The 137,945-nt window shown below is 42.3% G+C and overlaps 1 protein-coding gene across 2 annotated transcripts; it reads right to left on the bottom strand.

The window, feature by feature from the left end:
- Positions 1–20,333: 20,333 nt before the first annotated feature.
- On the bottom strand, positions 20,334–84,434 carry SMCO4 (single-pass membrane protein with coiled-coil domains 4). Of its 2 annotated transcripts, XM_063095726.1 has the most exons (6): positions 84,341–84,434; positions 39,003–39,077; positions 32,710–32,793; positions 30,172–30,295; positions 20,775–21,031; positions 20,334–20,498 (listed from the first exon to the last, which is right to left on the bottom strand). In XM_063095726.1, the coding sequence occupies exons 4-6, from the start codon at positions 30,217–30,219 to the stop codon at positions 20,486–20,488; spliced, it is 318 nt and encodes a 105-aa protein (XP_062951796.1). In that variant the 5' UTR covers positions 30,220–30,295; positions 32,710–32,793; positions 39,003–39,077; positions 84,341–84,434; the 3' UTR covers positions 20,334–20,485. The 2 variants fall into 2 exon arrangements, with proteins under 2 accessions (XP_062951796.1, XP_062951797.1); XM_063095727.1 differs by having other exon boundaries at positions 20,334–21,031.
- Between the last annotated feature and the right edge of the window lie 53,511 nt (positions 84,435–137,945).

The following is a 137,945-nucleotide window of genomic DNA, read 5'->3' as shown; positions in this document are numbered from 1 at the left end:
AGAAGCATCTGCTCTATGATAATATTGGGGAACCTGATCACACCTCTCAGCATTGGACAGATCATCTAGGCAACAAATCAACAGAGTAACCATTACTCTTTCAGAGGGAGAGAAGAAATCTAGGGTAATTAGAGGAGGGAGGGGGAGGGAGAAGGAGATAGGGAGAGATTGGACAAGGGGCATAAAAAAGAATAAGTACAATTTGTAACAATAATATACTAGTAATATTAATTTGATCAACATATGTCAACATTAAATCCCCAAAATACGTATAATCAATTATGATTTAATTTAAAAAATGATCAAATAGAAAAGAACTGAGCTACCATTCTTCCCAACTGGTATGATTTCTTTTGGTTTTTTCCTTTTTTTCTTTCCTTGGGGGGTTTGTTTATGAAAACAAGAACATTGCAGCTTTGAAATTCCTCCTCTTCCATCAGCTTGAGGAAAATCTTCCAAAAGTCAGTACTGAACGAGCTCAAACCTTTTATAATCCTAAACATATCTCTTGGCTGAGATAAATTATTTGATGAATCATTACCAAGTGATTTTCATGGATAAAATTATGAGTCATCAAACAAAAGCAGTTCTTTGGCTTCAAACATAATGTTTATGACATACAAAGTTTAGTTTATAACCAAACTATTTGTTCATATTAACAAGAGTTGCACCTAAGCATTTTGGAAGAATAAATGTATATCTATATATGTGTGTGTGTGTGTATTCATATATATACACATACACATAAATATATATCCATATGTATGCACACACAACTCTGAAAATAATAAAACATGAGTCAAGAATAGTCTCAGAGCTTGAAAAACAAATGTACATAATTCAGTCATTATTTTTAATATTGAAAATACAAGTACTTAAGGTAGAATTTAATAGCCAAACATTTAATAGCTCTATTTTGAGGAAAATGCATTTAATTCATTGAAGACATGCTAGATATATAAGCCACTACAAGTTTTGGGGAGAACAAAACTTTAGATATATATAAAGATTTATAAAATGTATCAGCTAGTATAGTCTAGGACAATACCTAAAAGACATGATAAATTAGAATAACACCAGGTAGAAATGATTAAACTACTGTAAGAGCAGTACACTTAAAAATTCTTGGATGAGAGTGAAATCAACCCAGCAGCTGATATTTGAGCTGGACCATAAAGGAAGAGTTGGAAAAGAGGCGGGTGAAGGAGGAGAAAAGTAAACAGATGCTAGTGTACGCTTGTTACCTGACTTATCATCCATTCCACAGACTTTATGGGAAACCTAGCCAGGGTCAGGCATTGACCTAGATGCTACACAATGTCCACAATCCTGAATAAACATGGATAGCATTTTTCAATGTTCTGTTCACTGGTTGGTTGACCAGTGAACATAGCTGTATTCTATTTAGACATCCACAAATAAATTTTAAATAAATTTTAAAGACTGTCTTGAGTTATCAGGCTTTGCACAGTTTGCAGCAACATTTCCATGTTGAATGGAAGTGGAGGAGATGGAGGAACTGGGAGCAGGGCTACCTCACTAGTTTGCCATTTCTTTCATTCAGTTTCGTTGGGTCAAGAAGCATTTATTGATTGTCTGTTACAAGCTAGGCTGTGCTAGTTTTTGGAGGTGTGAAGTAGAGTAAGAAAACATTCTGCTCTCAATAAGCTCTCAAATGAGCATCAGACACCTAAGCAGATCATTAAAAAACAACATGCAATGTTAGAGGTGTGGACAGCATCATGCAAGACACTTAACCCAACTTGGGGTATGAATATATTGGGAGAGGGTGGAAAATGGGAGTCATCCCAGAGGAAGCAATGTCTAAGCTGATTTTCAGAGGATCAACAGGAGTTAGTATCAAGCAGAAGGACAGAGAGTTCTGACTTCACAGGTTCATGACTTGTGCAGTCACATGGGGTTCTGTGCTCAGAAGGGCCCATGCTTGGTTTAATGCTCCACTGTTGCTATCTTAAACTTCTCAATACTTTCCAAAGAAAGGGCCCTAAATTTTCATTTTGCACTGGGCCCTGCAAATTACATATCTGCTCCTGAGGATAAGGTGAGGATGGGAAGCAGGTAGCCATCCAGATGAAGCAAGTCATGTGGTGTTCAGAGACAAACACATGCAAAACTATGGCATGGGACTCATGACATGAGAGCCTATGTTTTATGTTTCTCTGCTTCATTGTAGGTCACATTCTCTCAAGTTGTATTTACCGCTCCAGAACCCTGCTTATTCTTCCTGCTAAGTACAAGTAAATACTTAATATAAACACAAGGCAATTGAAGGATAGAGTGAGAAGAAGGCAGATTGGCTAGAGTCCACAGGACCCAAGGAACAACATGATGGTGAGTTTCCTGGATTTTCTTTTTGCATCATAGTTATGGGTTAAATTATGTCCCCCTACCCAAATTAAAATGATAAAGTCTCAGAACCAGTACCTCAGAATGTGACCTTTTGTGGAATCAGGGTCAGGGCAGATATAATTAGTCCACTGACTCTTATTCCAATATGACTGGTGTCCTTGTAAAAATGGGAAATTTGGAGAATACCATATGAAGATGAAGGCAGAGATCAGGGTGATACTTCCACAAGGAATGCCAAAGATTGCCAGCAAACCACAAACGGCTAGGAGAGAGGCCTGGAACAGACTCCCTCACAGCTCCCAAAAGATACCAACCCTGCCAACACCTTGATTTTGTACTTTTAACCTCCACAACTGTGAAACAATAAATTTCTGTTGTTTAAGCCACCCAATTTGTAGTACTTTGTTACAGGAGCCCTAGGAAACTAAACTCAGACTTAGAGCTGAAAAAGCTGGCAAAAGGCACAAACAAAAAGGCCCCAGCAAAATCTTGCCCTCTCTAGGCAAAAGGCAAGGAAAAGGGCAACCAGCAAGACAGAAAACTTTTAGACAGGAACCATCTAATCCAGCCAAACAAATGGGAGAAACTATGGCCCCACCCATTCCCACAGAGCAAAGGAGGAGGGAGAACTTTGACTTACACTTTCCCCACATTCCCCACTAGAGTGGTGTCAGAGAAGGCTGAGTAGGGTGACAGAACTTTCATCCATGTCAGCAGGTGATAAGGCCTCACCCTCAGCAGCACCAGCAGAGACTATGTGGGGATCCCCCATGATGCAGTAACAAAGCAACCCTATGTCTCTCCACTAGGGTGGGATCAGAGGAGGCCTAAGAGGAAAATTTATAGCACTAAATGCATACATTAGAAAAGCAGAACTTCTCAAATCAAACATCTAAGCTCTCACCTCAAGAATCTAGGGGTAATAAAAAGGCCAAGATAAACCCAAAGCAAGCAAAAGGAAGAAAATAATAAAGAGCAGAAATCAATAAGATTTAAAGCAGAAAAACAGAAGCAAAAATCAGTGAAGCAAAGAGCTGGCTCTTGTACCATGAGGCCTGCCTGGGGTCCTGGGGTATGGAGCCAGGGACCAGACCCTCCCCCAACAACCAGGCACACCACCAGTGCCACAGGGCCCACCTAGGGTCCTGGGCATGGAGACAGGAACTGGACCCTCATCCCACAGCCAGGCACACTGCCAGCACCATAGGGCCCACCTGGGACCCTGGGGTATGGAGCCGGGAGCTACCAGAAACTAGGTAAGGAGCATGCCAAAAACATCACCTCCATGTTGGTGGCCCTCCACAGCCACCACAATAACCACGGCTATCACAAAAGCAGCTATGTACCACAACCACTGTGCAGATGGTCCACCACCCACTGGAGTGCATTGACACAAGGAGAGTCACCAGCAGAGACCAAAGAAAAGAAGAGAATGTCTCTCTCCACAAAGCTCATTCCAAAGTGACAGAAGAAGCATCTGCTTTATGATAATATTGGGGGACCTGATCACACCTCTCAGCATTGGACAGATCATCTAGGCAACAAATCAACAGAGTAACCATTACTCTTTCAGAAAGAGAGAAGAAATCTAGGGTTATCAGTGTGAGTGGGGAGGGAATGGGGGATGGGGAGAGATTGGACAAGGGGCATAAAGAATAAGTATGATTTGTAACAATATACATACTAGTAATACTGATTTGATCAACATATGTCAATGTTGAACCCCCAAAATATGTATAATCAATTATGATTCAATAAAAATTTTTAAAAATTAAATAAAATAAAAAATAAAACTTCCATGGTGGCAAAAAAAAAAAAAAAGAGCTGGCTCTTTGAAAAAAATAAATAAAATTAACAAATCTTTAGCAAGACTGACAAAGAAAAAAAGAAATAAAACACAAATAACCAAAATCAGGAATGACACAGGGGATCTCACTGAAAACCCTCCAAAAAGCAAAAGGATAATAAAGGAATGTTACAAACACAAATATTTAGTTAACAACTTAGTTGAAATGGACCATGTCCTTGAAAAACACAAATTACTTAACTCACCCAATATGAAATAGATAATTTGAATAACCCTACAACTACTGAGGAAATTGAATTCATAATTTTTTAATTACTAAAAAAGAAATCTCTAGGCCTAAATGGTTTCACTAGAACATTCTACGAAACTTTAAAGAAGAAACACAAATTCTACACAAACTCATCCAGAACATAGGAGAGAACACTCCCCAATTTATTTCATGAAAATAATATTACCATGATACCAAAACCAGACAAGAACAATAAAAAAATAAAACATCAGACCTAAATCTCTCATGAATACAAAAATCCTTAACATAAATATTAGTAAATAGAATTAAGTAATATATATATATGAAAAATTATATACCACAATTAAGTGGGATTTACTCCAGGAATGCAAGGCTGGTTCAATATTCAAAGAATCAATCAATGTAGACCACCTAAAAACATAAAAAGACTAAAGAAGAAAAATCACATGATCATATAAATTAATGCAAAAAAAGCATTTGACAAAACTAAACATTTTGATGACAAAAATGCTGAGAAAAATATGAACAGAAGAGAACTTCCTCAACTTGTTAAAGAATATTTACAAAAAAAATCTGGATAACATTTTACTTAATGGTGAAAGAAAGAACGCTTTCCCCCTAAGCTCAGGAACAAGGCAAGAATGTTTGTTCTCACCACTCATTCAATACTGTGCTGGAAGTTCTAACCAGCACAAAAAGTGAAGAAAAACAAATAAAACGTACATAGATCATGAAGGGAGAAATAAAACTTTCCTTATTTGCAGATGACATGATGATCTAGTAGAAAGTCCCAAGGAGTCTCTAAAAACCTTCTAAAACTAGTAAGTGAGTTCAGCAAGTTCACAAAATCCAAGATAAACATACAAAAATCAATAGTATTTCTATATACCAGCGATGAACATGAGAACACTGAAATCAAAAATACAATACCATTCATAATCATTCAAAGAAATGAAATACCTAGGTATAAATCTAACAAAACTTGTGCAGAACTTGTGTGCTGAAAACTGCTAAACACTGGTGGAAGAAATCAAAGAAGATTTTATAAAATGAGAGACATACAATGGGTTGGAAGACTCAGTATCTCAGTTCTCTTGAAATTGATATACAGGCTTAATTCAATTCCTGTTGGAATCCCAGCAAGATCTTTTGGTAGACATGACCAAGATTATTCTAAAATTTATATAGAGAGGTAGGAACTAGAACAGCTAAAATAATTTGAAAAAGAAGAATAAAGAGAGAAGATTCAGTATACCTAATTTCAAGACTTTCTGTATATAGGAACAGTAGTAAAGACTGTGTGGTATTGGTGAAGAATTCAGAAATAGACCAACATAAAGATGCCCAACAGATTTTTGACAAAAGTACAAAAGCAATTCAATGGAGGAATGATGGCCTTTCAACAAATTGTGCTGGAGAAATTGGACATCTGTAGACAAAAATATGAACCTTGACTTAAGTCTCACACTTTATACAAAAATTAACATTTTTTTGTAATTAACAAATTATAATATTAATTATACAAAAATGAATCATGGACTTACATGTAAAACTATAAAAATTTTAGGACAAAAATATAGGATAACCACTCTAGATATCTGATCACCTTCCATATCTGATCAAATTCCTCATCCCGCACTACCTCCCGGGTGATATCTGATCACCCTGGTCTGACTTCAGCAAGAATCCTGTCTTGGATTGGTTTAGCCTTCTTACCCCTGACTTTTTATCACAATAACTTTCCATTGACTGAATCCCCACCCTGCTTCTTGGCTATAAATCCCCACTTGTCCTTGTTGTATTCAGAATTGAACCCATTTCTGAACTGAAGTCTCTTTTCCTGAACAAAATCTGTTTTTACCACTTTAAAAAAAAATAAGATAAAAGCTTTGGGATCTAGAGCTAGGCAAAGAGTTTTTAGATGTGACAGAAAAGGCACAATCCATAAAAGGAAAAATTGATAAATTGAAAGTCATCAAAATCAAAAACATTTCCTCTGATTAAGAGGATGAAAAGCAAAGCTATTAGGAGAAAATATTTGCAAACCACATATCCCACAAAGGACTAGCATCTAGAATGTATGAAGATCTCTCAAAAATCAATAGCAAAAAAAAAAAAAAAAAATTCCACTAATATGGGTAAAAGATGTGAAAACACATTTCACTGAAAAGAATACACAGGTGGCAAATAAGCACATGAAAAGATGTTCAACATTAGAAGCATTAGGGACATGTATATGAAACCACAATAAGATATCACTAGATCTTCCTAGTGGTGGTCATTTGGGCTTCTCTCCAGTGTGTTCACTGGGTTAGAGATCAGGGGCTCTGGGTCTAGACTGAGGTGATGGGACAGAGAAGCTTGATTGGGGTCACTGTCCCTGCTGCACAGAGGCAGTTCTGAGGTTCAGCAACACTGATTGGGGTGACTCATGCCAGGGCTCGGCTATGGACCATAGTGCCCATGTCCCCACTCAGGTCACCCGCCACTCCAGCGCCACACACAGAGTCCAATAGAGGTGGCCATGCTGGCAGACATGGCTCAGATCTTCTTGGCCTTTACTTGTATCATTATGACAATCATCTGATGAGAGAGTAGCTGTGTAGAAGCACTTAAGACTTTGTACAGAATGCCATGGACAAACATCATGATCACTGTGACACAAATAAGAAAACTTAATGGTTTCTGAAGGTTGGACCTTCAGACCAGGCCCAAATTGCTCAACCTGATAAGATGTGAGGACCTTCAGACCAGGCCCAAATTGCTCAACCTGATAAGATGTGAGTAAAGATTATAAACTATATGGGGGACCAAAGGCCTCAGCCATGCCCCCGCAACATCCACATCCAGCCCAGCAACAACCACCGGACTACTGCCAGAAGTGCTCTGGGCTCCCATGCTGGAGTGGTGGAGGGTCAAGGGCCTCAGCCGTGCTCCCCCAACTTTCACATCCAGCCCAGTGATGACCATTGAGCCACTGCCAGAAGCATCCTGGCTACTGAGCTGAGGCATGGGGTAGCCAATGGCCTCAGCCACACAACCCCGACATCCACATGCAACCCAGCAACGATCACCAAGCTGCCACTGGAAGCACCCTGGGCTCCTGAGCGGGGGTGGGGGCACCGAGGGCCTCAGCCACACTCCACCAACGTCCACATCCAGCCCAGCAACAACCACGGAGCTGCCTCTGGAAGCACCCAGCGCTCCCCTGTCAGAATGAGGGGGGTGCCACATGCCTCGACCATGCCCCCTCTTTCCTCCTCCTCCCACTGTATTCCCTCTCCTTTCCCCTCTTCACCTCTCTCCCAACTGCTCCACGGCAACATCTTAGAATGTAAAAAATAATAATAAATTAATTTTTAAAAAAGATATCACTATATGATTATCAGAATAGCTAAAAATAAAAAATAATAATAACAACACCAAAAGCTGGCAAGAACACAGAGAAACTGAACCACATTGCTGCTGGAACGTAAAATGGTACCATGACTCTGGAAAAGTTTGGCAGTGTCCTAAAAAACTAAACATGCAACTCCCATACAACCCAGCAATTGTACTTCTCAGCATTTACCCCAGAGAAGTGAAGACATGTTCACAAAAAAACCTATGTGTGAATGTTCATAGCAGCTTTATTCATAATAGCCCAAACCCAGAAACAACAGGGATATCCTTCAACAGGTGAATGGTTAAAAAAAAGAACCGTGGTATATCCATTCTGTGGGATACTATTCAGCAATTGAAAAAACAAGAAACTATTGATTCATTCAAAACCTGGAAGACTCTCTAGAGAATTATGCTGAGCAAAAATAGTCAAATTCCAAAAGGTCACATTCTGTACTATTCCATTTATATGACATTCTTGAAATGATAATATTATAGAATAGAGACCAGATTAGTGGTTGCCAGGGGCTACGGAGGGGTTGGGGGCAAGAAGGCAGTGTGTGTGGCTATAAAAGGTGAACATGAGAGGTCCTTGTAGTGATCTGTTCTGTGTCTTGACTGCGTCAGTGTCAGTTTCCTGGTTGTACTAGGATATTGTACTATAGGTTTGAAGAAGTTAATATTGAGGGGAACTAGGTAAAGGGTACACAGGATCTCTCTGATCCTACCACTGCATGTTTTTATCTAGTTATCTCAAAAAAAAAAGTTTAATTTTTAAAAATAATCATTCTTAGCTCTCCATCTGTTCAAAAACAGGCAGCAGACTGGATTTGGCCTACAGGCTGTAGTAGTTTATAGAATCCAGTGCAAACACCAACACTATATGTTCATTCAATGGTGTTTTAAATGCTAAACCTACAGAGATCTAAACACGATCAGAGTCTTAAAATGTATTTTCAGTCATTAGTTCTTACAAATTCTGTAGTGGTTTTCTAGAGGGCAAGTGTCCATTACCAATCCTGATTTGAAGGGCATAAGAACAATGGGTAAGTAACCTATGAATTTGGAATCCTCAAAATTTTCTTTCTCTTTTTGTTGCTTTAATCTCAGCACCATGAACTCATCTTCTCCAGCTATATGCCTCTCCTATATTCCTGCATCCTGGATTTTCACTACATCATGGAAGCTGGGGGATTTTTTGTTTTATTCAAATCTTTTGTGAACCAGGTGAATATGACTGTTCTTTGAACAAGAGTTCCGTTTGAATCGTGTACATTGGTTTTAACTTTCTCAGCCCTTCCATTCACAATCTGTTTTGTCTGTGCAGCAGAAAAACTAATTTTAAACCATGTTTAAAACATCTATATTTACATTTGTATTAGAAAATTTAGTTTGATCCAAAACACCAATCATTATTCAGTCATTCAGTATGGTCTCTGTTTCCTTTGCACTGCTGTTTAATGCTTACTCTGGCTTCTGTCTTTAAAAAAATGTGTTGGATCCTTAGCTGTCTGCTTGTACTTAAGGGTGTGGCACTAAATAGCTCTGTGCCTATGGTGGACTTGGTGGAACTTACTGACCTGGGGCTTTACTGTAAGCTAATCCAAATAGGTCATTTCTTTGGATAGCCCTCAGTGTTAGTGTCTTTAGGTCTTTTCTCCTGGGCATATTAAATTACCCAGGGATGATGCATATACTTTTCTATAAGAAGGGTATAATCCTCCTTGCCATGTTCTAGAAGCCAGATGTGGGAAAAAGGCCCGGGATCTCAGCATTTGATATGTATTTCACTTAAGCCCCATATTTTTACTTCAAGACCTCCTTCTTCAACTATACCTGGTGCCCTCAGCCAAGAGACCCTGTGTTTTACCTTCTCCTGGGAATCAATCACCTGCCTTCTGCCAGGGGGCAAGAATCTGGGGTTCTAACAGGTCTCAGACTGAGTTTCCAACAATCTTTTTTTTAGCTCCACCTTCACAATCACTTCCAGAAGAACCTGGTTATATCAACTCCTGAGCTTTATGGGGATCTGCAGTGAAAGTTGGGTTGATTCTTAGGTCCCGTCACCACCAAATTATAATTCAGTGTTCTCAAGTCTGCTAAGTCAGTTACCACTCATACATTTGCTTCCCATCTTTCAAAATGTTGTTAGTCTTATCTCTGCTCCCTTTCTCTTCATCCTAGGAATCTGTCTTTTCTTCCCTGTACTTTTACCTGTATTTTGTCATTAGGAAGGAGTGTGTATTCAAATCACCATCATCAACCAGAGGTCTTTATTCAGGCTTTATCTCAAATAATCATAATCTAATCCAACACATCAGGAATTAATGCGGTTGTAAGGGTTGAACATGACATCTGGGTTGTTGTCATCCTTCTCCAGTTAAGAGCTGGGATATGGGCTCCTACCCCATGGTTACTTCACACACATGGAACCAAATTACTGTTCTGATTGTAGCTGAGATTAATTCTTATCGTTAGTAGAGGTAAAGATAAGAACTATAAGGCTGGGGTGAAATCTCAAGCTTAACTTGAAGGAGTAAGTACAGTGAATAAAATATCCTTATTTGGATATGGAATCTTCTCCAAAATCCTTTTTCTCCTGTTTTTCGTTTTGCTTTTTAATACCAGCATTTGGGACCCACCTTCTCCAGTTGTAGGCTCGTCTAATGCTAAATTCTGAATTAGAATCTATCAGGGAGCTACAGGAAGAGGTAGACGATCGAACCAGGTAACTTCTAGAAACCTTTTCAACTCTAAAGTTCTAAAACTCAAATAGGTTTTTGTGAGATAGTCTGAAAATCTAACCATGAAATATATACTTTATTGCTATGTGAAAATGTGCTCTGGGTTCCATGAAGCAAATTTGCACATCACCAACAGACTAAATGAGATATTCCCTGGGGGACGGCAGCAGAGGGGACAGGCTGACAGTGATGGGCAAGAGCAGCCAGCAGAGTTCCTGGGAGCCCAGTTCAGGAGTGGGTCTCATCCTCTGTTGCAGGTCCATCAAGAGGATATGCCATCCTGCCTGGGGACTTGCCACTCACAGAAATAAAGGGAAAGGATGTGACATAACGCAAAGTAGTGTATTTCCTCACAGGCCGTGGCTTACCTTCGATGTTTGCATGAGGGGAATGGGAATTGGGAAGAACTATTTGAATTGACTATATTGAATGAACTATTCTCCTTGACATTTTGCAAAGTTGACAAATTATCTAGGCATGTATTTATATACAAAGCATAGGATTTTAGAGCATGGTACTCAAAGTTTTGCCAATTAGGCAAAATGGTATTCTATTATTTGAACAGAAATACCTTTGTTTATAAAGTTGTGCTTTTATTTTTCCTGAGCTTACTGGTCACTTGTATTTTTTCTTTTATGAATTATGTGCTCTTTTGCTTATTAAAAAATATTTGTTGGTCACCTTTTTTTTAGTCCCTGGGGAAATAGAATTAACAAGACAGACAAGTTCCCTTCCCATCTCATGAAGCTCATGATTTAGAGGAAGTAAACAGACATTAAATAAGAGAATAAATAATTTTTTTAAACGTTTCTGGAACTTGAAAGAAAATACATAGCCTCTTTTTAGGGACAGAGTTTGATATGTATGAGTCAGATGTATTTTATTATGTTGTTTGAGTCTTCTCAACCCTTATCTTTTATTCAGTTGCTCTGTCATAGACTGAAAGTGATGAAGTCTCCAATTACTAACATATTTCTATCACTCCTTGTATTTCCTGTAATTTCTGTTAAAAATTTGTTTTGTACATATTCATAATTTTTGGATGTTCATTATGAATTATGTAGTTTGTCATCATCAAATGCCCTTTATGCTTTCTGCTCTCATTCAGCTTTATTTAACAGTAAGCTTGTGACTGCTGCTTACTTTGTTTTCCTGATAATTCCATTTTTCTCACGTTTATAGATATATTTAAAGCTATAGATTTTCCTCTGACCTCTCCTTTAATGGTATTGCTTTTTTCTAGATGTATCACTGACATACTTTTGCTTATCCTTTTATTTTCAACTGTTTTGAATCATTTTAAGATATCTTTTTTATAAGGTGTATGCTGGGTTTTCCTTTGTAATCCAATTTAAGTTTTCATTATTAAGTGTATCCAGGCCATTTATACTTACAGATATGACAGCTATGTTTTGGTCTTGTTTCTGTCATCTGATTTTATATTACACTATTTCCACCAATGGTTTAAAATAACTTGCAATATATAGCTGTGTTTCCTTCACTCATGTGTGTCTTGAATATCGTTAAGGTTTTTATTTTGTCTGAGTTGTTCCTAATGGCTACCTTTATTTTTTGTGTTCTTAATTGACAAATAAAAATTGGATGTATTTATCATGTACCTGTTCTTCTGAAATATGCATACACTGTGGAATGGCTATTATCGAGCTAATTAACATATGTATTACTTGACACATTTAGTTTTTTGTGGTGAGAACACTTAAAATTTACTCTCAGTAATTTTCAAGAATTCAGTATTACTAACTATAGTCACCAGGTTATTCAATAGATGTCCTGAATTTATTCCTGCTAACTGAAATTTTGTATGCTTGATCAGCATCTCCCCATCCACAACCCTCTGCCCCAACCCCGTCCCTGGTAACAACCATCTACTTTCTACTTCTGAGTTCAATGGTTTTAGATTCCACATATAAGTGATATCGTGTGGTATTTGTTGTTCTGTGTCTGGCTTATTTCACTTAACGTCATGCTGTCTAGGTTCATTTAGGTTCATCTATGTTCTTGCAAATGACAGGATTTCCTTCCTATCTGTAAATTCATCCACTGATGGACATTTATTTATTTATTTATTTATTTATTATTTTTTTATTGTTAACATTGTTTATTAACAGATATTTCCAAATACCCTTCCTTGTGGACATTTATTTATTTATTTATTTATTTCTATTTTAATTTTATTTTGTCAATATACATTGTGGCTGATTATTGCTCCCCATCACCAAAACCTCCCTCCCTCCCCTCTCCCCCCCCACAATGTCCTTTCTGTTTGCTTGTCATATCAACTTCAAGTAATTGTGGTTGTTATATCTTCTTCCCCCCCCCCCCCGGTGTGTGTGTGTGTGTGTGTGTGTGTGTGTGTGTGAATTATATATTAATTTTTAGCTCCCACCAATAAGTGAAAACATGTGGTATTTCTCTTTCTGTGCCTGACTTGTTTCACTTAATATAATTCTCTCAAGGTCCATCCATGTTGTTGCAAATGGCAGTATTTCATTCGTTTTTACAGCTGAGTAGTATTCCATTGTGTAGATGTACCACATCTTCCGTATCCACTCATCTGATGATGGACATTTGGGCTGGTTCCAACTCTTGGCTATTGTAAAGAGTGCTGCAATGAACACTGGGGAACAGGTATACCTTCGACTTGATGATTTCCATTCCTCTGGGTATATTCCCAACAGTGGGATAGCTGGGTCGTATGGTAGATCTATCTGCAATTGTTTGAGGAACCTCCATACCATTTTCCATAGAGGCTGCACCATTTTGCAGTCCCACCAACAATGTATGAGAGTTCCTTTTTCTCCGCAACCTCGCCAGCATTTATCGTTCAGAGTCTTTTGGATTTTAGCCACACTGATGGACATTTTGAGTCCATATCTTGGCTATTGTGAATAGTGCAGCAATGAACATGGGAGTGCATTATTTCTTCAGCATACTGATTTCATTTCTTTAGATACCCATTAGTGGGATTGCTGGATCATATGGTAGTTCTATTTTTAATTTTCTGAGGAACTTCCGTACTGTTTTCCATACTGTAATTTACATCTCCACCAACAGTGTCAAGCATTCCCTTTTCTCCAGATCCTCATTAACACTTAATCTTTTGTCTTATTGGTAATTCCCATTCTAACTGGAGTGTGGTGATATCTCGTTGTGGTTTTAATTTGCATTTCTCTGATTAGTGATGTTGAACATTTTTTCATATAACTGTTGGTTTTTTGTACGTCTTCTTTTGAGATATGTCTATTCAGGTCCTTGCCCTTTTTTTTTTTTTTTTTTTTGGTGGCTGGCCAGTATTGGAATCTGAACCCTTGACACTGGTATTATAACACTGCGCCCTAACCAACTGAGCCAATCGGCCAGCCCCCTTTGCCCATTTTCTTATCAGGTTATTTGTTTTCTTACTAGTGAGTTGAGTTCTGTGTATTTTGGATATTAACCTCTTATCAGATGTGTGGTCTGCAAATATCTTCTCCCATTTTGTACATTGTCTCTTCACTCTGGTAATTGTTTCCTTGGCTGCACAGAAGCTTTTCAGTTTGATATAATCCCATTTGTCTATTTTTGCTTTTGTTGCCTGTGCTTTTGGGCTCATATCCAAAAAATTATTGCACAGACCAGTCATGGAGTTTTTCCCCTATGTTTTCTTATAGTAACTTTATTTATCCTTTATTTCTTTAGCTTCTGTCTACTGACATCATATATAAACAATAACAAAATAATAGTATGCTTTCACTTCTTCATACAGACAACAAATTAGCTGCATATATTATTTCTATTTATTCTTAAAGTAGTTACCCTTATACTTTAAAGTATGTTATCAGCTTTAAATAATTTTAAATTCTAATAACAAAACTGTAAGAAATAATACTATGTCACCTCTTACCTTCTCCTCACTTCCATCTTCTGTTAGTCACAGCATTTCTGAAACCAATTTCCGCAGCTGATTCTGTCTTAATCCTACAGCAAATTCTTTCTCTGTAGTTCTCCATTTATCTCTCCATTGTTTAGAATTTACCCTTTTATTGTTTCTTTATAAAATACTCATAGGAAATATAGTACCTAATTTTTTCATGTTTAGAAATGTTTCTGTATTGCCTTCATACAAAAATGTTACTTTGATAAATTTCTTTGCTAGAATGTACACTACATAAAGACAAGAATATTTTGTCGATTTTGCTAATTGGTATATCTGCAATATCAAGAACACTACCTGGCACATAGTTGTCGCACTATAAATATTTGTTAGATGAACAATATACAAAGCAAAAATACCAAGAAAAAAGCTGTAGGGTCAGGCTTTTTCCTCCTGAGCACTTTGTAGACATTCCTCTTCTAGGGCTAAATCCTAAAGAAGTTTGAGGCCTGTCTGATTTCCACACCCACTGCAATTTACTTTTTTGGTTCTCAGCAGTTTGACTATGCGGTGCCATGGAGTGGTTTTGTTTATCCTGCTTAGAGCTTGTTGAACTTCTTGAATCTGTGGGTTTATACTTCTCATTAAGTTTGAAAATTAAGCCAATTTTTATTAATGTTCCACGTTCACTCCATTGAGTGCAAAGATCTATATTTACCTACCAGATCAAGCATACTAATTTAATTATTCAGATCTTCTACATCCTTGCTCCTTTCAGCTGCTTGATCTATGAACTTCTGAAAGGCATATCTTAAAAACTCCAACTAAAATCGTTGATGTATGTCTTCCCATAGTTGTCCGTGGTCACTTCCTTTATATATTTTGAAGCTGTACTGTTAGCAACAGATACCCGTGATCATAGAATCTTCTTTTATTACATTACCAGCATATGTCATCCTCTGCGCCTCGTGGCATGTTCACCTTCTGCTTATTTTGCTGATGTTAAAACTGCTGCCATGGCTTTGTTCATATTTGCCTGTGGTATCTTTTCCTATCTTTTTTACTTTCAAACTTCAGTATGCCTTTGCTTTAAATATGTCTTTGTAAATATCGCTACATCTTTTAAAATCCAATCTAGGAGGACTGTGTGAGGCAGGGAGTTTCAGTGTCACTGGAGAATCTGGGCAGATAAAGTGGATGGGCAGACCTTTAACTGAGCCAGTAAAACAACTGGAAGCAGAAGTATTTCAAGGCGGAAGAGTTTGCAAAGCAGTTCATAATGGGCTTAATATACTCCAGCTCAACCTAGTTGGTGCCTTTGAAATTAGGTTGATCCCAAAGGCTTAATATGTTTTTAGAAAGAGGTCAGGTGATCAGAATGTGAGCAGTTTGTGCCTTGTTTCAGTTAGAAAAAAAAATATTCAAAGGTTGGAGAAAGATTCCGCCCTGGGAGAGTTCAAAGATAACCAGCCTTCATGAAACAAGGGGAAAATGAACCACAAGGGGCGGGGGCGGGGAGAGAGAAAGGGACACTACAGAGAGAACAATGACACTACTGAGCATCTCTCAGCTCTATGTTCTTTAAGTTATTACCCAACAACTCAAGGAATAAAAAGCTTTTTTAAAAAAACTGGCCCTTTCGAAAGAACTGGCAAGGCAGGGAAATAATACAGATGACCCAACTGAAATACACTAAGTCAGAGACATTTGCCTTGTACTGAGAAAATAGAACAGAACTGCCTACTGAACTACACTAAGACCCATAAGAAAAAAATTGGAGACTGACAGAGTGGTGAGGCAAACAGTATGTGCACATTTGCTCTGCCTGATATTTGGAGCACTGGGGAATAGGGACAAGGATCTGGAGGATGTGCAAACCCTTCTCCAATTCTAGTACAGATATTCTGGAAGCATTTAGAGGAAGCTGCTCATATATTTCCTGATCCAAAGATTGTGTATTTCATTTCTCATGTTTAAGCAATAGTCTGTGGCAAATATTGTACAGAACACAGAATTAGACAAAGTTCCTGAAAAAAGAAACTGCATTCAAAGTAAGGCAGACATCTTCAGGAGACAAACCATGCGGGACATTTCCAAGGCAGAGTTATGGGGGATGGATATACATATGATAGTAGACTTCCAAAAAAAAATCTAAGAGCCATAATTACAACAGATTTCTTTTTTTTTTTTTTTTTTTTTCCACCTCTAGCAAGTAAATAATGATGTGAGATCTCTTGGGGAAAGAGAGGGACAATCATCTCTAATTTTCCTAACAACCCTAGGCAGGTGCTACCATCTCCAATTTACAGATCAGTCTGGCTGCAGGTTTCCTTCCTAGTACCTCGTGAAGGATACATGAAGGATAGGTGCATGCTGCTCTGTCTTTTAACTGACCAGGAAGGAATTACAGCTGGTGGCCTTAGAACCGATCAAAGTGAACTTAGCCTTGACAGGTTCAGACTCACAACCAGGTGGTAGCAACTGCTGCATTTTCAGAGCACTGGGCAAATCACAGGAGATATGGAAGCTCCCTTGTACTTCTATCCTCAGATCTCCTGCCTCAGGAGCTGCTGGTTCTCTGAGCGCTAAGCAAATCAGTCCATTCATTCACACAGGTACTTTGGTAAGTACATTCACAGAATCTTTGCAAGACAAGAGCTCTGAGGAGGATTTACGGTCTGACATACCTAAAGGAGGGGACTAGCCAGTGTCACCCTGTGAGTGGCAGACTGGGTCTGGATTCTTCACTTTCCGCCTCAAACCCCTGATAACTGCAGTGGTGGACCACCAAGATTTTGGTTGGCCAGAGAATGGGCAAATATACAAACCCATCTTGGTATTATGATTTTTTTAAATGCAGCAAATGACACCTTTTACACCAATGACAATGGTTTCTATTCCTGTTTCCAACCCAATTCCTCTTTTGGAATTTTCTCTCCAAGAAACATAGAGTGCAGTAATGAGGACTCAAAGCCAAGAGTCCCAGATTCTACCACAGGAACCCCAGCACGACTTTCTATGAGACTCCTAATAAATCATTCAGTTTTGCCTTGAAGCCACTGAATAACTGGGAATAATTTGGAAGCTGGTGTCTCAAATCATCACTGTATACACCCACTAGAATGCTATTTACCTAAGAATTATGAAAATTCCACCCAGCAATTCCACAGTGAATTGGCATCTCGTCCCTGCCAGGAGGTGGCTCGCACAAAGTTGTGTTAACTTCTAAACGCCCACTTTAGAATGCCTGCCTTCATCAAGCCTGTCTAGCAATTGGCTTCTGAAAATCCAGTTCAAACCCACTAGGCCTCCTGATGGACAACAAAGAGCAAAACGGTGGTGAAAACAAGGGCCAGAAACACTTAAAGGATCTATTTTACAGGGTGTGGTACTATCAGTCTGGCTCCTTGGGGAGCAGGCTTCACTTACGTTCTGTGAGGTTTGAACACATTGACAAGAAAGAAGGGAACAGCCATTTATTGAGCATCTACAATGTACTAGGCAAGATGTTATGCCCTTTTCATATCTCAATTTATCTTCTCAACATCCTCTAGATAGTACAATTAACCTTACTTGGTAGATGCAGGGTAATTGCAGCTCAGGTTATGTCATTCGGCTGGAAAGCAGCTGAGTTGGATTGACACATGCCTTGCATCCCAAAGCCTATGCTCTTCTCACACCACACCCCAAATCTCCTAAGCTGCTTGATGGCTAATGGGGCAGCAACAGATCAGAGATAGAGTGCTATGTTCGACACCCAGGAGGGAAGGCTGAGTTGACGGCCTGTTCATCTAAAGATAGCATCTACGGCTATTCAACATGACTGGGACCAGGTGAGGACTGTTTAAACACACCTGGGTAGTAAAGGTGTCTTCAGACCAGGAGAGTGGCAAGAAGGAAATTCTTATTGAAAGGCAATATATTTTAACGATGGAAGAGCAAACTTTGGAGCCAGATGGCCTGGGGTTGAATCCCATCCCATTTTGCTTCAAATAACCCAATGTGTGTGTGCACAGGGGTGGCTGGGTGTGGGCAGTGGTGCAGATGGGTGGGCAGCAATGGCCGTGTGGTGGGCTTTGCTGAAGCTTGTCCCTGGGTACATGAGGTATACTGTATACTCTACAAAGAAGCTGGGGCCCCTCCACTTACTAGTTGCATGACCTGCCTCAGATTCCTCATTGGTAAAATTGAGTACAATATTAATAGGACCTACCTCACAAGGTTATGAGAAATAAATGAGTTAATACATGTAAAATGCTGCGCTACTATTATTTATACAGTAACTACGAGTAACTATATCCCAGGCACTAGACTTGGCTTTATAAATATGCTCCAGTAATGCACTGTTTGATGATGGGGATCAATCCTGAGAAATGCATCCTTAGGCAATTTCATTGTTGTGCAAACATCATGGAGTGTACCCACACAAACCTAGATGATATAGCCTGCTACATGCCTAGACCATACGGTATAGCCTATTGATCCGACCACAGCAGTAAATGCAGTTCCTCCTTGATAGAAACATCGTTACACAGTGCAATACTGTATTTCAATTTAATCCTCCCAACAATCCTATGGGGCAAGATGACCTCCATGATTTCACAGGAGGAAGTGGACTCAGAAAGGTTCCAGAAATCTGCATAAAAACCCAGGTTTGTCCTAGAAGCTTTGTTTTCTACTAGCTGGCTCACCTCCCTAAAAGTGACTTTACCAGTTATTTGCAGATGGGAAACTGCAACTCAATGGGGTCAAACAATCCACAATTCTGAGTGGTAGGCTGGGAACTAAATGCAGATCAGGCAACTCCAAAACGTGCAGACTGAGCTCTTCTACTGGCGTAGAGAGGCTGTCCTTGCACCCTCCTCACAGCACCCACCCCAGGAGCAGGGGACTTGCCAATGTGAAGGGTGGGGAAGGCCACAGATGCCTCCCTCCTCCCTGCAGCCCCCCAATGAGCGAGTCCTTGGGACAGTGGCTTTCAGGCTTTCCCAGACCAATAAGCAGTGAGGCTCATAACAACCAAATGGGGGGAGGAAAATAGAAACATACAAGCCTCTGTATTTGATAAATATTTTAGCAAATCTCTTTCCAGGGTTATGGGCACGTGGGTGAGACCAGCTCTCAGAGTGAGACCCCAGGATCTCCGAGCCTCAGCTGGAGTCCTTCCTTTCAACAGCTGGTTGGTCTTCCTGAGAGACTCAGTCCAAGAGGTCCCAAATTTTCAGCAACAGCCTGTGCCATCAGTAAGCAGGTCGTGCAGCCACGGAGATTAGAAGAGCACTTCGCTCCCCACAAATCTCTGTAATCAGCAATGACAGGAGAACAGACCCCCTCAGCACAGTTACCATGAATCTGACTTCCAAAAACAGGCTGCTCCATCAGAAACACAATCGCAGGAACAATGTTAGAATAAAATGCCATGCCGCAATCCTTCCTGCAAAGCCAATCTGCGTTGAAAATTCAGCTGGAATGCCAACAATTTGCATCCTTTCAGCAAAGAACAAAACCAAGCCTGACCTTTACCTCCAGGATACTGTGTGTTGCTGTTTGCAAATGCAGTATGTAAGTAGACAAGGCTAACTGGTATAAAAAGCACTTGTGGTCATACTCCAATTAGAAGTCTTATTTTGCTAAAACAAGCTAATTAACGCACTCTTTCCCTCTCAAGATTTCCTCAATCTTAAAAAGATCCAGTTAAAAAGCATAATTTTACAGGAAGTGCCGAGCAGCAGGGAGTGAAAGAGAAGGTGGCAAAAGCCTCCTGGGAGAGAGAAGTTGGGGGAAGAGGGGCAAGGCCCAGGGAGGGGCCACACAGACTGCGCCTCAGACAGCGCCTCCTGGCAAAACAAGATAAACACCCAGTTTAAGGCTATTATCTCCTTTATTTGAAAAATAAATATTTCACTTTGAGTCAACATATTTCAAATCACATTAAGCACAGAGAAGAGATACAGTCCCTTTGGAAATTGTGAACACGTGTAGGAAAAGAGTCATGTTCCACATGATGAGGATGAGGTGAGTGCTGATTCCAGCTGCTGCATGACCAGGGACGCCGCCTCTCACCAGGTGGAGCTACTTATTGATTTTAGGAGAGAAAAAGAAACACACACTGCTTTGAAGTCTGAAAGGCACACGAAGTGGAGCATAAGGTGTATGGCACGCTCACTGATAACATGTTCCCTATTCCCTCCCAAGAAAAGTGGAGAAACTTTAATCAAGTCAAAGACCAGAGAAGACAGGGTGCTCCCACTTAGAGCTCAGCATCATGAACATCTCTGAATGTGAAAGCCATTTTCCGATTGTGTCCCCCTCCCACGCCTCCTCTCCGCAGCCAGCCGCAGCGCTCACTCAGTGATGGTGGGGCGCGTGGCCACGTACACGAACACCACGATCAGGAGCACGACCACAGCCAGCGTGGGCAGCACCACCGTGGTGATCTGCTGCCGGGCCTCCTGCATGGCCTGCTTCCGCTCCTTCTTGTCCTTGGACGTCTCCTTCTTGGGTTTCCCTTTGAGCTGCCGCATCTTTCCCAGAGGATGCCAGAGGGTGTGTCCAGAGATGGCTTCGAGGAAGAGCCAAATTCCTCTGGTCAAGGCACAGAACTCCTGTGGGGAGAATAACTCTGATCAAGAATGAACCAAGTGAAAGAATAAATTAGGGCTGAGAACAATGGAGGTCTCACCGGGCTCTGAGTCCCCTCAGGATCAGCCCCTCTAAGTGGTGGGCGGTGGGAACGCTAGCATGTACCACTGGCGTGCATGGTGCACTTCAGCCAGGTCACCGGTGTGCCGGGATAGTTGCCTCTCAGCTCCAGAGGCAGGACAAGGCCCTGGGCACCACACAGATAAGATCTGCGTGTGCCATGGGGGGAAAGGATTGGGCCTTCTCTTGGAGAAGGGGAGGCACTTTCTCCCTTCCGAGGCACTCTCTACTTGCTTTGCTGCTCTAAATTCCATAATCTCCCCAGCCAATCTCCAGTGTGGAGCCGCAGGCAGCCTGCATGTCCAGGCACGAAGTGCCCTTGGCACCGTCTGCAGGGTGAATGCTCCCCTGCTGGCTTTTTGCAATACTAGCTCCCATGTGCACTTGATTAGCTAGCTGAGACCCAGCATGCCCACACCCTGGCCATCCAGCTTCTATAGCAGGTGGAATATTTTCTAAAGATGGTGGATATTAAAAAGGGATATAAAGAAGACAAATATCCATTATAATATCCTAGGAGACCAGCATGGAACTGGGAACACTGAAAGCAGAACACGGTATACCAACGTTCCTCTAACAAAGGGACTTTTACACCAGATACAGTATGCCCAGTTCTGTCCCAGGGCAGTGTGTGGCCTGTCATCATCTTGAGGAAGATATTTACACCTAAGTGATCGTGTTAGGTGGCAGAATGTGGATTCAGAGTTGGGAAAGGCTTTGTCCATACCTTCCCATTTTTTATAAGAAATCCTAATCTATTAGCACTCGTTCCATATGGACCCACAACTTTTTTTTGCATCATCCACAATTAGGCAGGGTTTCTTACAGTATGACAAGACTTACGTTATTGCGGTAGGATGACATAATGCCAGACAAGTGCAAATATTAAAGTTCAGGGTGCCCTATTTGGACAAATGTACAGTTTCCATCAGGAAATTAGAAAGAATGGGTAAAAAAATACCCACTATTACTTTCTTAAGGCCTGACAGATGTAGGAACCCTTGGCTTTATCAATTCTCCTTTTCAAATTTTCTAAAGAACTTTCAGATAGACCTGGGTTTATAGGACACACCCCTTACTGGCCGCATGGCTTTGGGCAAGTCACTTAACTTCACTAGGCCTCAGAGTCATCATCTGAGCTACGTAGAACACCTTCTGTCTCAAGGATGACTGTGAGGGCCTCAAAAGAAAATGCACATGTACGTGCAGCCCTGCCTGCCCACAGGGAGGCTGTGCGGGCCGGCTGACGGCTCACCCCGTGCCTGCAGGGCTCACTGATACCACCCAGGAGAGGTAACCTCCCAGGTGAAAAGAATCTGCATGACTTGTGGCTTGGCACAGAGAAGGCAACTGAATTCACACTGGCTGACACCACTGGGACTCACCCCAGCGGTCAAGTGAATTAGATAGACATTGTATTATCCCCATTGTAGAGAGGATGAGACCAAGGAGCAAAGAGGAAATGTGTCTTGCCAATGGTCACCTAGTCTGCAGATAGCATCCAATGGCGTCTAACAGAGCGGTGGACAACATTCCCTGCCCACAGCTACAAACCACAGTCCATTCTCTCCCTGACACAGCCTCATAAAATTGCTTAAAAAGAAACCAGCCATTAGCAGCACTCTTGATTTGTGGCCATTTCTCTGTGGAGCTAATGGCCTGTCAGGCCCCACTGCTGTCTCTCCCAGGGCCCTTGCAGGACTGGTGGGCAGCACTGCGGTCCCAGAGCTGACAAGTGCCCTGGCTAACCGTGCCAGGATGACTACCATCCTGCTCCTTTGGCTACTGTCTGCATCCTCCCACGCACATGCAGTTGACATTCAAAGGCACCAGCCTCCAAACGACCGGCTCTTAACATTTGTAAGAGGCATTCAGAAGTTCCTCAAGGCTGGTCCGGTCAGGATTTAAAGGACAAACAGCTGGTCTGAATCCCGGGTTCTAGGCCAGGCTGCAGTGGGCAGCCTCCCTGTTCTCTCTTGCCCATGGGGTGGGGGCAGTGAGAGAAAGCCTCTCTGAGATGAAACCTGAAGAGAGGGACCCTATGATGAAAAGGGACCAGCCAGGCCAGAAGCTGGGAGGAGCAGCAGGCAGAGGGAGGAGTAGCCTGAGCAGGGCAGGACCTGGTTAACTGAGGAGTGGGAGGAACGAGGAGGAGAGAACACGAGGTGGCCTGGGGGCAGCGGAGGCCATGACAAGGAGTGGGGTTTTATTCCAAGAGCAGCACAAGGCACTAACAGGCTTATGTAGGGACTCCCCTGGCTGGCCAGTGGGGAGTGGTCATGGGGAATGAAAAAGGAGGCTCTGGAGAAGTCCAGGGGGATGGCACTGGCTCAGACATGGGGCAGGTCACTGGTACTGGAGAGGAGGATGAACGAGTTATGTTCCGGAGGCACTGCAGACAGGTCTTGGTGACAGACTGCACATGGCGAGTGTGGAGAGGGGGAAGCACAGATGAATCTAAGGTCTGGAGCATGAGCAATGGATGGGTGGAGGTCCTGTCCATGAGATGAGAGAGAATAAATGGGGCGGGGTGGGTGTGGGGGGAGGCGGTTCACAGAAGAACAACCAGCACTATGCATGTGTGAGCACTATGCATGTGTGAGCACTATGCATGTGAGAGCACGCCTATAAGACATCGCCATGGAAATGCCAAGGAGGCAGCTGAAGAAATGAGTCAGGTGCCCAGACCAGGCTGAAGATCTATATTTGGAGGTCAGCAGCGACAGGACTAGGTGACATCACCATGGGCAGGGTAGACAGAAAAGGGCCTAGGACTGAGCCCAGTGGCATACAGACAGCAACAGGTCAGGCAGAGGAAGAGCAAGCAGAGAAGAAAAACATAGACATGTGTAGTCACAAGTGAGTCAGGGAGGTCACTGACAATCACATCCCTAATAAGTCTCAGTGGTGATTTTAGGTGGCTAGAGAAGCACCTACTGGGTTTGGCAGAGTGGGATTGCCACAGGTCATCTCAGTGGGGTGAGAAGTGAGGGTTCAGACCAAGACCACCCGAAGTGGGGCCTGCAAACCTTTTGTTCCTTGTCTGAGAAGACAGAGGAGCTGGTGCCAGAATGTAAGTGAACACACTGCTTCCTTCATTGAGAAAGTTTTGCCATGGAGAAAATGTCAGCTGAACTATATAGCACACTCAGGGCACAGCTGGTTTACATTCTGGCACAAACACCTCAATCTTTTGGAAACACATGATAAATGGTTTGCATGTCCGCACTTCAAATAGCATTAGGACAGACAACTGGTTTGAAGTTCTGCTAGAAGAGCATGTGTGGCCAAAAGGGCTTTTCTTTCTTTAAATAATGAGAGAAACCAGAGGATGTTTGAGGGGTCCAGTAGAATGGGAGAACACCCTGATGCTGAAAAAAGAGGGGGTAGGAGCAAGGTGAGGATACAAATGGACAGATCTGCCTTTGAGAGAGGCAAAGGCACAACACCAAATTTAATGGAAGGGAAGGGAGGGGATATGGGTACAGCTGGAGGTGGGTCTGTCTCGTGCAGGTGGGGACAACAGGCTTCTTATGTCTTCAATGAAATGGGAAAGGGCTTCAGCTCAAAGTCTGGGAAGTTGGAAGCAAGCTTGAAGAAAGAGAAGGCAAGAAGTAGTCTGGCTCATGCAGACTCTGCCATGACCTTTGAAATAAGTGGCTTGCCTCAAAAAGAAGCTGTACCAATTGGCTCTATTTCAAGAATCTAAGAAACATGAAGAGACACTGACATCAGGCAGTCATGCAGATGCAGGCACCAGGGAAGCCATTTGATGCCCTGCATTGAAAGCAGTGGGGGAAGCAAGTGGGGGAGAGGACACGGGGCAGAGGGGAGCTGTCCCGAGAGATGAGAGACTAGCATCTGCTGTCATCTACCATGTCCAACCCTGTGACACCCAGCTCTACAAAGGCTCCTGTCCTTAAGCTACTGATATATTTCTGTATGTGATAAACACCTCTTTTAACTTTAGCTGGCTCCAGTGGTCTCTCTGCACCTTACACTGAAAGAGCCCTGACTAGAATTACTCCAGTTGTACAGTGAAGAATCCAAAGCCCTGCCACTGTCACACAATTAGGGAGTGGCAGAGTCAAAGGTCACGCCTACATCATTCTGACTCCGAAGCCTGAACAGCCACCATCCTCCTGGGTCTGCCCACATGTCTTCCTGCCCTTTTCCCACCTTGGGGCCACTTCATTGCTCACCAGCCCCTTGCAGAGAGTAAGTAAAAAGTGAAGCCCACACGGCTCAGTCTGGCTTCTTCCCACGAGCAGCTCGGGCAGGGTGGAAGCTTAAGCTTCCTGCTAAGATCCAGCTTTACAACTGCAACATCCGTCCAGTCACCCCACTGCCTCTGGCTCCCCTGACCAGGGAAACAGAAACTTCACAAACACTTGGGTTCTACGTGATTCTAATGAAACTCTACCTGCTCTGCCCCACCCCCACCAGCCAACTGGTCACCATGGCAACTGGTCAGCACTGGAACATTCCAACTGATCCCCAGTGTATGTGGGCAGGGGCCCAGGAGGCAGCACATCCTTTAACACAGAATTTTTTAAGTGATTTTTCTCTGATTATAGCTTTCCAGGCTTTTTCTAGACATGTGTATCTAGATAGACATGTATGCAAACATACTTATTAAGTTTTTTGTATGTACTTTTTCCCAACTTGGAGATCATAATGTACATAGAGTTGGATCCTATTAGGGAAACAGCCAGGAGGAAGAGGTGAGAGCATGGTTTGAAACCAAGTTTGAGCCTCAGCTCTGCCACATCATCTGACACGACCTTGGCTAAGGTACTAAATCTATCATCCTGACTTTCCTCCTCTATAAAGCCTCCTTAGAAGTTATTGAAAAATTAGAAATAATATCCTATCTGAAGTTCCTGGTGCACTGACAGGCCATACCAGATGCTCAATCAATGGTACACCATACCTTGCTATCCAGGGAAGTTCATCCAGTGGAGATGCACGTGAGGCTGGGAAATACCAAGGAATTCTGCCTTTTGGGGGGGGGAGGGTTGGCACCATGTAACCCATGGTTAATGGTATCCCCCAATTTTTTCTCTTTTCCCTGAGTTACCAATCAGCTGTTTGGCAGGTTTGTTCAAAGGTGTGATAGGAGAAGTCTGGCTCAGGATTAGGTAAGTCACTCCCTCCCAACCCCCACCATCTCAGACCTGCTACACCTGCGCCACTGTGGCAGCCACTAGCTATGTGCGGCTGTGGTCCAAAATGAGCTGGGCTGCAGTATAAAACACACATCAGATTTTGAAGACTGAGTACCAAAATAAAGAATGTAAAATATCTCATTACATGTTTTTAATACTGATTACAAGTTGAAATGATAACATTTTGGATATACTGGGTTAGATAAAATATATTATGAAAATTAACTTCACCTGCTTTCCTTTTACTGTTTGAATGTGGCTATCAGAAAAATTTTTAATACCGTGAGTGGCTGGCATTACACTCTCACCGGACAACCCTGTGCTTGCTCCATGCAGTAGGGAGCACTGCATCCTGCCCCCCTGTAAGCTTTCCACATCACAGGCTCAGCCCACAGTGTTGAGAACTCACTGAGCCTTCAGAATCCAGCCCTCTTTGCTCTTTCCAACCTCTTGATACCCCATGTGACCCACTGTTACCAATGCACCTGAGCTCCCCTGAACACACACCTCTGGGACTTTGCTAATGTAGTACCTCTGCCGGAACATCCTCTCCCCTTGCACAGACATCACCTGTACCTCTGCAGGAATTTCCTCTCCCTCTGTAAGTCATCTCCCTGTCACTGTCTCTCTCATCCTTGGTCAACTCTCATGCATGGCCTTCACCAGCCTCTTCAGGCAGCATCAATGGCTCCCTTCTTGGTGCTGTCTCAGAACTCAGTTTATGCCTTTCCTGCAGCACTACCTGGTGGCTACTGCCTAACTGGCTTGGCCTCTGACATTCCTACTTCTCGGGGACTGTGAATGTGTCCTACTGGTAATAATATTCTCCTGGGCTGACATGATGCCTTTCACATAACATGCACTCAACGAACATCTGCTGGATTGAATATCGAAGCTGGAATCATTTAAGACAAGCAGTTCGTCTTGAGCAACTTACCATAGTGTAAGAATAGAAAATAGAAAAGTAGCTAGAGACCATTTGTATTTCATTCTCGTTGTATGAGATCAGTATTTTTACCTGCATTTTACAAGATGAAGATGAGATTCAGAAAAGTATGCTGATTTGCACAAGATTAAAGTGTGACTCTGTGCCCACCCCTACACTGCCTGGGGCCAACAGCATTGTGGGAGCCAAGGACACCTCAGGCTGCTGGAGGGGTGCCCACCAAGAACAGCTGGACCCATCCTGTAGTCCATGTTAAGTTGCTATGGACTGTGTCGATTACACCCCCTGCACAATCAATGTGAGTATAGTAAGTAACCAGGCTCAGGGGTGGACTGCTGGCCTATCCTCAACGCTGTTCACCTTTTCTAAAGTGCCAGAGCAGGGGCTGGCCAGTTAGCTCAGTTGCTTAGAGTACAGTTTTGTAAAACACCAAAGCTTCTCCTGCCTTTAGAAAAGACAGTTTAAGGTGCTACCTAAGAAAATGGCTGCATTTTCCCCTTAACTTCTGGACCGCAAATGAATAAACACCACATGAGAAGGGTGTGTATGGGGAGATCTCTACCATCTCTTCTTATAGCAGTGTCATTATTGTAACATGAAGCATCAGGAGGGCCAAACTGCTCCTTGCTTTACGCTATGAGCCCCCGAAGCTGCCCTGGGTTCAGAGACAGAAATCCCACACTTGAGAGCAGCAGCTCTGCAGTTCATCAAGTGTGCTTGCTTTGTTTTATGTCCTGGTATTTAGCCATAATGGACCTATGATCACTCCATCCTGCCACAGAGAGTAGGGGTAAGGGGTGGGCAGGCTGCCAGGAGAATTGTGCAAAATGGGATGCCTGACACCAGCTAAGCACCTGCCGATAACATACATGCCTTCCCTGGCAACATACACATGAACAAGCAATGACAGCCATACAGGGCCAGCTCATCGCCCCTGCTGCTGACAGGCCACAGAGGTCAGGGCTGCTCTAGACCTGATAGCCAGTGGGGTGTGAGGAGAGGATCAGAGCTACAGACAGAAGCAGGCAGATAGACACACTTCTCACACCAAGGGCAGAAGGAAGAAGAAAATATGTCCCTTGGTGCAGCAGTATCAGCTACTCCTAAATAAAAATCCAAAACCAGAAAAGAATCTTTGGGTGGGTTGTGGAATAACACAGAAATGAAAACCTAAGGTTCTCAGTAAATTAAATAAATAACATTTCTTTGGCACACTGGGGTTTACAATAATTTCCTGTGCATTATTCATTTCATCCTCACAGTACCTGCATATCACTGCCCTTATATAACAAGAAAAAGCAGCATAAGGAACAATTAACCTCATGTTAGAGTTTCAGTCCCATCCTGGCAATTCTAGGGTCTATGACCCTAGGCAAGTAACTTAACCCCTTCCTTAGAATTTATTGTAAACAGGGATAAAAATACCTATCGTCTAGGTATTTTTTGAGCATGTCAGGGGACAATGTTGACAATGCATCTGTGAACAAACAGGCAAAACTGCTGCCTTCAGGTGATGAAGTTGTCTTTATTCGCAGGGAGTGTGGGGAGATAGACAACTAACAAGTGAATAGAATGTGTGTCAGATGACACTCTGTGTTGTGGAGAGAATAAAGTTTGGAGGTACAGGGGCTGCAAATTTAGAGTAATTGATCAGGGAAGGCTTCACGAGAAAGTGACGCTGGATCAGAGACTGGAAGGAAGTAGGAAGTGACCTGTGCAGACCCCGGGAAGATCTTCAGGGCAGGGCAGGGCACCCCTGGCACATCTGAGAAGCAGCACAGTGGCCAGCATGGGGAGAGGGCAGAGTGGGAGCCAGCAGAGGGTGAGACGAGGCATCGCAGGGTACTGCTTACATTGTAAAAGAACTCTGTGTGCAACTGACTGCAGGGGGGCAAGGGCTGAGGCAAGGCAATCGGTGGAGATGCCAATGAATGCTAATGAATCATTCAGGCAAGCCATAGTGGCTTGGTCCGGGGTAGGGGGCAGGTGTGGTGAAAAGTGGTCAGATACTGAGGGGACTTTGAAGCTAGAGCCACACCATTTACCAACAGACTGGAAATGAAGAATGAAAAAAGAAAATGGACTAAAGTCTCTTTGGCCTGAGCAACTGGAAGATGGAGTTGTCATTTAGGGAGGTGGGAAGATGCAAAGGGGATGGCTGCGGTGTGGGGAGTGGGGTAGCGGGAGTTGGGACGGGTCAAGTTGGAGACCCTATTAGACATCCCTAGCAGAGACGCTAAGCAAGCAGCTGAAAGCCCGAGTCTGCAGTTCAGGGAGAGCTGGGCTGGAGCCAGGACCACGGGGGACGTCGGTCTGCCTTAAAGCCATGAGGTGAGTCTGGTGAGCGAACGCAGACAGAGGAGGGCAAGGACCAAGCACTGGTGCAATCCAGAGTTTAGATCTTAGTAAGCTGAAGAGGAACCAGTACGAGACTGAAAAGCGGTGCCTGGAAGAAAGCCAGGAAGAGTATGGTGTTCTGGAAGCCAAGTGAAGAAAGTGTTGTAAAGAAAGAAGGAGCTGACCTATTTAGTTTGGCCATATGTAGGTCATCAGTGACTCTGATGGGGTTTTGGTGAGGAGGCTACAGGGGAAAGGTCTGAGTAGGTCCAAGAGAGGATGGGAGTAGTCAGACTGCAGGCAGTGAGTAGGCAGCTGTTCTCAAGACTTTTGCAGTAAATGAGAGCACAGAGAGGACTCGTAGGCAGAGCTCCTGGGCTTAAATCCCACTTCTACTACTGATCAGCCCTGTGAGGTCAGGCAGGTTACTTAATCTTTTAGTGCCTCCAATTTCTCACCTGAAAAAATGGAGCTAATAATCATTACCTAGTGAACTGATATATGAGAATAGTGCCTGGTACGATTAGCTATCATCAGCAGCAGCATCATCATCATTAGGAATATGATAAAATAATTATGGGAAGAAAATCACCAGCTTAGGAGGCTGCAGTGTCCAGCTGGAAGCACAGGGTACACACATCTCAACAGGAGGCTTGTCCAGGTGGTGCCAACTGCATAGGTGCAGGTGCAGAGGAGGTGGGGGGTTAGATCCAGGGCTGGGGTTTCAGCAGGCCAGTACAACAAAGTGAGAGAAAGACAATGTGAGGATTACATGAGATTACAGAAGAAAAGTGCTTGGCACAGGACCTGGCATCTGAAATCCTGCTGTTATTCAAAGAGCTTACATGGACTATCCAAGGAGTCCCTCTCTCTCTACATCTGCACCAATCCCCAACACAGAGAGCTCAGGATAAGAAAACACTGCTGGATTCTCAATTCTGTTCTTTCTACCAAGCCACATCCCTTCCTTTTCACTGCCCTTCTAATAAGGGAGTTAGAGTTGAATTAATAGCAATTGGCAACCTCAAACCCAGCAACTACGTTTTTAATTAGTTGACAAGAAGCAAATTCAACTATGGAAAGGACAAAGAAGATTAAATAATAAAATAACTTGAAATTCCCATAAGAAGGTCCAAAACAATGGCTTCTGAAATGGTTATGATACACAGAAAGAAATATTAGTTGGCAGCACACAAGACATAAACTGAAATCAAAATTTTATAAAATACATACTGTTATGCACACTGATATTTTGTTTTAATTCATTTTTTAAAAATGTTAGTTGCAATCCACTAAAAGAGATTTCACAATCAGTCAATGAGTTGTGACCTGCAGTTGAAAAATCACTGGACTAAAAAGATCTCCTACCAATGAAGGCTGCATCTCATAGATTTAATACATTTAATGGTTAAATCACAGTCCCAGGTGAGGTTGTGGAAATACTAGCTCTAGAGGTCTATACATTAAAAAGGCATGAGCTGCATGTTAAAGAAGTGTCAGGCTCAGTTGTGGCTCGAGAAGACAGAACCTGAACCAATGGGTAGAAGTTACAAGGAGCCGGACTGGATTGCCTATGGCCCAGGGAGCTCTGTCTCTAGGAGAGACCAAGCAGAGTCTGGAGATGCTGCAGCTGAGTGTCAGGAATCAGATTAAAGAGATGGACCCAAAAGTCACTGAAGTCTTCTTCCACTCTGATAGTCTTCTCTACCTTGATGAATAGACTGTTAAGAGTATGAAACGGAAGTAATGTGTGTGAAAACGCTTAGAGAAGTCACAGGCTCTTCTAACTGCTGTCATTCCTTAAATGGCAATTCTTTATCCAAGCCTGCAGTTTCCCTCAGTTTCATCTGCTATTCAATTAGGTGCTTTAAAACATCAGGTACTAAAAGTAAGCATCACTAATGTATCACTTCTTTAATGAGCCTCAACTCTGACAGCTCAAGACTAACGTGAGGTTGGAGAAAGAATTCCTGAAAGCACACAAACCAGCCAATTGTGTGCACTATTTTTGGCAATGCTTCTCTAACTTTTGTAGCTGAGATATGCAGAGGTGAGTAAACGCCCTCCCCTGGAGGCCAGGTCTGGGGCACAGCCAGCCTAAGAATAAAATTTCATTTGTTTCCTCTGTTCTTTTAAAATGTCAAGTGATCACATGTAACGTTAGCCTTGTCATTTACTTACCACGTGCATGCACTAGGGGATAAGGTCTTCAGTGGTTCTCACTGATCCCTGACTACATCCTCATACCTATGGCTCTACTGCGTTACAGGCCCCATCTTAGAGGTGAGAAACAAGCTTGAGGTTATATAACTGGACCAAGGCCACAAAGCTGGCAAGTGTTGGGACAGGGTCAAACCAGGAAGCCTGGCTCCACAGCCTGCTCTTAACTAATAAGCTATATTGAATTCTCCTCCAACAAATTTGTTTTAACATTCTTTAAATGTTATCAAAACCAAATCTTTGGGTAAAACATTACCCTTGAGGAAGATGTGCCACACTCACCCTGTGGCTTGACCCCCACAGTGGTACACTATAGTGCACCTGGAACTAGAGAAACGCAACTTTGCCAGGACTTGTCAGCCCGTCCCCACGCTTTTGTGGCCAGACATGGTCTAACAGCCCCTTCCTTCCTAGATATGTAACATAGCCATCATGTTCTTTTAGGCCCGAACTTCATTAACAACCAAGATATCACAAGCGCCAGTTGTTTATAGCATCTTTAAAGTGAAAAATTAATCTCTAAGCTCAATTACAGTAAGCTAATCACAGAGCCTGGCATTGATGGCAGACATGCCAAGAGAGAAAGAGTGGGGGACTGACTGAATTTATCAAACAGGAACAGCAACAGCATGCATGAAAGCCTGCATATCTGGGCCTTCCTGCAATAAAGAAACTGGGGGCCCACCCCATCTAGAGGGCCGTTCTTAGAGGCAGGTAAGCACTCTCATCCATTCATTTACTCAGTGAATACTTGCTAAGCACCTCAGTGTTGGGGATTAGCTCATCATACACAGACTCATTCACTCACTTGCTCACCAATTCATGCTTTCGAACACTTCCCGAGCACCTACCACATGCTGCATGCTGATTAACTGTTATGAATATACAAACTGATCATTCACTGACTCACCAAATGTACAGCAACCTTGATTGCTAGGTACTGTCCTGATGGTGGGGACAGAATACAGAAGACAAAGTTCCTGGAACTCACATTCTAATTGAGGGAGACAGACAATAAACAAATAAATGGGTAATATGCTAAGGAGCAAAATGCTATGAAGAAACGCAGTGTACAGTGACTGACTGGGGCATGCTAGAATACGGGGAGCGTCACGAGGATGTGCCTCTCTCATAAGAGAGCAGAGGCCTGAAGGAAAGGTGGGAGCAAGCTGCAAGGAGACCCATGGTGAGCATGAGGAAGAGGAGAGGAATGAGATGACTGGTCCAGGAAGGACTCTGAAAACCCCTGGCGAATTCTCAAAGCCTATCATCCGTGCTTCACTGCAAGCCTTTGATTCCTGAAAAAATTCAAATATCCTGCAAAAGACAGGCAGTAAGCTAAGCTGCTACCAAATATTTACACCCTAGAGTCTCCTAAGAGTCAATTGTGGGGTAGGGAAAGGAGGAGGACCCCATCAGACAATGAACTTGAGCTGCTCAAGTTGCATTTGTCACTAACAAAGTGATAAATATTTGACCTTTAATTTAAATGCCTTTTTTTGTGGAACAGTTGATGAGGATGGTTTGGGTAGAGGTCACAGAACAAGAAGGTTTTCAAGCACTGAAGACAAGGTTTGTTGATCTCGCCACTGGCCCATCCACAGGCTCCACAGAGTCCTCCAGGTCAGCAACGACCTCGATCCACTGAAAGTGCTGTGAGGCCACTGTTAACTGAGGCAACTCTGTTGCTAAGTAAGGGAGACTATCAAAGTTATCTTTAATTCCACCCACGACTCACTACCCCCCACTCCTGTTTAATAGTTTCTTAGGGACTGACTGCTCTCCTTCTGTCTGTACACAGTGGCCTCCTAAGGACACAAGCCTGCTCTTCTCACTAGTGCTGCCCAAGCCAGAAATCTGGGGTCTTCCTGGACCCCTCCCCTCTCTGTCATCCCCCACACCAGACTGTTCTCCAAGTCCTTCCACTCCCTTATCCTAGACGTCTCTCACACACATTCCCCTCTTCTCCATCCCCGCAGCCACTAGCTCAGGTTCTCATCTTCATTTGTGAGGATTTCTGTAACAACCTCCTAACCTATGTGTTCCTGCCTTCATCTTTCCACTTTCTCACGCCCTAAGTAATGCAAACATCTCTAAATCTTTCTAAAATCACTGCCCACGGAGGCAGAGCAAGGGGTGCCACAATTTACCCATCCCACACATTTGCCCATTACCAGCAAAAAATCATGTGGTAATACGTGTGGTAATGTGTGAAGAATCACTGTAGAAGCCAATGTGGGAGATGTATACATCTTCTTTAGCAAAGGGGGATGGATGACTCATCTAAACCTCATACCTGTTTTAAAGTCTAGTTATTGGAAATTTTTAAGCCAAAAAACATTCCTGGCATAAATATGGCTGCACTCCATAGTGCTGGGCTAACAACCAATCAAACCATGTTAAACTAATAATGAGAAAGCCAAGCTAACAGTAATTGATAATTAAACATCAAGATTCCCAGCAATTAAAAATTGTCACAAATTCAAGACCTCACTGACACTGCACTGTTAGAGTGCCATTTCCACGATCTGTAGGAACTCTGACCACTTGGAGTGCCTATGCTCAGCAGGTGACTGCTACCCACCACTGCTGAGCACGACCAGGCAGCCGGCTCCCAGCGGAATGCATAACAGAGTCATCCAGAAACCACAGCAGGGCACTAACTTAACATCTTTGTAATTATTGGTAGCTAGTCTATAGTCTTACCCTAAACTTGGAAGTCTGTGGAATTTTGAGTCTCACACACATAAGAACCAATAAAAGGACCTACATATCTAGATCAGATCACTGCCTTTCAGGAGAAGCCTTAGGAGTACAGACCAGGCCTATAGAATCCCTATTCTAAAAGACAAACCTGATCCAGTTAACTCCCTACCATCAAATTCTACAGTAGCATTCCACTGCCCTTAGAATAAAATTCAAACCCCTTGCTTAACCTGGTCCCCACAGAAGGCCCTGCATAATCTGGCTCCCCAAGGTTTTAGTGCACAACCTGAGCCCCCACCAGGCCTTCCCTCACAGTGGCTGCAGCGACCCTCTTGCAGTTGTCTGGGTGTACCACGCTCTTGCTGACCTCCTGGCCTCCATCCATGCAGCTGTCTGAAATCCTTTTTGCACTTCTCTTTGCCCAATCACTCTGTCTGCTGGACAAACTCCTCTTTCAAGACCTACCTCAAAGGTCACATGAGTTTCCTCTCCCCAAGGTGAACAAGGGGCCCATCTCTGTGCTCCCATGACACCTGGTAATAACCTCTACCACAGCACTCACCACCCTGTATTAATATCACCTGTCTGGTATTCCCATTACAATCTTTGCTATAACTCATAGGGGTATCCACCAAACTGGTACCTAAAAACATTACAAATCCAAGATCATAGAAAAGTTGTCTTAAGGTGAGGCCATAGTGTATCAAAAATTCAGCTGGAATTTCAGTATTCCCAGTAATTACCTTGAATAAAAGACTTGAGGAGAATAGGAGTGTCACAACTAAGATGGAATTTGCTTTTCAGGAGTATGTTTGTGTGTGCATGGCTCCACAAACACACACAGGAGTAAAGCTCAAGGCTAAGATAAGGAAAACAAATAGGCTTCAGGAGAGGAGAAATGTGTTTAAAAAGGAAAGCTGCATACTAATACTTAGCTTTGTTTCTTTTTCCCCTGTAGAAAATGTCAGTCTTGTCTTCTACCAGCTAAGAACCAAGTTTCATTCATAATTTCCTGAGCTAAAATGCTGCTATACGTTTTTATGTCAAAATATTTGGGGGAGGGCTACTTGGAGAATATCAGGGTATACTGCAATTTTAGTTGATTAGTTACTGGTTATTGACTTATTAAGGTTCCAAATGAAATAGAGCTCTACCTCTGTGTTCTAGGAGTTGATGTTCTGGAGTCTGGAAGAACAAGTCATTCCCTGTTCCATTTCCCAGAATACAGTATCTTCTCTAAGTACACTTTTAAGAGCCTGTCAGTTATTTTATTGCATTCTGAAAACCAAAATCTTGCAATCTTCCAAGAAAATCAAAACTGAAGGGGAAAGTGTCTCAGAAACTACAACAGTGCAATGCCAACCACGCTGTGGAATCTCTAGCCAGTTCTAGGGCCCAGACTGTGCAGTCCTCTCCACAGGCCAAGCTGGACTTACAGGCTTCATCCAAAAGCAGGAGGAGGTCACTGACAGGTTCTAAGCAAGGGAATGAAATGATATGATGAGAATTTTTTTTTTTTTTTTTTGCAGCTGGCCTGTATGGGCATCTGAACCCTTGACCTTGTACAACAAGAATTTTTAACACTCATTCTGGGTCCACAGTAATGAGCGGAATGGAGAGAAGTGGGAGGAGGGCAACAAGTTAAGAGGCTTTGGCAGTAACCTAGGCAAGTGATAATGCTGGTGTGGACGTGGGAGGGCAGTGGAGAAATTCAAGATCTACTTAGGAGAAGCATAATTAGGACGTGGTGATTTGGAGGAAGAGAAAGGTAAATACTAACAGGTGATTTCCCAGATTCTGACCTTAAAAAGTGAGTTAACAGCTATGCACCTTAATGAGATGTGGGGAAAGAGGGAGGTCTGGAAAGGAGCTATAGCAGAAGGACACCAGGAGTTAAATTTGGACATCTTAAGCTTGAGGTGCCCATGAGATACCCAAGTTTGCTAACTGCTATAAAGGGTATAAAAAGTGCTACAGAACACAGAGGAGTCATGTGGAATGATGGGCGCCTGGGGCCAGTCTCACTGGTGACCCCTTCCCATCCTCCTCTCATAGTGCTCAATGTCCTGCCCTGCACAAGGCATGTGCCAGCTAAAGGTGTGCACAACCACATGCTGATGGGACCAAGCTCAGCCAGGATACAAGCAGCTGCTTCTATGATTATCCTCAGTAATGCAGACACCAGCTTTGGGGTTAAGAAAACAATAACTTTAACAGTAAAATGGCATTTGCATTATGTCCTAACTGGACATCAAGTGTGTAGCCTGATATTTTCTTCAATTACAAACATCATAATAGGTTTGCTGATTTCTTGATACTCATGTTTTCAAGAATCCACAGTAATGGTGTTGGCATCTGGTGTTGGACCCTGCCACTTACACCATAGGGACCACAATCCTCTTTGGGAATTCCGCACTAGAGGATCCCATGGGAAATGTTAATCTAAGGTGGTATCAGATGCAAAGAAAGGTTTCTTAACAAAAATGACCAGAGAGGATGGCCTATTTTAGCAAAACAATGATCCACTGAAATCACATTCTGCTCTTACATTAACATGCCTCCTTCTGGACTAGACCCTGGTTGCTTATTACAATGGGTCTATTTTCCAATTTCCCCATCAAAGGACAATTCAAAATGTCATTTGACAATCTGCTTTCTAATTAAAAGTTGAGCCATTTTTTAAAAAATCGCATTTAACTAAACAATTCTACATGGCAATGAAGCATAGGGCTGCGCAGCCTCAATCTACAGAATCATTTGCTATTATTTAAAGAAGGGAGGGTAAGAACATCATTAGATATAGCTAGACTAAGCTGATCAAACCCCTGTCAGTGTCCTCCAGTTTACTCAGAGTAAGACAATGCAGCACTAATGTCAAATAATTAAATTTCCCACATTTAAATAAGCCCTAACAAAAGTAAAACATTCAAGACTGACAGGAAGGTCTCAGGAGAAAGATATCTGCTTTTTTAAGACAGCTGCCTCGCTGGGTGTTCAGAGAACACCAGGGTCAGACTGCAATTCTCAACAGCAGGTCGATGCTCTCTTCCTTGAAAGGAGCACTGAGGGTGGGTAAGAGACAGAGCCCCCAGGTTTTGTGAGGCTAGGAGTTTGCTATGGCTTCCAAGGGGAAGGATCAAGATGGTACAGGGGCAGGAAAAACTGAACTTCATTCGCACTAGCTCATGACCTTAAGCAAGACATTAAACTTCTGGGCTTGTTTCCTGACTTTGAAAATAAGTTACCATCTGCCCCTGCCGGCTTCCCAGGATTGGCAGGAGAAGAAAATCTGGTGACATATGCAGAAGCACCCTGCAAAAGAGAAAGCATCTTACAAATGCAAGAGACAACTGCTGGTTACTGTTAAGTAGGAAAGGCTGGGCCAAGTCTTCCAAGAGGGAGGTGACCAACAAAACCGGTAAAATTAATAAAGAATTTCTTTGGGATATTTAGCAGGTGCAATAAACAGTTTGAGAAAGGGAACCTGCTGACTCGTTCATTTAAAGCAACAAGGTTTGTGGCAGAGAGGTGGGTTAAGATGCAATTGTCCATTAATTGAAGCAGCCTGAAGGATTGTATGAATAGAGAAGGGGGTCTGCCATGCAGTGGACAAGAAGGGACGGACATGACCCCAGCAAGACCAAAACCCCACCTCATGCAACCCCTACTCCACACCAGCCACGGGGAGACAGTGGCAGGCTAGGGAGTCATGCGCCCATGGCCACAGGCTTCCTGTTCTCCCTGTCACCTCCCTTCCCTTCCATCTTCTGGATTATGGCTCTTTACATGGGCCCTAATGACTCACAAAAAAGACAAATCAGAAAGAAAAGCTCTGCTATTAGTTTCATTTCACCAACAGCCAAAAAAACACAGGATAACTAGAGAAGATCAGAAATTGCAGATGAATGCTCGAAGAACAGAATCTATTAAAGAAGGATGTCTAGCTCAGGCCCTACAAGGGTGCAGTGCTGGAGGGACAAGGTCAATCCACACAGTAGCTGACCGACTAATAGGGAAGTCTTATTCATTATTCATTCAACAAACGTTTATGGAGCATCTCCTATGTCCCAGGCACAATCCAGATCCACCCTCGAGGATATTACTGGAAAAAATGCACAAATAGGCAACTATAATAAAGTGTGGAAATACCATAATTGGGGGGTGAGGGGGTCAGAGAGAAGGAGCCTCTAACTGGACAAGAGAGGAGAATGGTGAAGGGTCAGAGGAAGAGCACAAATGATAACATAAATGCCATTCAGAAGGAGAAGGTGTTAAGGGAGTTCAACAACAGGAGAAATCACTGCCAGCCAGGAGGGAATCTGAAAAGGCTTCATTTCCAGGGAGGCAGCATTTGGTAAATGTCACCTAGAATGAAGAGGAAGCTGGCCAGGCAGAGAAGAGAGGTGAAGCATTACATACACAACTGGGATATCTGAGGGATGGCAGGGACAGCAGTCTCTCTCCAAACACGGGCTTCCCTTACAAGAGAACTTTTACCTTTTCTTCAAAACTTCAAGAATTGCTGTCTCAATAATTTCAGCAAACTGATTTCCAGTAAAGATGAATTAATTCCTGTTGAGAAATTAGAAGAAAAAGTATAATAGGTGCTTGAGCAGGCGGAAGGGTAACCCCTCCACAGACCCTTTTTTGGGACCCTCCCCCCAACCCAGGTTCCCCTCCCCCAACTGACATCTGTCACCATCAGCCACTCTGCTCCAGAGTCAGACAAACACACAGGATGAGCGGGACTGTGTGGCCCCTGAGTTAGAGGGGCCTTCCCACCCCAGTTCCCAGCAGGCTGGCCACGCTTCGCTCCCTGCATTCCTGAGATTTCACAGCAAACCCTCTGCTAACTTAAGATGGTATGAGAGCATTTCTGTTCCCTGCAACCAAAAAGCACTGATTTAAAAATAAGAGATCCAGGGCTAGGACTAGAAAAGGAAACAAAAGTGGAGTTGAAGGCATAAAGGCTTCTGAAATAAAACCTTGGGAAAAATAAAAGATGAGAGGAAGTGACCTTGGCCTCTGAACTACTGTCCCTTAATGTCTGAGAGGAAAGAAGGAGAGAGATGTGTGAGGCCCAGAAAGTAGACCCAAAAAATTAACTCATAAAATCTCAGCGGCATTAGATATTGAGATGGAGGCCCAGATATTGGGGGAAAAGGGCACTTAATATGGGCATTATCCATAAACAAAGCAAAATAAATAAAGGTGGGAGACTCCGAAAAGTGTCGATAGCAAGCAAGGAAGAACCGAGCAACACCAATCATTACTAAAATAAGGAGTGCAAGGACTCAAAGTCCCTACTGCCTTTTTTTCCTTTTTTTTTTTTTTTTTTTTTTGCCTTAAATAATAAACATTTTATATAGCCATGGTTTGGTGGGTCAGCAATTAGTGCTGAGCTCAGGTGGTGGTTTTTCTTCTGGTCTTGGCTGGTTTGATTATGTGGCTACAGTCATCTGGTGGTTCAAGTGGGCTGGATGGTCAGATATTGGGGACTGGTACTGGCTATGCTGCCTTTATGTTCTATTTTACTGAATGTAAGCATTTTTTTTTTCCTGAGAGCTTGAAAGATTTACGCCCAACCTCTATCCTTTTTTTTTTTCTTTTTTTTTTTTTTTTTTTTAAATTTTATTTTGTCGATATACATTGTAGCTGATTAATGCTCCCCATCACCAAAACCTCCCTCCCTTCTCCCTCCCCCCCTCCCCCCCAACCATGTCCTTTCTGTTTGTTTGTTGTATCAACTTCAAATAATTCTGGTTGTTATATCTTCTTCCCCCCCCCCCCCGGTTTGTGTGTGTATGTGTGTATGTGTGTGTGTGAATTTATATATTAATTTTTAGCTCCCACCAATAAGTGAGAACATGTGGTATTTCTCTTTCTGTGCCTGACTTGTTTCACTTAATATAATTCTCTCGAGGTCCATCCATGTTGTTGCAAATGGCAGTATTTCATTCGTTTTTATAGCTGAGTAGTATTCCATTGTGTAGATGTACCACATTTTCCGTATCCACTCATCTGATGATGGGCATTTGGGCTGGTTCCAACTCTTGGCTATTGTAAAGAGTGCTGCGATGAACATTGGGGAACAGGTATACCTTCGACTTGATGATTTCCATTCCTCTGGGTATATTCCCAACAGTGGGATGGCTGGGTCGTATGGTAGATCTATTTGCAATTGTTTAAGGAACCTCCATACCATTTTCCATAGAGGCTGCACCATTTTGCAGTCCCACCAACAATGTATGAGAGTTCCTTTTTCTCCGCAGCCTCGCCAGCATTTATCGTTCATAGTCTTTTGGATTTTAGCCATCCTAACTGGGGTTAGATGGTATCTCAATGTGGTTTTGATTTGCATTTCCCGGATGCTGAGTGATGTTGAGCATTTTTTCATATGTCTGTTGGCCATTTGGATATCTTCCTTAGAGAAATGCCTACTTAGCTCTTTTGCCCATTTTTTAATTGGGTTGCTTGTTTTCTTCTTGTAAAGTTGTTTGAGTTCCTTATATATTCTGGATATTAATCCTTTGTCAGATGTATATTTTGCAAATATTTTCTCCCACTCTGTTGGTTGTCTTTTAACTCTTTTAATTGTTTCTTTTGCTGTGCAGAAGCTTTTTAGTTTGATATAATCCCATTTGTTTATTTTTCCTTTGGTTGCCCGTGCTTTTGGGGTCGTATTCATGAAGTCTGTGCCCAGTCCTATTTCCTGAAGTGTTTCTCCTATGTTTTCTTTGAGAAGTTTTATTGTCTCAGGGTGTATATTTAAATCCTTAATCCATTTTGAGTTGATTTTAGTATACGGTGAGAGGTATGGATCTAGTTTCATTCTCCTGCATATCGATATCCAGTTATCCCAGCACCACTTGCTGAAGAGGCAGTCCCTTCCCCAGTGAATAGGCTTGGTGCCTTTGTCAAAGATCAGATGGAAGTAAGTGTGTGGGTTGATTTCTGGATTCTCTATTCTATTCCATTGGTCAGTGTGTCTGTTTTTATGCCAGTACCATACTGTTTTGGTTATTATAGCTTTGTAGTATAGCTTAAAGTCAGGTAGTGTTATGCCTCCAGCTTTATTTTTTTTGCTGAGCATTGCTTTGGCTATTCGTGGTCTTTTATTGTTCCATATAAATGTCTGAATAGTTTTTTCCATTTCTGAGAAAAATGTCTTTGGAATTTTGATGGGGATTGCATTGAATTTGTATATCACTTTGGGTAGTATGGACATTTTCACTATGTTGATTCTTCCAATCCAAGAGCATGGAATATCTTTCCATCTTCTTGTATCCTCTCTAATTTCTCTCAGCAGTGGTTTGTAGTTCTCATTATAGAGATTTTTCACCTCCTTGGTTAACTCAATTCCTAAGTATTTTATTTTTTTGGTGGCTATTGTAAATGGGCAAGCTTTCTTGATTTCTCCTTCTGCATGTTCACTATTGGAGAAAAGAAATGCTACTGATTTTTGTGTGTTGATTTTGTATCCTGCTACTGTGCTGAAATCATTTATCAATTCCAACAGTTTTTTTGTAGAGGTTTTAGGCTGTTCGATATATAGGATCATGTCATCTGCAAACAGGGACAGTTTGACTTCATCTTTTCCAATCTGGATGCCCTTTATTTCCTTCTCTTCTCTGATTGCTCTGGCTAGTACTTCCAACACTATGTTGAATAGGAGTGGTGAGAGTGGGCATCCTTGTCTAGTGCCTGTTCTTAAAGGAAAAGCTTTCAGCTTTTCCCCATTCAGGATGATATTGGCAGTGGGTTTGTCATATATGGCTTTAATTATGTTGAGATACTTTCCCTCTATACCTAACTTATAGAGGGTCTTTGTCATGAATGAGTGCTGAATTTTATCAAATGCTTTTTCAGCATCTATAGAGATGATCATATGGTCCTTGTGTTTGAGTTTATTAATATGGTGTATGACATTTATTGATTTGCGTATGTTGAACCAACCTTGCATCCCTGGGATGAATCCCACTTGATCGTGATGAATAATTTTTCGTATGTGTTGCTGTATTCTGTTTGCTAGTATTTTAGTGAGGATTTTTGCATCTATATTCATCAAGGATATCGGCCTGTAGTTTTCTTTTTTGGTTATATCTTTACCTGGTTTTGGTATCAGGATGATGTTTGCTTCATAGAATGAGTTTGGGAGATTTGCGTCCGTTTCAATCTTTTGGAATAGTTTGTAAAGAATCGGTGTCAATTCCTGTTTGAATGTTTGGTAAAATTCTGCTGTGAATCCATCTGGTCCTGGGCTTTTCTTTGTTGGGAGCCTTCTGATAACAGCTTCAATCTCCTTTATTGTTATTGGTCTGTTCAAATTTTCTACGTCTTCACGGTTCAGTTTTGGGAGCTTGTGTGTGTCCAGAAATTTATCCATTTCCTCCAGATTTTCAAATTTGTTGGCGTATAGTTGTTTATAGTAGTCTCGAATGATTCCTTGTATTTCAGATGAATCAGTTGTAATATCGCCTTTTTCATTTCTAATTTTTGTTATTTGAGTCTTCTCTCTTCTTTTTTTTGTTAGCCATGCTAATGGTTTGTCAATTTTATTTATCTTTTCAAAAAACCAACTTTTTGATTCGTTGATCTTTTGAATTGTTTTTTGGTTTTCAATTTCATTCAGTTCTGCTCTGATCTTAATGATTTCTTTCCGTCTGCTAACTTTAGGATTGGATTGTTCTTGTTTTTCTAGTTCTTTAAGGTGAAGTGTTAGGTTGTTCACTTGCCATCTTTCCATTCTTCTGAAGTGAGCATTTAATGCAATAAATTTTCCCCTCAATACTGCTTTTGCAGTATCCCACAGATTTTGGTATGATGTATCATTGTTTTCATTAGTTTCAATAAACTTTTTGATTTCCTGCTTGATTTCTTCTTGGACCCATATGTCATTAAGTAGAATGCTGTTTAATTTCCATGTGTTTGTATAGTTTCCAGAGTTTTGTTTGTTATTAATTTCTAGTTTTAATCCATTGTGGTCTGAGAAGATACATGGGATAATTCCAATTTTTTTGAATTTATTGAGACTTGATTTGTGACCTAATATGTGATCTATCTTGGAGAATGATCCATGTGCTGATGAGAAGAATGAATATTCTGAGGTTGTTGGGTGGAATGTTCTGTAGATATCTGCCAATTCCAATTGGTCTAGAGTCTTGTTTAGATCTTGTGTTTCTCTACTGATTCTTTGCCTAGATGATCTGTCTAATATTGACAGTGGAGTGTTCAGGTCTCCTGCTATTATGGTATTAGTGTCTATTTCCTTCTTTAGGTCTAATAGAGTTTGTTTTATAAATCTGGCTGCTCCAACATTGGGTGCGTACATATTTATGATTGTTATGTCTTCTTGATGGATCAGTCCTTTTATCATTAAGTAGTGTCCCTCATTGTCTCTTTTTATGGTTTTTAGTTTAAAGTCTATTTTGTCAGATATAAGAATAGCCACTCCAGCTCGTTTTTCTTTTCTGTTTGCATGGTAAATCTTTTTCCATCCTTTCACTCTTAGTCTGTGTGAATCTTTATGGGTGAGGTGGGTCTCTTGTAGGCAGCATATAGTTGGGTCCTGCTTTTTGATCCAGTCAGCCAGTCTGTGTCTTTTACTTGGGGAATTTAAGCCTTTAACATTAAGAGTTGTTATTGAAAGGTGTTGATTTATTCCTAGCATTTTATTGGTTGTTTGGTTGTCTTAGGTGTCTTTTGTTCCTTGCTTTCTGATTTACTGTTTGGTTTCTTTGTTTGTTGGTTCCTTAGGTTGTAGATAGTGTTTTTGTTAGCTTGTTTTCTCTTCATGAATGCCATTTTTATTGTACTAGCGGGTTTTGATTTTTCTTAGGTTTTTATGGCAGTGGTAGTTATTTTTCAGGAACCAAACCCAGTACTCCCTTGAGGATTTCTTGTAAGGGTGGTCTTGTGGTAGTGAACTCCCGCAGTTTTTGTTTGTCTGAGAAATATACTATTTGCCCCTCATTTCGGAAGGATAGCCTTGCAGGGTAGAGTATTCTTGGCTGGCAATCTTTGTCTTTTAGTATTTTGAAAATATCATCCCATTCCTTTCTAGCTTTTACGGTTTGTGATGAGAAGTCTGATGTTAACCTGATTGGGGCTCCCTTATAGGTGATTTGACGCTTCTCTCTTGCAGCTTTTAAGATTCTCTCTTTGTCTCTGAGTTTTGCCAATTTGACTATGACATGTCTTGGAGAAGGCCTTTTTGGGTTGAATACGTTTGGAGATCGTTGAGCTTCCTGGATCTGAAGATCTGTGATTTTTCCTATACCTGGGAAGTTTTCTGCCACTATTTTGTTGAATATGTTTTCAACGGAATCTCCATTTTCCTCCCCTTCTGGAATACCCATGACTCGGATATTTGAGCGCTTGAGGTTGTCTGAAATCTCTCTCAGATTTTCTTCCATGTCCTTGATTCTTTTTTCTTTCTTTTTGTCTGCTTGTGTTATTTCAAACAGCCCATCTTCAAGTTCAGAGGTTCTCTCTTCAACTTCGACAAGCCTGCTGGTTAAACTCTCCGTTGTGTTTTTTATTTCGCTGAATAACTTCTTCAGTTCAGCAAGTTCTGCTACATTTTTTTTCAGGACATTGATTTCCTTGTATATTTCCTCTTTCAGATCCTGTATACTTTTCCTCATTTCATCATGATGTCTAGCTGAGTTTTCTTGTATCTCATTCAGTTTCCTTAGAATTATCACTCGAAATTCCTTGTCAGTTATTTCAAGGGCTTCTTGTTCTATAGGATCTAGAGTATGAGATTTATTAACTTTTGGTGGTGTACTTTCTTGATTTTTTGTATTTCTGGTGTCTTTTTTTTGGTGTTTATTCATTGTGGCAGGGGGTTTCACAGTCCACCGGTTTAAGACTAATGACTAACTAGGATGTTGCTGTGGTTGCCAATTTGGTATGGCTCCCGCCGTGACTGCTCAGTTGGCCTCTAGTGTCTTGTGTGTGTGGTTGCCTCGGGTCTTGGGCTTCTCCGGGGATCCACCTTTCTGGTCAGCTTGGACTCTGCTGGGCTGGTGGATCACGTACCACAGGGTGTGTGATCTCTGTTGAGCTTTCACTTCCTGTGCAGGACTTCTCCCCGTTCCGTGTGCTCTGGCCCAGGCTGTTAGATCGTGCAGTGGCGACCCCACCGGGTGTGTGGTTTCTGTCGAGTCTCCGCCTCCCTGGCCGCACGTCTCCCCCCTCTGTGCACGCTGTGCTGGGTTGGGGCGTGTCTTCTGCACCCCTCGTCTATCAGCTGGGCCTTCAAGACCCTGCTCAGCACCGCCTCGCCCAGTAAGTCTACCAGGTTTCTGCTAGGCACAGACGACCGGTCTCTCTGGGTGCCTTTGTAGCACTGTGTAGATCTTTCTCGAGTCTTGTTCACCTTTGTATCCCCCCGGTATAAACCGAGTCTAGTGCCCGCCTGCAGCCTGCTCTCCGGCAGGTTCAAGCGGACCTGGGAACTCTCCTACCACACTATTCCCAACCAGAAATTCGTTAGGCTTTTTTCCAAACTGGTGGTCGCAGAGATGGTATCTGCCTCCCAGTAACAGGAAGTTTACCGGGGCCGGAGTCCAGGGTGTGGTGGAGTGACAGTCGGCCCGCCCGTACTTTCTAGCCCTCCCAAAACTGGTCGGGACGCCCCACACCCCCAGCCCTGCCAGAGAACCGTGGAGGGAGTGGGAGAGGAGGCCGGCCCGCAGGGTCCGGAAAGCCCCGTGCCAGGCCAAGCAAATGGGCTCAGTGATGGCCGAGCAGGGCGGAGCTGCCCGCACCTGGGAAAATGGAGGCAGCACCGGGGCAGTGAGTGGCCTGGTGGTGCAGGCGGGGAGCCGCGCAGGCATCCACCCCCCGAACAGAGCTGTGCCAGGGATCACTCACAGTGCTGTGCCAGGTCGGGCGCTCGCTCTGTCTCTGGTTTGTTGCCTTCCGTGTTCTCGGCGCTGCCACCTCGGGCTGTTCAGTCGCGGCGCCGCTCGGGCGCTCCCAGGAGTCTTCTTTAATGCCGGCCTGAAACCTCGAATCCTGGATAGAGCAGCTGGCCGCCTTCAGTGCGGCCCCAGCCTCCGGGATCCTGGCTGCATCCACAGCAGCCCTGGCGCCGTGTTCCCTGTTTCAAGACTCACTTTTGCAGCTAAGAATCAGTTCTTTTCCTGCTCCACACTTCAAAGCTGTTGCCTGTAAATGAGGCAGCCTCTCCTGCCGGGGGCAAAGTGGCGTTGAGCCCCCACGACCGGCCAGCAGCAGCAGTCCTCCCTTAAGAGATGGCCAGAGGAAGGTCCACAAGTTTCCCGGCTGCCCGAGGCCCAGTGGCCACCTTTTCCACCTCAGCTACTCCGCGCCAGCCGCCGCAGCCGCCGCCATCTTGAAACCCCAACCTCTATCCTCTCACCATATTTTTCCATTAGTTCTTGAGCTGGTTAATCATGAATTCGACTACTGTGGGGACTCAAGAAGCTAACCTTTTCTAGCCCCTTCTACTAGGAGCAATGACTTTGGTGAAGTTCAGAGATTAAGGTATATAAAGGGAGAGATGGGAGGCAGGGCTGGAAAGGAAAAGTGAGCCAGTTCTCTGGGGGCCATGAATGCCAAGTTAAGTAGTTTGGACTTTATTTAAGCAGTGTAAAAGTCAAGATGACAATAGTCTAGTCCTTATTCTCTAAGAGATAATTACCATTCAGAAAATAAAGATAGTTAACATTGGGCTCCAGAGGGAAAATATGACCCAAACTACAGAGACTGAAGCAGTCAGCTGGAAGTTAAGTCCCCAGCAAGCTGTGACTCTACCCTTGACAAGGTCCTTTGCCTCCTGCTGTTAGCTCATGAGCTGCAGCAGAGGCTCCACGAGTTTCCCGTGGCTTCTGAGGCTTCTCAGCAGTGTGACACTCCAGGGGCTCACTGGAGCATCAGCTATCACTAAGCAGGGTACAGAATGAAAACAGGGATACCAGCTGGCCAGCAGAACAGGCCAAAGGGCAGATCTCCTGTCTGCTCACCCCAGACCTGGCCCTGTTGATCCATTCCAAGCAGCAGAGCCACCTGCTGCTCTCACCACAGCCTACCACCTCCTCTCCATGGGCCTCAGCTTCCTGAGCCATAACACAAGCGAGAGAGACTAACCGGTGGTCTGCAAACCAGTGCCATCCACCAACTCTTTACTGCCGGTTCATGACCAGATAAGTACAGAAATTGAGTATATGTTTAGAAGCTTTCATAGCAATATGATACTGCTACACAGTCAAGCACATGCTCAGTGGAACTATCTTGTGGAGCAGGGCGTAGACTGGTATATGGGTTTCCTGCAGCTGCCATATATCACAAACTGGATGACTTAAAACAAAGGAAATTTATTCTCTGACAGTTCTAGAGGCCCCAAGTCTGAAATCAAAGAACAGGCAATGCCAGGCTCCCTCTGGAGGCTCTAGGGGAGAATCCGTTCCTTGCGTCTTCCAGGTACTGGTTGCTGTTGGCATTCCTTGGCTTGTGGCTGCATCATTCCAATTTCTGCCTCCATCTTCACATTGTCTTCTCTGTGTGTCTATGTGGGTCTGTCAAATCTCCCTCTGCCTCTCTCTTATAAGAACATTTGCGATGGCATTTAGGGCCTACTGAATGATCCCCTCACCTCAAGATCCTTACTTAGTCACATCTGCAAAAGCCCTTTTCCCAATTAAGATAATATTTATAGGTTCCAGAGATTAGGACATAAATACATCTTCAGGGCTACCATTTAGCCCGCTACAATTGGTTGGGTATTGTTGAATCTGTGTGTGACAAGCTGTGTGAAGTGTACACAGTGCATTCATATCGGTTCACCACTGGGGAAAAAACCACAACCACCCAATGTTTCCAAACAGCCTGGGCAGAAGAGGTCTAGACGACCTCTGATGTAGGTCCCTTTGAGCAGACATACTCTGGACCCCTTCTCTTCTTCTACAGTCCAGAGGCCTTGGCTGGGCAAGACTAGTCTGCAGTGGGCACCCCCTCAGGAAAGGAAAGCAGTGTAGCAAGTGGCAAGGGTACAAAGAGCGGCTGCAGGCTGTTCCCTCAGCCTTTCCAAGGGATGATCTCCCAGCTTATCTGGCAGGCAATGCAGGAGAAGCCCCCTCCCCACCCATTCTCCTGGCCTTCACATGGCTTCAGTTGTAAAGTAATTAAATTGATCAGTTTTCTGTTCAAGTGGGCCTCCCTCATCCCACTAAATGCTTAGTTTTAAATGTCCAAGTCTGAGAACGGGAACAAAACTGTTTTATTGAAATCCTAGCATTGCCCTGCTACTAACATATCCTCTCCCCCTAACCTCAAAAACATTGAGGAAGTTTCCTGGCTTCATTACAGAATGGAGAAGGCACTTGGAGACTTAACAAAGCAAGGATTTCATTTCACATTAGAAGTTTTCTTACTTTGCCAGAATGCTCCTTACTAAAGGTATCACTATGTTTAGAGTCCCTTTGCTATGTTACATTTCAGCCTCAGAGGGCAGACTGTCAAAATACCTGAGAAGGCTTAAAATGGTAACACTCGATAACAGATATGGCCATGGTAAAATAGGCAATCTTATAATTCAACAACTGGTAGCAGTAAAATAGGCATAATCTTTCTAGAAAGTACTTTAAGAAATTCTTATTAAGTGGCTTAAAATTGTACACATCCTTTCACATTGTAATTCCATTTCCAGAACTCTACACTAGGGAATGAATCTGAAATGGAACAAAACTTAATGCTCAAAGATATCCATGGCAGTGTTATATATGAGATGAAAAACTGGAAAGAAACTTAGCCAACAAAAGGAAATGATTAGATACATTATGGTACATTAATATATAAAATTTTATGCAGCCATTAAAATGACATTTTATAATGAATTTTTAATGAAAATAACAACTACAGTAATAAAAGCTAATCCTTAAATGGGCCAGGTGCTTTATATACCAATTCAAGGAGGTAGGTACTGTTATTCCCATTACACAGATCAAAAAATGGAGACACCAAAAGTTAAAGACAATTGCTCAAGATTATCCTGCTAGTAATAGATGGTACTGGGATTTGAGCCCACACAGTCTGGTTCCAGAGTCCATGCTCTTAAATCCTGTGGTAAACTGAATATTGCCCCAAAGATTTTAGGTCCTAACCCTGAAAACTGTAAATGTTACCTGATACGAAAAAAGTCTCTGCAGGTGTGATTAAAAATCTTGAGATGGAGAGATATCCTTGATTATCTGGATGGCGCCTACACGCAATACACACTTATGAAAAAGAGGTAGACTTCTCTCTCTCATGCTTGCTCTCTCTCCCTCTCTCTCTCCCTCTCTCTCTCTCTCTCTCTCTCTCACACACACACACACACACACACACACACACACACACACACACACACACACACACACACACACACACACACACACACACACACAGAGAAAGCAATGTGAAAATGGAGGCAGATGCTGGGGTAATTGGCCCACATGCCAAGGAATGCCAGCAGCCACGAGAAGTAGGAGGGCAAGGAATGGAATCTCCCTTGAGCCTCCAAAGGGAGCACAGTCCTGCCTATACCTTGATTCCAGACTTCTGGCCTCCAAAACTGTGAAAGATTGAATTTCCATTGTTCTAAGCCACCCAGTTTGTGGAAATTTATTACAGCAGCCACAAGAAACTAATACAAGCCCCTATACAAGTAATAAGAGAAAATACTCATGTTAAATGGAAAAAGTAGAAATCAAAATGTATACACAATGATCCTAATTACGCATATAAAAATAAAGGCAAATACAACAAAACGTTTGTAGTGACTATCTCTGAATAGTAGGGTTATGGGTAATTTTCAGCATTATGCCTTTTGATATTTTTCCAAATTTCTGCAACTAGTAATTCATGATAATCCTGCAACTCTACCTAAATCACAAAAGATTAGAAATTAAAAGGTCCAAAACTCCCTGAGAATTTTCCTAATTCAATCTCAGAGCAATACCTGAAAAATCAGCAACCCAGATGCACGACATTCTGTAAGTGACTCCACTCAACCCTTGGTCTCTCTCAAAAGCCTATTATTAGATTTCAGACTCCTGCAGGAACATGACGTGGCTGAAGAAACTTCAGGCTTTGAAGTAAGAGGATAAACTGAGATGGTAAATGTTCCCTGGCCCATCTATCCATGAGTCAGGGGAAACAGAAGATTTCTATGCATTCCCAGAGCTCATCCAGCCCAAAGTGTGTGGCCACACATCAAGGACCAAAAGCACCAGTTAATAAACATGTAAATGTTTGATTTCTCTAAATGACTTCACAGAATGAAACATCAAATTAAACACTGGCCTAATCTTCTTACAAAAGTCCTGACTCCAAGGCTATTCTGTCATAAAACCCTGCTATCACCTGTCCAGGCAGTCATAAGACCAAAGGCCAATTTTACTGTATCAACATCATGTCCTTTTATTAAGTATATGCATATAAATAGTGTTTTCTCCAATGTGTAGGCAGTATGGAATCAAAAATAGAAAGCCAGATGTGTTTTTCTGTTTTGCACTTTGTGCGGAAGGGAAAAATCACTGACTCCCCCCAAAATGGGGCCGAGTGAGAGCAGAGCAGCAGGAAATGCATGTTGCATGGTTTTATTCAGCTCCCTGTACAGCACAGTGAGTTAGGTCACTGGGGTGACGAGACCAGAGAGCAGAGTTTGTCCTATAGTCCTAGGTTTTTCTAAGCACATGTACGCATTCTTCATTTGGCCAATCAACATATACAAGCACCTATTATGTGCCAAGCACTAAGAGGAGGTTGTCTCAGATTTTAAAAGATCCTGTCTTCATGATGCTACACTATCAATGATACAATTGGGCAAATGGCCAACATCTTTATTGATCTTCATCAGTCATCTAGATCATAGGGATGCAGCAGTGGCAAAGAGTTGACAGAAGACCTAAACAGGCCTGGCAGAGATTTGAAAATGGGCAAAACAAAAAACAAATGGTTTAACACTGTGCACCTTCCTACATAACGTTCACATAGCACTTTAATTTCGGTGATTAGTTGATGAATGCCTGGATCTCCCACTTAATGATCCACTCCATATAGAGTATATTAATTCCCAAGTCTGGTTTTTTTTTCTGCACTTGCTACTGTATTCCCAACCTAGCACTGTCTAACCTTCAGAGGTATTCATTAAATAGCTGAGGTATAAATTAATGCAAGAATGAACATACGTCATCAATTTCCCATCTGTAAAAATGAAAAAGCCAGGGTACATGGTTATTTCCCAAAGAAAACTCTAAGGAACCTAATCCTATGAGTTATGCTAAAAAAGAAGGTTTATGTTATTCATCTTGGGAAATACTACATTCTGTAGCTTCTCGTCCCCCTTAAAGATTCACAATGCACATCATGCAATAAAGGATCTTGGAAATCTTTCAGTTAAAAACCTGTTTGAGCATTCCAAATCTAGTTAACCACAGATGCCCTTTCACCAACACTTACTGATATCACAGAGAAGCAACACCTTAAGAAAACCCTGGGAATACTAACCCGAACTCTTCATTTGTTCCCAAAACATTTACTAAGCCCTTGTAATGATAATAATAAAGATGATGATGTTGACGACGATGATGTTGACAACGACGATGATGATCATGACAATGATGATAGCTAACATTTAATGAGTGATTATTACCTGTGCCAGGCATGGTGCTCCTGCCACCAAGATAAATATAGAACCTAGCTCACGGTTTACAGTCTATTGGGAGAGACCCATGCAGTCATGATTATTACAACCAGCATTAGCTGCAGGAACACAAACACACACACCCCTACACATGTATACATATACGTGTACATGTACATGTACACACAGGGACAGAGAGGTAGTGGTGACGATGCAAGTTCCAGGCAGAAAGGGCATAAAGCAAGATATGGGAAGCAAGAGAGTCTAGTGTGTGCAAATGAATGATGAGCAGTTTGTTCTTATCCAGTAAGGTTTTTGAAATGTGATCCAAGAACCTTGCTGGGGGTCCTACAAGTTCAAAATTATTTTCTACTGCGTTGAGATTTGCACTCATGGTGCAAAAGCAATGGCAGGTAAAACTGCTGGTGGCTTAGCGTGAATCAAGCCTGTGGTATCTGAATGTATAGGTCACTGTATTTGCCACGCCATATGCACAAAGTACTCTTTTTTAAAAAGGTCAATTTCACCTAAGACTGTCCTTGGTGAAGCAGTAAAAATTACTAATTTGATTAAATATCAACTCTTGAGCACATGTTTGTTTAATATCCCACATGACAAAATGGTAAGCATTCATAAAGCACTTCTGCTGCAGGCCTAAGTATGATGGTTGGCAAGAAGAAAAAGCACTCATGAGACAATCAGGCACTGGTTTTCACAGAACACCATTTTTCCTAGAAAGAATGACTGACAGAAAAACTACGGTTATTCAGATTTGGGTATTTACAGACATTTTGTCAAAAACGAATACAGTAAACCTGTTATTTCAAGGAAAACTGACAGTATTTGTTACTAAGATAAACTCTGAAATTTCAAGCAAAAAGTAAAATGTCAAAAACCTGTATTCACCATTATGAGCTTTAGAGCATCCCAATACTTAAAAACTTCTCAGATAAGAAAGGTAATAACATTAACAAATGTGATACTTTGATATTATTCTAAATGGTAATATTAAATGTAATACTTTCATATTTTCCAAATGACTAATGCATGATGTTACAAAATGATGCATAAAAAATCCTTTCAAAGTGCACGATAGGCCAATGCACATTAATTAATGTAAAAGAGTATGAAATTTTCATTGTTACGTTTCAGATTCCACATTGCATCAAACCTTTAAGAAACTGCTGCTGGTCAAGTTCTGATGTAGTTTCAAAGACTATCCACAGTTAACTGAAAAGGCTATAAAGGATTCCTTCCTTTTTTAAGTACATATCAGTGTAAGGCTGGATTTTCTCCATATAGTTAAACCAATACAACATATTGCAACACAATGAACTCAAAAACATTTATAAGAATCCAGCTGTCTTCCACTAAGGCAAGCATTAAAGAGATCTGGAAAAAGTAAAACAGTGTCACTCTTCTCACTAAATGTTTGTGTTTTAGAAATATTTTTCATTAAAATGTTACTTATGTTATTATGTAATAGGTTTATTGTCATTACAGTTAAACAAGTTGAATAAATAAAATCTTTCCCATTTCAGTTTCTAATAGAGTAAATACTGCTAGATTCAGTCTACATAAATGAAAGCTCTTTGGGGAATCTCACTCATTTTTAAGACTTATGTAAAGGGGTCCTGAAACCAAAAGTTTGAGAACCGCTAGTTTAGTGTACTGGGGGCCAGGGAGAAGTGGCAGATGAGGTGAGGGTGAAGAGGCAGGAGGGAGAGGGACACCAGTGGTCTCTGACACTGTCATGGGGTGTTCAGAATTGATCTTACAAGGGCCAGTGAAGGGTGCTGAGTACCAAAATGTCATGGACAGATTAGCCTTTTAGAAAGAGCAAAGACACCATAAGTGTCTCTACCTATGAACATACGATTCTAAAAATAAGTAAGTACAATAGGAAGTCAAATTGTAGGGCACTGAAGGTCCATTACTATACCCTAAACAATGAAACACAAATTCCTATAAAAGAGCAGAAACAGAAAAATATTAAAATTCAATGATGAAAAAAAGAAGAAAAGGAAGGTCTTGCAAAATAGACTGGCGACTAAAAGGGATTTAACAAAATGAGGGCAATCATCAGCAACAAAGTGCAGGACTTTAAACATCTAAAGATGCCAAAATCAAGACGCATTTCAGGCAAGTCTGGAAAATAAAAATAAAGGAGCCAGCAAAGAGCAATAAACTACAGCAGTAAAGAAGGAAAATAAATGCAGTCCAGAGAAGACAAGCTGAAGCATTTAGAAATAAAAAAAAGTAGCGAGGAAAGGAAATCAGCTCTGATTTCCAGAGCATGGCCTCTGTCCAACCAGCATGCCCTCCACAACCAGGGTGGGAATAGATGGAGCAGGAAATACCTGCAGAGCCTGGACAAGCAGACCTCCTGAGCGAGCATCTCACCCAGGAAAAGTTAGATGACACCAATCACGAAGAGAGACCATACAGAATAAACAAAAGACAACTATTAAAACTTGCTTTCAAGAACTTACAAACTGTCATTATTTTCTAAGACAAAAACAAAACAAAATAAAGCCATTAACAGGGTAGTGGTAACTAAAATGAGAAAGGTGTCTTACAGAGAACTCCGAATGGAATATCTTGCTTGGCAGCTCTCTCAAACTCCCTGGACCTCAGTTTCCTCTTCTGCACAATGTGAGGTCCAGCACCTACTTCACAAGGTTGGTGGGAGTTGAGGTAGTGGATCATGGGCACTATGAACACAGGTCTGGAACAGGGCAGGTACTCAATAAGCAAAGGCTATCATTATTATCACTGTGGTTATTAATTCAGGGCCAAGGCAAAATCTAAAGTTGTCACTACACTAACCTAGGACAGAAAGCTCTCCAAGGTCAAATAACAAGATTTTACAAATCACCAATATGTGAACATAGAGAAGGATTTGAATGGCCTTGGCCTGGGGATACACACTCTCAACTTATAAGAACTGCCCTTGATCAACCAGGGCCTGGGTCTACGTGGCCTCTCCCGTGCCAAGTGGCCTGCATCACAAAGGCACACTGTCAAGCACAAGGAATCACAAGTAAGAAGAGATTTAAAAAAATAACCACCTTCCTGAACAGCCAACATTGCTCTGCCAGGTACCTTTCACACACAAATTATTTCCCCTGACATCGTGAGCAGCCTGGATGTGGGCTTGAATGCTGTCACCACCCCATTTTATGGTTTAGGAAGCTGTCTCACAGCTGAATTGCAGAGAAGTGGCATAGCCAAGGCCTGGATCTCTTGCTCTGAAGTCCAGGACTCTTTCATGAGACCATACCGCCTACCCCACAGGGACTGAGGGGCTCAGGCCAGCAGCCCTTCATCCCATTAGAACAGTGCACTGGGAATCTGCTGGATTAAAAGACAAAAGCAAAGAAAACCCACTCAAAAAGTCTTTGATCCACCAACAGGAATAAAGACGGCCAATTAAAGAAATGTTCTCTAGAAAGGTCAGACAGGAAGAAAAGAAGAGAGTAAGGAATATTTTGACAGGGATAATCAATTCTGCCCCCAAAACAAGTCTCCTCCCTTTCTTCATCTCCCAAAGCTAATGAACAGTAAGTGTTCACTGACTGACATGCCAGATGCTGCCCTGGGGATGGGGATGCTAGCCAGCCTGTGTGCCCCTGCCCTCAGACAGACATGAAGTGAACAAAGAACTATTTCTTTATGGCTGTAGTAAGTGCTGTGAACTTGCAGTACAGAGTACTAAGAGGCAGGTCATGAAGGGGCCTACATAATTCTGAGAGGTCACAGGAGCACATGCAAAGGCCCTGAGGTGTTTCAAAGCCTGGAGCATCTAGGAGCTGAAAGGCCAGTGGGGTAAGAAGGCAGTCAGCATGGCAAAAACTGAGGGGCAGACAGGGACAATATTACACAGGGCCTTGTGACCACATAGATTTCACACTCTCCTAAGAGCATGGGACCTTAGGAGATTCCATAGAGGAAAAGCATCTCCTGATTTGTATTTTGAAAGGTATTGTAGCTACAGTGTAGAGGTCTGGAGGGGATAAAAGTAGACATACAGAGATCTGTCAAATAGACACTTTCCAACTTTTTTTTAACCACAACACATGAGTAAGGCACTTGATTTTGCAACCCAACATATACATATGCATGCACAGTCTATGAGAGGTAGGGCACCAGCCTGGTCAGGAACCCTGGCATTCTATCCAATGCTGGGCCAGCTTTTCAACTTACCTGAGTCTCAGTTTCCTCATCTGTAAAATAGTGATTATGACAGTAATAGTGGTACCTACTGTATAAGTTGTTGTGGGGGATGAGTAAGTCAATATATGTAAAGCCTTTAGCAATGTTAGCCTTTTTGTGTAAAATTATTATACACAAATACAAATCTCACAAAATAAAACTCAACCTTACTACATGCAACACATTCTAATGTTTTCCATTCTACTTCTTTTCTTTCTTTTATTTCAAGTCCTAGAAAAAAAAGACCCCCTAAATTAATTTAAGAATCCAGTAACATGGGTCACGACCTACAGTTGGAGATGATGGCTTGGACATGGGTGATAGCAATGGAGGAGAGAAGTAGAGGGCAGCAGAGTTGATAGGATTTGGTGAAAAACTAGATAGAGGAGTGAAGAAGAGGGAGGTGTCAAAGATACCCTCAAACCTCTGAGTTGACGATGGTGTCATTTTTGAGATGGGCAACCCAGGAGGAAGAGCAAGTTTTTGTCTGTGGCAGGAGAGGGAGACTAGACTCTACACTCTAGACTTTCTGTCTGGAGGAGGATTTGGGTGGAGGTAACAAAAGGAACTTTCACTTGAACATTTTCCCCAGCAGGGAACTACATAGAGAGATTTCACATGGGAACTATGGTTACTAATAAAGAACTCATTTTTCCTGACTGTGCGTGATGAGGTACACCGCCTTCATGAACCAAACACAGCAGCAAGTGGCTGACAGAGGACTTGGGGATTTGGGTGTCCCACCAAATGTCTTTCCTTATCCAATCAACATAAATCACTAATCACATTTAATTAGAGTCTGTTTGCCCATCTGTTTCCTCTACTAACTAAGCTGCTTCAGGGCCGGGACCACCCTGTCTCATCAATCTTTCTATTGCCCAGGCCTCCCTAGCACAGCGCCCTGCTCTGCAGCCTGCAGTAGGTGCTCAACAAACATCTGCTGAATGAATGGCCACGACTTATCATGATAAAACTCCCGAGAAGGCCATTTCCAGTGCAGAAAATTAAAATAAGGTGGAGCAAATAGGAGAGAGGGAGGCAGAATCTGTTAGGAGAATTCTGATTATTTAAGGTTGTGGACCAACAAAAGGCTTCACAGTGAAAATGAGTCTGCAAATAAAATACTAAACTCTGGATGTGCAATGGGCATGGATCTTCATCATAATGATCAGAAATGCTAAGCATGTCTGAGATGAAATCAGGCAGACAAATGAAAAAGAAAACAGGAAAAATGAGGCTATAAATACATATAATATAATATATATACATATATATATACACACACACATACACATACACATATACATACATAAAGTAAAAATAAATAAAATCTGTCTCTTCCAAAGATCACCCTAAATGTTTTTTTTTTTTGTTTTGGAGATTGGCTGGTAAGGGGATCTGAACTCGTGACCTTGGTGTTATAAGGCTGCATTCTAACCAAATGAGCTAACTGGCCAGCCCTAATGTTTAATTCTTGACATTGTTTCCCTTGCTACATTTTTCCATTAGGAAGCCTCTCTGCTTCCAATCCTCTGTCACACTCAAAGCCTAGCTGCCTTGTATGTTACCTCTTTTTTCCATATGTGCATAATTTATTCCCCCAATACACAGGAATGGTGTTACATACCTTCTTATATACTCCACTCTCACCCCTTACACACAGGAGGCACCCAATAGTGGCTGACTGATTTTTATATTAATTGATTTTGGCATTAAATACCAAACTCAGATTCACATTTTCTAGCCTCACTCCCTTTAGCTGCAAATATCACTGAAGCTACCATTTTTATTCGTGACAGCTGCATTTGTCCAGCACCTACCACATACCAGACATAGTAAGGACTTTAAAGACATCACCTCCTTTAATCCTCAATCTGCAGGGTTGGAATTATTATCCCCATTTTACAGATGACAAAATTGAGATTCAAAAAGACAACATAGTTTAGTAAGTGGCAACACCAGCATTCAAACCCAAGGCTACTTAACTCCAAAGCCAAATAAACGTGCAATTACTCTAAAATTTTCACACCCTTATTCCTGGCACAGGGACATAAAGAACAGCCCATCTGACTTGGAGGCAGTATTTTCTGCTCCTGAGGGCATAATTAAGACCGGATTCAGAGGAAGTTTTTTTTTTTTAGGCTTGGAAAGGCCTTAACTTATAGAGACATTCATTCATTTCCTACAAATACGAGTATATACATCAGATCAAGCAACTCTGTGATTAAAAAATAAAAAATGTGCTAATGACATCATTTGTTTCTGAAAAAGTGAGAAAGTCAATGATGTTTAGAACAATCAAATCATTAGTATCAGGTAGTTAATAAAATAATCACAAATCTTGCAACAGCCTCCGTATCTCCTATGTCACTGACCCCAAGCTTTCATGTACATTATTTCATTTGATTATCTCAATAACTGTGAGGCGATTATCAGTAACCAACCATACACACAAGGAAAAAATGAGAGTAAGAGAAGTTCAGTGAATTGCTGACGGTGACAATGTCTATTACTTAGGAACCTTGGTTTTAAGTGACAAAACAAAACGTCTCTGATTAGCTCAAGCAAGAGAGAAACTTTACAAGCAGTCAGGCAAGTGGGGACTCCCAGACAGACACACACCGTCTCGGTTGGCAGCTTCCTCCTGTCCCAGTTCAAGTCAGCTTCCTCCTCCAGAACCTCATTTACCCTGCTCTCCCACCCAGAGGAAAAGGCTCTCAGGCCTCAAGTTCAGAAGTTAAGGAAGATGGGCTTGAAATAATGTCTGCTATGCCTCGGTAACTCTCCCCAGTCCTATCCTGGTGTCAGGATGGAGGGAACAAGAGGATAGACACTGGCTCTCTCCAAAGATTTCTCTCCATCCAACCCTCTCCCCTCTACAGTCTCACCCCCTTTTTAATGTCTTTAATGATCTGGCCTAGGGGCCAAAAGCAGTAAAACCAGTCCTATGCTTTTCCTCTGTAATTTCTACATAAGAGGCTGCTTCACGTTCACTTTAGTATAGAAAATCCATGTCCTGGTGTCTCTAAAAACAGAGGCAGGGAAAGGCTCCATTTTAACATTCTATTTATTACATGGCTGCAATTAATGACTTGGATTCTCTTGAGCCATGTGGGTTCTCATAATAAATTCTTTCTTTTACTAAAAAAAAAAACAAATTTTCAGGGATAGACCCGGCTGTCCCAGTCAGAGCAAGAGGGAGCTAGAACACTGAAACAGGAACCCCAAATGGCAGGCCCCAAAAGCAGATGGGAGAGAAGCAGTACCCCAGAATGGAGATGCTGGTCCCAAAAGAAGGAAGGGGGATCAAGAAGATTAAATAAAAGGAAATCCTGTATATAACTGCTAAGCCCTGTTCCTCAGAGCCCAAGTCCAATGATCTTTCTGCACCACAGCTCACATTATTTAGGCACTAAATTGTGAAGTACCAACAGTAAAGAACTTCCAGAACATAATAAGGTGTTAATTGTGCAGTAAAAATGTTTAGCCCAAACAGAATTAGAAAAAAGAGAGACAACACACCCATTTACATCCCAGTAGTACCCTAAAATTAGAGATCTCTACTCCACAATTTTATGCTAAGAAGAGGTGCAACTACCACCTGTATTTATCAAGGAAAGTCAGACTAGACTTACCTCCACCCCCTGATGGCTGAATGATGAAAGCATCTCTTTAGGTCCACGTTTTTTTAGTCCTCTACTCAGCTGCAGTAGCCACTGGGCCTAGGTGATGACTAAAGTCCCTTCTTCCAAAGAAGAAAGTAGGAATCAGAAACACAAAACAAGCCTACAAAGGTGAACCCAGTAGCTCAATTTCCTACAAACACTGGAGAGCCAACAAAAGATGCAGGCACATTTCAATCTGTGCCCCAGCTGGATTCACAAACCAGTACCAGAAAGAAACCACTTAAGTACACAGCAGGGAGCTCAGGAAGGGAAGTGGGCAGGGGCACTTACCCATCACTGCCTGGTTAGGATTACCAAAATCTGATTGTTTTTTTCTTCTTTAATTTAATCAAACACGTATGAGTGTACGTGAAGTACCCGTATAGAACCCTCACTATCTGCCAGGCAATATACTAAGTACCTTACAAATATTCTTTGCTTTAGTTGGTAGAAGTTGGCTCTCAATAGCTTCACTAGCTGAACATGGTTATGGGGACATCTAAAAGGAATCTAGAGATCAGGATTTTTTTATCCTTTTCTCAAAGGTCTAATCTAAACTCAGATGGCTGAAATCAACCCCCATTTCTCCAGTTCCAGCATTTTGCTTCTCTCCCTGAGCCCACTTCATTCTTTCCTTCCACAGACCAGAGAGAAAGGTTAATATTTACTACGCACTTACAGTGTGCCAAGCACTTTATATCCATTATCTCACCTGATTCACACAGCAACCCTTTAAGGTAAGGGCTGCTTTTAAGCTCGCTTGACACAAGAGTGAGACGACTTGCCAGCTAACCTTCCCGTGGCCTGAGTGACAAGCCAGGGTCCTAGCCAGCCTGCCAGCCCCACACTGTATTCTCGTCCCCCTATGGAAGTGCCTCGCTAGAGAGCAACTCTGGTAGGGTGTACTGGAAAAGCTACCGTTAGCAAAAACACATATGGCTGCCCCTTCACATTTTTCTAATTGAGGTGAAATTCTTATAACAAGTATTAACCATTTTAAACTGTACAATTCAGTGGCATTTAGACATTCACAATGTCATGCGACCACTACCTGTATCAAGTTCCAAAACATTTTCATCACCCCAAAAGAAAACCAGCAGTCAATCCCCACACTATCTCCCCCACTCCTCCCCCCCACCCCTGCTCCCCAGCCCTTGGCAACAACCCATTTGCTTTCTGTCTCTCTGGATTTATCTATTTTGGACATTTCATATAAATGGAATCAGACAATATATGGCCTTGTGTGTTTGCCCTCTCTCACCCATAGCATATTGTTTTCAAGGCTTATCCACGTTGTAGCATCTTTCTGTACCTCCTTCCTTTCTATAGCTGAATATAATCCATTGTATGGATATGTCACATTTTATTTGTCCATGTATCCGTTGATGAACGCTTGGGTTGCTTCTACATTTCAGCTATCGTGAATAGTGCTGCTATTGAACATGTCCCTGTTTTCAATTCTTCTGAGGATATACCTAGGATGGAATTGCTGAGTCCTCCGATAATTCTGTTTAACTTTTTGAGGAACTATCCCCTTTAAAATATCTTTATACTTTCAAATTCTATACAGAAAAGTCAAAAGGAAACTGAAAGCAAAATGCAAAACCAAGGTAAATCAAAGTAATTAAAAAATATATTTTTTCTAATCTCATCCTGCTTTTGATTAAGTTCAAGTCTAGGCAGAAGGAACTCAAACAGTACATTCCTATCTTTTTTTTTTTTTTTTTTTTTTTTTTGTCTTTTTCATGACCGGCACTCAGCCAGCGAGTGTACCGAATTCCGAACCCGCGGCGGGAGCGTCACTTCCGCGCTCCAGGCGCTGCACTCTCCCGAGTGCGCCACGGGCTCGGCCCCATTCCTATCTTTTTAAAAGGCCAAAAACACCACAAAGAAAAAAATTAAGATACTCAGTTCCACCAAATAATTAACAGGGGTTGCTATATCTCCAGGATATTGTTAACAACAAAATAATACCTAAGCCAGGGCTCCACTAGGAACCAGATGGCTGGCTATAAGACTTTTTCAACCAAAGAAAACAACAACACAGGCCATGAACAGGGACACCTTTCTATGATCAAAGAAGACTGGATTCCATGCTGTGGTTCTCATTTTTAGTTAGACCATTTTAGTTAGACATATCTTTGGAAAGATATGTCCCTAGTGTCAAAAAATGCCAGCATTCTTTAAAAAAAATCTTGTGTTCCATTTCTTAAAAGATTATTTCTAATCAGTTCTAAACCATCAGCACCACTTTAAAAATGACTTGCTAGAAACTTAGTCTGGGACCAAGAGAAAGACAGGCGAGCAAGAGAACAAACCCAGGGCACACACGTGCCCTCAACCAGCATCTGGTCTGGCAGCAACTTTTATGAGGCTCACAGTCACCAATGATCATAACCAGGAGGACAGTGGCAAGATGGAAATACAGAGGCACCATACCCAAAGAGGATGCATCAGCACCTTTAAGTTAAGCGATGAAGAAAAGAGTTCTCTGAAGAGCACAGTAAACTAACTACAAATGACAAGACTGACTCTTCTGATACAAGCAAGACACTGACATGACAGGGACAGCTGGCAAATCAGGTAACAGGCAGGTGAGCTGGCAGCATTAGCTGGGCAGGTGTTCAGTTAGGCAAGAAGTGGGCTGAAAACAACTCAATTAATTCACTGTGCATGCCCATCTGGAAGAACAAGAAGATAAACCTGAGACATCAATGGCAGGCTTAGAGATTAACTCCACAGCTCCACTTTTTGCAAAAGTGGGGGCTAACAAAAATGCTCATGCAAAATATAAAATTACACCAAGATTAGCTCTGGCAAGCTCTTTAAATTTTCAACTAAGACCGATGGTCAGGAAGGAAACAAAACAAGAAGGTAGCTTATTATGGATCAAAAAAGTCCACTAGTTTCCCCATGAGCAGCTCTCCCTAGTCAGCCTTCAGATACAGGCAGCCCTCAGTGCTTGGGTTGGGGAGTTGATAAGGACAAACACAGAAAAGATTTAAAAACCAACAGTAAAGTGATGGGATCACCCTTATTTGTAACATCCCCTATGTCTGAGGCTCTGCCAAGCTAAGATTTTGACTTCAAACCAAGGCGTGTACTTACAGTCTGAATACACTAGCAAAAAAATATACAGGCATGAGAAGTCATTTAGCAGAGCTGGAAAAAGGGAGATACGCTAAAAATATAAAATCAAGTAAAGAAAAATAAAGGTTGTCAGGGCCAACATGTGGCAGAGTAGCCTAGCCATAGGTTACTTACTGGAAAAGGGGACTGCACCATCCTGGCAGCCAGAATCACATTGCTCTGGCCTGACAAGAAGCAAAACACTTGGCATGTCAGGCAGAACATTTGAGCTAAAAGGCATCTGGGGAACTCCCTTATTTCAGAGAAAAGAATAGTGAGGCTCAAAGGGATTCAGCAACATAACAGGGCAACCATTAGCAAGGGCAAAGCCAGGTCTATAGTCCTGGTCACCTGGAAAGCCTTCCAGTAATAATACTGATGAGGATGATGGTAACAGCTTCTGTTTGCTGAGGTTTATGGGCAGACATTGCATTGAGGCCTTTACACATGTTACCTGTTTAATCCTCTCAACAACCTAGAAAGTAGTAGTACTCATATTAGCCCATTTTACAGATGGAGTGCAGAGAGGTCAAGGTCCTTATTCAGAGTCACACAGCTTACTGGAAGCACGGGCAGGATAGGAACCAAGGTCTGGCTAAAAGTTTGTGCTCTAAACCATTACATTTGACTGGCCCTAAACTATGTTGCTTCCAAACAAGGGAGAAAGTCATATTTTCAACTGAAGTATAAACCAGAAACTTTTCTATCACTAGACAATTTTTAGTGTCTTCCACCTTTCCCTCCCAAGATATACAAACAATCAGCACTATAAGGAACAAAATTATGTTAACTTTGGGGAGAAAGAAGGCTCAAGACTCACCAGGTTGGAAAACAGAACTGAACAGAGTCAGACTTGCAAACTAGGGGCTAATGCCAATACCAAGTCCCTTTGGGATTTCGTCCACTGTCTTGCACCTTCAACATGTCACATATTTATTTTCATGTAGTTAATTCTGAGTGCATAGTGCTGCTGCTGACCAGATCTTGGAGCTTCCATTAAAACCATCACTGTGCTGGACACAAAACCACCAGTTTAAGCATATACATTGCTATGTTCCATTTCAGGAAACTGTTGGTTTTAATAAAAAGCACCTGGCTCTCCTAAGAAATGCCATTTACATTCTCAGATTCCACTATGATAGCCCCATTTCACTGTCTATGGAAGATGCTTTATTTTCTCTAAATTACAAAATCAGGACATCTCCTTGTGTGTACACACCTGCTGCATTGCAACATTGACTTCATTTCATTGCCACATCCATACTACAGGCTAGAGTGATAAGTTCAGTTCATGATCAACAACCATCACACAGAGCTGGAGCTCAGAAGGGGCCTCCCACAGTGGGCCTGGCTGCAGCTGGTCCCTGGGACCCAATATGAATCGATCTCCCTCAATCTTAATCATAAAACCAAAAGCAGTAGATAATGTTTACTGACTACTTATCAGATGCAAGGCACTATGCTGAAGGCACATACCTCGAGTTATCTAAACCTCACAATACCTCTGAGGTAGGTGCCATTATTACACACAGCTTTAAGATGGAGAAAGTGAGGCTTAAGAAGTTACCCAAAGTCACACAACTAAGATGCTGCACACACAGAATTCAAACCCAGGTTTCTTGGATTTTGGAGCTCAAGCTCTTAACTATCACACATTTGATGTCTTTCTGCTTTCCTCATTCATAATGCAAGGGCAAGACCACCTCTCTCATTTCCTTACAGGGACAGTATTCCACAAACTGTCCCTAATAGCTTTCTAGCTATTCTTCCAGTTTCAAGGGTAAACTATAACAAGTTCTCCTAGACAGACCAACCAATCAGCTAAGTACTCACTAAGGATGAAGGAAACATAAAAGAGAAAACAGACCCCTGCTGCCAAGGACTTCACAATTTAACCAATATGAGCTAAACTATAATCTCTCCCTCCACAATATTTTGACCATGACCCACAGTCAGAAATGCATTTCCATCATGATCTGGGACACACACACACTAGGCCTTACCATGTGTGATGGACTGATATTTTTATTCTATACTATCTCATTAAAAATACTGTTGACTCACTAAATTGATACTGTGACTAAAGACTGAATGACAACTTGAAAATCTCCCACTCTAGAATGCGCCATTTCATAGCTGATTAAAAAAATAAAAAAATGTCAGGAAGTTCTCCCTTAGATCTAATTTGGGCTGTCAGGTTAATTAAATTTGTATGGCTGGATATGCCCTCAGGGCAGATGCACTAGGGTATCAGATTAGTTAAGGGCCAGGAATGTGCGGTCCAGCAGACCTGCATTCAAATGCTGACTCTCCTGCCTGTTAGCTGTATGACTTCTCCAGATCTCGACCTATAAGGCAGGAAAGAATACCACACATCCCTTCACCTTGTAACAAAGCCTACACGGTACCTGGTTCCATGTTTCTCAACAGAGGGTTGTGGACAGAGGGGCAAAGGAGACAAGTCTGGTGTGGCACCTGCCAACATGATGGAGGACATTCAGCATTCCTGGCCCCCCGCAGTTCCCGTAGTCCTCTGGTGGTTGAGAGCCAGTTTTGCATAATAAATGGATGGACAAGACAATCTAATCTGCCTCTAAGCCTTCTGCCAACACGTTAAGGGATCCCAAATCCTTCAAATCTTTTATGTAGGTGTTAGTTGTGCTCCACATAAAAGTATGATACATAAGATGCCTAAGATATAACAGGGCACAGGCCAAGTCCCTGCCATTGCAGAGCTTGCCATCAAGTTGGGCAAGTGCACAGGTGAACAGGTAACTATAACTGACTGCACCAGGGGGTGTAACAGAAGTCTGGGAGCCCAAGGAGAGAGCATCTCATGCTGGGAAGTAAGGTCCTTATTCCCATTTGCAATTCTTTTGGTATAAAAAAACCACAGCTTGAAAATTTCTAGTTTATAATGCAGTGAGATTTAAAAACCACCAGTACTACCATGCCACCACACCCTGAAGAACACCCACAGCTATATTAAGATTATCACAACTCCAGGTCTATCTCCCCTATTGGACTGTGAGTTCCCTGAAGCCTGAACTAAAGAGAATTGCTCATGATTACACAGCAAATATACAAAAAATTGAAATCTCCAAAGACAGAAAATTACAGGTCACTTTCCTGGCTCCTTTGAAACTTCCCCTATACTTGTCTAGACTCAAACTTATAAAAACCAAGGTGGAAAAAAGGGAGGAAGGAAAGAAAAAAAGTGTGTTTCATTAGGTGATCAAAAATGTAAGACTGAATCCACTAGATGCTTAAGTAGTCTTTTGAGAGGTGAGGCTAGAAGGCTTCAAATTTAGACTTTGAAAGTCATCTCCAGATAATTATATAATTAGTGACGGTGTGTGTGCTAAAAGCGTTGATGTGTCCAATATGCACATTTAAAATACCTCCATTTCTAAAATCCTGCTTTGACATCTCTTCATTTTTTAAAATATTGGGCCTGGGCATTTCTGAGAGTACATGCAGTTAACATGGCCCTCCTTAAAGCTCTGGTTCCCAGCAAATGCAGCACATACCAGCAACCCCATTCCAAAACGAAAGAAAATGGGGAAAAAACGGCCAGCCACAAAAAAAAAAAAAAAAAAAGAATGGGAAAATCTTGGAAAGATTCTAATTGAAATAGGGTTCCTTATGCTTAGTCTTCTTCTTCTTGTCTTGGGGGAAAGGGTTTGCAAGGGAGGTCAGTTACTAATATACCCTTAGGGAGAGGAGTTCTTAGGCCTTAGCTTATGTTGCTGAGATCTGTGGTTTCCCCAAGTCAAGCTGGTTGAAAAATAAAGACAAATCATAAACAACCCATTGAGCCCTGGGTGATCTTACATACACTGTGTCATTCATGTCTTACCACAGCCTCTTTAGATATTATTATTATCCCCAATTTACAGGATACAGACTCAGGGAGGTTACGTAACCAAAGCAAGCTCACAAAGCCAGGAAATGGCTGGGAGGAAGGCGAGGATGAGCCCAGACACTCCTGACTGAGAACTCTGTGTACCAGGGCAAGCATCTGAAGACGGTGCTCTTTGCCTTTCAGAATACAAGCTGATTTAAACAGTCAGTTCCTCAGACAGAAACTTCCAGGCCAAGAGGTAGAAGAATATATGTTACTTAAGAGTCTCGGGTCTGGGACTTCCTTTAAGGATCCCCATCTGTAAAATGAGGATGATGATGGCTTCCTGGGAGCACTGGACCAGATGATACCTGTGCAAAGTGCACGTCAACAAACACAAACCACCTGAGCAGCAGCATTCCTGCAGGACTCTACAGGTCACTTAGGGAGGAAATCTGAAGAGAAAGACAAAGCACGCACACACCTATCAACTTGTGCTCACTCCTCAAAAACGTAGGGAAAGCAGGGAATACGAAGGTGAAGGGATATCCACACAGAGGATAATGCACACAGAGGAGGTGGTAAACAATGCCATCCTCACCTATAGTATCTCAGAGATCTAACTATCTCCCTGCACCAGCCCAAGGTCCTGGGCAAGGACACCTGGAAAAAAGTAGTGAAACAGGAGAAAATCCGACAAATGGTAAAATCTCCGAGAATTCTGTGGTCCAGTCACACCAGAGTGACAGCCTAAAACGTAACTCCAGTTCCACACAGAAGCTCCTCTGAGCTGGGGGGCCTGCATCCCCCATACCCACATCTGGCCTCTGCTGGGAACAGGCCAACGCGTCAGAACTGTGCTTCCCATTCCCAGCTGGGACATATTCTATTTCCAGGGCTCTATTTCCAAGGCCGCTGTGTTATGGTCAAAAGGTCAGACTCTGGTCAGAAGGACCTGGCTGGGTTTGAATCTATGGCCTGCTACTGACACACTGGGTCTGTGGGCAAATCACCACTTGGATTCTCAGTTTTTCCTCTGTAAAATAGAGAAGATAATAATCTCACCTTCTGAGATTGTTGAAGGATTTAATGAGATAATCTGCTTAAAAGTCTCAGCACACGGTAAATCAGCAATTGGAAGCTCTTACTAACAAAGCAGAGACCAACTAATGCTGAGTAAAAATTAGATTCCTTGAAAGAAAAAGGTTTCATGAAGTTAGAGAGGATCAACAATCTTCAGAAAATTCAAGAAGGCAGGGTGGGAAAACCACACTCTCCCCGCTTCCTGAAGGATTTGTGGCCTCTCCACTGCTGGCTCCCCTACAGGTACAGACAACTGCTGTGTCTCGCTACCTCCAGACTCCTCACACTTTATAAATATACCCTACGACCAACCAGAGAGTGCCTGCGGCCAACCTCCTGGGCAAAAGAGTCCAACAGGATTTGATACGGAAATTAAACGTCCGTGCAGCTCAGCCATACTCAGTTCAAAATAGATACCTGTGACCTACTTAATCTTCGAGTACCATTCTCAAAGCCAAAAACCAAGCGGACAGTGAGACAGGGCCGCTGACTTCAGCAGAGCCCTGCACACACCCGGCTTTCCTGTCAGATGAAACATGCACTGCAACAGTGATGACTCCAAAAATTACCTCAGGGCAGTCAGAAGGAAATCCAGTTTGAAAACAGCTGATCCAAACAGTTGTTAAAAAGCAAAAAATCACAGAAGTCACACCAACATTTATCTCCTCTGACTATCCCCAACAATGCATTTCCATCCATTTGGACTGAGGGCTACACCTCTCGTGACAGTGACTATCTCGTGATAATTCAAGCTACCTATCCCCAACCCTCTTAATTGTTTTTTGAGTACATGTATCTTCCCTACAAAACAGGGGGTTCTTTGAAAGCTAAAATCCTGTCTTTTTTATCTTGATGTTGTAGACAATGTCCTGCACAGAATGAGAAGCAAGCCCCAAGAGAAGGTGAGCTCCTCCCCTCCTCAGTGACAGTCCTCTGGATCCTGGCCCACTGACATGCTTGGCTTCTCAAGATTAGAGAACGGAAACCAACACACTGATACAAGGAAGACAGACAAGATCAGGGAAAGTCACTGCATACCTTCAACCACCACAGAGCTACAGAGTGATCTCATAAATTATAATTCATTTCACTAGGGAGATATGAGTCTTGAGGGGAGTGAATCCAAGGAACTTGGCAGGGACAAATCTCAGTAAAATTTCAGAACACTCAGTACTAGGTAGTACAGTACTAGGTAGACAGTGGAACACTATACTTCACCAGCTAAGTGATGGTGGAAGAAGCAAGCTGATGGAAAAACAGAACAGAACAATATAAAGCAATTCTGCCACTATTCACACCCAAAGGCATCCTCCTCACATCTCTGGGGTGAGCACCGGATATTCTCCCCCATGCCCAATTATAAATTCAAAATTCCCATCACAGAAACATCACTTGAGAATTCTTTACTTTACTTAGCACATTTCCCCCACATCATGACATTTAATCACCACCACCATCCCGGGAGGTAGGTAGAACAGGAATTTTTTTTTTTTATCACCCACTTAGAAATGAGGAAACTGAGGCCAAAGCATGTCTACCACATGGTGAAATCAGGATTAAAGCACAGACCTTCTAACTCCAAATTCAATGCTTGTTCTCCAAAATTACCCAGAATGTTACACCCACACCTGACAAACCATGGATCTGCACTCTGGGCCACTGCCCCTCCTGCTACACCCACTACTGAGTGCCTTCCATGGGCAGAATTCTTATACACAACCCTTCCAAGCAGGCAGCCCACTCACCCAGTCTTCTTCACAAAGACTACAGGAGCATACAAGTCATCAACCTGTGTCAACCACACATCCCCTGAGCTGGGCTGATCACCACCCCCTGACAATACACAAATCCAACCCCTAGAAATTTCAAAGGAAAGACACACTCATGAAATGGCTTTCTACAGTCAAGTGGTTGACAGGGACAAGAAAAGTACTCATGGACTCCAATGGCCACAAACCACAGATCCCAGAAACTTAAGGCCTTTCTGGGTATTAGTCAGTCGTGAGTTCAAATCCAGTCTCTGGAACTTGCTAGCTCTGTGACCTCAGGCAAGTAAATTTGTTTTTCTAACTCTTGGCTTGTTTACAAAATAAGGAGTTAATAAAAAGAATCTCACATTAAATGTACTTAATGCCACAGAACTGTAAACTCAAAAATAGTTAAAACGGTAAATTTTATGTATATTTTACCACAACAAAAATTAGGCTAACATTTATATTTAAAAAGAAAAGGGGGGGTCTAAAGGTCCACAGTGAGGACTAAATAAGATATTTAACAAGTTCTTATACATCGTCAGGTATATATTAAATCTAATAAATAGCCGGTTATTATTAATAGTAATTTTAATAGTTTTTATTATAAAGACAATACATGCTTAAAGTAAAAAATGCCAGAAAACATAAAAATAAAAATCTCCTATAACACCAAAGTCCAGAGATAACCACTGCAATAAAATTCTTTATAGCACTTTTCTTATACATAGATATTTCTTAACACATTTGGAATGTAATGTATATACAATTTTGTAGTCATGGCCCATTCTTTTCTGCCTTATCTCTAATTGCAAAAAACAATTCTCACAACAACATCCAGAAATAAAGGGTCTTTGTTCAAGGCAAGGATAAAAAATTGTATGAAACTTGAGAAAAGAACAAGGAAACCACATTGAGCAAATGGAGACACCTGTCTCAAGAGCCAGAAGGGAGATTTAGCCAAATCCTCCACCACCTGCTCCTCCTCTCCCCATCAAAGTTTACACAGAAAGCAAGAACTCTGGGGGTCTGGCCAGACAGGAGGAAGGCCATTAGGGAGTGTTGGAGCCAAAGGACATGAGTTTGAGGGGAGCTCTGTATGTGTCAGGGTGGCTGGGACAGAGTTCACGTTTCCTCTGCTTGGAACAGCCCTGCCCTCAAGGAGCTCACACTGTGACCAGGCAGACAGGTACAGGCAAACCATCCCAGGACCCCGAACAACGACCTACCTGGGATAGGTGGCTGGGGCACAAAGAGAGGGGACACTCATTCCAATCATTTCATCTAACACCCAGGTTAAAAATGAGACTGCTGAGGCCTGGGGGCAAGTGACTTCCCCAAGCCAGCAGCGATGACGCCAGAACTTAATGCTCCAGTACCAATCTGGGGGCCAGAAGACCCAGCTCTCGGGGCTTTGAGCTAAATCACAGCACACTCCCTGCTCAGAGCCCAGCAAAGATGTCAGGGCCCACATCTAATACAATCCTGTCCATAAGCAAGTATTTATTTACTAAGTGCTTGCTGCACCTCAGCACAGAGACAAAAGCCACCGCCAGGCATAGGACAGGGATGCTATTTTATGGGAACACTTAGAGACTTGTCTGGCTCCCACTCTTGGGCAAGGCCTCTCTGCTCTAACTATAACATGGAAACAACACCAGTCTCCACAGATCTGGAGAGATGCTGCCTGAGTTGAAACCTCCCGTAGAGCTAGGCAGCACCACTGAAAAGGCAGCTCCTCTAAGGAAGCTCTTCTGATGTGCTAGGGGAGGCACCCCCAAAATAACTCTGGAGAAGGAACTGCACTCTCACAAAACACATGTGTAATGAATGCTCACTTCCTAGCTAGGAAGAGCTTCACAACTTTCACTCTGCTTGGGTGTGCTGTGCTGGGGAGGGATGAGGGGAATGAGTGAGCGGCGCCCCAAAGGCAACTCCTGAAACACTAGGAAGAGCAGCCGCTCCATGCACTGGGGAATTCTATTTCCATCTCCGCTTACACATAATTATCTTCTAAAGCGATGCCCCCAGAGGGGTCACGGTAGCAGCTGTCTCCCAGATAACCTCCCCAAGTGGGCTGCTTCTGGCACTGCCCTAGAAGGTGGAGAAAGGGAAGAGGGCCTGAAAACGGGCCCACCCAGGGCTCACTTGTCTGGAGCCCTGCTCACGCAGGGCCAGGCCCTTTCCTTTGTTGGCCCAAAGAGGAAATTAAATGTCAACCAGATAAGGAGACTTTCCCTCAGCTCTGAGGTGCAGGAATCTGAAGCTACAATTTTCCCAGCAGCCACACAACCTGAACCAGCACAGGCCTCAGACCACTAGGCCAGGTGTGCTGAGGGCGAGCCTCTGCCTGGAGTTCCTTCTTTTTAATGACTGCTACTTAGACAGCAGGCTGAAGTCAGTTTTTCTGACAAACAACTATGTATGAACACTCTGCAGGCCAGTTACAAAGTGGAGGTAGAGAGGGTCCTGGGCCCGTGTACCAAGACCACTTGGCAGCTCCCATGCTTTCTCACACAGGTCCTTGTGCACTTTCTTCCCTTCCCTGTGTTTTCAAGGCTGGAGGCGGCCCGCTGACCAGGGGAGCTGATGCGACTCTTTTCACGGCATAGCAACTCTACCCACAGAAGGATGCTGGAAGCTAAACACACTGACTTGCACACTGACCTCAGCATTTTCTAAATCTCCCCAGAGCGATGCCTTCCTGAACTGTAGGTGCAGCATTTGCCAGGCATCCAGGGCTGAGGGGAAAGGGCCCGGCAGCCTGCACTGCGCGGTGTGGGACTCTGCAGCTCACAGTGCGGTGGCCCCAGTCACCCCAGCCTTGTCTGTCTACTCTCTTTTCTTCATGTGTGTGGCTCGCATGTGGGGAGGTGGGTGGGTGAAAGGGCATCTAGAAGCAGAGAGAACAGATGGGGAAGGGTGGTGTATCAAGGGTCAATAGGGCACTTTTTTTTTTAACCTGCCTGGAAACAGTTGCTGCAAAATATCTAGACGAGCACACACAGTTCAGCAATGGCCATCTGAACTTAGAAAAATCCTCAGAAAGTCGGTCCATGCTACTCTGCTTTCATTTGTGCCCACAGTCATAACAGTAGCTCCCACCTCACTGCAGCAAAAGGCCAGTGTCCTCACAAAGATGGGCAAGGACCTCCTTGATCCTCGATCCCCTCCCCACCCCCACACACTGGATGTGAACTGCACTGTGCCTACACCACCCCGGCAATGCACACGCCCACCTCGGGGACTCTGCATCTGCTGTCCCCTCTGTCCAGAATGTTCCTTCTCCACACATCAACCCCTCTCCCGGAACACTTCCTCCTCCCTCCCCTCGTCCAAACCAAAGCTCAAACACTGCCTTCTCAGCAAGGCCTTCCTTCCTTGGCCACTTCCAGCACCTCACCTCCCCCTGTGCCCTGGCACTCTCCCTGCATTTCAGCAATCATTACCATCTCACATACTGTCTGGGTTAAAGTATCCCAGAAAACTCATGTCCACCTGGAATCTCAGAAGGTGACCTTATTTGGAAATAGGGTATTTGCAGATGTAATTAGTTGAGAAGAGTGTGATGGTTAATTCTCTGTGTCAACTTGACTAGGCCACCGGATATGGGTACCACATAACTAGGGTACCCAGATATTTGGTCTAACTTTATTCTGGGTGTGTCTGGATGAGATTAATGTTCAAATTGGTAGACTGAATAAAGCAGATTGCCCTCCCCAGTGTGGGTGGGCCTCATCCAATCAAATGAAGGCCTAAATAGAATAAATAGTCTGAGTAACAGACTCCTGCCTGACTGCTTGAGCTGGGACACTGGTCTTTTCCTGCCCTCAGGCTGGAACTGAAAAATCTCCTCTTCTTCCGTTTCAAGCCTGCCAGCTTTGGGGCTGGAACTTATACCATCAGCTCTCCTGAATCTCCAGCTTGCTGACTGCAGATCTTGGGACTTCTCGGCTTCCCTCATCATGGAAGCCAATACCTTTTAATAAATCTCTTTATTTACCTGCACGCATACATACACACACTCCTATTGGTTCTGTTTCTCTGAAGAATGTTAATACAATGACATACTGTTACACAACAATGTGCATATAGGTAACACTAATGTACACCTAAAAATGGTTAAGATGGCAAATTTTATGTTATGTGATGTTTAACCCAATTTAAAAAAAAAAAAAAAAGAAGAGGTTATACTGGAATAGGGTGGTCCTAATCCAATAACTGGTGTACTTATAAGAAAACAGAGGAGGCACAGCCACAAGGTAATGCCACGTGACAGCAGAGACTGAAGCTTTGCTGACACAAGCCAAGAACACCAAGGATTGCCAGCAACCACCAGAAGCTAGGAGAGAGGCTTGGAACAGATTCCCCTCACAGCCTCCAGAACTGGGAGAATAAATTTCTATTGCTTAAGCCATGCACTTTGTGGTATTTTGTTAGTGGCCCTAGGAGGCTAACACACAAATCACATACAGTAGTCATCTATTGTCTGTCCCTATCACTAGAAAATAAGCCCCAAGCAAACACGACTGTGGTTTCTTTTGTACAGTACAATATCTCCAACACCTGGAACAGTGTCTGGCACCCATTAGACACTTGATAAGTATTTACTGAGTGAATTCTCAGTGAATGAAGATAAGCTTAGAAGGGAGGCAGGGTGCTATACTCTTCCTACCGAGGGCAAAAGTGAGAGGCTAATGTTCTAACTCCACTCAGAAACAGCAGAGCCAGGACGAGAACTGAATCAGGACGTTGTTCGTTCATTTGATAAATAATACTGAGCTCCTGCCAGGTGCTGAGTGCCATGCCGGTCCCCAGGAGAGCTGCTACACACAGTAATCACTAACCATACACATGGTGTGGTGGGACAAAGGAGCACAATCCAGTCTCAGCCCTCCCCTCAGTGAGGGCCATGACCTTGAACAAGAGACCTCACCCCGTGGGTCTCAGTGTATCTGTCAAGCAAAGGGTGGATTAGAAGCCAAGTCTACCTGTTCTTCTAGGGGTAGGCAAGGCTTGTTTTAATTTGTGTTGCTTTGAGAAGCTTCTCAGAGCTTCACAAATGTAGCCAGGGTGACGTGTCCATCCTGCTGACTTACACTGAGGGCAGTACCTGTGGCACTTACCACACACTGCTTTGAACTCTTTCATACCACAGACCACTACTCATCATACTTGTATAGTTTGTATCTGGGACTCCACAGGCCACGCATCTGCCCAGGCCCTGCCTGTGTCCTCACTGGGTGGCTCTGCCCCTCCCAGGCCTGCAGACAACAAGTTCACCCATCAAGCTTGACTGCCAAGAGCAAGGTTTCCTTTTCCCTCACCCTGGGTTGCTCTGCAGGTCTTGGGATTGGCCTTCTTCACATTCAACCTGCAGACCTCAACTTGTGATCCACATAAACCATTAGCAAACTAATGAGGGGTTTCAAACGAACTTGCCATCGTACACGAACATGCACACACCCACACAGGGCTGCAATTACAGATGGTCAGAGGAATGACACCGGCACAGACATCAACCAGGGTTGGCACTGATAGGAGCCTGAGAACCTGAGCTTTGGAGCCAGGCAGGCCAGAGTCTGAATCCCAGCCCTGTCTCAGCTTGGACAATCATTACTTTCCATTTCCTAACTTCAGTGACCTCATAGCACACAGGCCTCAGAAGTAAACAGCAGACCTTTGTACAGCACCTAACACCAGGTAGTTCCCTTTTCCCGCATGTGGCAGTGGACAATGCATGGCACTGTGGAGAAAAGGGGAAAGAAGTCTCCACTGCCCAGAGCACAAACACCTGGGCCCATTTCCACACTGTCCTAGCCAGCTGTGTGGCGTGGGGCAGGCATGTCACCTTTCAGGGCCTCCAAACAAATGTAAGAGGCTATACTAGGGAACCCCCACAGTGTATTTAGAACCCCTCAATGTATTTAGAAAAAAGAGAAGAGGCCCTCACGTTTGGGGCTTTGTTATGAACAGAGGAGGTGGTTCACAGCAGGAGTGATATGGAAAAGAGCACCCAACTCACTCTCTGCCCCACCGAAGGCTCCTGCCAACCCACCCACCTTTGCCCCTTCTTTATTCCCATAACCCAACCTTCGTCTGCCTCTTGGCAGCTGCTAATCTCTCGTCCTCTCTTTAATGTTACCAGATTACCTCCATTTCTTCAGTAGTGAATGTAATATGTATTCATTCATTCCAAAAAGAGGAATACAAATAGGAGTAGTTACTTCAAATTACTGAGTACTTATTAGGTAATATGCTGAGAGCTTTACAAACATCACTCTTTCAATCTTCACCACAACTCTGTGAAGTAGGTACTAACATTATTCCTGGTTTCCAGGGTGGAAACTAAGGCCCAGAAGGGTAAAATAACTTTGCTCAAGTCCCACAGCCATAAGGGGCTAAGTGGGAGTTGGGTTCCACAGTGGCCCCCTCTTGAGTCTCTTCACCACCCCAGGCTGCCCCACCTACCACTCCTCCTCTCTGGCCCCCTCTGAGCAGCAGGTAAAGGAAACTGATCTCGAGCAAGCCAGGGCTTCCCAAACCCCACTGTGTCCACTGGGCAGCTCAGCCTGCAGGGACGGCTTGGATGAGCCTATTCACAGAGGCCTCTAATGCCTACCACTGGTTAGGCCCCTCAAACACTTAAGAAACGACTGCTTCTCCCCAAAGCACCCTGCTAAGGGACAGACTGTCACAGTATTCCCACAGGCCAGGAGAGCGGGGGAACGATTACATACAGCTGGAAGGAAATACCTGCTGCACAGAATCTCACTTCAGCCCATTCCCAGAGGTTTTTCCAGAAGCAACAGCATCTGATGTTCTGGCACAGAATCTCCAAATGTTTTCCCAGGTCAGCCCCTCAGTCTCAAATCCCTGCCTCATGCAGAACAAATTGGTCTCAACCAATACTTACACATACTTGGTTCCTTAGGGGACAGGTTCAGAGAAACACTCGGGCAGGATACACCAAAATTAAGGTCCTCTGCTACCAGCCCTAGCCTCTGGGAAAAACAAGGAGGTGTAACACCAGGAGTACCTGCTTCCAGGTGCCTGCTGCCACCCCTGGTGCCACAACGCTCACACCACCCTGAGCAGAACCAAGGTCCTCGTCCTCCACGGTTAATATGGACCCCCCACTCTGAATGTCTCAGATCTCAGTACTAAGATCCAAAGGTTAAACAATGAGCAATCAATGAAATGCTTAATAAACACGATCCATTTCTTTCACCCAGTAGAGTGGCAGCCCATGGGGAAACAGGAACTTCATACACTGTTGGTAACAGCACTGGAGAGCCCAGCATGGGTACTGCTATGGCATTTTAAATCAATATAACCTCTGACGTTAATTCCACTCACGTGCGTATGTGAATAGCAATATGCATATATGAAGATATAACAGCAAAACTAATGAGTCCCAATCAATAGGAGACTGATTCATAAATTATGTTATATCTATACTATAAAATATTTTGTACACAAAGAAAAGGCAAATTAGAAGAACAGAAAAGAGCTACATGCATGAAAAGATGTACAAAATATGTGCAAAAAGTAAGTAGTAGACCTATATATGTGATACAATCAGATGTATGTTGATAAAAGAAAACTATATGTATTTGTGTCTATACAGGCTGACAATTGCAGGACATGCATCCAACTGCTAAAACTGGTCACCTCTGAGGACCAGGCAGGGACGAAGTTCCTGGGGGACAGGTGCTGGGGGGACCTGACACATCTGCTGTGAACTTCTACACTATCTGACTGGGAGGGTGGGGTGCAGTAGCAGAATATATTCACATATTACCTATTTAACTTAAGAAAAAAGCAATTGAACTGATTAAAAAACGCCACCACCACAGGGTTGACACTGACATGAACTTGCCACATCAGTCTAAGCATGTTTCTGTGCTGCACTCCAAGGTCTTCCTAAGACTGAATGAGAAAGTTCAAGCCCATTTCTAAGCCTCTGATAACAGACTGGACTGGGATCAACAGGGAAGATGAGAAACATAGGATTTGAGGAAAAGGCTCTGAGAAAGCTGCAAACCTGTCCTACCCTGAATTTTCCCATCTTCAAAACTCACTAGTACTGGGCCTTCCTCCCTCTTACCCCCACAGGATGAGAAAAAAAGCCAAAACCAGGATTAAGAGAGAATTCCCTTTCCCACAGCAGAGGGGAGGCCTTCACTGTCACCAACAGAGCTGCTCCCAGGCAAAGAAACAGCCTAGCCAAACTCCACCTTCCCAACAAAAGCACCATGTGCCAGGCTCCCGGGATTGCAGGGAGAGCCAAGACTGGCAGTCCCGAAGGCCACTCATTCACATCCCTCCACTTCGGCAAACAGCCCAGGATCTTTTCACACTCACTACTGAAATCCAAACTGAACCAGTACACAAATCAGATGGTTCTGCCAACAAAACAGCAACAATGTGGAAAAAAAAGAGAGATAAATCAATGGTATCCTGGCTAAATATATATTTATTCTTCTGCTTGCCAGAGCAGTCGCACTGCTGTAGATTTAAACATTTGATAAATATCTTTTTTGCTTCCCAGTAATAATTAAAACGCACACACTCACACACATGCAAACACACACATACACACACCCCTAAACAGAATGCAAAAAGAAAAACAACAAAAAAGCATTGCTTAAGACATATGTTCAAGAGGCAGGCAGGACAGCTAATATCCACAGGCAAAAATGCTCTTTTCCCATTAAAACATGTGCCCTATCTGGAAAAGACTCTCACCACACAAGACAAGCTCCCTGGATGCTTTCACAGTCCATGGTTAGGGGGCTACTGAGAGGTTCCCTTAGAACTAGGGAAAGAGGTCAGCTCTTTGAGGGAAAGGAGTAAACATCCAGCAGAAGGTGGGTGAGCTGAGTCTTCCGCAGAGTGACTCACCGGCAGAGACATCTGTGACTGATGATGCTAGGAAGCGGTTGGGTCCAGCAAAAGTAACCTGGCTGCCTCCTCGCACCGAGAATGCACCCTAAATAAAGCCAGAACCTGACCAACTGATCTCCGGCCTGACCAGGGCAAGAACAAACGACCTAAAGGGCAGGAGTATTAGGCAATCTGGAAAGACGGAAGCTCAAAAGCAAGTAAATTACCGCATTTGGCACTGAGGAGGGGGGAGAGGGCACAAGACCAGTATATTCCCAACCTGGCAACAGTGTGTCCTCCCACAAGGACATGCAGACACTAGCCAACCACCCCTGTGCTCTGACTATAGCTCACCTGAGCTGGACTGGCTGCCCAGAGACTGCACCCTTTAGAGGAGGGTGGTGGCCGCGACTCCTCTCCAGGCTGACCATATGTTCAGTCATTCCCACTTCCTTGCTGGCCCCTGCATGTTTGGTGACCACAAGTCAACCCTGCCTAAGACAAGGACCAAACCCCTAGTGGGTCCCCTGGGCCAGCAGAGAATAGTGGAGTGCATAATATACCCCAGGGAGGCTCTTTCATTGGTAGCTTCTTCCTTTCGGCACTTTTCACTTGAAATTTGAATGCTCAAACCAGTGTTTTTCTGAATGGAGTCTGAGGCACCTGACTTCCATCCTCTGAGATACTCCTGGAAAGGCAGCAATGATAAGGCCAGGGTGGGCACAGAGAAGGGAAGGCACTTTCAGAGACCTTTCTCAGAGACCTTTCTCTGGCTGTCAGCAGAGAGACCAAAGGAGACACTGGTTCTGTAGAAGGTTGTTTCCAGTCTACAAAGAGTTCCTATCTCCAATACCCAGCCCTGGGGATCAGAACTGCAATAGGAAGTGATGAGCAGAGGAAAGACCATGGTCAAATTTAATTCCTCCCCCCTCAACTCCAATATCCAAAGGGACTAAGCTCCATCGATTCTGACACCCTTTTCTCATCACCACTGCCACTGTCTTAATAATGTCTTATTCATGTCGTCATCTCTCAAACTAATCAGTTACTCTTTTCTACTCATTTCTAATTGCTCCACTGCATACTCCACACAGCCCAACAAGCTATCTTTCCAGAATACAGACCTGACCCTCTCTCCCTTAATGAAGCCCCCAACCTCCAGGACAGAGTCCCAATCCTCAGCAGAGCATGCAAAGCCCCTACCTACCTCCCTAGCATCGCTGGAAGCAAGCGCTTTGAAGTCCCACAGATGAGGGCCAAGTCTCAAATTAACAACTTGCAGGATTTGTGAATGTGCATGTGCTTCTGTACCCATTGCCACATCTGTGCATTGGGTATAGCATGACCAACCTCCCAGAGCTACCGTAAGGATTAAATCCAAGTCGTAAAGAGCTCAGCTCTCCAAGAGGAATCATGACTCTAGCTGTCCCCAGCCTCTTCATAAGGAATGGATAAGAATTAACTCAAGAGAAAAGAAGGCACATGTGAGATCTAAACATTAAGGGCCATAAATGTAAAAAGCAGGCCATCAAAACATGAAAGAAACCAAAACCAACTCATTATCAAAATAACGTGAGAGAAGGGATGGAACTGGATGGGAAGGAAAACATCACTTTTGGGAGGAAATGCTTTTAAAATATAAATCTCTTATGATATTTTGGACTTCATTTGTTCCAAAGATTTAGGAAGATGACATTTCAAAAGCTCACAAAGGAGACACATCCATTCTTTAAAACTATTTCTTAATTAATATATTCAGAGAACTAAGAAATACTTTTATAGACTGACTGACTCAATAAAATTCTAAATTCTGGCATCAGTCACAACAAACACCCTCTTGGAAATTAACTTCCTTTTCAGCATACAACTTGCTATGGAAACTCATTTATGACGCCACCACAACCACTCAAAATCTGCCTGGAGCACAAAAACTTCAAAGTCCCACAAGAGAGTCTTATAGGACTTAATGGAAATTGGCCTCTTTAGCCAAATCCTACATCTAACAGAGATTTCCCCACTACAAACTTTCCAGCTTTTTTTTTTTTTTTTTTGGACCGGTAAGGGGATTGCAACCCTTGGCTTGGTGTTGCCCGCACCACGCTCAGCCAGTGAGCGCACCGGCCATCCCTATATAGGATCCGAACCCACGGCCTCAGCACTATGAGCGCTGCACTCTCCCGAGTGAGCCACGGGGCTGGCCTTAAACTTCCCAGCTTTTACTATCAGCGGATTCAATTCCTCTCTCTCCTTCCCACTGCCCCCCCTTATGCTATGGCGGATTCAATTCCTCTCTCTCCTTCCCACTGCCCCCCCTTACGCTACGGCTCTTCCAGTGCCTCTCTCCAGCTAGGAAACCCGCCCCACCAATTCAGTGTCTTCCCTGTCCAACATGAATAAAGGACAGAAGGCCACAAAATGGACAAAGGGAAACTAGCTACATCTACTTCAACTCTATCAAAGACATGTTCTTTCTTTATTCTGTTTTTTTCAATTCCCTCCTTTTAGATAAGCCGAACACAGGCCCCAGAATGTTCTCTGTATGTGTTGGAGGTTGGGGTGAGGAGGCAAGTGTTGGAAGAATTATTCATAAGTACAAAAAGTACTTTAAAAGCCTGTTCCCCGAGGACTATTTCTACTGGAAGACTTAATCAGTCCCATTATCCCAAGTGCCTGTGGGCAAGGGAGAGAAAGGAGTGGCCGTTTACTGAGCCCCCATTGCAGTTCAATCAAACATTTCATTTAATATAAGGTAAATAATATCATTCCGATTTTACATATGCGGAAACCAGGCTCAGAGAGGTCAGGCGAAGGACTCAGTTTTTACATCCAGGCTGCCAGACTTCTGAACTTACTACTTTACCACGCTGCTCCCAGTGTCCACAGTGCTTACGTTAAAATGTCCTAGGTTGGATAGCACTTTCAGTTCACATGTTGCTTTTCACATACATTATCTCCTTTAATTATCACAATCCTGTAGGAGAGCTGAGAATTCCTTTTCCATTGTTACAAAAGGTTGTTTGGATTCAAAGAACATCAAGAATTTGTGCAAGCCAGCTGTGACACTCACAGAGCTGTGCCCTCAGCTTTGTTTTCTCACCTGCAAAACGATGCTCTCTCCTACCTCACAGTACCTGATAAAGGGCCGGGGCTCAAATGGTAACTATTATTAGCCTCACGGTTTTTATTACTAGCCTTCATTTAAAGTAAGATTTATACACACAATAGATAATTTAAAGTTCTACCTAATGACTCAAGGCTTTACTTGTTGAAGATATCATTTTACCACTACCTCAAACACAGGTAACCACTAACAGCAGCTTCCGAGAAGCTGACAAAAAAGGATTACTGAAAATGATGTGGTCAAATCCAATATGGATTTTGAAAGTTGCTAACAGAAGAGAATAGGACAGGAGCATTCAGTTATGATAAAATACAAAAAAAAAAAAAATTCCTTCTTTCCTTGCAGCACCATGGCTTGATCATTAAGGTGCCGTTTCACCCCCGCCATGTCATTTCAACTCTGTAATGGCCCTCAGCATCCCAAACTTGAAGGCCAGCTTATGATCTGGAAGTTCTTGTGAGAGGCTGCCCAGGGGGCCTAGAGAATTGGGATGAGGTGGAGAGGACACACATTATCGCCTCCAGCTATTTTTAATGTGCCGCATTTAATGCCTATTTGTTTATACATTCACTTGAAAAGAAACCTGGGAAATTTGGAAATGCCAGATGCAATAGGAATCAGCTCACCAGGTCACAAGCCAGAACAGAAAAGATGTTAGAAGTGTGGTTGTACAAGGATCCCAGCATCAGTCAGACAGAAGGAAGCCTATAATACTAAGGCAATGAGAGATCCTGAGGATGTTCTTCAGGTAAGGCCCCAGCAAGACCAATCCAACTGAGCATACACTCCAGGCTTGAAGGATTAAAAAAAAAAAAGGAAAAAATTCAGGTCCACAGGTGAGATATATATAATATTTTCTAAGCACAGTTAGCAACTTTATAGTAAAGATGGCTGGAGAGCCAAGTACACTAACTGCCTACATAAAAACAGTATTCGTATTGTAAATCTAGTACTAATTATTACTAGGGTTTTTTTTTTTTTTTGGCTTTGTTTTGTTTTTTTGCACTTTCTTGCTTCTCATCTGTTTTCTATTAAAACAACCCTGATTTCTTTATATGAACAGGCTGAGGTTTATTTTGTGTGGCTGATCTAGTTTCACATGGAAACAGATTTCAGTCTTCATCAGAAACGTGTCTCCAATAGGTTATCTAGCTCTCTTTATACCCCATTTCACAAGACAGGAAAATTGAGGTCTTGCGAGTGCAAGTGACTCACCCAAGGCCATACTCCTTGCTAACATCTAGGACTAGAACAAGGACTCAAGAAGCCTAGTATAGGTCCCCAGCTGTATCACTGTTGCAAATGACCTGGCATACTGGTTTCTTGAATATAGTTCATTTGGAATTAAAAAAAAACAAAAAAAGCCAACATGAGTCATCTCCATGGTCAAGGGGCATCACACAAGTTGTTCTAATAAAACATTCAGCATCTCCAGAGTCTCTTGTTTCTAAAATAACCAACCTCTGCCAGAGAAAAGAAGGCCATGTCTTCTACCCCTTCTACCCACGAAGCTGTGAGCAGATGTGCTGCTGGGCTTTGGGGACCTGCTAGCCCACCCCAGGGAATCTCTTTCTTAAAGAGTAAGGGAGAGGGACTAGAGTGGGTGGGTGGGGAGATTCGAGTTGTTTTTTCATCTCCCAATCCTATTCACCTTGGAACAGCCCTAGATGTCTCATCCACTCAGCTGACCCTCCTCAACTTCCCCAGAGCAAAAGCACTGCCGTCTGACAGGGGAACCTGACAGATGGGGAGAAGCTGTACGTGACCCGGGCTGCAGAGGAAGCAACGCTCAGCTCCCTCCCCCACCCACCCCTTACAGGAACTCATCGGCTCTGCAGATGCCACAGGCGCCTGCAACTCTGAGCCTAAGCCCGGGCTCCTCTCTCAGCGTCTGCCTGGGACAGAGGCGGGAAGGAGGTAAAGCCCAGTCCCCATCGCTCTACCCCACTGCCGCCTCGCCTCAGGTCCCCGACCCACAGGGCTCGCCTCGCTCTGGGGCCTCCCCGCGCAGGAAACTTGTCCATTCCCCCCAGACTGTGCTCACCCCTTTCTCCTCGCCCGCAGAGAATCCGCGTCTCCCGTCTTCCCAAAGGGGGCCCTCTCGGCCCGGGCCCCCTTGCCCCGCGTCCTCCGCCCCGCACCCGCACTTCCCGCCCGGCCCACGCGGTTTCTCGGTCCGCCCCAACTTTTCCCGGCCTCGGCCCCACAGCAGCGGAGATCCCCGTCCGCCGCCGCGACAGGCTAGCGAGCTCGCAGCCCCTCGGCCCCCTCCCGCCCCGCCAGCGCGAGTTGCGCGCGGGACCCGCTGCGCGCCCGGGCCTCGCTCGGCAGCCCGACGCGGAGGCGGAGCGGCGTGGCGGGAACCGCGCTGTCCCGGCGCCGCGCCCCCGCCCGGTGCCCGGTGCCCCGCGCCCACCCCGCCTGCTCCGCCGCCGCGTCCGCGCCGCTCCCTGCCCACCTGCCCGCGGGCGCCGGCGCCGCTCACCTCCTCTCGCGCCGCCGCCACTGCCGGGAATACGTGGCAGTGGCCGCCGCCGCTCGCGCACCCCACCTCGCCTCTCCTCTCGGCGCCCGCGCGGGCGGCTCCGGCACCAGACCGCAGCGCCAGGCGCCCTCTGCCGCCGGGAAGCCGAATCCTCCCGCCCTAACCCTAACGCGCCGGCCGCCCCCACCGGGGCCAGGCCACCACTTCCCCTTCTCCCCTCCGCCGCGCCAGCCCCGCCCCCGGCCCGGCCCCCACGCCGCTGCCGAGCGGGTTCCGCAGGGCCCGGAGGCCTGGCCCGCGCACCCGCCTTACCCGCCTCTGCCTCATGGGAGCCTCCCCTGACCACCCCGACCGGCTCGGTACTCTCCCGCGCAGCCGGTGCATAAGTCACCCCCCTGTTGATATATTTCCTGCTTCTTTGAATGCCTCCCCCACGAGATAGTAAAATCGGGAAGGAAAGTTGGTTAGGGTGGCAGACACCATGGCTGTCGTGTTCACCGTTCTCTCTCCTAGGACCAGCTTAGCGCCCTGCCTAGAATACCGAAGTGCGCAATAAGTACTTGTGGAGGGAGCGAATGAGTGAGTGCACTGAGTAGCGATTTCTACCGCTCTCTACCCAAGTAGGCTTTTAACCCTCAAGTGGACAGAGATTCTGTCTGACCTGGATTTGTTTTTTGTAAGTTACACGTGCATCCACGTGCGGAGCTCAGCTTAAATAAATGCGACTCACAGATCCTCACCTTGACCAGCACCGGAGCTGCACACGGCACACAGCAAAATGTTATTCAGGGCTTTTAAGTCAAGTACATTTAGGTTTTAGGTCTACCGCTTGAAAGCTGGGCAATCTCAGGAAAGCTAAACTCCCTGGGCCACAGTTAACTCATCTATAAATTAAGAATAATAAAACCTACTTCATAGGGTTGTTGTGAGGATTGAGATCTTGCACTGTAAAGCACTTTGCACAGACCCCTGATGTGTATGGTAATAGGTAATGGTAGTTATTGTTAGTATTATTACTGATCTAGTGGTCGATTTTTTTTAAAAAGGCTATACGCAAAATGTAAAACAATGGTTTTCTTCTTGCTGAGGACAAACTTAAAATCCTTGTATGTGTGAAACTGTCCCCTGCCTCGCTCCTCCTATCCCTCTTCCCCTCCATTCCCACGAATTAACAGGTCTTGGTTTTTTTAAGAGCTGTAGAACTGGCTCTTCTGCAGGTTCTCCACCTGGGTTTCTGAGGACAATCGCTTAATTAACAAGTGTTTATTTTATTGATGTCAAAGGCAGTGAACAATTTGAGGGCCCCTCCAGTCCTCTTCCTGTTTTCTTCCTGCCTCTCTCTCAAACACCTTGGGTCTATCGCTTCACTTCCAAGAAGTCTCCTTCCTGCTGCACACATAACATAAGCAGTGCAGTTTAGCAGCATCAGGGGACTGGGCTGGAATGCCAGCCCATCCACGTTAGACTTTGGCACCTCGGTCTCCTCAACTGTAAACTGTGGAGAATAACACCTTGTAACATTGAGAGAGAATTAGTGATCCAGTCTGTGAGGGAAATCCCTGGAACACCAAAGTGTTTAATAAAAGGCAACTATTGATTAGTATATTTAGCAAATATTTAAGGAGCATCTATTTAGTGCCATAGGTGCTGGAAGAGTGAAGGAAACAAAGATGTGTGAGGTAAGTTTCCTGCCCTCAAGAGTCTGAGCTCTAGTGGATGAGACTGGCATGTACATAAATGTACTCCATACTAGGGCAGAGGGATTGGGAGGACATGAGATGTGGCTAACTATGAAATTGGCAAGCCTCAAGGTCCAAATTGGGGCAGTGGTATTGCAGTGTGGACTGCTTTAATTCATTATAATTATAAATGCCATTTTCCTCTAAATGTTACGTACATAACTTCCCAAGGCCACTGCTAAAAATTAATGAATAATTTTATGAGGCAAGCAGAGCCATTGATGTAGGATTCAGTTTCTTAATAAGGTGACTCCAAATGCTCCTACTAGTAATAACGTATATATTATGTCTTTGTGAAAGCGCCATAATTTATAAGTTAGAGTTGCATATTTTGCAATGCAAGTCTAAGAGGGGAAGTTCACACATTGTTACGCTAATAGCCTCTAATGAATCATGTAAACCCAGGTGCCCTTGAATAGCCCCCTCCCACATTAACCCTGGACTTGGCGCAGTAACTTGCTTTGGCCACTGAGACATGAGTAAATATGACACAAGCAGGAACATTGGATGAGTACTTGTACCTTGCCCCTTCCTCTCTTGGGACGCTGCCCTGAGACTGCAGTGAAGAAATCTGGTCCAACCTCCTTGAAGATGAAAGACCCCAAGGAAAGAATGGCTTGCCATTTGTGCTATGCAACCTGCCATCTGAATTCAGCAACATAAGCCCCAGGCAAGGCCAGCCAAAAATAACCCAGTCAACCTAAGAAATAAAATGGTGGTTGTTTTAAATCACTAAGTGTTGGAGTGGTTTGTTATACAGCAGTAAAAAACTGACACACGTCACTCATAGGTGTTTCTGCAGTTACAAGATCTTGCTGAAATTCACCCAAGAATCAGTACTTTTGCTAGTGTTTTCTGTCATGAAGCATTCAGTTGAATTCACTATGTCTAAGCTTAGCAGAGCATCACATTTTATGTAAATGTCCTCTTTCAGAGTTTTTCATTGAATTTGTTACTGAGCTTAGTACTGTTTAAAATCCTTTTGCAGCCAACATGACAATGGGCTGGCAAAATCAGCTTGTAAGCTACCAAAAGCTTTAAACATTATAACTCCTTGGAACACCAACAACAGGTATCATAAGAGGTTGGGTGTGTTTATTTCTCCCAAGTGGGAGTTTACTGTAAACCCCTTAATGACAGTTAAGGTTATTGACAAGGTTTCATTGTAGATCATGAAACATCAGAGAAGGAAGAGAAGTTAGAGATCATCTAATCTGCCACCTCATTTTACAGATAAGGAAACTGGGGCTAAGAGAAATTATAAGAGCCTTACAAATTCCCAGGGTCCTGGAGCTGGGCTCAGAGCAGAACAGAGATAACCCATTCAAAGCACTTTACACTATTTCTTGGACTGTTCGATTTTTCCGTTGTGACATTTATTGCTATTTAAAATATTCTTTCTATGTTCAAAATATGTCTACAACTTTCCTCCGCAGTTAGGATAAAACCCAAACTCTTAATATGGCCTCGGGGTCCCATGAGGTCTGGTGCAGCTTGCCCCTCCAGAGGTGCTGGTTCTGCTCTGCCCCTCACCGAGCACAATCTGTCCTTCTGGCCTTCTATCTGTTCCCCAAAGCAGCAAACTCTTTTCCACTTCAAGCCCTTTGCACACATTGTTCCCTCTACTAACATGCTCTTCCCAAACTCTTCACTTTGCTAAATCCTATTTACCAGAACCCATTGGAGTTCTGTGGTTGCAAGCAATGGAGAAAAATTCAGGGGATATTGTAAACCAAAAAATATGGTGAGCAGATAGGTAGCTCACAGTCTCTTCAGCCACTTTTCAGAAAAATCAAGAACCAGGACAGCTCAGGAATCTGAAGAGGACAAACTACCAGACACCTTGCCAAGGCTCAGCCCCTGACTTTCTGTCCTTGCATCACTCCACTCAAGAGTCCAGGCCCTAGAAGAAAATCAGCTTGACCTGGGTTAGTAACAAGCCCGCTCTCAGCCAGAAGAGAACAGGATACCTTGAAGGAAAACCCCCAAAGGTAATATTCAGGGAGTTATTGCCAGAAGATGGGGAAAGTTGATTGGGGTTGACAAAAACAATGAATGTCCACTATGTAATCTTTCAGGCCTTAGCTTAAATGTCATCTTCTCATGGAAGCTTTCCTTAACCACTTCACCTATTATACTCTCTCATGACACTCGTTATCCACTATTCTCAATGCGTTTTGTAATTACATGTTTATGTATGTGTTTCTCTCATATTCTCCCTCCCTGCGAGAAAGGTCTGTGCTTGTTTGCCCACTACTGTATCTTCACCACCTAGCCCAGAGCTTGGTGAATAGTAGCCTCTCAGTAAGTGTTTATTGAATGAATAAACAAACAAATGAATGAATGAATAATGTAGGCCTTGTGATTTTTCTGACTTGTGCATGTGACATTAGCTTTGTAGGAATGGGCGAAAAAAGACAAGGAATATGGTAAGAATAGGTTGTACAATATTTACTCCGCTGGGTCCCTGTGTGATGCTGTGGAGGAGACAAGGACTCACACTCAGGATAAATGAGGAAACACTACCCTGCATGTCAGAGATGAGCCACGTTGTGCTGTGCTATGCTGTTCTTAAGGGATAAGTTATATATGCAGTGAAGTAAGAGGGGGGATGCCTAGAACGGTAAAGTCTGTGTTCCTCAGAATGTTTGCAGAAGGAGGAAACCTCAAAACTGAAATTGAGTTTGTGGCCTGGCTGCAGCTCCCAGGAGCTGAGGTCAGCAATGTATGTTCATAAACTTGCTCCATCTGCAAACATCACAGGTTTACACCACTCAGGGGCAAAATGAGAGCAATCAGAGCAATGTAAAGCTAAATGTATCCCACTTTTATATCAATGAATATTATATTTGTGATAGCCTGGGTGTTGGGGTTCTTTGTTTTGGTCATTTTTTTGGCAAAATAGAAAGTTGACAACCTCAGTTTCCCTCTCAGAATGTTTTTGTAATGTTACTACCCCATGAAATCTGAAAGTTTCGGAAATTATCATTTTACAATCTCAGAGACCTGGGCAAAGGCTTTAGACCCACCAGTAAATCAACTGTTGTTGTTTTAACCATGAACACCCAGCCTGTTTCTTTTTCTGCCTCAGGTCTACTTGACAGTCATATTAGCTCCACTGGTTAGAACATGGGGCTAAAGAGTCTTTACTCCGAGGATTGCGTCTGTGGTCAAAGGTCAGGAGGGAGCTGGGCCTTGGCTCTGTCCTGTTGGGAATGAAGACTTGGACTTGAGGCTTAATCAGTGACCATGACGTGCATGTGTGTGCACATATGTGTGTGTACACATGCATGCACACGTGTGTGTGCTTACTGCGGGGAAAGTCCTTCAGAGGTCGCCAACACTGTTCCACCGTAGGTGAAGTACTCAACCCTAGGAGGAGATACTGTTTTCAATTCCTGTTTTACAAAGAGGGAAACTGAGACTTAGAACATTTAAGCAATTCACCTCAGTCTTGGCTGAATCCAAAGTTCAAATACTTAATTAACCTCTTTGGTAATGCTTCAGGTACTCAATTGGCGTTAGTTGAAGTTAAATCTGATATGAATTGCCAGAAGCCAGTGTTATGTAAAGACTCTTCCAGAACTAGGAAAGGGGTGAAATTTACCTTTCTTAAGCTGAGAGAGGAAACTATCCATCTTCCTGTATTTGAGAAGTAGCATAGCTTTGATTCTGCACATTCATCCACATTCCATCAGAAGCCAGACTTCCCATTTCATACAGTTGGCTAGAATTTTAATATCTTGGAAAAAACTCCTACATAATTATCAAGTATTATAATAAAAATATCTTTTTCTCACTGATAGTAATACCATATATTTTTTTAAAAAAACAGAGACTTTGAACAAAATTATACCTACTCAATTCTACAGTAAATGTAGGCTTGCCCATTTTCATAAAGCTGTAAAACCCCATAAAAGGAAAGGTCTTACGATCTCTGGTTTCATTTGTACAAAGGCACTGGAGCGTTAATGAAAAGTTCAACCAAGGCCTTCATGCTCACTGCCTCTGGTTTTCTTAAATTTAAGTCTTCAGCTAACGGGTGGAAAGTAAACCCTATTCCACCTCTGCTGCCAGCAACCAAAGCATGCTCTCAAGCCAGGAACACCAGTGCATTCTTTAAACATAATTCCTCTGCAACTTTCTCCCCACTGGCAAATATTGTTGCTATTTCCAGAGATATAAGAGCATCATTAACTTGCCTGTCTTCATGCTCGTCTAACTCTTTTTCAGGATTTCAGGTTTTTTTGGAGGGAAGGTAAAACCACACTAAAACCACAACTCCCCAGAGTCCCATTAAAAGCGGAACTGTCAGCATCCTTAGAAAAGAGTGGGGGAGCTCCACTTTTATTCCATAGATTGTAAATAGTTCACTACAGTTCTTAAATTCGAAATTGAAAAATAACATTTCTTAATGACCTTAACTTTCAGACCCATAACCCATAAGATCTTCGTTAGTGACTCATATACCAGCTGTCCCTTTTGGTCTGGCATATTTTTAACATCAAAAGGTATTTCCTATCAACTATGTCCTTGTCCCCAACTGAGCTTCATCATTATCAGAAAGCAATGATAAAGTTTTTAGTCTGTACTTAACCCTTCCATCACTCCACACATATTTACTGCGCACCTAGTACATGCAGGCAATGTACTGATTTTGTGGATACAGAGGCATGCATAAAAGACACAGTTCTTTTCCTCCCCACAGAAGCTCACGGAACAGTGGAAAGAGAAACATATAATTACAAATTAAGTTAAGTGTGCTGAAGGAAAATAACAAGGTTAAAAGCAGAAGTTTTATAAAAGAAACTAGCTTTAAATTGAGAGGTCGGGGAAGACCTTTCTGGAAGTGATCTAAATGCAAGACCAAAGAGATGAGTGAGTATTGATCCCATGGGGAGCCTGCTGGACACATTGTCCTCCTCACCCAAGACTCCTGTATCTCTTGGACGATGACCAGGACAAGGCGTGCAACTTCTCAGTGCATCATTGCTTTCAGAGTGGGATCCTACGTCCCAGTCTCCCCACAGGTACAGACACAGGACAGGGACTCCCCAGGTTCTCCCACAGCGGTTCCTTTTCGACCCAACCCACACTCTGCTCTCTGAACCCTTGACTCCCCTTGGCTGCAGCACTTAGGTTAGCACTCCAAGTGAGTAGCAATTCAGTTAGCACTCCAGGTGAGTAGCACTTAGGTTAGCACTCCAAGGGAGTAGCAGTTTGGTTAGCACTCCAGGTGAGTATTTTACAGGTTCCTGTGTGTGTGCAGTTTCCACACCTAAACGGTAAGCTCCTGGAGAAACATGGCTCTGTCTTATTCTCCTTTTTTAATGCTCACAGTGCCTAGAAGAGAGCTTGAGTAGTAGCCTCTGTTAAATAAACACGTGTTGTAGTTTCAAGATGGCGGCGGCGGCGGCGGCTGGCGCGGAGTAGCTGAGGTGGAAAAGGTGGCCACTGGGCCTCAGGCAGCCGGGAAACTTGTGGACCTTCCTCTGGCCATCTCTTAAGGGAGGACTGCTGCTGCTGGCCGGTCGTGGGGGCTCAACGCCACTTTGCCCCCGGCAGGAGAGGCTGCCTCATTTACAGGCAACAGCTTTGAAGTGTGGAGCAGGAAAAGAACTGATTCTTAGCTGCAAAAGCGAGTCTTGAAACAGGGAACACGGCGCCAGGGCTGCTGTGGATGCAGCCAGGATCCCGGAGGCTGGGGCCGCACTGAAGGCGGCCAGCTGCCCTATCCAGGATTCGAGGTTTCAGGCCGGCATTAAAGAAGACTCCTGGGAGCGCCCGAGCGGCGCCGCGACTGAACAGCCCGAGGCGGCAGCGCCGAGAACACGGAAGGCAACAAACCAGAGACAGAGCGAGCGCCCGACCTGGCACAGCACTGTGAGTGATCCCTGGCACAGCTCTGTTCGGGGGGTGGATGCCCACGCGGCTTCCGCCTGCACCACCAGGCCACTCACTACCCCGGTGCTGCCTCCATTTTCCCAGGTGCGGGCAGCTCCGCCCTGCTCGGCCATCACTGAGCCCATTTGCTTGGCCTGGCACGGGGCTTTCCGGACCCTGCGGGCCGACCTCCTCTCCCACTCCCTCCGCGGTTCTCTGGCAGGACTGGGGGTGTGGGGCGTCCCGACCAGTTTTGGGAGGGCTAGGAAGTACGGGCGGGCCGACTGTCACTCCACCACACCCTGGACTCCGGCCCGGTAAACTTCCTGTTACTGGGAGGCAGATACCATCTCTGCGACCACCAGTTTGGAAAAAAGCCTAACGAATTTCTGGTTGGGAATAGTGCGGTAGGAGAGTTCCCAGGTCCGCTTGAACCTGCCGGAGAGCAGGCTGCAGGCGGGCACTAGACTCGGTTTATACCGGGGGGATACAAAGGTGAACAAGACCCGAGAAAGATCTACACAGTGCTACAAAGGCACCCAGAGAGACCGGTCGTCTGTGCCTAGCAGAAACCTGGTAGACTTCCTGGGCGAGGCGGTGCTGAGCAGGGTCTTGAAGGCCCAGCTGATAGACGAGGGGTGCAGAAGACACGCCCCAGCCCAGCACAGTGTTCACAGAGGGGGGAGACGTGCGGCCAGGGAGGCGGAGTCTCGACAGAAACCACACACCCGGTGGGGTCGCCACTGCACGATCTAACAGCCTGGGCCAGAGCACACGGAAAGGGGAGAAGTCCTGTACAAAAAGTGAAAGCTCAACAGAGATCACACACCCTGTGGTACGTGATCCACCAGCCCAGCAGAGTACAAGCTGACCAGAAAGGTGGATCCCCGGAGAAGCCCAAGACCCGAGGCAACCACACACACAAGACACTAGAGGCCAACTGAGCAGTCACGGCGGGAGCCATACCAAATTGGCAACCATAGCAACATCCTAGTTAGTCATTAGTCTTAAACCGGTGGACTGTGAAACCCCCTGCAACAATGAATAAACACCAAAAAAAAGACACCAGAAATACAAAAAATCAAGAAAGTACACCACCAAAAGTTAATAAATCTCATACTCTAGATCCTATAGAACAAGAAGCCCTTGAAATAACTGACAAGGAATTTCGAGTGATAATTCTAAGGAAACTGAATGAGATACAAGAAAACTCAGCTAGACATCATGATGAAATGAGGAAAAGTATACAGGATCTGAAAGAGGAAATATACAAGGAAATCAATGTCCTGAAAAAAAATGTAGCAGAACTTGCTGAACTGAAGAAGTTATTCAGCGAAATAAAAAACACAACGGAGAGTTTAACCAGCAGGCTTGTCGAAGTTGAAGAGAGAACCTCTGAACTTGAAGATGGGCTGTTTGAAATAACACAAGCAGACAAAAAGAAAGAAAAAAGAATCAAGGACATGGAAGAAAATCTGAGAGAGATATCAGACAACCTCAAGCGCTCAAATATCCGAGTCATGGGTATTCCAGAAGGGGAGGAAAATGGAGATTCCATTGAAAACATATTCAAAAAAATAGTGGCAGAAAACTTCCCAGGTATAGGAAAAATCACAGATCTTCAGATCCAGGAAGCTCAATGATCTCCAAACGTATTCAACCCAAAAAGGCCTTCTCCAAGACATGTCATAGTCAAATTGGCAAAACTCAGAGACAAAGAGAGAATCTTAAAAGCTGCAAGAGAGAAGCGTCAAATCACCTATAAGGGAGCCCCAATCAGGTTAACATCAGACTTCTCATCACAAACCCTAAAAGCTAGAAAGGAATGGGATGATATTTTCAAAATACTAAAAGACAAAGATTGCCAGCCAAGAATACTCTACCCTGCAAGGCTATCCTTCCGAAATGAGGGGCAAATAGTATATTTCTCAGACAAACAAAAACTGCGGGAGTTCACTACCACAAGACCACCCTTACAAGAAATCCTCAAGGGAGTACTGGGTTTGGTTCCTGATAAATAACTACCACTGCCATAAAAACCTAAGAAAAATCTAAACCCGCTAGTACAATAAAAATGGCATTCATGAAGAGAAAACAAGCTAACAAAAACACTATCTACAACCTAAGGAACCATCAAACAAAGAAACCAAACAGTAAATCAGAAAGCAAGGAACAAAAGACACCTAAGACAACCAAACAACCAATAAAATGCTAGGAATAAATCAACACCTTTCAATAACAACTCTTAATGTTAAAGGCTTAAATTCCCCAATTAAAAGACACAGACTGGCTGACTGGATCAAAAAACAGGACCCAACTATATGCTGCCTACAAGAGACCCACCTCACCCATAAAGATTCACACAGACTAAGAGTGAAAGGATGGAAAAAGATTTACCATGCAAACAGAAAAGAAAAACGAGCTGGAGTGGCTATTCTTATATCTGACAAAATAGACTTTAAACTAAAAACCATAAAAAGAGACAATGAGGGACACTACTTAATGATAAAAGGACTGATCCATCAAGAAGACATAACAATCATAAATATGTACGCACCCAATGTTGGAGCAGCCAGATTTATAAAACAAACTCTATTAGACCTAAAGAAGGAAATAGACACTAATACCATAATAGCAGGGGACCTGAACACTCCACTGTCAATATTAGACAGATCATCTAGGCAAAGAATCAGTAGAGAAACACAAGATCTAAACAAGACTCTAGACCAATTGGAATTGGCAGATATCTACAGAACATTCCACCCAACAACCTCAGAATATTCATTCTTCTCATCAGCACATGGATCATTCTCCAGGATAGATCACATATTAGGTCACAAATCAAGTCTCAGTAAATTCAAAAAAATTGGAATTATCCCATGTATCTTCTCAGACCACAATGGATTAAAACTAGAAATTAATAACAAACAAAACTCTGGAAACTATACAAACACATGGAAATTAAACAGCATTCTACTTAATGACATATGGGTCCAAGAAGAAATCAAGCAGGAAATCAAAAAGTTTATTGAAACTAATGAAAACAATGATACATCATACCAAAACCTGTGGGATACTGCAAAAGCAGTATTGAGGGGAAAATTTATTGCATTAAATGCTCACTTCAGAAGAATGGAAAGATGGCAAGTGAACAACCTAACACTTCACCTTAAAGAACTAGAAAAACAAGAACAATCCAATCCTAAAGTTAGCAGACGGAAAGAAATCATTAAGATCAGAGCAGAACTGAATGAAATTGAAAACCAAAAAACAATTCAAAAGATCAACGAATCAAAAAGTTGGTTTTTTGAAAAGATAAATAAAATTGACAAACCATTAGCATGGCTAACAAAAAAAAGAAGAGAGAAGACTCAAATAACAAAAATTAGAAATGAAAAAGGCGATATTACAACTGATTCATCTGAAATACAAGGAATCATTCGAGACTACTATAAACAACTGTACGCCAACAAATTTGAAAATCTGGAGGAAATGGATAAATTTCTGGACACACACAAGCTCCCAAAACTGAACCGTGAAGACGTAGAAAATCTGAACAGACCAATAACAATAAAGGAGATTGAAGCTGTTATCAGAAGGCTCCCAACAAAGAAAAGCCCAGGACCAGATGGATTCACAGCAGAATTTTACCAAACATTCAAAGAGGAATTGACACCGATTCTTTACAAACTATTCCAAAAGATTGAAACGGACGCAAATCTCCCAAACTCATTCTATGAAGCAAACATCATCCTGATACCAAAACCAGGTAAAGATATAACCAAAAAAGAAAACTACAGGCCGATATCCTTGATGAATATAGATGCAAAAATCCTCACTAAAATACTAGCAAACAGAATACAGCAACACATACGAAAAATTATTCATCACGATCAAGTGGGATTCATCCCAGGGATGCAAGGTTGGTTCAACATACGCAAATCAATAAATGTGATACACCATATTAATAAACTCAAACACAAGGACCATATGATCATCTCTATAGATGCTGAAAAAGCATTTGATAAAGTTCAGCACTCATTCATGACAAAGACCCTCAATAAGTTAGGTATAGAGGGAAAGTATCTCAACATAATTAAAGCCATATATGACAAACCCACTGCCAATATCATCCTGAATGGGGAAAAGCTGAAAGCTTTTCCTTTAAGAACAGGCACTAGACAAGGATGCCCACTCTCACCACTCCTATTCAACATAGTGTTGGAAGTACTAGCCAGAGCAATCAGAGAAGAGAAGGAAATAAAGGGCATCCAGATTGGAAAAGATGAAGTCAAACTGTCCCTGTTTGCAGATGACATGATCCTATATATCGAACAGCCTAAAACCTCTACAAAAAAACTGTTGGAATTGATAAATGATTTCAGCACAGTAGCAGGATACAAAATCAACACACAAAAATCAGTAGCATTTATTTTCTCCAATAGTGAACATGCAGAAGGAGAAATCAAGAAAGCCTGCCCATTTACAATAGCCACCAAAAAAATAAAATACTTAGGAATTGAGTTAACCAAGGAGGTGAAAAATCTCTATAATGAGAACTACAAACCACTGCTGAGAGAAATTAGAGAGGATACAAGAAGATGGAAAGATATTCCATGTTCTTGGATTGGAAGAATCAACATAGTGAAAATGTCCATACTACCCAAAGTGATATACAAATTCAATGCAATCCCCATCAAAATTCCAAAGACATTTTTCTCAGAAATGGAAAAAACTATTCAGACATTTATATGGAACAATAAAAGACCACGAATAGCCAAAGCAATGCTCAGCAAAAAAAATAAAGCTGGAGGCATAACACTACCTGACTTTAAGCTATACTACAAAGCTATAATAACCAAAACAGTATGGTACTGGCATAAAAACAGACACACTGACCAATGGAATAGAATAGAGAATCCAGAAATCAACCCACACACTTACTGCCATCTGATCTTTGACAAAGGCACCAAACCTATTCACTGGGGAAGGGACTGCCTCTTCAGCAAGTGGTGCTGGGATAACTGGATATCGATATGCAGGAGAATGAAACTAGATCCATACCTCTCACCGTATACTAAAATCAACTCAAAATGGATTAAGGATTTAAATATACACCCTGAGACAATAAAACTTCTTAAAGAAAACATAGGGGAAACACTTCAGGAAATAGGACTGGGCACAGACTTCATGAATACGACCCCAAAAGCACGGGCAACCAAAGGAAAAATAAACAAATGGGATTATATCAAACTAAAAAGCTTCTGCACAGCAAAAGAAACAATTAAAAGAGTTAAAAGACAACCAACAGAGTGGGAGAAAATATTTGCAAAATATACATCTGACAAAGGATTAATATCCAGAATATATAAGGAACTCAAACAACTTTACAAGAAGAAAACAAGCAACCCAATTAAAAAATGGGCAAAAGAGCTAAGTAGGCATTTCTCTAAGGAAGATATCCAAATGGCCAACAGACATATGAAAAAATGCTCAACATCACTCAGCATCCGGGAAATGCAAATCAAAACCACATTGAGATACCATCTAACCCCAGTTAGGATGGCTAAAATCCAAGGGACTATGAACGATAAATGCTGGCGAGGCTGCGGAGAAAAAGGAACTCTCATACATTGTTGGTGGGACTGCAAAATGGTGCAGCCTCTATGGAAAATGGTATGGAGGTTCCTTAAACAATTGCAAATAGATCTACCATACAACCCAGCCATCCCACTGTTGGGAATATACCCAGAGGAATGGAAATCATCAAGTCGAAGGTATACCTGTTCCCCAATGTTCATCGCAGCACTCTTTACAATAGCCAAGAGTTGGAACCAGCCCAAATGCCCATCATCAGATGAGTGGATACGGAAAATGTGGTACATCTACACAATGGAATACTACTCAGCTATAAAAACGAATGAAATACTGCCATTTGCAACAACATGGATGGACCTTGAGAGAATTATATTAAGTGAAACAAGTCAGGCACAGAAAGAGAAATACCACATGTTCTCACTTATTGGAGGGAGCTAAAAATTAATATATAAATTCACACACACACATACACACATACACACACAAACCGGGGGGCGGGGAGGAAGAAGATATAACAACCACAATTATTTGAAGTTGATACAACAAACAAACAGAAAGGACATTGTTGGGGGGGAGGGGGGAGGGGGGAGGGAGGGAGGTTTTGGTGATGGGGAGCATTAATCAGCTACAATGTATATCGACAAAATAAAATTTAAAAAAAATAAATAAAAAAAATAAATAAATAAAAAATAAATAAATAAATAAACACGTGTTTAATGGAATTTAATTTTATCTCAGCATTTAGTAGTGTATCAAACATCTGATGTGAAATAAGAGGCAAATCAGACAAAGTAGGTTTGCTTTAGAAGTGCCAAGATTAAAAGAAAATAGCATGAGAGCATTGGTATAGAAGCACTTCATGAAACATCAAGGAATCCAACTTGTATGGCTCTGATTGACTTTGTCAAGGCCACAGTTCCTCGGTTCTGAGACTCCTCAACTATAAAGATGCACTGATTTAACAGTTTACTTTTTTGGGGGGGGAATGGCTTTTAATGTATACATATATTGAGGGCAATATTCTAATTTTGGAAACTAAATTGTTTCCAAAAAGTGTGTCATATAAATGAGAAAAAAAACAGTACTCATCACCACTTCTCATAGGACTTAAAGTACACTTCATTTTCTCTTTTGCCTGCCTCATGTCCACACCAATTTTTTCTGGGGAGAGGGCTGGTAATAGCATCTCAAATTCCTTTTAGGAAATTACTTTTCTCTATTAGATACAGTCTGCTGGGGTATTTCAAGGTTCTCAGCTTTCCCCTAGTGAGGGGATAGGCACCTGACCCAGCAGGACACTCAGACATATGAACGATGAACAGACTGTCAAAAGTCTGGCCACAGATGAAGCTTCCTCATCCCAGACATGGGATGCAGATAAGACCATCAGAACTTCTGCTACAAAGACCATCGAAAACTGAATGGTTTCAGAGTCATTTTCTCTTACTTACAGTCAAAGAATCCTAAATGGGACAGTGCCCTTAACTGTTGGGACATCTAGAACTGGAGTTCTTTACCTTGGATTGATGGACTTGGAAATGGTCCAATGGATACGTGCCAGGGGGTCGGCAGATATGATATAATTTTTATGTCCATAGATAAGTGCACTTTTCTGGTGAGGTGGTCTACAGACTGCTTTTATCAGATTCTAAAAGGGGTCCGTGGCTGAAAATGAGTTAGAAACCATTGATCCCAGAGCAAGGGTTCTTAACCAGAGTCCGTGGATAAACTTACAGAAAAATCATATCTTCGTTTTCACTAACTTCCATTCATGGTCCCTTAATTATGAACGTAGGCAACAAACCACAGTGTGTGACTTTGCCACCAATAGAAATCAGGTATTTTCATATTACACTATAGTGTTGCAGCTATCTTGAAATATAATTTACAGCTCTCACTACTTTAAAATTACAGTGTTATTAGACCCACAGCTAGATCTTGTTATTCAATGTGTTAATAAAGAAGCATATATATTACTTGATCACCAAATACTTTAATATTTTATAACTGCATCTCAACATAACTGGTTTCCTTTGTAATCTGTATGCTTTATTTTATTCAAAACATTATTCTGAGAAGAGGTCCAAGAGCTTCATCAGACTGCCAAGGGGCCCCTAATACAAAAAGGTTAATAGTCTCTTTAGAAAAGTCTTGGTAGGACTGTCTCCTAGTCTCCACATGCTGGTTCTACAAAGCTACTTTCTATCTGATAGTTCTCCTCCTTTCAATAACCTAACATCTTGGCTCCCAGCATTGCAATTTTTTAAATTCTTCCAAAGCAGCAGGCATTGCCTAAAGTCCGGAGAAACACACAACCTCATATAAACCATAGGACAGAAACAAAAGCAAAAAAGAGAGAGAGAGATCCAGAATAGGAAAATTCATAAAGACAGGAAGCAGGTTTGTGGTTGCAAGGGACTTGCAGAGGGGAAAAAGAGGAGAAACTGCTTGATGTAGAAGGAATTGACCGCTTATTGGGTGCAGGGTTTCCTTTTGGGGTGATGAAATGTTTTGGAACTAGACAGAAGTGATGATGGCACAGCACTGTGAATGTACTAAATATCACTGAATCGCACACTGTAAAAGGGTTAATTTAATGTTTTGTGAATTTTATCTCAATAAAACATAAAATAAAATAATAGATACATAAATAAGTAGATACATAAACTCCATAACAAATTTACCTGGAAATTATTCAAGGCCCTACTTAAGGGAATAAAGACAAAAGATCCCAAACTGTAATGGTATTTTGCTTCCCTCCTTCCCCCTCAACCCACCCTCCCCTCAAATTGCTCAGGTATGCTGCAATTCTAGATCACTTATGAAATTGCTAATGTGTACTTTAGCCTACACATTAAATTGTGGTTTGCATTTATGCATATTAAAACACCGCTAAATACTCATCTGACAAGCTATATTTTAAACCTCAAACTAGGTTTTATTGTGCCTGGATGCATTTTTAATATACCTACTAAATTTCAGCTGGACTGAAGAATGGCTGCCAATAATGATTGATTGGGAGGTGGGGGGCTTGGAGTCTCTCACTTTCTACCTCACACATCTGCTCCCCGCTTGGGGGTCTAGGGGGTGGCAGCCCCTACTGCCTGCTACCGCTGGAGAGCTTTAAGAAAAATATTTCAAATGTTCTGACTGCCTCAAGCAGAGTCCCAGAGATCACTGAAAGGCTTCCCATTCCAGTAATTTGCCCCACACCAGGGCCTGTGCGTATCTCATTAGAGTGTATAGTCCTTGCCAGCCTCCCCCGAGCAGGCTTGATTTACCCTTCCACAAGCCCCTCTCACATCTTTCTCCATCATTCCCTCTCTGCCAGGGTTTTGAAGATCCTTTTCCAGCTCACAGATCCCGGTGGTTCCACACAGCCTGCAGAATAGTGCCCAAGCACCTCAGCCCAGGAACCAACATTTTTGGAGGCCTGGACAATAGCCCATCTAACTTTGCAAACAGCACTACAAGACTTTATATGGCCATTTGGGAAGGAGAAAACTAGGCGCAGGTCATAATAAGTCACACGACTGCTGGAGCCTTCACATTTCCCTGCTTCCTTTCTTTCCAACCTTTTCTCTACCACTTCTGTCCTCTGCTTCAGCTGGGCAGGCCTCCTGACTCACTGTCCCCTGACTGTCAGTCCTTGTCCTTACGGCACTGCCACCTGGAATGCCTCTCCCCTCTACATTCCAAATCCCACCCATTCTTCGGGTTTCGGCTCAAGTTCCCCCTTCTCCAAAAAGCTTTCGCAGAGTCCAGAGCTCCCCTGCTCCTCTGAATCCCCATTTATTAAACCATTACTCATTGAACATATGCAGGTATCTAGGATGGAGTGTGGGTACAGCCTCCTCCATTAAATAATAGACTCCCTGAGGGCAGGAACTGTGTCTTGTTCCTCTTTGTATTTACTGTAGTACCCAGTAGAATTGACAGATAGAAACTGCTGGATTGTCTCAATCAACAAGAAATTGATTTTATCAGGCCAAAGCACCAATAATTTTTCCCAGCTTCTGTACTTCTCTCCCCACCTCCCACCCCCACCCGCCGGGTGGAATCTGATGGGACTCCCAGTCATCCTATCCAGCCTGCCCCAGCAGGTTGGCCTGGCCTCACTCAGGGCTTCCTCCCTGCTGCACAACCTCTGTTAGATGCAGCCTGCTTCCTTTGTAGCTGGAAGATGAAAAGGCTCCTTTTTCCCTTTACATGTCTAATGACATCATTCTTTTCAGACAAGGACTTTGGGAAAAGTCATGGCAAATGAAGTGTGGTGCTTATTCAGACAACGAGCAAGTTGTGCCCTGTCCCCAGGTGTCCGATGTCTGTTGAGGGGGCAATATGTGCATTGTGTGGGCAGGAAGAAGGAGTTCAGTGACATTAAGTACCCATAAGGAAAAGGCAGGGAGCCTTGGGATGGGGGACATGGAGGGAAGGCACGGCTGCCTGCATCATGTGATTTCAGAGATTCTGTGACTACAAGGGTCCCCAACCATGTCCCTTTGAGCTGGTAATCCTTTCTTATTCTTTCCTTCTGTGTTCAAAATTCCTATTGTTTTAGTTCTTCTCTGTTTTACATTATGTGATTAGCTAGTATTTTGCTACAAAAATTTATGTTTTCTTCTGTTTTGTTTTTTTTTTTCTTTTTTCTACCCCTTCTCTTTCTCCCACAACTTCCAGAACTGCCTTATTTTTTTCTGGGAAGATGTGTGGCAGGGAAGAAAACAAGGATTGGTCAGTAATATCTCTATCCTTTGTTTTTAAAAGTTCTATGTCCTTTGAAAACCAAAAACGGTTTATGAAAGAGGTTTAGGGGAGAGAGGATTCTCTGAATAGCCTGAATGCTTGGAGCAAGGCATTGGGGAGAATGAAGGATTCTCCCAAGACCAGGCAGATTCCCTAGGCCAAGGCAGAAAAGAAGGAGGCAGAAGACTCCAGAGAAGAATGGTTGTAAGCTCACAACCTTTGAAGGATCTGGAAGGTACTGTAAATGAATAAATGAGTAAAGCTGGTGGAAAGACAAGAGGGAGTGGTAGAGACTATGTCCATCTGAGGATGTAGGCCCTAAGTACATTAATTTTGTTTTTAAAAAAATCTAAACACTATGCTGGCCAAATAAACACATCCCTAGGCTTAATCTCAGCCATTGGCAATCTCCGAATCTATCTAGTTGTGATGGTTTTGTAAAAGATTTTTGTGCCTCAAGCATGAAATAAAACCTACAGAGAGCCACTAATTCCAAAAGGGCCCTGTACACAGTGGAAAACTGTGAACCAGTGACATAGTGACAAGGGAGGCCACTCCCTACATCAGATGCCTGTGAAATGTGAAAGATCCAAGAACTGCAATCCAATCCCTGGGCTTGGAGGGGGCAGAGAAAGCCCAGGGATGGCTTAAGTTAAGTAGCCCTTCCCCAGCTATTGGCCCAGGATGGGGAAATTAGGTTGGTTTATAAAAAATTTAAAAGGTGCAATATTTATGTACAGAATCACAACTGCTATAACTACAAACAAGGATACATTTGAGTTATTTCAATTCTCCATACATTTACTGTGTACCTACCTCTTATATCTCTGTTAGGTATATATGTATATGTCATATAGAAAATGGATTAAGTTGTGCTGTGTCCATCCCATTTGAGTCTTGGAATAAAATTAGGCCTCATCCCTGTGTTCAAGAGATGGGATTACATATGAAGGAATGAACGCTTCCAGTGCTGGTAGTTGTGAGAAACAGTGGATCCTGAAAGAGGAAATGAGGAATTGGAAGATAGGACTTAGACTGGGGCAAGGAAAGAATGTCTTCCTTTCTCTGGATATGGCTCTCTTGAACTCAGGTTTCTAGGAGTTTAGCAAGGCTTGAATGTCCTCCCTAGTCGGGTGGTGAGGAGAGAAATGAAAAACATCTCTTGCCATTTGGTGTTGGACAGGGAGGCAGATCTGGAGGGGCTCCCCAAGGATGTGCAGGTGCAGGTGATGAGAACAACCATCTCTATCAACCAACAGTCTTATCAATCATTCCTTTCTATTAGCCCAAAGCCTTAACTTAAGCACGGTTGTTCTGGAAGATATTAAGAGGAGAGTCTTGGCCCATCCTTACACTAGAGAGGTAAAAGACTTTAATGCCACCTCTAGTCATCACGATGGTAGAAGAAGCAATCAAAGACATTCCTAAGGAGAAGGTGGCCCTGGAGGAACAAGTGTTAAGGACAGTGTAGGGATGCCTTCCTCAAATGCCCACCTTGAGGGATCTCCTGGTGTTACTTTGTTAAGCCAGCTGGTGGGTTCCTCAGTCACACACAGCTAAATTCTGAGGGATAGATAAGACAGAGTCTCTTCCCTCCAGAAAAAATGGACACTTTTATATGATAGGGAGCTTTAGTATGATATGTCATAAAAGAAGTCTAGAGTGTTTCCAAAGAACAAGAATCACTTCCCGCAACTGGTGGGAGGAATCAGGTAAGACTGAGAAGAGTTAAATGATGAGTGGACTGTTAGTGACACAGATGTAGCTGGGAGGGTATTGCAAGTGCAGCAAACAGCAGAGCAAAGACATAGACCCAGATGAGCACCCTTTTCTCAAGAAAGAGGGAGCTATACCATTTAGCTGTGTTACAGAGACACTAAAGGAGCTAACCCTGGAGAAATAGCTAGAATCACAACATGGCAGGCTTCAACTGCAAGGAAAGAAGTTTGTTCTTTAACCAAAAGATGAGGGGAGATGTATAGTTTGAGCTTTCTTAGTTACAAACAACCATTCCAGGTAGTTTAAATAGGAAATAAATTTATTGAAAGCTAATGCAGATGCAGTTAAAAGATGAAAAAGTTCTGGAAACCTGCTGCACAGCATGGTGGCTATAGTTAATAATAATGTACTATACACTCAAAATTTGCTAAGAGAGTAGATCTTAAGTATTCTCACTACAAAAAAAGTAATTATATGATGTAATAGATGTGTTAATTAGCTTGATTGTGGTAATCACAATGCACACACATATCAAAACATCATGTTGTACACAATGAATATATACTATTTTTATTTGTCAACTATACCTCAATGAAGCTGAAAAAAGTATTGGGTAATTTTGGGTAAAAATATTGGGATATTTGGATAACTTGTAGGAACTCTGGAAGGACAGAGAATAAAACTTGGAGACTAAGCAGCTAAACCACCTACTGTGCCAATTCAATAATGACCCATAGTTACCACACTGGCCACTAGACACTAGAACGTCATCTCCATCTGCAGAAACAGATTGCATTGAGTGTGGCTCTCCTCTGAATCAGAGTCTACCACAGGGGAGTCTGTTGGCAGAGTAAGGGTTATGTGCCTGTGCTCCAGCTACATGGGAGGCTGGGAAAGACAGTTTCTAGCATCTGCCTTGATAAGGCGGGACTCCTAATGTGCAAATTTCCCTAAATGTAGAGAGGCTTTTCAGGAGATACTGAGATCAAGAATAGGAAATGTCACTACAGTTGCCAGTAAAATTTTTTAAGAAGGAGAGTAAACACAATCCAAGCACACGCTGGGAAGATTAATTAGGGGTGGAATGGGTAATGCCCATGTGTTTTCTGAGGAGATGCACCAAACTGGGGAAGGGCAAGTGTATTAGTCCATTTTGTGTTGCCATAACAGAATTACCTGAGACTGGGTATTTATAAAGAACAGAGGTTTATTTGGCTTACAATTCTGGGACAGCTGCATCTGGCATGGGCCTCAGGCTGCTTCTACTCCTGACAGAAAGTGGCAGGCAGCCGGCAGGTACAAGCAGATCACATGGTGAGAGGAAGCAAGAGAGAGAGAGGGGAGGTGCCAGGGTGTTTTAAACTCACCCATTAATCCCCCCTCCCCCAGGGAGAACATTAATCCATTCATGAGGGATCTACTCCCGTGACACAATCAGTTTCCAATACTGCTGCATTGGGGATCAAATTTCCACATGAGTTCTGGGAGGATAGTACATCCAAACTTCATCAGCAAGGAAGTAGCCCTCATTCCATTTCTGCAGAGGACTAGCTGTCACTTTGGGGACACTTTGACAGGTACACAGAGTTGAAGAGAAGGACAGGTAAGTCAGGAGTAGGGTAGGAGAGTAAGGAAGTTCTATAGAGGGAAAGGACTAGAGGTTAAGTGGGGAAGAGGACACTGAAAGCATTTGACACAGGTCAGCCTGACCAGCTCTCTGAGATGAGCAAGCCCAAGCTGGGCCCAGCAGCAGGCCATAGAAATCAGCTGCTGCAATGGCAGGCCAAAGAGGAGAGTTTAGACAAGTGACTGGTATCAGTTGGAGCCCCAAGAGACATGAAGGAATAGCCGGCCACCAGCTGCAAGCAGACAGAAGTGGGAATGAGTGACTTTCACTACAGATTCCCACCGTAGGACTAAGCTCCAGTCCAACCTTTGTGGGAAGGGAAGAGAAGTGGAGGAGTGGTCTTAAAAAGCAAGCAGCCCTGCAGCAGAGGGACTGGGGGACTGAGCAGTTCCTCCGCAGAGAGATCCAGTTACAAGGCAGGAACTGAGAATCAGGAACAAGGCAGAAGCACATCCTGTTGTGTGAGAGAAATCAAGGTCTTCAAAGATAGCTGCACTGGATTTTCATTTGTTTATTCTTTACTGTGGTAAAATGCATGTAACATAAAACTTAACTTTTAACCAATTTAAAGTGTACAATTCAGTGACATTAAGTACTTTCACAGTACTGTGCAGCCATTACCACTATCTAGTTCCAGAACATTTCTGTCACCCAAAATGGAAACTCCACATCCATTAAGCAGTCATTCCCCCTTCCCCCTCCCCACCAGTCCCTGGCAACCACTAATCTGCTTACTGTTCCTATGGATTTGCCTCTCTGGATATTTCATATAAATAGAATTATACAGTATGTGACCTTTCGTGTCTGTCTTCTTTCACTTAGCATCATGTTTTTGAAGTTTGTCCATGTTGTAGCATATGGTGGTTAATTTTATGTATCAACTTGACTAGGCCACAGGGCACCCAGATATTTGGTTAAATGTTATTCTGGATGTGTCTGTAAGGGTATTTCTGGATGAGATTAATATTTGAATTAGTAGACTGAGGAAAGCAGATTGCCCTCTCCAGTGTGGGTGGACCTCATCTAACCCACTGAAGGCCTGAATAGAATGAAAAAGCTGACTAAGGGAGAAATTGTTCTCTCTCTCGTTCTCTCTCTCTCTCTCTCTCTCTCTCTCTCTCTGCCCGAATGTTTTCCAGCTGAGACACTGATGTTCTCCTGTCTTCAAGCTCAGACTTGGACTGGAACTTACACTGTCAACTCTCTCAGTTCTTGGACGTTAGGACTCAGACTGGAACTTGTGCTATTGGCCCTCCTGCCTCTCAGGCCTTCAGACTTGGACTAGAACTGTACATCAGCTTTCCTGGGTCTCCAGCTTGCCAAATGCAGATCTTAGAACTTCTCAGCCTCCATAATTGTGTGAGCCAATTCCATATAATAAATTTCTACGTAATAAATGCACACATACATACACACATACACACACACACATCCATTCATAGATATATACCTTATAGGTTCTGTGTTTTCTGGAGAATCCTGACTAATACGTAGAATGTATCAGTATTTTTGTTCCTTTAATAGCTGAATAATATTCCATTGTATATGAATATCAATTTTGTTTATCCATTCATCAGCTGATGGACATTTGGGTTGTTTCCATCATACACCAGGTTTTGAATTCTGGTTCTCTTTCCTACAATGCAGGTGGCTTGGTCAAATCACTTACCCCTTGGACATCTGTTTTATTACATGTGAAATTATTATGAGGATTAAATAAGATAAAGCATGTAAGAGCCTGACATAGAGAAGGCAGTCAACAAGTCATTTTCTTTAACTAGAATTGGGACCCAGATCAGAGTGGGCCCAGCAGCAGTGCTAACTTGCAATTGGAACAGATGCCTTTAATTCTCCCTCGAATCTGAACTGGGCTCAGAGCCAGGGCAGGGTGGACACCTGCAGGTAGAGGACAAGAGGTCTTATTTCTGACGGATGCTTCCTGGCTTTCCTGCCTCTCTCTAGCATACATACTTAGGAAATTGAAGGTTCTAAATCAGGGCCCCAAAACATAGCTATGTCTCTGTTTTACAATGTCTTAGGCCAATAAATATTGTGAGAAAATATCTCACACTTAAACTGTTAGAAATATCACACATTTTGCAAATATTTGAAAGATAGGCATACATTGCCATCATGCCCTATCTTAAAAATAAGTACTCGTCAGGTTTATTTACAACTTTTGTTCAGATGATTCCATAGCATGCACTCACATTATATAAAACTTGTGAAAAAATAACACCTATCATTCCCTAAGTCACAGTAATTTCAGAAGTTTACACTTACATTCATTTTTTTTTAATGTTCTGTAACTGTAAATGTCCCTCTCCTAGGTGTCATAAAAGGTAACATAAAAATTGAGTTTAAATGCACTGAGTATTCCTTGCTAAAGGCACACACCAGAATAGCTTACTCCACAGTCAGGGGTGACCCATTCAATGGCTGACCAAGAACCATTGGCCGAAGGGTCATGAAACCATTGGTGCATGTTCCAGTGGGGCTATGGACATGTCCCTCAGTTTCCTTATCTGTGCAGTCCATTCATTCAGCAGCACTTCCTGAGGACCACGTGGGCCAGGCAGTGTGCCAGGCTCTGGGGTTACAGAGATGAATAAGACCTGCACGCCCTACCCTCAGAAACCCACAGTCTAGCAAGAAAATAGCTAACACATTTAATGCTTACTATGTGCCAGTAATTTTACATGTATTAGTTCATTAGATCACTCCAGCAAGCCTATGAGATTGACAGTATTTGCTATGGTCTGAATGTTTGTATCCCCTCACCCCCAAATTCATATGTTGAAATCCTAACCTACAAGGTGATAGTATTAGGAGGTGAGGCCTTTGAGAGGTGATTAGGTCATGAGGGCTAATGAATGGGATTAGTGCCCTTATAAAAGAAGCCCAAGAGAGACCCTCGTGCCTTACACCTTGGAGGCAACAGTGAGAAGATGGCCATCTATGAGGAACAGGTCCTCACCAGACACCAAATCTGCTGGCACCTTGATCTTGGATTTCTCAGCCTAAAACTGTGAGAAACAAATGTCTGTTGTTTATAAGATACCCAGTCTATGGTATTTTGCTGTCGCAGCTGGATCAGACTAAGACAGTATTATTATAGATACTATTATTATCCTCATTTTACATAAACATAAAATGTTTGAACGCCCATCTCTTATTTTTATCTTAATATAGTTCATAAAAATGAAATTTTTGAGTCTGCTACAGACTTTCAACAAAAGATATTTGTGTCTTCTGATGCCCATGTTTAGTTATAGACAAATTTATATTGTTCTCTCAAGAATCCCACTGGGGTGTTTTCTAACACCAATGACTGATTCTCTGATTCTCCAGGCATCAAATGCATGTCTTACAATTCAATTAAACTCTGATACTACTCATAGTTAGCATTGTATCCCACAAGTTAAGGGCTCAGTCCCACAAAATGTCCCCATTTCAGATGCCAGTTGCAGGTTCTGGATCCTGGGCCACACCCATTCTTCTGACTGAGTGGCTGTAAATTGGGAGTTCCAACGATCCCCTCCTACTGTTTGATAATTTGCTAGAACTGCTCACAACTGAGGAAGGCACATTACTTACTATCATCAGTTTATTATGAAGGATACAACTCAGGAACAGCCAAATGGAAGTGATTCAGAGGGGCGGGGGGGGTCCATGGCTAGGTGCACCATCTCCCAGTACCCTGATATGTTCACCAACCTGGAAGTTCTCCAAACCCCATCATTCAGAAGTTTTTATGGAAATTTTTATCATATCGGCATGATCAATACCAAGCATTTGCATTACTAACTCCATCTCCACCCTCTTCCCCTCTCCCCAGAGGTTGGAGGGTGGGGCTGAAAATTTCGGGCTTCTAATCCAGGTTTGGTCTTTCTGGTGAACAGCCCCCATTCTGAAGCTATCTAGGAGCCTGCCAAGAACCACCCCATTAGGATAAAAAAGTGCCACTGTCACACTTATCACTCCAGAAATGCCAAGGGATTTAGGAGCTCTGTATTAGGAACCAGAGACTAAAACAAAATACTCATATATATGTTATTATGCCACACCCACCACCTAATTTAAGTATTTTTTTTTCCTGAGAAGAACACTTATTAACTGCATTTAGAATAAAATATATGGATAAATAAATAAAATGTTACTAGTCTATAAATAACTGGTAAGAACTGCTAGAATGGCATGTATCATGCCAGCTAGACCTGGTTATTTTGCAATAACTCATCAACTGGCCTGAGTATTACCGTCACAGGACTATGAGCCCCCAAAGAGCAGGCTCAATGATTTTTTGTCTTTGTATTGATAAATGCTTAGCACAGTCCCTAGCACATAATATGTGCTCAGTAAATGTTTCCTGAACGCATGAGTGAAAATCATCAAAACACTCAGTAAGAAATGGTTCCTTCCCTCAAGGAGATTGTAATTCATTTGGGAAGAAAACAGAGACATGAGCACTTAAATAATAATTCTTTTCACAACCCTCACGAGAGAGAGTTACTGATATGTGGTTAAAGCTCTTGGACTGTGGAGTTTGCCTGGGTTGTAAGTACATTTGCTGTGTGTTCTTTGGTGAGTTACTTTGCCTCTCTACACTTTCATGTCCTTTTCTGCGAAAGGCAGTTGTGACAAGTAGAAAATCCACATAAATGTTTAGAGCAGTGCCTGGAACAAAGAAAATCCTACCAATTTGCATCCCAAAGAGGATACAATTTTTATCCTGGGTGGCACTGGCATCAAGACTAAAATGTTTGGGTTAGTAAGAAACAAGATTAATAATGAGATGATGGAAAGCCTGTATGATTTGGCATTCTGTGAACCTTGGAGTCTTAACTTCAATCCAGCAGAGAGGTCTCTGGTCTTCAAAAGAGCAACCTGTGTTGGCAGCCCCTGCCGCAACATAGGGACCTTGACTGGGTCCTTCAGTGGCCCCTGCTTCAGAGTATCAGCTTGGGAATGATCCAGGGCATGGCTGTGGCTGAACTTTCTCCAAGAAGCCAGTCACTCTGCTTTCAGCTGGTGGGAGGTTTGGGTGGTCACTACTGCCAATTTCAGCTGGGGGCTAGCCAGGTGTTGGCAGCAAGGCTTTGGGAAAATGTGACCTCTTATTTCACTGTATTCTGCACAGGACCATCTCCAGAGCTGGTTTCTGGCCTCTGCCATGGAGCTGGTGCTGAGCATGAAGCAGTTGCTGCTTCATGAGGAGATTGGTTCATTAGCCCAGGTCCTACCTGGGTGATTTAGTGGCAGGCTGGCTAGCCCTGCCCTCCTGGCCTCTCACCCCTACTCCACCCAGAATATGGTGCCCTCCCAGCACTTTCCCCTTGCTGTCTTGGAAATACCATGGATATAAAATGTTGAAAACAAGACTCAGAGCCAAACCATCATTCTTCCCCCTCACTCTCATCCTTCATCCCTTCTGAATTATCAAAGGTGTCACACTTGAGAAAAACAAACCAGAGATGCCCAGCAGAAAATACAAGTAATGTGCCAAGGTGCTCAGCCCTTGACAAATTAAGTTCTTCAATGGCACTCAAGTGTTATCTGACACATTTCTAGAGCATGACATGATTGCTGGAGCTGGAATTCCAGCCTTGCTGTGTCATGGAGTTTGGATGTGTTGTCCCCTGCAAAACTCATGTGGAAATTTGATCCCCAATGTGGCAGTGTTGGAAACTGATTGAGTCATGGGGGCAGATCCCTCATGAATGGATTAGTGCTCTCCGTAGTTGAGGGGAGTAATGAGTATGTTCTCACTCTATTAGTTCCCATGAGAGCTGGTTGTTTATAGGACCCTGATACCTCCTCTCTCTCTCTCTCTCTGTCTCTTTCTCTCTCTCTCTTGCTTCCTCTCACCATTTGATCTGTTTTTACCTGCTGCTTTCTGCCATGAGTGGAAGCAGTCTGAGGCCTGTGCCAGATGCAGCTGTCCCAGAATCGTAAGCCAAATAAACCTCTGTTCTTTATAAATTACCCAGTCTCAGGTATTTCTGTTATAGGAACACAAAACAGACTAATACACTGTGGATTGACTGTCCCCCCAAAATTTCATTGATGCTTAATCCCCACTGTAACTGTTAAGAGGGTGGGAAATCCTTTTATGGTATTTGAAAGGTGGTGCCTTGAAGAGGTGATAAGATTGTGAGTACTGTGCCCTTGTAAATGGATTGATCCATTCATGGAGTAATGGACATGGTTCCGATGGCTTTAAAAGGAGAGCAAGTGAGAAGCTCAGCTCTGTCTTGCTCAGCCCATTCTCACCATGTGACACCCTGCATCACTATTGAGTCACCAACAAGAACAAGGTCCTCACCAGATGTGCCCTCCTGGACTTCAGATTTCCTAGCCTCTGAAACTGTAAGAAATAAATTTTTTATTTTTATAAATAAATAATTTATAATTACTCAGTTTCAGGTATTCTGTTAAAAGCAACAGAAACTAGCTAACACAAGCCTCAACACTTACTAATGGGTAACCTGGAGCAAGTTATATAGCCCTTCTTTGCCTCAGTTGCTTTATCTGTAAAAATGGGTTAAATGGGATTTTCATGAAGCACAAATGAGATCATACATGTAAAATATTTAGAGGAGAGCCTGAAATGTAGAAAGCCTTTAGTGAATGTTTGCCAGTAATGTTCTCATTCCCAAAGCCTCTGATCAGTTACTCATATCATGACTTCTTTTCATTTTCTAGCTCTACTGATTACAGATGTAAGAGGCATTTAGTTCATTCATTTATCAAACTTTTTAATGGAAAAGTTAAGTATTTAAATTTATGATGATTATATTAGTAAGGGTTGTACAGTGAAAAAGAACCAAAAGGATATATGTAGACGTATATGAGATTTATTATAGGAATTGGCTCACATGATTACAGAGGCTGTGAAGTCCCATGATCTGCCATCTGCAATCTGGAGACCCAGAAGAGCCAGTGGTGTAATTCAGTCTAAGACCAAATGCCTGAGAATCATCTTGAGAATCAAGGGGTTGATGGTATAAGATCCAGTCCAAAGACCTGAGAACCAGAAGTGTCAACATCCAGAGCAGCAGAAGATGGATGTCCTAGCTTAAGCAGAGAGAGAAAATTCACCCTTCCTCCACCTTTTCGATCTATTCAGGCCCTTAACATCATTGGTGAGGGCAACCCTCTTTACTTACTCTACTAAATCAAATATTAATCTCTTCTGGAAACACCCTCACAGATACACCCAATAGCTGGTAAAATATTGTTTTACCAGCTATCTGGGCAACACTTAGCCCAGTCAAATTGACACGTAAAATAAAACCATCACAATGATCTCATAACACTGCAACATTGCCCCTACAGAGAAATTGGTGAAACCTATAAAACTTGCTATCCATGGAAAAATACACACTCAAGTTGACACATAAAATTAACCATCACAATAATGATAAAATAATATTAAATAGTAGCAGTTAATATTTATTTAGTGTTCCTGTGTGCTGGGCTCTACACTCAGCTATTCATATACATTATCTCATTTAATCTTCATAATTAATGGATTCCAAAGGCTGGACCTAGACTAGCATTGGTGCAAGACTGAAGTTTTCACCAGCCTAAAATAAGGCCATTGGAAAGCATTTTTCTTTTAAAAATATGTCCATTTATAGAAATTTATACTTCCTATTTTGGGGCATTGAATACCCTTACTGTGATGGTGATGACAACTGATAATTTTGGGGCGGAACATTTCTACCCGAAAAAAATAAAAAGGGAGCAATCCTATGTTAGTAACTAGACTTTGTTTGTTTTGTGCCCATTAAATCCAAAAATTTTAAATCTGTTCCTCACCACAACTCTGAGGTATGTAGATGTTATTTTTTCCTGTTCTATAGATGAGAAGCCAAGGCTCAGAGAGGTTACATGACTTGCCTAAAGTCACATAGTAGCAAAAGACAGAGGATGGGTACAACCCCAGGGACCTAGCTTTTAAGTCCCTGATGATAAGATTTATTGAGTATCTACTGCATACAGGACACATATCTCATTTCATTCCCTCAGCTACCCTGTAAGGAGATGTGATTCCCCATTTTATAGAATAATGTGACTGGGGGAGGTTAACTATTTGCCAAGGTCCTACAGTCTGAAAATATGAGAATAAGATTGGAGCACAGAGCTCTTTGATTACAACTCTTGTTCTCTTTGTACCTACCACATGCCAGACACTCTACAGAAGCTGGGCCTAACACAGCTAAAAATTGTGTGCTGGCCTCAAAGGTTCACAATCTCGGCCGAAAGACAGTAACAATTTATCATGATGAGCCGATAAGCACTTAGGTGTGTCTAATGCACTTTGAGAGCACTAAGAAGGGAGAAGTTAATTCTGAGGCTTTTGCAAACATTTCTGACATCATTGTAATATGTTGCTATATCATGTTTAAAGAATTCCATATAAAATGTAGGGTTTCATAGGGCTACTTCTTTTGAGCACTTGGCAGGAAAATCTTTTCCACTAATAACATATTTCTTGTATTATGATGCTCTGATTGGTTCACTTGGTGAGAATTTTCTGGGCTCTTATAGGCCAATACATCTTATTTTTAAGGTTAAAAAAAATTTTTAATAGCAAATAATATGTATAAAACACTAAATCTTGCAACTTCTTTTGTATTCCAAAGTGACAAAACATTTCTTCTTGTGTCTTTGTGCCAGTTTGGACCTTGAGCAAAAGACTAAAAATAATCTGATTCTGTATCCTTCCCCCAGCCTCAGATCTGCATCCAAATTTTTATTTAATAGTTTGTGAATAATAAAATAGGAAGAAATACAAATGCAATAGTAAGTGAAGGTTAAGTTGCATCAGGGCAAAACCAAAAAGTATAAAAGCCAAATTTCACTTTAAGTCCCCAAACAGGTAGCAGGTGAAATATCCTCAGGCCAAATCCTTCCCTCTAAATTGCACTGTGGAGGCTGAGTCAGACACACTGAGCACAGGGAACTCTCACTGACGTCAGTGCACATTTAGAGAATAGCTATTAAAGCTGCAGTCAGGCAGACAGCCCTTGCAGCAAAGTTGTGCCCTTGGACTTTGCCTTTGAGAGTTAATGTATCACCATGTTTTCTAAACTATGGTTAGCCATCTGGCTTCCAGCATAGGATATCAGGAATTGCCAAGTCCTAACCTTTGGAGAGGGACATGTTTCCTGGCCTAATAGGGAACATGCCTCTGCAATTTATAGTGTCCTTGAATCTTGTTCATTCAAAGTAAATGATTCTCTGACCTAAGACTTAGAGCCTCAGCTTGCATCATCCTACAGATCTACTTTTTAAAAATCCATTTCCTAGAGGTCCATTTACTCTTTAACAAATATTTATTGAGGACTTGCTAGGAGCAAGGTCAAGATTCGTGGAAAAGCAACCATAGACATGCATGATCCAAGCGTTCATGAAACTCAGAGTCGAATTGAGAGCCAGACATTAACCAATCAAATCAATCACAATGGTGAATGTGTAATACTGAATAAGGATAAATGATCTCAGGAGGGAAATAAGGTTTTTAAAGCATGAATGATAAAGGAACCTGACCCAGACTGAGGAGTCAGGAGTAAGGAAGGTGAGGAAGAGATTTCCAGGCAAAGGCTAGGCTGCAGGAGGAACTGAGAGCAGAGGGGGGATGGAGAGAGGGAAGCTGAGAAAGGCAGAGCCATGCCATGCAGGCCTTGACAGCCTGGTTAAGGATTCAATCCCTATCCCAAGAATGATAGGAGTCTTTGGAAGGTCCTAAACAGGGATTATGTGCTCAAAAATGCCTTTTGCAAAGATGGCCTAACAGCAATGTAGAGAACAGAAGGGGTGGGGCAGGCCATCAGATAATACATAGAAGGACCAGCTAGGAGGCTCTTGTGACTGACAATATCAAATGCTGGTGAGGATGTGGAGTAACAGGAATTCTCTTTCATTGCTAACAACAATGCAAAATGGAACAGCCTCTTTGGAAGACAGTTTGGCAGTTTCTTACAAAACTACGTATATTCTTTCCATATGATCAAGCAATTGGCACTCCTTGTTATCCACCCAAAGGAGTTGAATATGTATGTTCACACAATAACCAGCAATGAAATATTTATAGCAGCTTTATTCAGAATTGCCAAAACTTGGAAGCAACCAAGTTTTTCAGTACGTGAACAGGTAAATTGTGGTACATCCAGACAATGGGATATTATTCAGCACTAAAAAGAAATGAGCTATCAAGCTGTGAAAAGACATGGAGAAAACTTAATTTCATATCAGTAAGTGAAAGAAACCATTCTGGAAAGGCTATGTACTGGATAATACTAACTATATGACATTTTGGAAAAGGCACAACTATGGAGATAGTAAAAAGTTCAGTGATTGTCAGGGGCTGGGAAAGGGGGAAGGGATGAGTAGGTAGAGCATAGAACATTATTAGGGCAGTAAAAATACCCTGTATTATACTATAATAGTGAATACATATCGTCCAAAGCATGGTATGTACAACACGAAGAGTAAACCCTAATATAAGTATGAGCTTTGGGTGTAAATATGGACTTTGAGTAATTATGTAGGTATTTCACTCATAACAAATGTACCACTCTCATGCAGGAGGCTGTACCTATGGCAGAGAAGGGAGTATATGGGAAATCTCTGTACCTTCCACTCAATTTTACTGTGAACCTAAAACTGCTCTAAAAATTAAAGTCTTTTTAAAAGTACCTTGGGGGGGGGGGGAAGAAGAAGATTATTGTGGTAGGCCAGCCCTGACAATACCCTGGTGGTTCAGACGTGACAATTACTTTGGTCTGGGATGGTGGCAATGAAGATGGCAGGAAGAAAAGAGACATTTTAAGGTAAATGTGACAGGATTGAAGATGGACTGGATATAAGCATGGGGGAAAAGGAGGTGAGGATGGGCTAGGAGTCTAACTTTTAGAACTGGATAGATGCTGGTGCTGTTTAGTGAGATGGGTGCCCTACAAGTGGACCAGCTGGTGAGGAGGAAGGTCATGATTTGCTGTGAGCTACAGTGAGTTTGCAGTGCCTTTGAAATAGCCAAGTTGAGGTGACGGTCTGAGTATGGGCTTCAGAGAGGCCAGAGCTGGAGATACAAACTTGAGAGTCATCAGTTGGTCATGGGCATTTATGACTGGAATGAAATCCTCAAAGCCAGGGGAGTAAACAGCATTAAAAGAGAAAAGGGCGTTGGTGTGTCTTTAGGAATTCTACCACATGGCTTGGTTAAAAAAAAAGATGAGCATAAAAAAAAAAAAAAAAGCTTGAGGTAGATTTGCTGAGAAATAATTCTCTCCCTCGTACGGGCCCCGTCCAAAGTCTTTTGTTCATAATTTATATTCTTTTAAGGGCAATCCCCAAACTGGAAACACTTCTGGCTCCATAAAATCTGGTTACACCCCAACATTCTTAGAGGTAGGAGGAAATTTAGGGGAAAATGCAGCACACAGAACCAATGGAAAAGACTGTTTCACGTAGGAGGGACAATTCCAAATGTTAAAGGCTGCTGAGTTATGGGTAAATGATGTTCGGAATGTAGATCTGACAGGACTTAAAAACTGTCAGGTAGGTAGGAGGGAAGGATGTGAGGGAGAGTTGAGGACCAGCCCTGCCCCTGGTTTCCAGAGTGTCTGGTGGTACTGAGGTAGGAATTCAGGAAGAGGAGTGGAATTGGTCCAGTCCTCTCTCAGAGCCATACAGAACTTCTTTCCAGTCGTGGAAATCAACTGTCAATATCCCACCGGCCTCAACCTCCTTTCTGGAAGTGAACTGCCACCTTTTCCTTCAACTATTTTCATTATTTTCCACTGAACAAGCTCCACACTGAGAAACTGAAGGCTCTCCTCCAGGCATGGTCCAAGCAGCCTGAAGGCGTGCACTCCATCTCCAAACACCTCCATCCTACAGACTCTACCTCGGTGGTTCGTCGCTGGAGCTTCCTTTCACAGCCTTGCTAACTTGTCAACTAAACCACCCCATTTTCTATTCGTGTTCTGCCTCTAAGCCACATTTCCCCCATCTTATATTTATACCATTGGATTTTTTTTTAACCCAAATGCAGTGCGTTACATTTGTCTATGTTAAATTTCAAATTTGTAGATTTAGTCCATCTCTATAGCATATTAAAGATGTTTCCAGCCCTGATTCTTAATATATTGTCTCCTCAGAGATATCTGTGCTATATTGTGGCATGGTCTCCTGTACAGTAGCCAAAAGAAGGAAGGCTAATGACAGAATGTCATGTATTGTGGCAGGCAAATGATAAGAATCATGACTGCATTATATAATGATAAGAATCATGACCCCATTTTGTATGTATGTATGTTATGTTCTCTGCTTACACAGAGTCAGATAGCATCTAGCTGAGCATTCTTGCATGCTCATGCATACATTCTTTAACTTACCTTTTAAAATTAGTTACTTGTATATCGACATGGATAAATCAAAAAAATGTAATGTTGAGCCAAAACAAAAACCAAATTGCAAAATATGTACAGTATTATACTACTTGTATAAAGTCTTCAAAAATGTAAAACAATACCATGAATTGTTTTTATACATGCACACAAGATAAAAATATGCAAATAAATGATAAATACCAAATTTAGAAGAGTGATTGCCTTTGAAAGGGAAGAAAGGGAATTGGCATTGGGAAGCGTACCTAGGAGGCTTCAATTCCATCTGTAAATGCTGTATTTACATATTAAAAACATCTGAAGCAAATAAAGCAAAAATACTAAAATTTTACAAGAATGGGTACCTAGGAATTTATTTTATTATTCTCTGTACTTTTCTAGGTGCTTAAAATACTTCAAAAATTTTTAACTTCACAATCTAGTGGGAGAATATTAAGCGATACAATACAGGCATAGATAAAAGATTATGGGAGCATAGGAGAGGAAAAACGTCTAACAGAAGAATTTATGTTACTAACTTCATCATCAATAGAAATATGGCCAATGTATGTGTCTGGTTCTTTTCATTCAGTAAACATTTATTAAGCCCCAACGTGTTAGTTGTTAGAGGCACAGGTATAACTATAGCAGTTTGTAATTTCAAATTATACACAGTCTAGAAAGGGAAACAGACTTCATAGACACAATGAAGAAAGAATCAACCAATGCTATGTTAGAGTTAAGTAAAAGGTTCTGAGACACCTGTGTCTGCCTGGGTAACTGGGGAAATCTTCAGAGAATGAAATTTCTAAGCTAAACCTTAAGAAATAAATAGAGAAAGAAACAAAACAGGTGACAGGTACAGCATATATAAAGGTGTGGAGTTGTGAAAGTTCGATGTGACTACAGATGAGCTTTGAGAGGAACCAGTTTCTGAAATGGCTCTGCATGACTTGCTAAATGCCTGCCTCTTCCCATTAAATATTTGTGGAAGGAAGGAACAAAAGAAGGAAAGAGAAGGAAGGAATATGTATCTCAACCCTATAGACAAAAGGCAGCCAATGGAAGTATTTCATCAAGGGAGTGACAGGATATGACTAGGAGTGGTGAAAAGAAAAATGTTGGCTGGAGTTGAATGGGGAAGTGGAGAGAGGAGACTCTAATGTCAGTGCAGTGGAGAGATACTGAGGACCTGAACTAACACCAGTCGAGTCTGGAGAATTTAATAATTGATTAGTTGTAGGATGACAGAGAGCAGTACATTGAATATATTTTAAATCCCACTGGCCAGTTAAGTCAACTTCATAAAGATATCCTTTGCATAAAATAAAAATACATCATTTTAAGTATACAGTTTGATAACCACATTTAGCCACAATCAAGATAGAGAATATTTCCATCATGCAAAACATTATCTTTTGCTCTCTGCAGTCAGTAAACAACTCCCCCAGCAGCCCAACCCACATAACCACTGATATGCTTCCTGTCACTATAAATTAGTTTTTCCTTTTTAGAATTTCATATGAATAGAATTGCACAATATGTACTCTTTCTTGTCTGCCTTCCTTCCTTCAGCAAAATATTTTTGGAATTCATCCATTTTTGTTGTCTATATCAGTAGTTTGTGCCTTTGTATTGCTGAGTAGTGCTCCATTGTATGGATGTACCATATTTTATTTATTGAGTCAACTGTTGATGGACGTTTGCATTGGTTTCAATTTGGGGCTATTACGAATAAAGCTGTTATGAGCATTTATGTACAAGTCTTTTGTATAGATGTGTTTTTATTTCTCACAGCAAAAATACCTAGGAGTGAAATTGCTAGAGCACATGGTAAGTGTGGACTTAACTGTACAAGAAACTGCCAATCAACTCTCCAAACCTGCTGTACCACTTTATATTCCCATCAGCAATATATGCAAATTGCAGTTGCTCCATATCCTTGTCAACACTTGCATTATCAGTCTTTTTTATTTCAGACATTCTTATGGGTGTATAATGGTATCTCATTGTGGCTTTAATTTTTATTTGTCTGATGACTAATAATGTTAAACATCTTTTCACATGCTTGTCCATCCATCTGTGTGCATGTATGTGTGTGCGTGTGTGTGTGTGTATATATACATATTTTAAATGTCTATTCCATCTTTTGGTTGCAAGAGTTCTTTACATATTTTGGAAGACTGGGAAGGTAGAGAAAATATTAACTGAGATAGGGAGCAATAGAGAAAGAGCAGTTTTAAAAGGGTGGAGAGGGAGGCAGGAACAAAGAGCTCAGTTTTGAACCCCTTATGTTTGAATCACATACAACACATCTTGGTTGAGATGCAGGAAGAAAGCTGGAAATGTGTTCTGGAACCCAGGAGAGTGAGCCACAAATCGATTGAGTTTCAGTCACGGAGGCCCATCTAACAGTATCGAATGTCACAAAAATGTCTAGTAAAATAAAAACAAAAAAAAAAAGGACTTCTGCAATGGTTTTTAAACTGTGGGCACCAACCTGTTAGAAACTGATTTAGTGGAGCTTTACCAGTATTTTTTTTTTTTTAATGAAATAAAATGGAAAAGTGTATCGCAGGTACTAAGGTTAAGTGTAGTTTCATGAAACCTTTTTCTGTTATATATGTACATTATATACTGGGTCACAGTGTAAAATATATCTTTTACTTTGGATTATGGTAAAAGAAAATCTTGGAAGAAGAAAGGAGGCCACAGATGTCCTCCCCGATGTTCTCCTAGCATAAGGTGGTGGCTAAGAATAAGAACTCAGTCAGATCTGGCGTCAAGCCCTGGCTTCTTTCTCTTTGTTAGATGTGTGATCTTGAGTAAGTTATGGAAACTCACTAAAATTCTCACTTTCCTTAAGTATAGATTGGGAATAATGGTTATATTTACCTCAAAGAGCTGTTGACATGGCCTTTTCTGTGCACTCTGGAGCCCATTGCCTCTTAGGACAGACACAATCTCAGTTCAGCCAGTGCAGTCTGGGCTAGATTTCAGCCCTGGCCCCTCTGCTGGGCTGCCTGCTGTAAAACCAAACTGCACAAGCTTCTACCCCATAAGGATTCAATGGGATTAAACTTGTTAAGCACTCTGCACAGTGCCCCGAACTCTCTGTAACCATCAGCTGTTGTCATTACTGGTCATTACTCTTGTTACAGTTGAAAACTGATCCCATTAGATTAAGGAAATAAAGATAATGCATAGGGGCCACCCTTAAAAAGTTTGGTTGGTGGAAACAGCCTAAATGTCCATTAATTGATAAACAAAATGTGGTATATCCATATCATGGAATATTTTTCAGTCATAAAAAAGAATAGACTGATGCTGGCTACAAGGCGGATGAAACTAAGTGAAAGAAGCTAGCCACAAAGGTCACATATTGAACGTGAAATATTCAGAATAGGCAAATCCACAGGGACAAGCAGCACATTAGTGATTGTTAGGGGCTGGGGGAGAGGAGGGAATGGGGAATGACTGTTTATGGGAATGGGTTTCCTTTTGTGTCAATGCAAATGTTCTGGAACTAGATAGTGGTGACGGTCACACAACACTGTGAATGCATACGTAATGTCACTAAACTGTACACTTTAAAATTATTTAAATGGTGGATTTTATGTGTGTTTTACCACAATTTTCAAAAATCTCCATTCAACCTAAGGATGCCTCACAGTCTTTTCACATCTTCCCAAGCTGTCCCCCCCCCCAAAATTTTTTTTTTTGCATGGGAGCACAGTGAAAAAGATTAGCTCAAGAGGGTAGTAGAGCTCAAGGAAGGTTTTCTGAAAACGAAAAGAGAATGAGCATGTTTGGAGGAGGAAGGGAGCCAGGAGAAGGGAACGTGACCAAGGAAGAGGGGAACAATTTCTCCTGCACAGAAAACTAGTCAGTCTGTGCATCTGGCACTCATTTCTGTGCAGCTCTGAAGGCTTCTTAAGGACCTGTGTTAGCTGCTGAAATGTCCTTGAGACTAACCCAGGACCTCCTCTCTGTTAGGAGGACCCTGAAGCAGTGGGGTGGGCACAGGTGGATCCCTTCTCCCCTCATTAGATGTGAAGTGTATATTGTTGCTGTTCCCAAGGGAAAGAGAAATAATTGGATAGGTAATTAATAATAACACCTCGTTACTGCCTCTCTGACAGGTGCTTGGCTACAGCCCCAGGAGCCTGGTAGCTGAATAATTCTTTATTATAAACTGATTTCTCAGTGAATGGTATTATTCGTATTAATAATTAGATTCAATTTACAATTACATACACTACTGAACGGAGCAACAAAGTTTATAATCTGGAGCACGAGATGATATTTTTAAGTGTTTTGCATTGTGTTACAGGTATTTGATTTGCCTTCAATATATTTACTTTCTTGATCATGTCTTACTTGGGATAATTTGAAAGTCATTTTGCGTTTCCAGAGGTGGGCGATGTCAGCGTCCTTCTGCTGGCTCCTTTCCTCCCCCAAATATGCTTAACTTTCCCTATTCTAATAAATTTTGGCCATAGATTAAAAACCAGTTTTTTAAAATTCTATAAATAAAATCATAGAGAGCAGGATATATTAGAATGATCATGGCAGTAATTAATGAGCCTTAATCTAATCTGCCTTAAAACATTTTGGCAACATTAACTACTCAATAATATTTAAATCTTCTTGTTAGTCATTCAACCAATAAATAATTTTTTGAGGACCATGTAACAGATGCAGAAGATATGGAAATAAATAACAGGTAATTATCGCTCTCAAGAAACCACTGATACAGTAGAGGAAATAGACATAGAAACCAATATTTGCTCTCAAATTTGATAAATATAAGGAAAAAGCAATCAACTCAGCCTGAGGTCAAGGCCTTCTGTACACCAGGCACTGTTCATGGTGCTGGAACAAAACATACTGTATAGATTGGTTGATCTATGGAATTTATAGTCTAATAGGGGAGAAAGGCAGGAAGCAAGTAAAAAGATAAACAAGGCAATAATAAATCTAAAATCAATGCAGGAGTGGAAGGGTAGAGGGGTGAGCTGGGGGAGGGGTGAGTGGGAGTAGCAGACTCTTTAGATAGGGCGGTAATACCAATTAAGGCCAGGAGATTAAGGTCAGATTTCACCAGATTAGGGTTGAGAACTCAGGCTGAAGGAGTGGAAAGACTGTAAAAATAGACTATAAAAATATCCTACAACAGTTCTATAAGAAAACACATAAAAAAGTGTGAGACTGCAGAGAGGTATGATCTAGCTTTTATTGGTCATAAAATTTTAGATTTTATTTAGCTGTTAGGGGCTGAATTGTGTCCCTCAAAATTCATATGTTGAAGCCCCAACCCTCAATACCTCATAATTTGGAGATGGGACTTTTATAGAGGTGGTTAAGTCAAGATGAGGCTGTTAAGGTGGGCCATAATCCAATATAACTCATGTCCTTATAAGAAGAGAAGATTAGGACACATAGACAAATACCAGAAGTACCCATGCACAGACAGTTGACCATGTGAGGACACAGGGTGAATGTGGCCATTTGCAAGCCAAGGAGAGAGCCTCACAGGAAACTAAACCTGCTGACACTTTGATCTTGGACTTCCAGCCTCCAGAACTGCAAGAAAATTAATTTTTGTTGTTTAAGCCACCCAGCCTGTTATGGTATTACTTTATGACAACCTTAGCTAAATAATATGCAAGCCCAGGATCACTTGTATCAAATACTTATTAATATACAGAATCCTGGGTCCTGTGCCCCATCCAGACTAACTAAATCAAAATGCATGTGGTCAAGAGGACAGAAATCCGGATTTTAAATAAGCACACCCTCCAAAAAAAAAATCATAGATTGTCTTCTACACCGAAGTTGAGAACTACTAGATTAAGACCAACTTGTTCATTTTATAATGAGAAAACTGGGATCCAAAGAAGGAACTGTGTAGAGCAGGACCTGCAAGCCAGGCCTCCTAACACAGAGCTTGCTGCTCATTTTGCTGGGGCGGCAGGGGACGGGGAAGCGTGCTGTTGAGAGTCAGATCTAGACTAAGAGTAGAGACAGTTCAGCAATGTTGATTAGGCAATTGGAGTAGTAGCTCCAGTGATCTGTCTTGCTGGAACCGAGATGGAAGATGTGGGCATGGTGGGTAATGAAGATCTACGGAAAGTAGGGCAAGAAGCTCCTTATCTCTTAACCATGCCTAGGCCATGCCCTTTGCTAATACATCCCAGGCACATGGACTCTTAATTCTGTAATGACGTTGCATTATAGCTTCTAAACCTTTCTTGCCATAGATGAAGCCTTTTTCTTCTTATTTTCTCTGCCTGACAAAGAAAATAATTGGCCACTATTGTTTATAATAACCTTTCACATAATTAAAGACATTGATAAAATTTCAATTTTTTTCCTTGAGCAAACAACCAACCCTCTTTAGTCTTTTAGCAAAGCCATTTCTTGACCCTGTTATCAGTTGGGTTGTTTTTCTAGATATCCAAATGCTTCCCATATTTGGGGACCCTAAACTAGCCATAATAAAAATTTAATACCTGAGTATTGAATAATTACATGAATAAATGAAGGAATGCTTCTCCGTTTGCTCCCTCCTTCCTTCTAGGCTATGAGTTTCTGCGGTTTTAAAAAAAAAATCTATAAGAACAAAAAAAGAATTCATGCATTTACTCACAGAAAATCAGTCATGCAAAATATTAGCTAATGAGAGATGCAAATACATTGTGTCAGTCTTAATACATAATTACCAGTTTGTGCTGACCTGGTCTCTCAGATCCTTATCTGGTTCTTTAGATATTGTGTTCGTTTTCTATCTTTTGATCACCTTGTCTTCTGCCTCAATCTTGTTTTCATTACCTTTCATTATAAAACATTTTTTTTTCTTTTAAATAATGAGAAGTTGTTGTCATGGAAAACCTAAGTTCTGCTATTTACTTAGCAGTACCAAGGGCTCACAGTTGGAAAGTAGGGATCTTCAGGGACATGAAGAGATTGCAGGCACATTAAAGTAGCTGTGTAAATAAGCAAGGGTCTAAACGGGATTGGGAGGGACTTATATTTAATAACTTACCAAGACATAACTGGATCCTGTCACTCTCCTATTCAAATATGTGTGTATGTATGTATATATGTGTATACATATGCACATACATGTATAGCTTAACATGGATGTTGGCACAGATGGGTATTAGATACATGGTAGCAATTAATTATCAGGAAGAGGAAGAAGAAAAGACCATTTTCCAGACAGCCAAAGCATCCTTTCAAGGACAGTGGAAGAATTTGTTAATGGACATGTCTGTAAAGGGGAAAATGTCTGGTTAGTGGGCCTCAGCTGTATGGGACTTTAGGGGTACGTCCTTCTAAATGCCTGGCCCTCAGGATCAGGGCAGCTGGTGGCTAATATAGTCCAGCAGTCCATCGGCATTAGTTCAGTTCAGGTGCTTGGCTGGATCTGTTAATAGCATTGCCAGTCACGGAAGCCTGCACATAGAAACTCAGAGTTGGAAGGATGAAACCACTAGAAACCACTGTAACCAATATTCCATCCAGGTGCAGTAACAGTACTACCTCATAAGACTGTCATGAGAATTAAGTGGAATTTGCCGAGGACGTGGAACAGCGTCTGACACATCGTAAGACATTTATGAATGTCAGTGAAATAAACACTGTTTGCTGAGCACCTACCAAGTGTGGGCACTAATCAAGGTGCTGTACAAACACCATATCGTTTAACCCTCTCACTGGCCCTTACCCATTTCATACATGAGGAAACTCAGCAAGCTTCAGTAACTTGTAGAGTGTTGCTGGGATTCAAACTCAGTTTGATCTCAAAGCCCACGTTGCTCTTACTGTTAACTATGACATTCCAGTGCCCTTGACAAGAAGTTCTTCTTGGGCCTGAACAGTGCCATGGACAGAAAACTCATTCTTCTGCAAGTAGCCCATCCTATATATGGAAACAAGTGCAATTGTTTTTTTGTTTTGTTTTGTCTTTTAAAAAGCCTCCCTTATATTGAGCCCAAATTTGCCTCCAGTGATTTCTTGTCATTGGGCTGCACAGAATACATTTCTTGCTCTTCCACTCCACAGGACTTCAAATACTTGAGAACAGCTATTAAGAGATAGCTGGAAATCACTTGTCAAACCAGTTTTGCTGCATGCTAAGTGACTAATTAATCTGCAGGTTGGGTCAAAACTGGAAGAGAAGGGTCTGCATGCCAGGCCACTGTGCACTTTAGTTTTTGCTGTCCGAGTGCTTAGGACCATTCTGTAGATGGGTAAACCTGTGAGCAGGAACTGGCAATTGTTGCTGTGGTGCAATGGGGCAGACAGAGGAGATCCCTGAGAAGATGGTTCCTGCAGGTTCCATTCTGCTAGAGCCTCAAGCTTTAGTTAAAGTGAGCCCTCAGCCTGCACCAAGGGACTACTGGTGCTATAATGCTGGTATCCAGTGAGAGTCAACAGGGAGAACTGCTGACTCTGACTATGAGGGAGGCAGTGGCCAGGAGCAAGCATTAGAGAACACTCAAAGCAAAAAGAAAATGAACCTGTGCTGGCTGCCAGTAAGATAGTGGTTACAAACCCAAGCTCTGGAGACTGACAGATTGGATCTCCAGCTTAGCTCTGGCACTCAAATAACCACATGACCTTGGGCAGTTACTTAATGCCTCTGTCTCCTCTCCGCCTCACCTTTTCTTCCTCTATAAAAGGAGGAGGACAACAATGGTACCTACTCTATAGACTTGTTTTTAATGATTTACTGTGATGAATACTTGCCAGGTATTTAGGAAAGTGCCTGGCCTTCCAGAAGGGCTCAATAAATATTAGTTGTTGTTATTTGAAAATTTCCCATATATATAATCCTCACAGACATTTGGAGCTGATGTTACTAACCCTATTTTATAACTGAAGAAACTGAGGTTTAGAAAATTAAGTAACTTGCCCAACGTCACCAAGTTACAGACTGAGGAGTGAAGATTAGGTGTCTCCAAGGCACTTTTTTCACTTAGCCCAGTAAGCAAAAAAAAAAAAAAGCACCAGCCCTGGGAAAGCAGCCCCCACCAGGTCTGGGGGCTTAGGTGTGGAGAAGACAGAAAAGGATAAACAGAGAATGGCATAACACTGGGGTGGAACCAGGGCATTCAGTGAATAGAAGCCCAAAGTAAAGCATGATTAAAAGAACAAGGCAGCAAGTTCACTGGCCTGGTTGAAGCCATCACAAAAGAGTTACTTGGAGAATATGCTGTGCACGTGGCCCATAACTTACTCCAGGAACAAATCCCTCCCAAGACTCCACTTTCCTAATGTCTTCATCCAAGGTGGGAAGTAGTCCACATCAATCCAGTCTCCATCCCCCAAATACCCTTACCCCCAGCTATAGTACCTGATATCTAAGAGTCCTTTAATAAGGTACAGGGTCTTTTATTCTGAAATCTGAGAACATTTAAAAGCAGATCTGCTTAAAAAGCAGATACCCTGGGAAAGCAACACATTAACTTACAGACTATACTCATAGACTGTAAAAATATCTATTTTGTTTATTGATGAAATACCAGCCCCTAGCCTAACACTCAAAAGAGAGAGAGAGAGAGAGACTGTGTGTGTGTGTGTGTGTGTGTGTGTGTGTGTGTGTGTGTATTCTCTTATAAATAAATAAATAAATAACCAATACCAAATACTAACTGAGAACAGGTTTCTAGTGTCTGGCAGATAGTAAGTGCTCAATTAATGTGGAAATTTAATGATGTTACAGGAAGGGCACCTGGTGAAGGCAAAGAAGATCAAATTGGCCAATTTTATAATTTTGCTAAAATGGTTTTGTTTTGATTGCTTTTTGCTGCTGTTTAAGACTTGATTTCTCTGGTTTGCAATTGTGTAGGAAAAGAAAAGAGAGTGATCAAAAGGAAATGGCACACTTGATTAATGTTATTTAAGGGTACTGAAAATGTGTGCATGCGTGTGCGTGTGTGTGCGTGTGTTTCTCCAAAGACTGTAACTAATTATTAAGGGAGTTTTAATACATTGCATAGATTGAATAGGCTTGGTGTACTGTGAGGCTCAATAAATATCTGGTAAGTTAGCTAAACAGAACTGAACTTTAAAAGAATTTTCAAGCAAAGGTAAAGTTTGCCTTAGGACAGAGTTCAGGCTGGTCTCTGCACCTTGGGTTAGTGCACTATTTTGGTGCCACTGAAGAATTTATTTTATCCTGAGCTGAGAAGTAAATTGGTAAGTACTTGCACTGCTCTGTTTGGGGGCCTCGTCCCTTGTTTTAATCTTTTAATCTGTTTTCTTCCTTTTCTTTCTTTTTTATTTCCCATTTTCTTGTTCTTTTATTCTTTTGAATCTATAACACTGTCTCACTGATTTTTCTCTGTTTGTATGCACAAGATATGTATTAATGACAGGGATAATTCATTCACTCGCAAATAAACTTTCCTCAGAGGCACTGCCTTGGATTGTCCTTCATTCCTCATGTATGCTCCAAGGTTCTTCATTTCCCTTTGATTAGAAAAGAAGCATTTCCTTAGGTTGTGTTCTGATCCTGAGAGTTGGTAAACCTATATGCATGATTTAAGATCAACTTGGAAATCAGGCATCTGAAACTGTAGTATTTCCTTAATGACTTAATATAGTAAGACCTCAGCCACATCAAATGTTGTAGGATGGGTAAAAATAATGACCAAGTAAATGATTAAGGAAAAGAATGAATGAAATAAAAGAAAAAGAAAAGTGTTTTTCTGGCTTTGCCACTGGTGAAATTGTTTTTATTAATAAAATTTAAATGTAATGGAAACCTTACTCCAAAACATTTTAGATATTTTCCCACCTTAATGTGGGTCCATTGGACATAACCTCATCTTTGCTTGATTACTCAGTCATGTTTTTCTGTACTATAATATGGAAATATGCTTAGCAATTATTGAAGCACTTTATCTCCTACATCAAAGACTCCAGATTGGCAGGCATAGAGTTTGGATGTCTGCTAGACATAGTAGCTTATGTGTCCTCCTTCAGTGTTGCATTATTAGCAATTACAGCTGCCACTACCAGCACAGGTTGCTTCTAATCACCAGCTGGCTAAGAAACCAGCCATTCAGGCCAGTTAAATCAGTGTCCAAAATAAAAGTAAATCTATTTTAAGTCGAGTCTTGAAGCTCTATTATCAGAAAAGTGCATTGGTTTAAGTTTGCTGATTTGAGGCTACCGATTTTATGTGTTCAGTATTGGATTTTGCTTCAGAGTTTTTTGTTGTTGTTGTTGTTTTTGTTGTTTTAGGGGGTGGGGCAGATTTTATTTTATTTTATTGACTTTATTCTAAAGGTCATCTACTTTGTTTCTGCTAGTTGAGGTTGCTACCTAAGTGACCTCTGATTATTCTTCCATCCCAAGGGCTGGTTCTAAGCCTCTTTGTATCTTTCAAGGGAGAATATTTTGGCATTACAAGAAATAGTTGAGAAAGAGATTAGATTACAAGAATCCCTGGAATGGGATTCAGAATTCCTGGCTTCTAATACAAAATCCCTTAATTCAGTGTCTGTAACATGCATGGTATATACTCAAAAAAATAAAAATTCACATCTTCTGAGACCACACCTTCATCCCTATCCTCAGAATTTATGACATTTTGGCCTATAACTGTGTTTTTTGTTTTTTATTTCTCCTTTCTTGGTTAAAAATAAAATGGCTTAAAACACGCATACAAACACACACACACACACACAAATCCTCTTTAATTGATAAATTTAAATTCAGGGATATGACTGAAACAGGAACATGACTGAAGTTTATTTCTGAAAGGTTAATAAGGTAAACAAAATTGTGAGAAGAATATGGAAGACTGAAAAGTGAAAAAAATGTGCAAAAAGACTGTACTTTAAAAGTGTCAACTTACCACATACATAGTCATATGCTAAGTACAAATCCTTGTCAGCTCTGGTTACAAAACTGGCCTTCTCAGAACACCCACCTGACAAAAGTTGTGCCTGGTTTGAGTTACTATTTGTATTTAGAAGTATTAAAATTGCATTTGGGGGGGGAAATATTTCCTAATTCAGACATTTCTTCTCCCCAGTTGGTCTCAATAAACAGGGTTTGGCAGAGCAGCCTAGAGAAGGGAATTGAACCAAAGCAATGCTGAGTATGCACTTCATTCATTTTTCCCTTTCATCTTACAAAAGGAGAGGGATTCCAATCTTTTGATTTGCCTGATGTGTTTTGACAGCATGCAGTCGTAACCGCTCTTACAAAGATACTAAATCCCTGGACAATCCTCCATTGGAGCCATTATTCCTTTCCCCCTATACCTTTTAAGCATGGCATCCTCCACAGCTAATTATTCTTATATAGAAAAGACAGGCTATAGTTTAAGAATTTCTTATGTAGTTCAATCAGCATAATGAGTATACTGCAGGGGAGATGCATTTTAAAGTGTTATTACCAGGTGAGTATTTCCCAAATCCCTAAGTCATAAGAATAGAGACAGCAATTTAGAAAGAGTAGAGCAGAAAGTGCATTTCATAAAATGGATTGTACTTCATGAATTTCAATGTGGCAGAATATTCACTCTGCTGTCCCACCATTACCAAACAAGATGCTTATTATAAAAAAGAAATATGCATGACTGTTGAGGATGTTACCGTATAAATGACTGTGTTCTGCACTCTGTAAAATTCTTCATTGGAGTGTTGTCACCTGCAATGAAAGATATACACAAACTTTCTTACCTAAATTATCTTGCTGAAGACATGCAGAATATGCTAACTCCACAAGCCTCCAAATAAAAAGCCAGTTTAACGAGTCCCCATGTATTTAAATTTAATGTGAGAATTAAATACCAGAGTCCAGACATCTGTTGGTGATCCTTTTCCAGTGAGTTGTAAGATATTTCTCTTTATTTAATTTGTCCAGTGCAGTTATTTTTAATAAGTAAAAGCTGTATAAAAAGTCAAGGACTTATATTTTTAATCTGAGAGTATATGATTGGCTTATAAGGTATTGTCAAAAGTAAAAATGCCATGGTGCTTATCAGTCTGATAATAATGGTCAGGACCTCTACAGAACAGGCCAGGGGGCAGGTGGAGGAGGACAGTGTATGTATGAAAAGAGTACATGTGCCTCCTTTCTGAGACTAACCACTCCTTCCCTGAGCTCTTGGTTCCACCTCTTCCAGGTTCTTTCAGGATTTTGTTCTTTTTAATATCGTCAGTCTCTCATTTTTCCACTGGCTCCTCCCTCTCAGCCTATAATTCTGTTCAAATCTGCCTCAGCTTGAAAACCTTTCCCTTGCTCTTTCACAACAGTATAAGGACTATTCCTAAAATAAATTTTTATAAATAATAAAGACAGTGGGGGGGGGATCTGTCTTTATTATAATCTTTACAACGGCTTGAACTCACATATTTATAGCATAGAAATAGGTGCATGTATGCATGTGTGTGTATGTTGCAGATTGGGTTCACTAGAAGCAAGCACTGAGATGAAGTTTGGAGTGCAGGATATTTGTTAGGGATCAAAACATGTGGAAGGAAACAGATTGGGCAGAAGGAGAAGTTTGAACTTCAATACAGGCTTAAGAAAGCCTTGGCCAACTCCATCCTGGAGTGTATGTGACTTAGAGTTGTTCCTCATTGGGCCAAAATGACTAGCCTTTATACCTGATGGATCTTGGACGTGACCGGCACCATCTTGGACATGACTGGTGCCATTTTTACACACACTGAGCACAAAATGGCCACCAGCCTTTCCCTTAGGAGAAACCTCTTGGTTTCTGAGAAATAGAAACTCCTCTACTTCCGCATGGGTGCAACCTGATTGCATCCGCCAGTCTTATCTTCCATAAAGCTTGATCGGTACCTGGCATTTCGGCTCACTTTCTTTCAATACCCTTTCCTCAATGAGTCATTAGATGTGGGCTGGCTGCCCCAGGAAAGGTAAGACATTGGGCAAGGCAGTTATCCGCAATCTGAGAGGTACATGTCCATGTCCACTGCAGTGTGTGTGTGTGTGTGTGTGTGTGTGTGTACATGTATTTTCTAGCTCTGAGAAGGCCTAGAAGCAATGAAACCCCAGTAGAATGAGAACATCTAGTGCTCAGATCATGATTGTTAAATATCACTCTCCACCCAAAGAAACCAAGGCTCCTTGGAAAATAGCTAATTCCAGGGCTGATGCAGGAGAAGTAGAAGACGCACCTGGAACATCTTGTGACGGAAAGGAAGGAAGTGATCCAAGAATGATGAGGGCTTGTTAAAAGGACAGCACCATCCTCAAGAGGCTCAGCCTGGCCAGATCTAGAATATTTTGCATTAAAAGAAATAATGATAATAACAAATTATAACCCACTGAGTAAAACAGGAATCCGTGAGTGTATACTAATACAAATAAAGAAATTGGGGAGAAGGAAAGGTTATGTCTTACAGTAGAATGAAAACTAATAATTGTAGAAGGGTTGGTGAAATTTTAAAAATCACTATTTGGCAACAATAATAAAAATAATTGATCCAGGCAAGAATCATCAAAGAATACTAAAACGAGTAGGTAAAAGTTTAAGGAGGAACCGGGTATTTAAATGGTCTCAAAGTATCTCCATATAAAATGTTTATTAATTACTTATTAAATGATGTACAAAATGCTTATTATTTATCTTTACAGTGGAGAAACCTGGTTAGACATCAACTTACCACATGATAAAAAGTTCACCTCTCTAGTCATGGGACAAGTCACCATGATGTGAAGCACTGTGACAGCATCACTTCTGTGGGGTTCCTGCCAGAAAGGGCTTAGGCTGAATCTAAACATAAGAAAATATCAGACAAACACAAGGACATTCTACAAAGTAACTGTTTGTACTTGTAACAACAACAAAAAATCAAATCATAGTCATGAATTCCAAGGAAGACAGAGGGACAGTCAGTGGTGCATTGGAGCCAGTTTGGCTGGCTCAACCCCACTCTAGAGAACCAATTGTGTGCATCTCTTCCCAGCTCTGCAGTTCAGTGTTGTGAAGTTGGTAGCTTAAATCAGACAGAATGAGAATATTTACATGATGAAAATTGGCATCCGCTACAAATCAGAGCCTCCTTCCCCACAGTGAGCAGTTTAGAAGCACATCACTGGAAGAGTTCCCAACTGAAGGAGACAAAGGAGACATGACAACTAAATGCACTACCTGACCCAGGGCTGATCCTGGAACTATAAAGGATATTATTGGGACTATCAGAGAAATGTAAATGGACTCTGAGGATTAGATGGTAGTTTTTTTTTTTTTTTTTTTTTTTTTTTTGTCGTTTTTTCGTGACCGGCACTCAGCCAGTGAGTGCACTGGTCAGTCCTATATAGGATCCGAACCCGCGGCGGGAGCGTCGCCGCGCTGCCAGCGCAGCACTCTACCAAGTGCGCCACGGGCTCGGCCCTAGATGGTAGTTTTGTATCAATGTTACTTTCCTGATTTTGATGGCTGTGCTCTGGTTATATAGAAGAGTGTCCTTGTTTTTAAGGACATATACATTGAAGTATTATGGAGTAATGAGGCATCACATCTGCGACTTATTCTCAAAGGTTCATAAAAACCTTGTATGTACAAACACGTGTGGAAAGAGAGAGAATGAAAGGCAAATTTAAAATGTTACTACCACATTATGGAATGAGGGATTAGGGCATGAGGTGAAGGGTATATGGAAGTTCTTTTTACTATTCTTGCCACTTTTCTATAAATTTGAAATTATTTCAAAAAGTTATTAAGGAAATATATTTTCATTAAATGCTTTTAAGTCAGTCTATGGCTCCCTTTCTTCTAGGCTGAGAGCTCAGCCTCTTTTATATTCAACAAAGTTAGAAAAATACCAAAAGTGAGTACCAGCCAGCCACCCAAAAAAAAAAAAAAAAAAAAGAAAGAAAGAAAAAAGAAAAATACCAAAGGGGAAACACTGAATTTAGTAAATACAGTTTCCCCTTAAGGATACCAAAATGGTGGATGCTCAAGTCCTTATATAAAATGGCATAATAATTGCATATAACATGTATAATATATCCTTCTGTATACTTTAAATCATCTCTAGATTACTTATAATACATAATACAATGTAAATGCTATGTAAGTAGTTTTATACTGTAATTTTTATTTGTATTTTTATTGTCGTACTGTCATTTTTTACTGTTTTCTTTTACTGAATATTTTCTATCCACGGTTGGTTGAATTTGCGGATTTGTAGGGTCTGTATTCGTTGGTGATACTGCGTAACCAAATACAATCTCTGCTGAGCTGTGTGCTCTTCCTCTTGGGTCTTTGGAGAAGTGGGAAAGCTTGACTTTTTAATTGTTTTCCTCAGAAACTCAAGGATATTGGATACTGCAAGAATGTTACTTCACTGCCATTACAAATAATAAAGAGGTGAACATGGTTAAAGGCAGAGTTTTTAAGAGAAATAATTTTCTGTGTTTTTTTTAAATGAGAAAATATAGGTATTAAGATATTGGCAGTGTAAGGTTCTAAACCCTCATTACTAGATAGTAAATATTATTTCTTAAAGTGCAAATGCTTAAAAAATTAAGCATTGAACCTCTAATAAATTCTTAAACAATTCAATTTAAAAATAATGAACCTAGATCACAAGAGAGCAGAAGTTAGTTTCAAAATTACCTCTCTCACCTGCCTTCCTTCCTTCCTGCCTGCTTCCATCCTTCCTTCCTTCCTTCCTTCCAGTGGTGAATAAGTGCTGTGTGTACATTTTATCTTCCCAAGCAGATTCACTGCTCCTTGAGGCTTACAGTTCTTTTGTCCCCACATCTACCTGCAGTACTTGCCTTTTATATGGGTGATTGGGTTGCTGAATGAGAAAACAGAGTTTACTTCTAATGCTGAAAGAGACAGTGAGCCCCTTGGGGACAATAATCTGAATTGTTGCCATAGTCTATCTTAGAGTCAGGTTGGAACCAAAGCCTGACAAAGAGCCCAAGTTAATCCAATAAGAATAAAGTTCTTCTCCACCTCTCCCATTGTGGTCGCAAAGTAGTTTATAATAATAGAATGTAGAGATGCAAAGGGCTGGCTGTGAACTCATTTAGCAACATTTTTCTCTGGGGCTGTTCAGATTTGTCAAATGCTCTCAACCTGACATTTTAGAAAGCCCTGTTGTGTTTTTCTTTAGGGAAGATTAATAATGCCAATCAGGAGTTTCTATGCCTGTTTACTTGTTGTGGGGTAAGTTCCATCTCTCCTTAAGTTTTAAAAGAAGCAAAGAAGAAAGTTCAGGGTTGGTCACATGAATAATGAACAGGGTCTGCTGCACTGTAACTGCAGTTGGGAGAGAACCACCAGTTAGTTACCCAAGGGGACATGGGAGGAGCTGCTAGGCTTGGATGCATGCCCTCTGATTCCATCAGCTTTTCCCAGGTTGTGGTTCTTTATATGGACAAGCAGGTGGCCTTGGGCTTGACCCTCAAGGGTGATGTTTGTGGCAAAAATAAATAAAATTCATACTAACAAAGTGTGCGTGAACTATTTTAAACTCATAAATACACACACTACATCAACTTAATTATTTTCAATCTTTAAAACAAGCTTTGTTCTGCATTTTGGCAACTCCCCAGTGACATTGCAAACAAGGTGCTTTTGCAAATGGGCCTTCACATAAATGTTGCTTAGGGCAGGAGGAAACATTTTGTGTTCTCTCACCTTTCTGCTCTCTCAGACCCTACCTCTTCCGCTACCAAAGTCGTGCAATCAAATTGGCCAATAGTTACATTTTTTCATTGAAATATAATTTATAGACAGTAAAACCAACAATTAAATTTTTCAAAATTATTTTAAAATATTTTAATTATATTAAATAAATACATTAGCAGAAAGGATAAGTCCCAGCATATTGGAATTTATCCTCTAAATACCATGGTTTTGTACTCTCCAGACATCCTCTTTTACAACTAATTGATCGCAACCACTTACACATTTCTTTGTTTTTTCTCCACTCCTGCTGCTTCATTTGACTAGCCTAAAAAACGAAAACAAAACTTCTCCTTTTCCTTAACAATTTATACACATGAACTGGTAATATTTTTGCAAATACAGTATGTATTGAATTATTGCTTTATGTAAACAAAAAAGCAAAAACTGTGGAGTATAAACCTTTCAGTACACCTGAGGGATTTAATTGTAAATGTTTAATCCTGCATTTTATACATACCTTGAATGTGTATAACTTTTAAAAAATTCCTATATTAAAAGTGTTCCTCTCTGTCACCTTCTGTAGCTGGTTATGTTTAGTAACCATTTAAAGCGCCTTTTAATTACATACTGCCAGTCAAAATCTTGGCACAGTAGGCTGAGTTTTAGTCCCAGGGAAGACAACAGTCTTTAATCATTGTTGCATTGTTTCTATTCCACTTCCAAAGTATATTCTCATTTGGAGTGACAAGACTAAAAGGAAAAAAAAAATCTCTTACATTTCACATTTTGCATTTACAGTGTAAACTGCTGCACAGGACACAATAACAATCAGACTGTATTGTTTCAATCCTAAACTTAACAGTAGTGGGAGATATGGCTCCTAATGGAAAAAATTAATCCGGGGCTTTTTGATATTCATGGAAGGGGGAGATAATCTTGCCGCAGAGTGACATCCTTTTGAGAGAGCTCAGCTTCTGGCTGTGAAACTCGTTCCTATGCAATTTCTTTCTAACAAGCCAGAAAGCTGCTTTAATCTTTAAACACGAAGCATCGTGCTTACTGTATCAAAGGTAGGCAAGTTCTCCTACTGAGGTTCAAAAGCAGATAATAATAAGAACCCAGTTGCTAATGTCAGGCTGATGTCAGGCCTGAAATCACTTTTCACTTGATTGAGCCATTTTGTCCTGAGAATCACTTTGTTCCATGCAGCTGAATTTCCTCCAGCCCCTGATCGTGAGCAGCACACAGGATGCTTCCCCAGTGGCTCCTTGTCAGAAGTTAGAGCTCCTGCACAATAGACACGTTATTTAATACCCAAACTCTGTGAACCCTGGGGACAGCCAGGGAGTTCTCCACAGTGCTCCAGGCTCACTTGTCCAGCTGCACATGAGCGCTCACTTCCCAGCCAACTTAGGCAGGTTCTCCAACCAAGCAGAGCCCCCAGGATGCCAGACTTCCCTTTTTGGCTAAAAGGACTAGCAAGAAGCTGGTTTTTATAAAGATTTTCATAATTCAGTTGTACAATTTAAGGAGCCATCCTGTAAAAAGTCTCCTACCAATACCAGAATAAGTGAAAGAGAGAAAACAACTCTCAAAGTGAAGTTCCATTAGATAAAGTCAAAGCTGAGATAAAGGAAAGCCAAATAAATACATACCTCCACAGACCTTTAACATCTAATGTTTTACACACACACAACACCAGTTTTGAAAGAATGTATGTCTGCAGTTGGGAGTGTAATCCAAGTTTTGAGAAGTCCCCAAACTCCTACCATCAGTCTCAGATTCCCCTTAATTTCTTTAGCCATTGACATTATTGGACCCAAACAACCTCGGGCTGTCTTTTGGAGCCCAGCCCCAAACCACAGCTGTATTCTCAAGACTTCCTAACTGGAGGCAGGTCCTGGCACGACTGTGGATCTTCCTCCTTGTCCTGTCTTATCGCTTCACTGTTTGAATTAGTTTCCTACGGCTGCTATACCCAATGAACCCAGATTGATGGCTTACTACAACAGAAATTTATCCTCTCATAGCTCTCAAGGCCAGAAGTTCAAAATCAAGGTGTTGGCAGGGCACGTTTACTCCAGAGGCTCTAGGGGAGAATCCGCTCCCTGCCCTTCCAGCACCAGTGGCTGCTGGCCATCCTTGAACTTGTGTCTGCATCACCTGATCTCTGTCTCCGTGGCCACCTTGCCTTCTCCTCTTCCGTTTGTGTCAAATCTCCCTCCGCTTTCTTCTTATAAGGATACAG

The sequence above is a fragment of the Cynocephalus volans genome, chromosome 4, assembly GCF_027409185.1.
Source record: "Cynocephalus volans isolate mCynVol1 chromosome 4, mCynVol1.pri, whole genome shotgun sequence".
Classification (NCBI taxonomy): Eukaryota; Metazoa; Chordata; class Mammalia; order Dermoptera; family Cynocephalidae; genus Cynocephalus; species Cynocephalus volans.
This window is presented reverse-complemented; position numbering and strand designations above follow the sequence as displayed.

Coding starts and splice junctions, on each gene's coding strand:
- SMCO4 (XM_063095726.1), bottom strand. CDS start 30,219: ATGTGTGTACCCTGTGCTTCCAGCTGGACACTGCAGCCTCCTAAGCTG. Junction 21,032..30,171: donor CACTGCAGCCTCCTAAGCTG/GTGATTTTCTTC, acceptor TTCTCCCCACAG/GAGTTCTGTGCCTTGACCAG.